The 143083-nt window shown below is 43.7% G+C and overlaps 1 protein-coding gene and 1 long non-coding RNA gene across 2 annotated transcripts; one reads left to right on the top strand and one right to left on the bottom strand.

Moving 5' to 3' along the window:
* Window positions 1-49502: 49502 nt before the first annotated feature.
* LOC117443109 (uncharacterized) lies at window positions 49503-54159 on the bottom strand. The gene is made up of 5 exons (XR_011642960.1): window positions 52152-54159; window positions 51524-51662; window positions 50909-51066; window positions 50740-50829; window positions 49503-49790 (listed from the first exon to the last, which is right to left on the bottom strand). It is a non-coding gene; the product is annotated as an uncharacterized lncRNA (long non-coding RNA).
* A 4415-nt stretch (window positions 54160-58574) lies between these two features.
* Window positions 58575-105435, top strand: LOC117443110 (E3 ubiquitin-protein ligase HECW1-like). The gene is made up of 17 exons (XM_071202542.1): window positions 58575-58591; window positions 59703-59838; window positions 61649-61834; window positions 62279-62413; window positions 62740-62851; window positions 63202-63298; window positions 66484-66567; window positions 66683-66789; window positions 82021-82135; window positions 82651-82764; window positions 83181-83333; window positions 88031-88129; window positions 91801-91930; window positions 99935-100081; window positions 100409-100526; window positions 100779-100977; window positions 102368-105435. Exons 1-17 carry the CDS (start codon window positions 58575-58577, stop codon window positions 102477-102479), a joined length of 2061 nt encoding a protein of 686 aa, XP_071058643.1. The 3' UTR covers window positions 102480-105435.
* The last annotated feature ends 37648 nt before the right edge of the window (window positions 105436-143083 follow it).

Here is a 143083-nt window from a genome sequence, read left to right on the forward strand (position 1 = left end):
GAGTCCCTCCCTGATGACCGAACTTCTCACCTTATCTCTAAGGGAGACACCAGCCACCCGGCGGAGGAAACCCATCTCGGCCGCTTGTATCCGCGATCTCGTTCTTTCGGTCATGACCCATCCTTCATGACCATAGGTGAGGGTAGGAACGAAAATGGCCCGGTAGACAGAGAGCTTTGCCTTCCGGCTCAGCTCCCTTTTCGTCACAACGGTGCGGTAAAGCGACTGCAATACCGCTCTCGCTGCTCCGATTCTCCGGCCCATCTCACGCTCCATTGATCCCTCACTCGAGAACAAGACCCCGAGATACTTGAACTCCTTCACTTGGGGTAAGGACTCATTCCCTACTTGGAGTGGACAGTCCATCGGTTTCCTGCTGAGAACCATGGCCTCAGATTTGGAGGTGCTGATCCTCATCCCAGCCGCTTCACACTCGGTTGCGAACCGATCCAGTGAGTGCTGAAGGTCGCAGACCGATGAAGCCATCAGAACCACATCATCTGCAAAAAGCAGTGGTGCAATCCTTAGTCCACCGAACTGCAGACCCCCCCCCCCACGACTACGCCTCGAAATCCGATCCATGTATATTACAAACAGGATTGGTGACAAAGCGCAGCCCTGGCGGAGGCCAACCCTCACCGGAAATGGGTCCGACTTACTGCCGAGGACCCGGACACAGCTCTCGCTTTGGGAGTACAGAGATTGGATGGCCCTGAGTAGAGACCCCCTCACCCCATACTCCCGCAGCACCTCCCACAGTAACTCCCTGGGAACCCGGTCATACGCCTTCTCCAAGTCTACAAAACACATGTAGACCGGATAAGCGTACTCCCAGGCCCCCTCCAGGATCCTTGCGAGAGTAAAAAGCTGATCCGTCGTTCCACGACCAGGACGGAATCCGCATTGTTCCTCCTCAATCTGAGGTTCGACAATCGGCCTGACCCTCCTTTCGAGTACCTTGGAGTAAACTTTCCCGGGGAGGCTGAGTAGTGTGATGCCTCTGTAATTGGCACACACCCTCTGATCCCCCTTTTTGAAAAGGGGGACCACCACCCCGGTCTGCCACTCCTTCGGTACCGTTTCCGACTTCCACGCAACGTTGATGAGACGTGTCAACCATGACAGTCCCTCAACACCCAGAGCCTTCAGCATTTCCGGGCGGATCTCATCCACCCCCGGGGCTTTGCCACTGTGGAGTTGTTTGACGACCTCAGTGACCTCCCCCCGGGAGATTGGCGTTGATCCCCCGTCATACTCCAGCTCTGCCTCTAACATAGAGGGCGGAGTTGTCGGGTTCAGGAGTTCCTCAAAGTGTTCCTTCCAACGTCCCAACACTCCATCAGTTGAGGTCAACAACGTCCCATCCTTACTGTACACAGCTTGGATGGTTCCCTGCTTCCCCCTCCTGAGGTGTCGGACAGTTTTCCAGAACAACTTTGGTGCCGCCCGAAAGTCCTTCTCCATGTCTTCTCCGAACTTCTCCCACACCCGCTGCTTTGCCTCGGCCACGGATGAGGCTGCTGCCCTTCGGGCCTGTCGGTACCTTGCAACTGCTTCGGGAGTCCCCCGGGATAACAAATCCCTGAAGGCCTCCTTCTTCAGTCGGACGGCTTCCCTGACCACCGGTGTCCACCAGGAGGTTCGAGGGTTACCGCCCCTTGAGGCACCTAAGACCTTGAGACCACAGCTCCCCACCGCGGCTTCGGCAATAGAGGCTTTGAACACCGACCACTCTGGTTCAATGTCCCCAACCTCCACAGGAATGCCCGAAAAGCTCCGCCGGAGGTGTGAGTTGAAGGCCTCCTGAACTTGGGCCTCCTCCAGACGTTCCCAGTTCACCCGAACTACACGTTTGGGCTTACCAGGTCTATCCAGAGGCTTCCCCCGCCACTCGACCCAACTCACCACCAGATGGTGATCAGTTGACAACTCCGCCCCTCTCTTTACCCGAGTGTCCAAAACATACGGCCTCAGGTCCGATGATACGATAACGAAATCGATCATGGACCTTCTGCCTAGGGTGCTCTGGTACCACGTACACTTATGAGCATCCTTATGTTCAAACATGGTGTTTGTTATGGCCAATCCATGACTAGCACAGAAGTCCAGTAACAAACCACCACTCCGGTTCAGATCAGGGGGGCCGTTCCTCCCAATCACGCCCCTCCAAGTGTCTCCATCATTGCCCACATGTGCGTTGAAGTCTCCCAGCAAGACTAAGGAGTCCCCTTCAGGAGCCCCATACAGGACTCTTTCCAGGGTCTCCAAGAAGGCCGAATACTCTGAACTGCTGTTGGGTGCATAAGCACACACAACAGTCAGAGTTTTCCCCCCCATAACCCGCAGGCGTAGGGAGGCGACCCTCTCGTCCACTGGGGTAAACTCCAACAACGAAGCACCTAACCGGGGACTTGTGAGTATCCCCACACCCGCCCGGCGCCTCACACCTTGAGCAACTCCGGAGAAGAATAGAGTCCAACCCCTATCCAGAAGTAAGGTTCCAGAGCCGACGCTGTGCGTAGAGGTGAGCCCAACCAGATCCAACTGGTACCGCTCCACCTCCCGCACAAGCTCCGGCTCCTTCCCCCCCAGAGAGGTGACGTTCCACGTCCCCAAAGCCAGCTTCTGTCGCCCGGGTCTGGTCCGTCGAGACCCTCCGCTTTCACTGCCACCCGTCTGGCAGCGCACCCGACCCCATCGATGTTTCCCGTAGGTGGTGGGCCCGCGGGACAGAGAAGCGGAGGTGTTGCCCACGTTGCCTTTTCGGGCTGGGCCCGGCCGGGCTCCGTGGCAAGCCCGGCCACCAGACGCTCGCCGACGAGTCCTCCTTCTGGGCCTGGCTCCAGAAGGGGACCCCGGGCTTCCTCCGGGCCGGGTATCCTCACTTCTTGTTTTTCCTTTCATGAGGTCTTTTGAACCAATCTTAGTCTGGCCCCTTGCCTGAGACCAATTTGCCATGGGAGACCCTACCAGGAACACAAGGTTCCAGACAACACAGCCCCCAGGTTCATCAGGGCACACAAACCTCTCTACCACGGTAAGGTGCTGGTTCTTCAGAGAGGTAATACAATACAGAAATTAAAATTATTATGAATACAAATAAAATAAAAGAAGCCTCCCGTGAGTTACTACAAGCTATAAAGTAGATTTAAAAAAACGTTTTATAGAATAAAAGCTCACTGCGGGACGTTGTAGAAATGCGTGTGTGCACCACGACAAAGGAGCCTCATTCACTTTACATTGGGGTTGTTTGCGTGGTGCCGACACGTAAATGTAACAAAGTTCGTGACTCCACCACGCATTGTGGTGTTAAGAAGTCGTGGTGGAGTCACGCATTCTGGTGAGATCAGGTTGCTAACAATATGATAGAATATCTAATGGATATCTAGTCTCACAGCACGATATCGATAGAATATCACTATTTTGCCCAGCCCTACTTTGTGCTGCTCTGTTCTGCTTGGTCCATGCTTGTATCTGCATTCAACTTTTCAAAAGGCTGAATTGCACGCTTATTTTTCGCTGATTCAGAGCAGGACGGTCAGCTAGCGGATGGCCCAAACTCCACATTTTTGTTGCATCATCATCCAACTCAAGTTCACTAATCAGTGTCCTTAATGCAATATATTTTCAATATACATTTTGTGGGGAGAAAATAAAGTTGGAGGGACTTATTTCTGTTTCTCTATCAGAATCAGAATCAGTTTTATTACCAAGTAGGTTTACACATACAAGGAATTTGCTTTGGTATGTGTGGTGGATACAAAGACACAGAAAGAAGAATACGTAGCAAAACACAATTAAATACAAATAGGAGTGTTATGACAGCTATTTAAAAAACGATTTAAAAAGTATTATAACAAATGTGGAGAGCTGTGCTGCTCTTTAAATAGGTAGCGTGGAGAAGAAATGTGCAACATGTGCAGGATTTACATTTTTAAAAAGAACAATATATTGTTTGCATTAAAGGTCTCCTATCATGCAAAATGCACTTTTTGATGTCTTTAATACATAAATATGTGTCAAACAACAAGTGTCAAAAAACAAAACCCTCTCTCTTTTCTTCCGTACCCAAATCTCTAAAAACAGGGGTTCTACGGAGCTGATCCAGAATTGCTGCCGATATAACGTAATATCGGAAATCTGGGCTGGCTTTAAACCCATGGCCCTATCAGAAACGTCGCTATCAGAAACAATGTGTGACGTGTTTTGGAAGTAATATGGTCTATGTTTACATTATCAAGCATCGCTAACACTCAGAGCTAACGCTGTACTGGAGAGAGTATGTGTAAAAAAGCAGGATATAAAAAGGTACTCACCTCGTGTTAAATCTGCAAGAGAAAAAGCATTTGAGCTCCATTCTATTTCATAAATAATCCTTGATGTCGTTTTGAACATGATATGGCATTTAATCACGGCAGCATTTAGCTGTGTATTTGGGTAGAATTATCCTGCATGAGCAGCTACAGACCCAGAATCAGCACTTCTCTAACATGGCTGAAATAGAGGGGTATGAGGCATGGCTAGAATGGGTGATCTGTTTGGTATTTTGAGCAAAACACTCCATAGACATGTTTTTTATATATTTTTATATATCTGAGACCTATAAATAGTATAATAGGAGACCTTTAATGTAATGCATAATGTTTTTCTGGGGTGGATCAAAGTCTGTGACAGTGGGGTTCCTGGGCCCTGTTAATGAGACCGGTAGCAGAGGGGGAATAAACTGTTCAGGTGGTGAGAGGTCTTGGTCCTGATTGAGCGCAGCCTCTTGCCAGAGCGGAGCGGGGTAAACAAGTTGTGTCCAGGGTGGGTGGGGTTGGCCGCAATCTGCCATCTCTCCACGACCTGAACGCTTTCAGGACCATGAGGTGGGCAGGTTGGGAGAGGGGACAGATTGCAGCCGATCACCCTCTCTGCAGAGCGAATGATACGCTGCAGTCTACCCTTGCCCTTTGCTGTAGCTGCATTGTACCAGATGGTGATGGAGGAGATGAAGATGGACTGATAATGGCGGTGTAGAAGTTCACCATCATCGTCTTTGGCAGGTTGAATTTCTTCAACTGCCGCAGGAAGAACATCTTGTGCTGGGCTTTTTTGGTGAGGGAGCTACATCTGCTCCCACTTGAGGTCCTTGGTGATGGTGCCCAGGAAATCCACAACCATCTCCACTGTCTTTAGAGCGTTGAGCTCCAGGTTGTGGTCCCTGCACCAGGTCACAAGATGGTTGATCTCCGTCCTGTAGGTAGACTCGTGCCCACCGGAGATGAGTCAGATGAGGGGGGTGTGGTCCGCAAACTTCATGAGCTTGAATGACTGGTGACTGGAGATGCAGCTGTTGGTGTACAGGGAGAAGAGGGGAAATAACACAGCCTTGAGGGAGACCAGTGCTGATGGTGTGGGGGTCAGAGACATGTTTCCCACACACGTGCAGCTGGGAGAGCTTGTCCTGCAGCAGAGCCGAGATCAACGTATTGAAGTCCACAAACAGGATCCTGGCGTATGTTCCTGCTGTGTCCAGGTGCTGAAGGAGGAAGTGAAGAGCCATGTTGACAGAATCATCTACCGACCTGTTGGCTCTATATTCATAAAGCAGGCATTTATAATCCTCAAAATATAAACACAACAATCAGTCTGTTTAATTGAACCTTTATGGTTTTAGGGGAAAATGAGGCGGGAACTACATTTTGCCCAGCCTGTCCTCCTACAAAAAACGACCATATAGGTCGATTGTTCAGCAGCTAAATACGACCCAGAGTCACGTTTTAAAGTGTAGCACCTCTAGTGGTCGTGTAAGAAATAACATGCTCCTGTCGATTGCAAATGCTCCGGAGGGTCGTTTATTCACAAATAACCCTCTCTGGAAAATCCTAAATTGTGGAATAGTTTGGCCATTAAAATGCTTTTTTATTAGATTTCTAGCGAGAAGTGTATATTGTACTTTTATAATCTACGTCCAGTGGATGTGTAGGATCTACAGTTTGATAGATATACGAAGATGATTTGAGGTCTCGCCAGGAGAACGTGTATATGGGGCAGCTTCCATGTAAAGTTAGCGTGGGTGAAAACTGTTTTTCCGGTCTTGAAGTTTTCATAATAAAACCGGAAGTATTCCCCACACTGTCAAATGATTACACAGTGATATCTCCATTACTCATCCACTAAAAAACATCAGTTTATCCTTGTTAATTACACAATATTGATTGGTTTAAATTGTGTGCTTTTGTGTTTTTAACCTTCGATTCGGAGAAACAAATTGTTTTTTCGGAGTTTAGACACTACAGAGTTTCCGAAGACACTATACTACCCAGAATCCCCAGCTATCGTTTGGGACTACAACATCCGCCTTGCTTTACAAACCCCGTGATTAGCCCTCAAGCTCTATGATTGGATATTGGAGTGGCAGTGCGACAAGGTTACGCTGTCAAACAGCTCTTTGAAATGGAATGGAACCACGCCAGACTATCCAAAACTGGACTTGGACGGGTCCAGCCCGGCCCGCCCCCCCAGAATTACACTTGCTGGCTATTGTGTGTTTCGCAACATGTTCTATGGCACGTCTCTACTGGGAAATGTAGTTTTAAAAGACGTTTTCGTATTTCCCACAATTAGAAGTTGCCAGTATTAAACTGTAGCCTATACATCCCTGGAGGTTTAGGGGATACAAAACACATTGGTGTTATCAAATTTAAAACATATTATTAATACATGGGTGAAAATTGCTTGTGTCCATAATGGGCAGCATTAATACCACATGACAGCTAAGGTCAGAAGAGCTTTATTTAACAGCTGGTCTTATGTCTGTGACCCTTCCTGTTGTTAATTGATAAGCCTGAAACATGCACTTGTCAAGGTTCAGATGCACATTTAGCAAATATGGCAGTAGCCATCGATCATCTTAAGTTAAGATACTTTATTGATCCCAAGTTGGGAAATGTTTTTGTTACAGCAGCATGTACTACTTTGTTCTACTCCACTACAATTCAGAGGTTAACCTGGTATTTTTACTCTACTACATTTATTTTTGTTACTTTGCAGATTCTGATTAATGATGTGAAATATAAACAACCCTTAAATCAGACTTTAGTTACACCTGAGTGAAATTCAGTGAAGGTGATTGTCAAGTGCCAACAATCAGGTGAGATATTTGATAGTTGGTGCTTGAGAAGACTAAATATTTATCTGCAGATCCGTTTAAAGCATATTCAGCCTTATCAGTTTGTCTGTTTTGCACATCCTCCTGTTAATATCTTTGGACGTCCTGCACTAAACTGTTTTATTGTAGAGATCACTACAGTATCTTCTTGATATTTTCCAGTCTATATTTCTATCATTGACCCCAATTTTGTATGTAGGCTACTCTTCATATTTAAATTTTTTCATCAAATATAACTTATTCAACAACTAAATTCAATAACGTGCTTTAACCACTAGGAGGTGCGGTTTAGACCAGTGGTCTACGTAATAAAACATAATATCGTACATAATATGACTATTCACTTTATTGTGAAATTAAAACAGAACGTTAAAGGAAAATACAGTTTCAGTCTCTCGACGTGAAGCTTATGCATTGCACCATTAACTTGTATAGACCTGTAACAGTCAACTGCATGAGGAGTTGGAAAGGTAGTTCATAAAATCAGTAATATCTTTAAATACTACAAAAAAGTCCCTTTCTATCAGCTGTGCACCGTTATGGTGTAAATACAGACAGATCTACTAATTGGATCAAATATAAAAGTCAGCCGAATTAGTGTTGATACTTAAAGGTCCAGTTGAAATTCACAGTTTAAAGTATAACCTTCACAGTGGTGATTGAATTAATCTGTAATCTGCAAAATTGCAGTGTCTTCAAGCTTTAACATTACTCCACGTACACTTCATTACGCTTTAGTCCAAAGTAAGGCACTTATCAATACATTTATTTTAGTCCAATACATAGTTCAAAAATCTGAAAAGAAGAATCAGACCTTTATTGCATAGTGTGAAAACCCGAAAAGATATATACATCTTCTACATTCTGAGTGTCAATTTTCATCAACTTGTCATTCATTTCGTGGGGGTCCCCATGGCGCAGATGCCGTGATTGAGCCCCACGGATCTGAAACCTGGGCGTCGTACATCAACACGGAGTCATTTACTGTGGAATATCCTACTAGTGTCTGGGGAGCCTGGAGGGCGGTTTTGGTCATCTTTCGTATGGCTAGTTTAACTACAGTTACCAAGCAGATTATCACAATTAACACAACTAGGATAAACATTGAAACGGTCACTGCAAATTTAACCAACCCCGCACCCCACGATCCAAAAGTTCCAGTTAAATCCCCAAGGGTAAACCCATGAGTTTCATGCAACTCTGTTATCCCCCTGGCGGTATCATGAGCCATGTCCATTATTTCAGGAGTAGCGTCAGAGATGAAAGAACAACACTCAGAACCAATCACCTTGCATGTGCCCCCCTGGGCGGCTAATAGAAGATCCAGTGCCATACGATTCTGTAATGCTACCGTCCTAACCTCCTGTAATTCTTTATGTTCGGCTAACATGGCGGTGTTAGATGCATTTAAGTGATTTTCCACTACTTTGGACAATGCTACAATTTCCTGCTGAGAAACATAAATACCGTACCATGGTAACAATAGACTAGCCATCCGCTGTCCTTTTGTAATTGACCTGCTGTTCCTATGTGGAGAGGGAAGTATAGCTGCAATCTCATCAGCCTTTACTTCACGGATTAAAGGGATTAGATAGGCCAGGTAACAGGTGCCATAGAAAATGTCATAAGGCATACAGCCATAGGCTCGGTCCCCACAAACTAAGTAAACTCTCTGTGGGAGGGGCGTTCTGGCTAACTGCACCGTTATTACAGTATTACAGTCACTGTGTCCCACATCTGGAGAGGTAAGAGATCCTCTTTCATTTTGGAAACAGATGGACACATTCTTCCACTCATGTACCACCACTGGGGGCACATAGACAGAGCAGTCACGGGTAGGGGACTTACCTAAGGGTAATGGCTGTGAACAGTCATGTATTTTAACCACAACTGAGTCCACTGTTCTGGAGCCAAACCAGGGCACTACTGTTACCAAAGCCTCAACTAATAAAGATGGAGTGTGTGGTTGCAGTGTACATATTGGACTGGCAAAGTTAACCGAGCAATTAGTCTGGGCTAGAGCTAATTGGAATCTGTATTCAAAAGCTAGGTTAATATATTTCTTCACATATATTAGTCTCAGGACCGTCAACTGTTTGAAGCCCTCTGGCAGGTAATCTTTATTTACTGTCTCAACAATGAGCGAGATTAAACCCTTGTATTTTAGAGGTTTCTCAGAGTTTATTGGGTACGATGGAGTGTAACAATCCTCGGCATCATCTCCAATGCGGGATGATATATCGTTCCAGCTAACTAAACTGTAGTCAGTTTTTGAGAATGGGATTGGGCTAAACATGGGAGAATGTACGGATTCTGGCAGGTTTTGGCACAGCCAACAGTTACTAACATTACGTTCGTGTGCATAGTCTAACATTAAACTTATTGCCGAATTGGTCTTAGTTAGTTTAGGTGGAGCGATTAAAGCCTTCTTTGGAAAACGTGTTTCATGCTCTGGTTCAATAAATGCACATCCGGTGACCCCCGAATCGGGAGCTTTGTAATCTGGTTTTCTTGTCGTACACTGGGACTCGTATTTTAACGGTTCTGCCGTGGTACACCACAGTTCTGGGGGCATATTGGCAATGGTGTTGAGTATTATTCTTACCATCCGTGGCGAGACCCGGAACTCCTGATACTGTGTCCTTGGATACGCTTTCCACACCGTGGAGTCGCCCCCCTTGTTAAAAAACACAGGGTACTTAATAACACAGTTTGGTGAGTCACATATTGCCGTTGGGCAGTTAAAAGAAATGTTCTGTGGCTCGTGAGCAGAGAGAGGGGCATTCCTCCTTCTTCTCACTCTGTGTCTCTCTCTTTGTCTTTCTCTCATCGTACTGTATGTTCGTGTGGTGCTTGGAAACAACCTGTCTTTGTCGCTAGGCACTGATTGGCCCGTTGGTGTGATTTTGCCCTCAGGGTCTGGGCTCTTAGATAAGAGCACCTTACTTTCTCCCCCCACCTGTCGTTGGAATGGCCCCAGCTTCATCAAGCAGGGCTACCTTGGACAGGTACAACAGGCCCAGGACGAGGGGGATGATGATAGCTTTCACACGCCAGCCTCCGGTCGAGAAGACAGACGCCATCTGGAAGCGTTGATCCACCCCACTCTGCCTCGTTCCCTCAGTGCCGTTCCTCCTCTGGGTCGGTGATAGGAGTGTTGTCATCTGGGTCGGTGATAGGAGTGTTGTCATCTGGGTCGGTGATAGGAGTGTTGTCATCTGGGTCGGTGATAGGAGTGTTGTCATCTGGGTCGGTGATAGGAGTGTTGTCGTCTGGGTCCTCCTCTGCGCCGACCACGTCCGTGATGAGGTCGTCTAGGGTCCTTCCCGGAGGTTTCCCCACGGCGCACTGATTCCAGTGGTACCAGATGTCTCCTTTCCCTTCCAAGCGGACAGCGTGAGATGTCCTCTGCATCACCCGATGGGGTCCAGAGAACCTGGGTCTCAGCCACTTGGGTCTGATCGCTTTCAGCCAGACGAACTCCGCAGTGTTCGCTTCGTGTTTCTCGGGTCCCCCTTTTGCCTCTGCAACCTGGGTGGAAAAATCTACCACTAATCCCTTAAGTTGCTGGAAGTATGGTTTCGAACTTAGAACCTCTATTTCCTTTCCTACACTTAGGGCCCCTGGGCCTGGGAACTGGTGACCATGAGTGAGCTCAAATGGAGAGAAACCTGTCCCCTTGTTAATGGAGCTCCTGATTGACATAAGAGCTAGAGGCAATGCGTCTAACCATTTCATGCCTGTCTCCTCGCATGCTTTGGTGAGTTTTTGTTTTAAGTTCTGGTTCATCCTTTCCACTTTTCCCTGAGACTGTGGATGATAAACTGCTCCAAAACTGTGTCTTAGTCCTAAGGACTGTTCTACTGCGCGTAGGTCATGGTTCTTGAAATGGCTGCCATTGTCTGACCTCACTTTCCTAGGAAATCCATGTAATGGAATGTAATGCGTGACTAGGAATTTGATCACTGAGTCTGCATCCTCTCTCCTGCATGGCACAGCTTCTGGCCAACCTGTGTATGCATCTACTACAACTAACAAATATCTGAATCCTCTTACTTTGTCAATCATGTCAGTGTAGTCAATGATGATTTCTTCTCCTGCCATCTTAGGTAAAGGAAACTTTCCCTGGTGTGGTTTCACTGTGGCTCTGATGTTATGGGTTAAACAAATTACACACTCTTCTAGGTGATTAGCTATCATGTCAGGTAGGTAGGGGTGCCACCAGTGAGTCAGGTGTCTGCTCATCTGAGTTTTACCACAATGCGTTGGGCCGTGTGCTTCTTTAAGCATTGATCTTATCCACTCTGGGGGTATCACTGGTCTCCCATCTGGGGAGTACCATATCCCATCTTTGTTGGTAGCCCCCCTGTTTGACCATAGTTCTTTGTCTTGAGGAGACCCCGCTTCTTGAGCTTCTTTAAGCATCTCGTCTGTTATTGCGGGCAGCAAGTCAGCAGATTTTAAGACAAGCATTTGATACCATGGTGTATACCCTGCCTTGTCTTTAGCTGCTTTGTCTGCTGCATTGTTACCCCAAGCCAAGTAGTTATTTACTGTGTTGTGACCTCTACATTTAAGTAAAGCTAACTTGTTAGGTAACATTACTGCTTCTGCAAGCCTTTTGATCTCTTTCTCATGTTTGATGGGGGTATTTGTGGACGTTACAAATCCTGCTCTCATCCACTGGCGCATTTCCACATGTATGACACCATGAACATATGCTGAGTCAGTATAGATGTTTACGTCTTTTCCTTTTGATAGCTCTAATGCTGCAATGACTCCCATTACTTCTGCCAACTGTGCTGAGACTTTCCCTGTTACTTTTCCTGCTGCTCTTTCCTCAAACTGTCCCTCCGCTGTCTGAGCCACCACTGCATAGGCTGCCTGGAGCCCGTCGGTGGGGTGTCTGAAACAACAGCCATCTGTGAACAGGTTTTCTGCATGTGGCATAGGCTCATCTCTGAGATCTATTCTTAGCTTCACATCCTGGATGATTCTCTCCTCACACCTATGGGGTTCTCCGCTGCCTATGGTGTCTGCGCTGTTAACTCCGTCATGTGTGTAGGTGATGTGTGCTTGTGTCAGAGTTTTCTCCAGCCTGGTCTGTCTTGTGGAAGTCATTGTGAATGCACTTGAGTTCACAAAAGAGACAATGCTGTGTGTTGTCAGTACTGTCAAAGGATGGCTCATCACAATGTGTGAAATCTTGTTTAAGATACGTGCTGTACCTGCCGCATGTCTCATGCAGGGAGGTTCTCTGTTTTCCACTCTGTCTAGTGTAACACTGACATACATCAATATTGTCCTACAACCCCCCTTTTTCTGAAAAAGAATCCCATTTACTGTGTTTTCATTTTCAGAAACATCAAGAAAGAATGGTAATGCATAAGATGCAGAGGCGAGAGCCGTGACTTGGGACATGGACTGTTTGAGAGAAATGAACGCAGCTTCTGCAGCTTGTGTCCAGTTCAGCGTGGCAGTGAGATTGCGCATGCCTTTCTCATTGATCAGTGTTCTGAGTCCAGCTGTTCTTGGGTTATACTCTGGGATGTAGTGTCTGCTGTAGCCCGTGAGACCCAAAAAAGACAACATGTCTTTTACTGTTTTGGGTTTCGGGTGGTTCAAAATGTGTTCCTGATGCGCTGCCGACATGCCCGTGCCTGCTGGGGAAATCACTCTGCCCAAAAATGCATTGTAGCTTTTTCTTGGAGACTTTGAACCCTGATGCGTGGAGCCGCACCAGTAGGTTTCTGGTGGCCTCCAAACAAGAGGCTGCAGAAGGTGCTGCGATGAGAAGGTCATCTACATACTGTATCAATACTACCCCCACTGGCAATGTAACGCCCTCTAGCTGTTCCCTGAGTACTTTGTTAAATATCCCCGGAGACAAACTGAAGCCCTGTGGCAGTCTTGTGTATTGTAGTTTCTCCCCACCTATTGTAAAAGCAAAAATAGGTCTCATACTCTCTGCCAGAGGTATGCAGAAGAAAGCGTTGGCTAGGTCAATACAGGTGAACCATGTATGTTCAGGTGAGATATTACAGATAGCCGTGTAGGGGTTAGGAACGGGTATCAGAGCTGTAGTTGTAATAGCATTAACGGTTCTCAAATCATGAGCCATTCTGTACTCCCCACTAGATTTTGATACAGGAAGTATGGGAGTATTCCAAACGCTTTGTGAGGGTTCTAACACCCCTGCTCTCTTCAGTCCCTCCACTGCCTTGTCAACACCCCCTTTTGCCTGTGGTTTGATCGGGTATTGTGACCGGTTCACAGGCACAGAGCTGCTCACCTCAAATGTTACTGGTGTGGCTTTTAAGCAGAAACCTACATCATGAGAGTGCGACGCCCACAGGTCAGACGGGAGATCACGCAACATGTCAACTGTATATGCATGGTCAGTTTTCTCCCTACCATGATGTCTATCTACTTTGTGTCTCTCCATGTGGATGCATTCTTGTGTGCAGATTTTAAGACGATAAGCTCTGTGTGTGGGAGAGTATGTCAGTGCCGCGATCTGCGTAGGTTCCCAATCTTCGACTTCTAGCAGCGTCTTTACCATGGGACCAAGTTCTTTAGCTACATAACCCTTCCTGATAGCCAATGAAATGTGTGGTGTGGACTCAGCAGACAAACGGTACCAATACAGCTGTTCATCAGAGAGCTCAACCGACGCAGCCACCCCCGCCTGTCCCACAAATAGATTTGTCGTGGTAACATCCCAAACGGCCATAGACACCTCATTATCATAGTCATATTCATAATTTTGGTCGTCTCTTCTATCATAGTTTAGCGTCAGGTGGGGGGGGTCTGGAGGGGGGCCATAAGGCCTGAGGAGGTTAATCCATGGCTTCCATTGTTGAAAAATGGAGTATAGTCCAGGTGTGTTGTCCCGAGGTCGGTCCAACCGTCCCCAGAATATAGTGGCATGTTGAGTTGCTTCTGCCTCAGTGGACTGGGCCAACATCATCTGAGAACCCGATTTTATGGTAGATACCGAACAGTTGATTGTCGTGCCATTTGGGAATGATATTATCAGTCCATCCGGGGAACAGAGGATGGAAGCATTCGCTTTGATCAGAATATCCCTCCCCATGAGGTTAGCCGGGCTTTTAGGTGCAAGAATATACTGGTGCAAGAATGTCTGTCCTGCTATCTTGGTGGATAACAGCGTGGAAAGCGGTATTTTTTCTACTTTTCCCGAAAACCCTATGACTGAAACTGTTGTAGATGAAAGGGACGCCTTGAAGGCGGGAGAATTGATGGTGGAGTATCTCGCTCCTGAATCAACCAGGAATGGTAGCTTTGAGTCTTTAACAGTCATAGTAATGTATGGATCCGCCAGGCCCGTACATCCAGAGTTCCCTGGGCGTCGTCATTGTTCGTAGAGCTGCCCCTCATACAGGACAAACTGGCCATAGGGGGCGGCCATAGCATTAGGAGCAATGTGACCCTGGTTTGGTTGTTGCGGCCATTGGACAGCCTCCTGAGGTGTCTGGACATATGGTTTCTCTGATCCATTCCCCTTTCCGTTCCCTTTCCTTCCCCCTTTGGCCCGCTTGTTTCCTGGTGAGTCTTTATTTGGGCACTGCTTGTACCAGTGATCTGGCTGTCCGCAAATGAAACACACCTTCTGATAGACCAATCTAGGAGCCATTCCAAAACCACCCTGACCTCCGAACCCGCCTCTGGACCCACCCCTCTGTTGCCAAGAACCATTATCATAGCCAAATTGGGGCTGACTATAAGGCGGACCCTGGTTGGAAAAGCCCCCTTGTGGGTTTTGTTGCCCCTGTGGCTGCACGGCCGGGGCTTCTGGGTGAACAATTAACTGTTTGGCATTCTTTTTGTCATTCTGAACTGTTTTCCGGGCTATATCCAGCTGCGTTCGCAGTAACTGCACCCTCAAGTCCTCTTCCTCAGTTCTACTTTCTGCATGTTGTTTGTTAATTTTACACATATGATGGGCTAAATGACGTTCCCACGTCTGTGTGTTTAACTGATCTATCTCTGGATTGTCCTCCATCAGACTTTTAATTTCTTTCGGTACCGCTGCAAGCACTGCCCTACGAAACATTTGTATATGTTGGTCATTACTATCTGGACTGCAGTCAGTTGCCATTGTGTATTGTTGGCGTGACCTGAGCAACATGGTTGCCGCAGCCTCTCCAGGTGCAAATGTAAATGACAGCGCCCCGTACCCCCCCCCTGTCTGTGGGAAATGCTCTCTCATTGCTTTGCCCAGCAGGCTGTGAACATTGTTAAAGGAAATAGGCACGTCATCTTTCATTGTTGATGTTCCTGATCTATCCTCAACTCTTTCCACCTCATAATAGGAAGTCTGTTGTGCCAGTATTCTCCTGAAATCTCCCAGACAGATAGTCTGTCCTACAGCCATGTCTGCAAACCTTCGCATCCAATGTCTTCCTCCCTCAGTAGGCAACGGCATTTTATCGATCAGCGCATGTATGTCCCCTAGTGTGAAAGGATGATAAGCCGTTTTCCCGCTTTGCACGGCCACTAAAGGCGCTTGTAATACTGGAGCAATAAAAGCATGTTCGGTGGGGTCTTCTGGGGTGTGTTGAGACCTCAATCTGTTACGGGGCATTGAAAGGACCTGACCTACTCCCAGTCGTTCACTGATTGTTCCTGTCAGAGATATCAGCTTAACTTTGCATCTCGCCCCCCTGCTGTCTTCCTCACTTTCATGTCCTGTTTGTTCCTGCTGAAAGGTGTCCTGACAGCTGTCTTTATGACCCTGGCCTCCTGCTCCATTGTAAAACCCCTCAGTTTTATGACCTGCTGTTTCCCTATCTCTTTTATGGCCAGCTGACCTTCCCCCACTTCTGTGGTCTGCTGTCTCTCTGCTGTCCCCCCCCCCAGCGCCTGGGTAATAAGACGTCGATGTTTGGCGTGATCTGTTCTGAAAAGGATCACCTTTCTCCCCCTCCTCAACGCGCCTGAGTACTCCTGTGTGCTGGTCTCTCCTTTCCCTAATTTCCTCTCTATCTTCTCCCGAACCCTCATATACGCTTCGTTCCTGTCCCCTGACTTCCTCCTTACGTCTATCTTGAATCTGTTGTTCATAGCACCGTTTTTCTCGTATTTCCCTCTCATCTAGGAGGTCAGTTACGTATTTTATTTCTCCCTGTGTAGCGCCTGAGTGGCTCTTTGTAAGATCTGTTAGAAGGGAAGTCAATTGTTCTGAGGTGAGCTCCCTATCAGGTTGACTGTCCCCTCTCGGGGGAACCACCCCCTGTCCTGTGTTAAAACTAGGCCTCCGCGTGGTGTGTGGTGTGTGCGCTGTGTAGTCCGTCTAACGGGGAGGAAACTTGTGTTTCTGTAACATGTACTCTTTTCTTTGGAGTAGGGACGCCCCTTAACGGACTCAACGCTACCGTGCCCACCATCCTATAATTCCCCCCGCTTATGGCAGTCTCCTCTCCTTCCGTGTCCGATACATCTGTTACTGTCATTTGCAATTTATTTGCGCTTTCGTCGGATAGAGAATAAGGGGGAGGGGGCTGTGTAATCAGAGTACCTAAATTCGGGTAAAGGAGAGAGGAGCGGGTGGGAATTGCTGGGTTTTGTATGGGCCCCGTTTGAGATTTGTGTTCTGAGTTAGAGACACCCTTATTTTGCATTGTTGTATAATATTCGACCCGTTCCGCTATATAGGCAAAAATGTCACCATCCGTAGGCACCTTCGTGTCTTTATCTTCATGTGTTTCTATGGGGCTTTGGATTGCCATTGCACCCGGGAGATTTTCGTCTGTGACGGGAGGAACATAAATCCCAATCATTGCCAGGGCAGCATTGTGACAAATCCTCCTCAATCTATCTAGTTCTTGTATTTGTTTGTTCCATTTGCTACGGGCAAACCATCTGGGCTTCTGTTCGTTTAGGTGTGCAAGTTGCTTTACAATCTGTCTTTCATATAGATTCAATGCTGTGCCCAAATTACCGACGGTGTCATCTTCCTCCACTCTATTCTCTGTTATCATCTTATCGTGTAGGAAACGGAGATCATTACAAGCCTTTTCCTTAGCTCCCTGTTTGACTCCACTCAAAATCAATCTCTTAATCTGTTCCCATTGCTCCCTGTAACTCCCTGGAATTTCAGAATTGTCTATACTTTTCTGATGTTCCATTTTGACTTCGTTTTTTTATCTGACTTAATTAAATATGTGTTCACTTGTATTAATATACTAGGCTATTGTCGTCGCTACTATTAACGTGGTTCCCTTCTTCAATACCGAGCAGCAATGTACTTTGGTGAACTTGTAAGGGTGTTACCCCCTTTCAGCCACTAGATGGCAGCAGCCGACCACAAATGAGCTTCACTCTTCTGAGTGCTTTGGTCGCAGAAGTATTTCAGGTAAAAATCACACAGATTTATTCCCCGTACATTTTGTCCGGCTTTGTAATGTGGTGTTTATTTCAACAGGCAGACCAAAACCACGGACGGTGCTTCAACACGCATAAGGAATGTGACCGCCCCATGGAGCTTAAACGCCCAGGTTTCAGCGAGCCCTTTACCACACGTTTGCTTTTCAAATCAATGTTTACAGACAAGGGGAAACGAGAGCCGATCTCGTCACAATGTCGGTGACGTTAGCGTTCTCTCCCCAGGATTTAACAGAATAGCAGTCCAACTGACACTTTCGCTTATTTGGTCTCAGACTGCTATTTTACCCCCAGTTATAAACTCTATCTATCTTAAATATCGACCATCCAGGTTCCGTCGTCTGGGACTTACACCCAAAACTCACGAACTGCACCGCTCCTACGTCACTTCAGGACTAAAATACCTGAGATCCACGCAAACTGCCTTTATTTATCGTCACGCAGGACTCTCTATACCTTGCGATCAACGTTCACGTGTTATATATAACTTTCCTAACATGGTACAATATGCATCGTATATTCCATTTAAACCTTTTGTTTTTAAAAAATCAAAAAACACCGTAAAACGCCTACAGACAATCCTAATGTTTTAGATATAGCCAATCACAGACATTTGATTTTCATAACAGGTGTCCGTGGTACCTTTCGTGTTGTCGTTGCAGGGCCCTGCCGATTGTCTGAGGTGTTTGAAAGCGTTTGTTCCCGACCCAGTCTGGCCGTCAGAATCCTTCCACAGCCCTGTCTACTTGGAAACCTCGGAGATCACCATTTGTTAGGAGATTTGTGTGGACCACTTGTCCGCTTGTTAAACCTCCTCGCGTTCCTAGAACATAGCCGTTATCTTACAGGAAGGAAACCCATAGCAAACAAGTAACCGTTTAACAATAATCCACTTTAATGGTAATATACAATGCAATACAATCAAGGTACAGTACAAATTAAATACAGTTTATCTGTGGGATCCCATAATTACCTGTGCCAGCGAGAGGGGAGAGAGAGAGAGAGAGCCTGCTGGGAGTCCTGTCTAAATACTTCGCTGACCAGAAGGAGGAGTTATCTGTGCCCCCCCCTTCCAGACCAGTGATTGGCTGCCCAAATTAGTATCAACAGCTCACATCCCCAATCCCAGTGGCTCAACTTTCCTTATCACAGGGATCTGAGATGACTGTATGTTAACTCCACACCTTCCCCCTCTTCCTTTTGTCTTCACAAAACCAAATGTTCACAGGCCCCAACCACAGTTCACTCACCCAAATCATTTTCCCTTTTTAAGCATCTTGATAGTTCACTAACATGCATACATACAAATATTTCCTCACATACTGCAAGGAGACGTATTGTGTGAAAATAAATGGAAGATGTTGTTTAATTGTTGATATATTTATGGTCCACGTCACGTATTCAGTTTTGGCGGCATCTCTTCCAGTTTGTCAAAAGGTCTTCTGATCAGGGCTCTATAAATACATATCTAGGGCAGGTATGTAATATTTAATGCAGCCGAACCGTGTATTGCAATGCCGTTATGTGATGACTTTCAAAGAGAAAAGCAAGAACACTCGGAATAAAGTATTATTATTATTTATTTTTAATGTTTTCCGATTTCATATCACATAAACACTATATCCCGACGTGCATTGCGGCGTGATTTTAGCCTATCAAAACCTCTGAAAAAAGAAATGTGTCTCTCAGAATCGAAAAAGAAAAACCTATGGGAAAAACACAAAAGCATTGTACACAATTTAAACCAATTAATGTCGTATAATTAACTAGGATAAACTGATGTTTTTTAGTGGATGAGTAGTGCAGATATCACTGTTAAATAATTTGATCATTGGTTTTATTATGAAAACGTCGAGACCGGAAATACTGTTTTCAACCCGTAACTTTACATGGAAGCTTGCCGCATATACACGTTCTCCTGACGAAACCTCAAATCATCTTCGTAATATCTATCAAACTATAGATCCTACATATCGACTGGACGTGGATTCTAAAAGTACAATATATACTTCTCGCTAGAAATCTAATCATAAAGCGTTTTAATGGCCAAACTATCCTACAATTTAGGATTTTACAGAGAGGGTTATTTGTGAATAAACAACCCTCTGTAACAACACACTCTCACTCCCTAAGCGTCCAATAGTGACGTTTGGTCAGTGTCCGTGGCGTCCAATTGTGACGCTCCTAGGCTCCTTCAGCGTCATAAAGAGACGCAAATAGCTTTCAACTGATTGCAATGTATTCCCATCTGCGTCGGGATTTGACGCTCATGGAAGCACGGCATTCGTTTATGTCGGCTGCCCTTAAAGGTAATGTGAGCGTCCATTCCCAGGAGTAAAGGATGGCAGAAGACACTACACTACCCAGAATCCCCAGCTATCGTTTGGACTACACCATGTGCTCTTGACAAACCCCGTGATAGTCCTCAAGCTCTGTGATTGGAGAGTGTGCTCCGAGGGTTAAGCCGATTCTCGAACAGCACTTGAAATGGGATGGAACCACAGCAGACTGTCCAAAACTGGATTTGAACGGGTCCACTGCGTCCCCCCTCCCCCACCCCGTCCCCAGAACTACACATGCTGGCTATTCTGTTTCGCAACATGTTCTCTATGGCATGTCTCTACTGGGAGTTGTAGTTTTAAAAGACGTTTTCGTATTTCCCATAATAAGAAGTTGCCAGTATTAAACTGTGTACATCCCTGGAGGTTTAGGGGAAAGGAAACACTCACATTTAAAACATATAATTAATAAATGGGTGAAAATTGCTTGTGCCCATAATGGGCAGCATTAATATATATACCCACATGCCAGCTAAGGTCAGAAGAGCTTTATTTAACAGCTGGTCTTATGTGTGTGACCCCTTTGATAACATTACATTACATTAATTGATAAGCCTGAAACATGCACTTGTCAAGGTTCAGAGGCACATTGTGCAAATATGGCAGTAGCCATCGATCAGCTTAAGATCAGATATACTTTATTGATCCCAAGTTGGAACATTTGCGTTACATCAGCATGTGTAACAGTTAAATATGCAGTTGTGTTTATTTGAAAATCATTTAGTATAATCACATAAATTCTGTGTTTTATATTCAACAATTCTGTGTTCTTTATTTATTGATTGTTCAATACCTGACAAGGCCGAAGATGAAATATCTACATACATCTATAAGAGTATAATACATTATGTATAATATCAGTTAAAATAAGTGCTTCAACATAGTTAACATTGCTGGAGGTATGCACAAATATTGATAGATGTCTTGTAATGCACTATTGAGGAACCTGCAACCCAAGTTTTTCATTCAGTGCAGAACTACACCACAGTTGTGTAGGCCTATATGATATGTCAATAAACCTTAGAAAATCTTGAAATCTTGAAAGGGATGTGCAAAATAGTCATTACATACAGTATTTAATTAACAATTAGTAGAGAATAACGAGTAATGATTATACTTTATAGGGATCGTATTAATATCTAATAATAAAAATATTGAAATTCAATAACATGCTTTAACCACCAGGTGTCCCTTTATATGAGCTGTGCACCTTTATGGTGTAAATACAGCCTATCTACCAATTGTATCAAATATAAAAGTGAGCCGAATTAGTGTTGATACTGCAAGGAGACGCATTGTGTGAAAAGAAATGTGAGATGTTGTTTAATGGCTGATATATTTATGATCCACGTCACGTTTTCAGTTCCTCATGTTTGTCTTCTCATCAGGGCTATAAATACAGAACTACGGCAGATATGTAATATGTAATGCAGCCGAACCGTGTATTACAATGCCGTTATGTGATGACTTTCAAAGAGAAAAGCAAGCACACTCGGAATAAGGTATTATTATAATTTCGGTCTGTTTCCGGTATTTGTTAATGACGGTGTGCTCTGAGATGTGAGACTGGAATTGCACAGGCGGGAAATAACGTAGGCTATCTTTAGATGCGGATTTTGTTAAACTACTATGTTTAGGCTGTGGACCAACACTATACATTGACGGGGAAGGGGGTAGCAATAAAGATAACACCATTAAACAGTTACACAACATAACAGAAATAATATCGATAGCAGCGTCCCTAGCAACCACCTTGGTAACAATGAAAACGTCGCGATTTCCTGAAGTAATCTTCGTAATAACTAGCAAACTAAAGATCATGTACATCCACTGCACACATAATCTGAAATAACAACTCATATTTCTCGCATCAAATGACATCAAAACGCATTTTAATGGCCAAACTAACTTTAAAATAGGCATTTTACACCTAGAATAAAACGAAGTTCGGCCATGTTTTCTTTTTCTGCAGGGAGACATTTGAAGATCACGTGACATAGATGCCAGCCATCGGAATGAATGGTGAATAAAACGGGGTTTGTCAAACAGAGCACATGGTGTAGGCCAAACGATAGCTGGGGATTCTGGGTAGTGTAGTGTCTTCTGCCATCCTTTACTCAGAAAACATATTTGTTTCTCCGAATCGAAGGGGAAAAATACAAAAGCATTGTACACAATTTAAACCAATCAATGTTGTGTAATTAACAAGGATAATCTGGTGTTTTTTAGTCGATGAGTAGTGCAGATATCACTGTAAAATCAATCGACAGTAAGAGGAGTACTTACTTCCGGGTGTAAAATTCTCCGTTATCCAATGGGAATGGATGCTCACATTGCCTTTAAGGGCAGCCGGCATAAACGAATGCCGTGCTTCCATGAGCGTCAAATCCCGACGCAGATGTGAAAGAACATTATATCACAAGATGGATGCCGTCGTGTTATTGTCACGTGTGTGAAATGACTATAGATGAATACACTCTTACACCAAATAAATAACAAAAAGATAAAAACAGATGAATATATTCATCTGTTTTTCATGTATTCATCTATAGTCATTACATAGTCATTACACCAAATAAATAAGTAATAGATACAGATACTTTCCGGTGACGGAGGTTCATAATCAGAGTCATTATTAGTGATGGCAGTTTGACACTGAAGCTTCGAACGGAGCTTCAACCCTGGACTTCCTATTCCATAGAAGCAGTGCTTCGAAGCTTGCTTCAAATCACGTGACATATGACGTCAGAAGCAGCAACTGCTTCAAATCACGTAACATGTGACGTCCGAACCAGCAACTGCTTCATTTCCTGAATGAATCACTTGACTGGTTCGCGGTCCATTCACGCGATTCAATGCACTGCCTCGTCTCGATTCTGACAGGTGACAGGTTGAAACAGTTTCGAATTTGAGCGCTTCAACACTTTATGACCGCTCTAAACAATGCACAATGTGTGGGTTGTTGTCGTAGTTTGCGTTGTTGCTGTTGAGTTGTTGTTGGTATTGCATTTGAATTGTAGTATCATTATAGAGCAAGCCAGGAAGAAAGATAGGTCGTTCTGGCTCGGGAAACACTTCGAAATGTGGAGAAGTTGTGAACAAAAAGACAATTATCAACAATATAAAAACAGTTCAATACTTTAAGGAATAGATAGCCCTGTGGGTAGAGCCGGCGGCCCGAATGCGGCGATGGCCTCCGCGCAGCTGGTTCAAAGCCCGGAATGGATGTATTTTAATCATTGCTTTTCAACTTTAATAACTGATAAAAGGCCCTCTCCTCCCAAAAAAATGTACAGCACTCTCTAGTCTCTTCTCAATAACCCAATACACACAATTATCAATCTTTAATTGCAAATAGAACATGATATTCAGTCTTAGTGTGTGTGTGCATCGAATATTTTTCAAGGCAAAGCCGTTAAACCCACTGCAGCCTTGCACTTCGCCAGGAGAGGTCGCTGTAACTGAAGCTTCGAGAAATGAACCTATTTCCGACACAATTGTCCAAGTGGTTCGATGCTTCATTCAAAGCTTCATTTTGCCATCACTAGTCATTACTGTCCCCTTTATGCGTGACGAGATCACTATCTTCCGACGGAGAGTCCTGAAATATGATGTCCAATGCCTCCTTGATGGACAAAAAAGTCTTCTTTCTGGCTTCCATTGAAGACAAAGAAAACAAATCCTGCTGTTTCGCTGATCGACCTGCCATTCTCTGCTCTCCTGTCGCCGCGGGACATGCTATGCTATGCTATACTATGCTGCGTAAAAAGAGTGGGCGTGTGCGTAAACCAGCTATACTGCCTTTATTTATACTTACGCAAGATCCTATCTCTGGAACCCATTGGTCGATTTGGGTGATTGACACCTTTTTTGAATCGTTGGAGCCAATCGAATCGAGTGGCAGTTTCAAAATACGTAAATACGTTACGCCTGCGGAGGGGGAGCTATGCGTAGACTGCATCTCCCGCAGCTGAAGCCATGGACTGTTAATCGTTGGACCTACTCTTCTGCCGTGAGTGAAAGGATTGATTATCAGTAATCATTTTAAAGTGACAAGAGACATTGGATTAACCTTGAGCAGCGTTTTTATTCCTTTGAACACAACTTTTGATCACAAAACAGCCAAGGTAAGACCTAATTATTGTCATGGATTTGAAAACTGATATTGTTTACTTGCTATGTTATGGCTGCTAGCTCGGTTAATGTTGTGCCTGTAGTGATGGGGTGTATACCCATGGAATCTGTGGAATCTCAGCTTTCAGAAGATGTGTTGTTTGTGCAGAAAGTATGAATTATAAATGATCGTTTTTGTGAGTTATGAGCAGAAATAGCAATTGCCCGTTTTTGCCATGGGCTAATTTAGAGGCTTCTTGTGAGACTTCTTTTTCGAAAAACATTTTATTTTGTTCGTATCGTCAGTTAGCCAAGTTTCCTCAAGTCAGATGGGTATGGAATATGAATAGTTTAATTAATGACACTTCAGATATAGCATTTTGGGGCAGGTAAGGTTTTATTCTTGGACGGAAACTATAATTTACATTTTGTTACTATGTTTAATCTGAATTTACTTTAAAATAAAAACATCTCGATTGATTCTGACTCTTCTACATCCAACTCACAGGTGTGTCTTTGCTTTGAGAAAAAAAGATTATTAATGTACCCCTTTTTAGAAGTGAAGATATAGTCATTTGTTCTGGCAATGTCATTTTCGAGCCTGAGACCTGAAAAACAGGCTCAGGGCTTAACAGGCAATATATATATCTCCACTTCTAAAAGGGTTAAATTAATAATCTTTTTTCTCAAAGCAATGATGACCCTGTGAGTTGGATGTAGAAAAGTCAGAATCAATATAGATTTTTTTTATTTTAAAGTAAATTCAGATTGAACATAGTAAATAAATATAAATTATAGTGTCCGTCCAAAAAAAAAAAACATGGGAAAGTAGACTAAAAGCTTTATGAATCCAAACTATAATATATAATAAGTACCCTATATCAAGATTGATGCAAAATAAGTTACATTTCACCTTTTTAGAGAGATTTAGAAAAAAAACCCACTTCTGGGGTCATTTGGGTGGATTTTCCATATCTTTGGCCCCCCTCGGTTGAATTTGATGATTGACATCTCTTTTTAACCAATAGAGCCAATATAATTGAGGGGAAGTTCCTAAACATCCATCTGAACATTACCCATTGGTGAATAGAGTGATGCTAGCCAGATAGCCCAATACCGGAAGCTGTCATACACTCTGGTAGCATGATATATGACAACTCAATTTTTTACATAAATATGGAATGATGGATTATCAGTAATCATTCCAAAGTGACACAGACACATTGGATTAACCTTCAGCAGTTTTTTTTTCGTTTTAATGACATTGAACACAACTTTTGATCAGAACAACAACATAGGTAAGAATTTATCCCGTGTTTCCTCCGTAATGCTACGTGTTGTGATGTCTGGTTTTGTTTCCCATCTCACGATTTGAGCCAGTGATGATACTTCTACCTATAGAATCTGTGGAATCTCAGCGATGTCTTGTTTGTGCAGATCCGATAAGTAATAAGGGTATTTTAGAGTGAGTTCTGTGCTAAGTGTGTTAGCATCGCTCAGGGCTAATTCAGAGGCTTTGTTATTATCCTTGTGTTTCGTTTAGCTAAACATTGTTAATATTTTCTGTTAGCTGAGTTTCTTCCTGTTAAGTGGGTATGACACATTAATAGGTTTTTAAATGTTAAGAAGCCCTGAGACCAGGCTTGGATTTTCATCATTTTAGGGGCAAGGCCATTTGGCCTTTGGTGTCACATGTTTTTTCAGGGTGCAAAGGCCACATGCCAGGGCACAAAGGCAATTGAGGGAAACATTTGGATTTGGACTGCTTCTTAAGCTCTAATCACACTCTCGCAGACTTTTCCGGTGTTTCTAAAGTAGATGACAATGTATGTGTGTCGCTTAAGAGGAAAAGATGCCTGTTTTTTGTTTTGTTATTACTGTCAGGAAATGTACAACCTAACCCTGGTCCGCCCAGTAGTAGTAGTCAGATCGCTACTCCTGCTGATTTTAAAGCTAGGTCTGGGTTGGGTTTCATCCACTTGAATGTGCACAGTCTGTTAGGTAAACTAGATTTTATCCACATCTGGGCGAGCTCAACTGACGCTAACGTCATTGTTTTATCAGAAACATGGCTAAACAAATCTATTTTGGCCTCTGACATTGCCTTAAATGGTTATAATGTGAATCGTACCAACCGGCCTAATAAAGGTGGTGGCGTTGCCATTTATGTTAAGAATAAGTTCAGTGTAACCGCAGTAGTTTCCAAATCTATCAGTAAGCAATTTGCATTTTTAGCCTTAAATATAGAAGTGGCAAAGGGTCAACAGGTCATGGTCCTGGGCTGTTACAGACCCCCCTCAGCTGTCAAAGACTCCTTGTCTTTGCTAGTAAATCTTTTATCGCAACTAGACTACAAGGAAATAGTGCTACTTGGAGATTTTAACTGGGATTGGTTAACTACAGTATCAGAGGATTTTAAAAACCTTTGTATCTCTTTAAATGTTACTCAGATTGTTGACAGTCCTACTCGCGCTAACATTAAGTCCCCAAATAAATCCTCCCTAATTGATCACATGATCAATTTGGGGTGGTGTACATTTTGTATACGTTTCCTCCCCTACATGCAGACATGCTATCGAGTTAAGTATTGGTGGAATCTCTTCCTTAAATGTGGCTATAGCACTAACAGATAGGTTTCTGCTACAGGAGCTTTTGACTAATGGTTTGTAGTCTGGTAACAGTACTTAAAAAGTTACCAAAAAATGGTCGGATAAAGCAGGATTATGCGGTTCGACTAATAGTTGCTCAATTTCAATACCATAAGTCAGAACAAGGTTGAGAGTGTGATTATAGCAGTGGGTTGGTTTATTTACACTCTGACAAAAACCAACAGAATCTAATATAGAGTTAAATGCGACAGTAAGGCTATTTATATCATCGTCAACATGAATATTAAAGTCACCTACGATAATTACTTTATCTGTTTTAAGTACCAAAGTTGATAAAAACTCAGAGAATTCTGATAAGAATTCTGAATAAGGACCTGGTGCACGGTACACTGTAACAAATAAGATTGGCTGCAAAGTATTCCAGGTCGGATGCGTAAGACTAAAAACGAGACTTTCAAAGGAGGTATAATTTAATTTTGGTTTAGTATTGATAAGTACATTTAAGTCAAAGATGGATGCAACTCCACCTACTCGGCCTGTGCCTCGGGCAATATGAGTATTGATATGGCTGGGTGAAGTGGCCTCATTTATGCTGACATATTCTTCATGTCTCAACCAAGTTTCAGTGAGACAGCATATTAGGAGTTCTTTTCCAAAACGCTATAAACGCCAAATTGAAAAAAATTGAGTTTGTCGTGTCATTTTGCTGTGTACTGCTCTATCAACGTTTTATGCCAAATCGCTATATATCCTTGTTTAAAATGTACGGCAAGATGCAGTTCCTTTCCAAACCGCGATAAGCGCCGAACCTATTTTGAGCCGAAACGCGATATGTCCTCTCTACCAATCAGCATTCAGTGAGCGTTCTATGCAATCCAACATGGCGGCGCTCTGAGTCGAGGTTTGTTTATGTTCATTCAGTCTTCGAAATAAGTCTTTAAATGTCTTTAAATTGTTGTAACACCTTTGATGGCCTGGATGAGCCAGTGAGACCTACACCTGGGGGTAGAAAACGTCGACTGGACAAAGAAAACCACAAAAAACAACAACAAAAGAAGGTTCGTCACTCGGGTGGCGCGTTAATACCGACTGTGGGATGTCAACACAAAGCTGCTGTGAAAGGTTTCTGTCAGGCCGAGAAGCTGTCACCGGACGACCTGATGATGAACTTCAACCATTTGTATCAAAAACCAAACAAGGTTGACCAGGACCGGGCTATACTTCATCTCCTGGACATCACGCAAGTGAAAAGGAAGCGTCCGAAAGTTCAGGACGTAAACAAACAAAAAGACCGGAACGTATCTGTCAAGTACAATCTCTTGTGCAACAGTAACCCAGAGAAGGTCCCCGTTTGCAAGGTGACCTTCATTAAAGTGTTTCGTTGTACAACTTTCGTTCGCCTGAGGATTTTTTTTACGTTACGTGTATTGTTGTTGTTAGCATCTGGTGCTAGCTAGCTGCGCTAAAGTATATAAGGAGCTTTTTCAACAACAAGGTGGAGGGAGAGTCCTCTCCTGTCAGACTGAGAGACTGATAACCTCAGCTCAGGCGAGGTAAAGGAGTGTTTAGATAGTTAACTTACTCTAAGTTATCTCAGTGGGTCTCAAACGGTTTGGTCACCATTTATGTAAACACATATTTCCATTTGAGGGGGGAGTGATTAGTAAAATATGTATGAATAATGAAAAAAATAAAAACGTTAACTAGGTGAAAAAAGGTAAGATCAACTATTACAAATTGTTGAGAGCTAAAACTAGTCTTTGCTTCTGCCTCAAAGAGGAGCAGGGGGAAGAGGAGGGAGACAGGTGAGGCTGGTTCAGGAGCACAGACACACTCACAACTATAAATGAACCAAAAACAAATAAATAAACAAGTTTCAATGTTTTTTCATATTGGATATGATATTTTATTGGTTATGGCCATGTCTTTATGATTTTATGATTATTTAAATGTATACAGTTATTGATTGATTTTTCAAACCACTTTTATTCACAAAGCAAATAACCAAACACATTGACACACATTGTCAGTTCAGACAACGACTGAAAATAAGATCCTCATTCTCCACAGAACACAAAGCATTTTTAAAGCACCACATGGCCTCAAATTCTCCCACATTTTTTGTTAAGCAAAAGTAACCGTAGTCCGCTTTCGGTCTTGCTTGAAAATCGAAACTGCATCGGTATCCAATGATCCCGTAACTTTATTCCTCCTGCTGAGGTAGATGGCCATTTTAGCCTGCCCCAACAAAAAATTCAAAAGCTGACTTTTGCACTTTTGCTTCTGGCTGTACCTACAACCCAAAATGAACATTGACTTAGAAAAAACCACATTAAACAAAATCAACATCTGAGTGAGTAACTGAAAAAGACAAAGGAGTCGACCACATTCTGTAAAACAATGAAAAATGGTTTCCCTATGTTCACAGAAAGGACAGGCGTCAGACACTGTGGGTTGATCACTGAAACAAACGCATTAACAGCGACCACAGCGTGGAGAATCCTCCACTGGAGATCCCCACCCCTCTTAGTCAGCGGAGGCTTGTAGAGCGCTCTCCACTCAGGCCTCTGAGCATCCGTCAGGCCCAGGTGGGCTCTCCACCGGGTGTCCACTCGCTCTTGGAGTCTGCTCTGATTCAGCACCTTTGTCACCAAATAATAAAATGTTTTGTTGGACATGGTGCTAAACTTAAAATCAGTAACATTGTCCAACTTTAACAAAAACCCCTCACAACTGAGATCAGGAAAACATTTCATCTCTGGAAAAGAGTCATTGTTATTTGGAGACTTCAGTCCGTTACAGTGAGCAGCGATCAGCGCCAGCTCTGACTGGCTGAGCTGCTGTTTCCAGCTCTGCAGCAGGAGGCTGACCACCCGGACTGACCTGAGGCTCAGACGTGAGGCCAGGCCTGCAGCGTTGTCCAGACGGGGGCCACACACCTCCACCACCTGGCCCAGCGTGAGGATCCTCTCCTCACAGAGTCTCTGTTGTAGAGAAGGCCCTACTCCACACACAAAACGAGATCCACGGACCACCGGCTCTCTGAGGAGCCAGAACAGTGAGCCACAGCACTCTGGTCTCTCTTTTTTAAGTAGTCCCCACACCTTGAAGAGACCTCCATAGAAACCCGAGAGATTGTTCAGGCGTAATCCTTTCAGGTCCATTAGGAACAGCGACTCAGCCAGACCCAGCCCACCACAGCGCTCCAATAAGGCCCGAGCTACAGGTCTCCAGACCAGGTTAGCAGGTCCAGTCAGGAACCTCTGGACGAACCGGAGCCTGAAGGCCGCCCCTCTGCTTGCCAGGTGAACCAGGCCATGTCCCCCCTCCTCCTTTGGCAGGAACAGGACGCTCTGAGGGACCCAGTGCATGCGGTCCCAGAAGAAGTCCACCATGAGAGCCTGCACCCTGGACAGCAGGTTTACGGGTGGGTCGGTGCACGCCAGCCGGTGAGCCAGCATGGAGGAAACAAGGTTGTTTAAAATAAGGATTCTCCCTTTAAAAGAAAGTTTGGTAAGGATCCACTTCCACTTCTTTAACCGGCCTTCCACTTTCTCTATAAGCCCGTCCCAGTTTTTCGAACAAAATGTGTCATCACCAAGATAAATACCCAGGTACTTTAACCCTGCCCTTTTCCAACCCAGGCCCCCAGGTAACAACAAGCTGTCAATACTGCCCTCTCCTACTGCTAAGGCCTCACTTTTCCCCCAGTTGACTCGAGCAGATGAGATTTTGCAAATATTGCTCACAGTTTCAGTTAAAACATTGATGTCATCTTGTTTTTTAACAAAGACCATTATGTCATCCGCATACGCAGACAATTTAAAAACATCCCTACAGCCAGGAAAAGAGAAACCCTGTAACTTTGACCTTAACCGGTGTAAAAAAGGCTCTATGGCCAGGGAGTAGAGCATCCCGGACAAAGAGCAGCCCTGTCGGACTCCTCTCTGAGCTTCAAAAGGAGCACACAAACTACCGTTTATCTTCAGTACACTCTCAATGTCCCTGTACAATACCTGGATCTTGGCTATGAGACCAGAGCTGAACCCAAAAGCTTCCAGCGTCTGCCACAAGTACTGGTGTTCAACTCGGTCAAAAGCCTTTTCTTGGTCTAGAGAAATCAGACCAAGCTCACAGCCCAATGAACCGGAGAGGTCCAAAACATCTCGAATTAGAGTCACGTTGTCAGTTATCAACCTGCTGGGTACACAGTATGTCTGGTCTACGTGAACGACATGCTCCATCACTTTTCTCAGCCTCGTCGCTAACACTTTGGAAAGCAGCTTGTAGTCGGTACAGAGTAGAGACACAGGACGACAGTTCTTAATCTCCTGCAAGTCTCCTTTCTTAGGGAGGAGAGTGAGCACAGCTCTCCTGCAACTCAGAGGCAACCTCCCGTTACTTAGACTGTCTCTGAGCACACTCAGCAGGTCATCACCTATAACTGGCCAGAGAGCCTTATAGAAGTCTGCAGGCAGGCCGTCTATGCCAGGAGCCTTCCCACTATGCATGCTCTGCAGGGCCTCCTGCAGCTCCTTGGCAGAGAGCTCCGCCTCCAGCTCAGCATGGTCCTCCTCAGGGACGGTAGGAAGGCCCTCATAGAACGACTGCGCCACCTCTGGCTCGGCCCGGAACTCTGTTCTGTAGAGCTCTTTGTAGAACTCCACAGCACACTGACGAATGTCGGCGGACTCCTGAAGAAGCTGCCCAGCATTGGATCGCAGGGAGTGCATCAGCCTCCTCTGACCATTCTTACGCTCGAGACCAAAGAACAAGTGAGAGGGAGCATCCATTTTCATGATGTTCTGAAACCGGGATCTGACCAGAGCACCCTGAGCAGAAAACCCCAGCAGGTCAGACAGAGCTGAGTTCTTACTTTTGAAAACGTCAACATGTTCTCGCTCTCCTGTGGAGTCTGCCAATCCCTGCAGCTCCACCACTTCTCTCTCCAGAGCTCTCAGAGATCTAGCCATGTCCTTTGTGACATTGAAAGTGTACTGTAGGCAAAGCTGCTTGATCTTCACTTTACCTACATCCCACCACTGCTGAAGAGAATTGTACTCACTCTTAGATAAACGGTAGTTTTCCCAAAAGAATTTAAAAACATTTTTAAAATGGTTGTCGGCCAACAGAGAAGCATTAATGTGCCAATACGCACTATTACACTTAACATGATTAATAAAAACTGAGACTTGTACGAGGGAATGGTCAGAGATTCCCACTGGACTGATGGAGCAGCTTCTGCTCACATTAATGTGATGGTTAAAAACATAGACACGATCCAGCCTAGCTAGAGACAACAGGTTATCCCTAGAGTGCACCCACGTGTACTGCCGCTGGCCCGGGTGGAAGTGCCTCCAAACATCACACAGCTCAAAGCTTTCTGTTAGTCTTATTAAGGCACTCTTCGAGGCAGCATGCGGTTCCTGGTGGTTCCTATCCAGCACAGGGTACTCTGTGCAGTTGAAGTCACCCCCCAGGAACAGATACTCCCCACTATCACAGGTGCTAAGAGTGTGTTTCAGTTTCTCAAAAAACAAAAGCCTCTCTGCGCCCACACTGGGAGCATAAATATTTATAAAACATATTTTAACTTTTTCAAATTCAGCATTTATTTTGAGCAAGTGTCCTGGGATGACCTCATCGACCGTACAGGAGAAGGGTGTAAAGCCCTTCGCAAAGAGAATGGCAACCCCTCCACTATTGCTGCGCTTATGGCTGAAGAAACCCTCCCCCCCATTCCCTCCTCCAGTCACTCTCGTTCTCAGCAGTGCTGTGAGTTTCCTGGAGAAACGTCACATTTAAACTCTTGTTTCCTAATAAAGTAAATAAAGATGCTCTCTTAGCATCCCCTCGAGCACCGTTAATGTTTAAAGAGCCCAGATTTATGTCACTCATAATGAAATTATTGTTGCATCCTAACAAAATCAAAAACTTGGCTGAAGAAAAATAAAAAATAAAACCAAGATGTACTTATTCATCATTCTTTGCAGTTTCCTCTCTAATCCTCTGAAGTATCTTCTTTAACCAAGCCTTATCTGGGCCAGTGAAGAAAGGTTCCCCTAAGGCTTCTTTGCGCCGCATGAGAACCCTGGCAGTATTGTGAAAGATCTGCAAATCTGCAAAAAAGTCATCTAATTTCACCCCCCTCCACCCCTTAGTTTCCGCCAGAAAGGATCTGATCCTCTGGAAAGAGTACTCCTCTCCCTTTGCTACCTCAACGATGTCAAAGAATGACTCGCTGTCACTGTCCTCTGAGTCCTCTGAGACTCCCTCTGGCTGAGAGGAGGAACACAGCGACTCCCTCTTTGACACCTTCCCTTTCTGAGCCACACTTCCTTTGCTCACTTGTTCATTTTTCCTTTTAACAGGTAACCTTAACAAATCCTCATCCATTACCACATCTTCCAGAACAGACTCAGCCACTCTGGCTGCAGTGTGCTCACTATCTGCTTTCTGTGTGACCTGAGTGTCTGTGTGTGTGATACTGTGTGTACCGGCTGCCTGTGTGCTTTCTACGCGTGAAACCGTTGGCTCTGCCACGGACCGACTGACCTGCGGTTCCACCACCGGCGTTTCCGCCGCGGGCGCGGGCCCGGCCGTGGACAGATCAACCGGCAGCGGCTCCGCAGCTGGCGCGGACCCCAGCACCGGCGGCCCGGCCGTGGACAAAGCAACCGGCAGCGGCTCCGCAGCTGGCGCAGCCCCGGCCGTTGACAAAGCACCCGGCAGCGGCTCCGCAGCTGGCGCGGACCCCAGCACCCGCGGCCCGGCTGTGTACAAGGCAACCGGTAGCGGCTGCGCCGCGGGCACTGTCGGGCCGGCTGCGAGCGCGGACACCACGGGCGCGTCACCCGCCCTCTCCGGGCACACGCGAATCAGGTGTCCTACCGCTCCACAACCATAACATTTCAAAATGTCAGACGTAACATGGACACAAAATCATCAATTTTAAACTTGAGAGTCAGATTAAGTTCCCCTTCATCCTTTTTCAGGACCATAAGCACCTGTCTCCTAAAAGACACAACGTGCTTGAGGTGCGGGGATTTACAGCCCAGGGGGATCAACTTAATGGGAGACGCAAGCTGCCCGTTTCGAGCCAGCTCTCTCTCCAACAACTCGTTTCTCAGAAACGGGGGTACATTAGAGATGATGACTTTTTTAGCTGGAGTGACAAGGGGTAGGACGGGTAACAGCGTCCCTTTAATCACTAGCCCGCTCTCCACCAGCTGGTTAGCTTTTTCCGTGCAGTCTAAAAAAATAACCACTGCACTATTCATGCGGGAGGCAGATTTAACTCTGCCATATCCCACCACAGCCCCCACAGCCAGACCACACTCCTCCACCGACACACCGACAGGTGGAGAGAGCTTGATGGCGTGTTGGCGAGTCAGCTTCTCTAACACAGCGCAGCTGCCACGGAACGCCATGCCGGGCGGCGTGACTGCAGCTGCAGCCGCTAGACAAACAATTAGACAAACAATTCACCAGTGCAACCAAACAACACCACCAAAAAACATCAAAGTCGGTGAAGTGATGCACAAAGACAAACTATCACCCAGAGAAAAATGAATTGTTGACAATGGTTTGAAAAGTTGTAAAACTTTAAACGATCGCTCTCCGCTATACTCACTGGTCCACTACCACAGGAATACCATGCCATCCTGCAGCAATTCGGCCACGTTCACGTTTATGGCAAAGACTGGGAGGCGTTTGATTATAGGTCAGCCGCACAAGTGTGTGTTAAAGCTCAGAGGAGCTTTAAAATCAGTGAAGCACCGTAGCACGCATGCTTGACTTGAGTACCAACAAGGTTGGTTTAAAGACGTCTTACAATGGGGAGTATTGTTTCCATAGTGTATTAAAGCGGGGCAAGCGGTGGGCTGACCTGAAGCCTGAGTTACTTCCAAAGCAGACTTCTGTGAAGGCCGCAAAGAAGCGCGATTTGCTGGCACTATTAGGAGCAATAGGTGTGTCTGATGTGGTGAGGGTTTTTTATGATGATGCACTGTATCAGGTGACTGACAATGCAGGCCAGAGTGATGAAGATGCAGAGTGATCCATGCGCTCTCTCTCTCTCACACACACACACACACACACACACACACACACACACACACACACACACACACACACACACACACACACACACACACACACACACACACACACACACACACACACACACACACACACACACACACACACACACACACACACACACACACACACACACACACACACACACACACACACACACACACACACAGTCTCTCTCTCACACACTCAAAGCACATCTCTCACACACACACACTATGTGATTTTTTTTATGTATAGTGGACAATGGTCCTACTTTTTACGGATTCGACACTTTACTGAATGCCTTATTGAATGTATTACTGAATGACTTGCCTATTGAATATTGTTATCATTACTTTTTACAGGTTCGGCACTGAATGACTATTGGCCTGTGTGTTACTAAATTATTTGAATGTATGTTTAACATTGTTGTAATAGTGGTATTTGTATGTGTTATATATTGTTATAAATTGGACAATATTGAAATGTGAAATTGCAAATATTTATTTTACTATTTAGTTTATGTTACTATTTATTTTATTTAAGTTTTATTTATGTATTTGCACTTATTTGATTTATATTCATTTATAGTACAGTATGAGTCCCTAATGTCATATGTTGCATGTTCTCGTTTAAAAAAAAGAGACATAAACCATCAATTAAAAAAAATGCATGGATTATAACGTTTTGAAAAAAATGGATGAATTTATAGCGTTTTGAAAAATAAAAAATAAAAAACTTTGATTTAATCAACAATATTGTTCTTTGATTTAATAATCATTGTTCAATATGTTCAGACTGAGCCAACAAACCATTTTAACAGGATACATTTAATATTAACAAAATGTGTGGGTCTAGGTAAAACATGTCATTTTCCTGAAAACTATTAAAATGGATGTATCGCGTTTTGGAAAAGAACTCCTCATATATCAATATTATAATCTGATATTAAATCATTTACCAATATTGCTTTAGATGCTAAAGATCTTATATTTAAGAGTCCACATGTAATCTTCCTGTTTAGTTGCACTGTAGTAGTTGTTACATTTACTTTTAAGTTATTATGTGTGACACCTCTATTAGGTTTTACTTTAAATTGTCCTTGGGCAGACACACACACCGTTAATATTGGGTATTTTATTGGAGAGAGCGCAGAGAAACATATAAAACTGCGACTCTTCCTCTTGGTCTCAACTCCACTTTGTCATGGATTACGTTCACAAAGCTCTGAAATGTTTGCTGAAATGAGATCTGCACCTTCCAAAGTAGGATGAATGCTGTCTCTCTTAATCAGACCTGGTTTTCCCCAGAAGGCTGTCCAGTTATTTACGAAGCCCACATTATTTGCTGGGCACCACCGAGACAACCAGCGCTGAAACGATGACCTGCGGCTATACATGTCATCATCGATCAGATTGGGGAGGGGACCAGAGAAGATTATGGTGTCCGACATTGTTTTAGCATAACTACACACCGACTCCACATTAAGTTTGGTGCATTCTGATTGGCGTAAACGAACATCATTACCACCGACGTGAATACAAATCCTACTGTATTTACGTGTATTCTTAGCCAGCAGTTTAAGATGCGCCTCAACGTCGCCCGCTCTGGCCCCCGGAATGCATGTGACTGTGGAGGCTTCAGTCTCTAAATTCACGTGTCTCATAATAGAGCTAACAATAACCAGAGTTGGCTTCTCAGCGGGTGTCTCACTGAGTGGGGAATATCTGTTAGATATATGAACGGGTTGGTGGGGACCTGCGGGTTTCGCGTTATGCCCCTTCTGAACAGTCACCCAGTCTCCCTGCTGCTCGGGAGTTGCCGGGGGATGGCTACCTTTTGCCGGTCTGCACCGGCTAACATGGGCTTTACCGTAGCTGAGTTACTTTCTAAGATGCGGAGCCGGGCTTCTATGGCTATGATTCCCGCCTCTATCCTAACAACTATACTAAATTTAACACATGTATCGGTACCAGTAAAGGAGGTAGGGAAGTAACCAAACATGAGACAGGTAGAGCAGGAAATAGCACCCGAGGGTGGGGAAAGAGCCATGGCTAGCTATCAAGCTAAAGTAGCTACCGTTAGCAAACCCGAAAAGAGTGTAGGCAACTGTGGAGTTACAGTCGCTAAGAGAAGGAGAGTTGTGAGTGCTTAAGCTGTAGTAACGTGTGATTACAACATCAGGAAGTTGCCGTGATCAAGAGTTTTAAAACGATCGATTAAGTTAAGATAATAAGCTGTCGGCAACAGAACAGGCACACAGGATACCCGGAGGTGACAACAACAACCGGAAGTTACAACATGCTTACTGCAATAGTGGTCCGTGTAGAAACAGATGTCCCTGCTCTCCCTGCATCCACTGCTCTCTATGCAGGACTGGTCCTAAAAACAAACAACGGCTGGTGACCATCCCGCCCTCAGTGGATGGCAACCTCCGGTTTTGCGGGTCTCCGGACCACCTCCGGAGGGGGTCTCCACTGGGACGGGTGACCTCCTGCATCACAGTGTTCACGGACGTATCCAGAACAGGATGGGGAGGGACCTGCCTGAAGAGGGCTTTAGGTGGGCGCTGGGCTCTGACAGAGTCTCGACACAGAAAACCTCCTCGAGCTACGGGCAGTAGTGTTAGTCCTCCGGCATGTCATGCCTCTAATTCAGGGGAGACATGTAATGGTCAGGAGTGACAACAGCACCACAGTGGCTTATATCAACAGGCAGGGCGGAGTTCGCTCCGCCGCCCTGTTGGCCACAGCGGAGGAGCTGTGGTTATGGGCCTCAGAGGTGGTGTTATCTCTAAGAGCCCTTCACGTCCCGGGACTGGAGAACAGGGAGGCCGACCTCATGTCGAGAGGCGAATGGACGCTTCAGCCGGAGGTGGTGAAGCAGATCTGGGCCCAGTTCGGGAGAGCGGGAGTGGATCTGTTCGCCAGCCGGCGCAACAGACACTGTGCCCTGTGGTTCTCCATGGCCCTGAGCGACGACCCGCCCTTGGGGGTGGACGCATTTGCACATGAGCCATGGCCAAGGAAGCTGCTCTATGCCTTTCCACTGCTGCGTCTTATTCTCCCCCTCCTGGGGAGGGGGAGGCGAGAACGTCTGTCAGTCATTCTAGTGGCTCCGGACTGCGTTGGGGTGCCGTGGTACTCAGAAATGACACGGATGAAGGTGGGCCAGCCCTGGGCGATTCCCCAGCTCTGGGGGGCAATGTCTCAAGAGGCAGGTGCAATCGGGGTGTTACCCACTCTCGGCCAACCTCTCCAGGCCTGGCTCCTGAGAGGGACAGGCTGAGACAGGGTGGTGTGAGGAGCGGAGAATAGAGCCCCTATCTTGTGAGCTAGGCTCTATTTTGTCCTTCTTACAGTTATTGGTGGACAGAGGGCTGGCGCATTCCACAGTGAAGGTGTATGCAGCAGCCATGTCGTCCTGTCATGAGGGATTTGGTGGCAGGTCAGCCTTTAGTCAACCACTGATGTCGTGGTTTTTACAGGGGGTTAGGAGACTGCGCCCTGTGGTGCACGTCTCCACCCCGCAGTGGGACCTGGCCCTAGTGCTCGAGGCTCTGGCCTCAGGACCATTTGGGCCTCTGGAGCTCTCCTCTCTGAAAGCATTGTCGTGGAAAACAGCTTTGCATCTTGCCTTAACGTCAGCCAAAAGAGTGTCCGAGTTAACTGCTCTGTCGGTGCACCCGAGTTGTTTGCTAATTCGGGGTGACCAGAGCGGCGTGACACTTAGACCGAACCCCTCCTTTGTGCCTAAAAACTTAAAGAGTGCGTTCAGGTCAAGGGCTATTCAGTTGTGGGGTTTTAGTCTCCCCCTCCCCCATGGTGGGGCCAGGGAGGCTAAACTGCACCTCCTCTGCCCGGTGCATGTGCTAGCTTGTTATGTGGAGCGCACAGCTGCCCTTAGACGCACTGAACAGCTGTTCGTGTGCTTCGGGGGCTGTGTGATCGGGAAAGCTCTGTCCAAGAAACGCCTGGCTCTGCGAGTGCATTGCACATGCCTACGGACAGGCAGGGAGAGCCTGCCCCACAGGGATTCGTGTGCACTCCACACGGGCTGTGGCTGTATCAACAGCCTTATTCAACGGTGTGAGTGTGGAAGATGTATGCACGGCGGCGTCTTGGTCGACACCAGGCCCCTTCATCTGGCTCCTTCTCATCATCTGTTCTTGCTGAGGCAACACAGGGCTGGTGAGGGGGGGCTGTGGGTCAGCAGGTATCTGACCCCCTCCCCGGACATGATGCGCCGTCGCCTTTAGGCAAGGGGGGCGCACTGGCCCTTTACGGGGAGGAGGGGCTTCCCCCCCATTTTTTAGTCCTCTCACACTCTGCACGGGGTCAGTGCTTGAGTGTGAGACATGGGCTCTGGCGCTCTCCCTGTTATCCTTAGGGATTCAGGGAGGTAGGCGTGTAGTAAGCCCATTCGGGGCCGAGGGGGCTCTCCCCATCCGTCTATGGGGGGGGGGTCACTGTTTTTTGAGCACACTTTCTGCGAGGTAAGCACAGCAGGGTGTGCTCTGTCAGCCACAGCCCAGATTTATCCTCGGTCACAACCGGGTTAAGGGAGAATGTGGGGCAGCAGCTGCTGACCATGAAAGCCGTCAGGGGCAGTAGGGTGGAATGGTGTTGGTCGACAGTGCGTACATGCATCGGGGCTCCACCCACTGTACCCATATAGTCCAGTAGAGGGCGGAGCCTGTGAGTGATATAACGTTGGGTTACGTATTGTAACCCTTGGTATATTAGCACAGGCGGAGCCCTCTACTCAGGGCACTGTCTGTCCTATTCCGCTCGCTGAAGAGAGGTGTAGGATGATGGACAGGAGGCGAGGCCTCCTTATATACGGTGTGATGCGCGCGCATTCAGGTAGGCCCACCCTAGGCCGGCTACGTCTATAGAAGTCTCAGTGAGGGAATGCACGCAGGATAAGGTAGTACCCGTAGAGTCCAGTAGAGGGCTCCACCTGTGCTAATATAACAAAGGGTTACAATACGTAACCCAACGTTTTTGTATCACATCCGACGGGAGGAAATGCAGCCCGGCTCTACCGATAATTTATCTGTGTACATGTTTTACTGAACGAGCATACTGTACTGTGTTCTGCATGCACTTATTAAACATTTAATTAAAGTTTTAAAACATAGTGAGGGGGTCCAAAATCAGCCAACGTGCTTTATTTTTAACGTTCATCACTATAGTAATCAAAAGGATAAATATGAACGTTCGTTTTTACTCAAATACTCAAATAAAGTCAACATTTCACAGTCTTTACTGAGCTGTGTGGGGTTTCTTAAACTTTTTAAAAATGTTTAATGGTAATATACACAGTGATATATGTTAATCAAGTTTATAATAAATACATTTGTATTTATTTTAGGATCTTTTCATACAACCATACGTATTGGGATCATTTGTATTAATGTGGTTGAGGGTGACGAGCATAAGTTTAACTTTCCTTTTTATTTATAGTCTGTGAAAATCATAACAAATATGTGTTTAACCTCTTAAGCCCGAGGGTCCCCCCAGTGGACCCCTCCCACCGTTTCTTTACCAGACTATGTCTCAGGGCTTCTAAACATTTATGAAACTATTAATGTTCCATACCCTTTTAACGGTAAGAAACTCAGCTAACTGACAATGTGAACCATTTTTAGCTAAAAGAAACACAAGAGTAATACCAAGCCTTTGAATTAGCATGGAGCGAAAAATTGCTAACTAATGCTAACGGACTTTTGCACAGCACTCACGGTAGAAATGCCCTTATTACTTATCGTAACTGCACAAACAAGATATCCGATTAAAGCTGAGACTCCACAGATTCCACACATGTAATGTCATCACTGTACGACCCCGAATTCATTGAGCTATCAGCCAGAAAAGAGAAAGTAAACAACATCCGGTTTCAAAAATATTACAATAATTACGTCTTACCTTTTTTGATTTGTGATCAAAAGTTGTGTTCAACGGAATAAAAACACCGCTCAAGGTTAATCCAATGTATTTGTGTCACGTAGAAATGTTTACTGATAATCCATCATCATATTTATGGCAATATACTGGGTATAAAGTTTTGCCATCCAGGCTTGTACTTTCAGATATGCTTTGTTTGCTTCTCTATTATGTCCGCAATGGTAATGTTTACGTGGATTTGGGAACTGCCCATCGATTCTATTGGATGTAATGGTTAAGAAAAAGGTGTACATCACCCATATCGACCAATGGGTTCCAGAGATATGGTCCTGCGTAAAGTATATAGAATGCCAGCCAGCGTAAGTACATTACGCAGCAGACTTTACTTATTGTTTACTACGGAAGGAAGCAGGAATTGCAGGACCCAGAGCGCACGGAGCACAGAGCGGACAGCAGATAACGGAATTGCAGTATTATTGCTTATAGATTATCAGAACATTTCAAAGGGGACACAGCCCCATTGGATATTAACCTATGGATTAACTACATCATCGTTTTTATCGTTTTAATGCCATGCCATTGAAGACCAGCAAACACAACTGCAGAGCAGTTAACATTACTGAAGTATTGAAAGTCCATGAAACAAACTGAATACCTAAGTTCACCCAGTTGTCTTTGTGTATTTGTGAATGAAGTGCCATTGTTCACTCCTGAAATTGAACAAATGGTGAAATCTGGCAACGCCCTCTCAGGAAATAGTGGGAGGGCTTAAAAATCCCAGCCACTGGTATTCGCTGGGTTTTTGGATGGAATCTGCTGGGTGGAGTCCTTCCTGTATTCTTAATAACTTGTTGCAACAAGGATGCCTAAACTAATTATCTTGTCAGAAATTACCTGAAATCCCTGGAGATTTCCAAGGCAGGATTGCCCCAAGCATGAAGGTATTAGTTATTCACTCAGTCTTGGTTTTAAGTGTCAAAGAAATGGAAAATTGGGAAAACTTTAAATAAAGACATAGTCCTTGTGCGGATGGTTGGCAAAGAAATTATTTTTGTAAAATGTGTTTTAAGAACACTGAAATGTATGGAAAGTAAGGATTTATATGCTGTTTTGTGTAGTTCATTAATCTAAGCGTACTTATAATTGGGCAGAGGGTATCCATCTATCCATCTACTTATGGAGACGCTGGAAACCACATGTGATTAACGACCAATCCTAAAGTTGAACAGTGACTTGGCTTATAACTTTGTTTGATTCTCCCCCACCTCTCTTTTTTCATAGACTGGGAAGCTCGTATTGACAGCCACGGCAGAGTTTTTTATGTGGATCATGTCAACCGTACCACAACTTGGCAGAGACCAAGCCACAGCACCAAGTGTAACCACGGCATCCCCCGCTCAGGATCCACACAGCAGATGGAACAACTCAACAGGAGGTCAGACTGGGAATAAAGAAAGAGAGCTCCAACTGTAGGGATTATAGTAGACACAATATACTACAATAACATTGTAGTATAAATTATGTTGGGTGTGTTGTCATACGAATTATGCAATAACCTGTAAAGATGATTGTGAAAGACGCAGATACCCGTTATAATAAACAGCAAGACTTCACAAGCCAAATAAATGTTCCATCAGCATACTCGTGTGAAAAGATGACTTGTTGTTTCTGCAGGTACGAGAACATCCAAAGAACCATGGCCACAGAAGAGGATGGTGAAAGTCCAAGGTTAGAGCGCAGCAGCAGTGCGGAGACTGATTCTGAGACTTCTCAGACAGGTACCGTTCTGACCCTCCTCATCATTTGAAATGAGATGAAGAATCTCTGCTTTTCATGCCAATAAAATATAAGACTTAAGACTATAAGAAAAAAATATTATTATGCTAACAGGTGTATACAAATCAAGCACCCAGCCATGCAGTCTGCCTTTACAAACATTTGTGAAATAATGGGTCGTTCTAAAGAGCTCACCGAATTCGAACGTGGTACTGTAATAGTATGCCACCGTTGCAACAAGTCAGTTTGTGAAATGTCTTCTCTCCTAGATATTCCACAATCAACTGTAAGTCGTATTATTGCAAAGTGTAAAAATGTAGGTACCACAGCAACTCAGCCACGAAGAGGCAGACAACGTAAAGTTACGGAGCGGGGTCGCTGAGGCACATAGTGCGCAAAAGTGGCCAAAGCTCTGCTGACTCAATAACTGCAGAGTTCCAAACCAGCTCTGGTATTAATATCAGCACCAAAACTGTGCTTCATGGCATGGGTTCTCATTCATAACACTCCGTTCGATGTCTCACTATGGGATGCGCCTCATCGCGGAGCAAACAGAAGCATCAATCTCATTACGCCAATCCTGATTGGCCGGTGATTCTTGACGTCAACGTCAGGGGAAATCACCCCCTATAAGTAGCCTGCGCCACGACGCATGCGTCATTCAAACACCTCTTCTCGCTTCAGAGCACATCTCGAACGGTAGCCGGGCTAGCTTAACAGTCCACAGACTGAACCCAAAGCTAATTTTCGGTCAACGGGCGTTAGCCGGCTACCCGATTCTCTCACAGAAGAGTATTATAGTCAACCTCGCCGTTCTTCCTCTGGAGTAAGGTAAGGTTTTGACTTCAAGTTAGCAACACACCAGTTGCTAACTTGTGTTTTTTCCCTCACTACCGACACCACGGTAGCGAGGACACTTTTTTCTTCTCTCTTCCACGGAGGAGAAAAGGATTACAGGAATATTACCATACCAGGTAATATCCTTGAGAGAAAAAAGACCCACGCTGTCCTTTTTTCCCCCGGATTAAAGACGTATTAATATCAGCACCAAAACTGTGCTTCATGGCATGGGTTTTCATGGCCGAGCAGCTGCATGCAAGCCTTTCATCACCAAGCACAATGCCAAGTGTCAGATGGAGTGGTGTAAAGCACGCCGCCACTGGACTCTGGAGCAGTGGAAACGTGTTCTGTGGAGTGACGAATCACACTTCTCCATCCTCTGATTGACAAGTCTTGGTTGGCGTAGGCAAGGGTTGCAGTCGAATTGTCCAAAAATCAGCTCTTATCATCTTTTCCTATCCACTATTCCTTAACCTCTGTGCGAAACGTCACACGGTTAAGGAATAGTGGATAGGACAATTCAAAAGGGCTTAGGAAAAGAGACTGTGGTACTTTGAGAATCCGACTGCACTTACACTATCCGACGTATTTATAATGCGCCAGCGGACGTCATAAATGTGCGTCTGCTGTGGGGAAACTACAGTTTTTTATACAGCGTACTACATGGATATATAATAAGAATGGCGGACTACTGTAAACCAGTGATGTAAAAAAAAGTAATATATTACTTTACTTCTTTACTTTCTACATAAAGTAACTGGTTACATTACTTTTGCGTTACTCAGCAACAGCCTATAGCCAAAACGTAGGCCTACATGTGCACACATATAACAATTACTATTGCAATAAGGAAGAGATAACACAAGTTAATAATGGTGTAAGTTCTAGTTTTTGCTGCTTGTCCGGAGTCGGCACACATTCAACATCATCACTCTTGTTTCGGGGGTCTTTAGCTACTTGCTTCGTGTTAGCATATTGCCTTTGCAGGTGCTTGGAGAGGTCTGGCCTGGACACAGTTTACACCTTACCGTCACATTCCTGTCCTTTCTTCTGACAAATTCTAAATAATGGGCATACCTCCACCCCTCGAAAGTTATAGCTGTTGATGACTCCGCCATATCACTGCAGCACAACCCCTGTGACAGTTGCATGTGGACAAGTCGCGCATATGTTACGCAAATATAAACCTGCGGCAGAAAAACCCACTAGTGACTAGAGATATTTTAAATTGTTAAAAGTTAATCACATTTATCTTATTTACCCCTGGAACTAGCTAAACTAGTTATAAATATGTTTATTATTTACTGTTGTGTCGGGTCACTCATTCACTGGATCAGCGAGCTGCATGAGACTGATACAAACGGGCTGTCAGGAGAGGAAGAGAGGAAAAGAGAGGCTCCGTTTATCCCGTGTTATTATCCAAAGTTACTGTAAACTTTTGAATAATGTAGTAACTACTGTCAAAGGGAGAATTTGTTGCGCTAGTAACTGTAGTCTGATTAGTGCATTTATAACAGTAACGCGTTACATTACTGCAGGGGTGGGGTTAGGGTATACGGCCCGCGAAACCATTTGGTATGGCCCTCGAGGTAATTTATAAACACACGCAAAAAATTAAAAAATTAAAGAAATCTAGACCGCAAAAAAATTAAACAAACGAGTGCCTGTTTTTCCTTGCCAAGATCAGGGTCCTTGAACACAACACGAGCCTAACATGTTATCACCATAGACTGTATTATAAATGGACGTATAGGGTCCGTGACGTCACCCATAGGATTCTGTAGAGTTGCCGAGAAGCCCTTAGTAGGCGGAGTCGGCCACTAATGGCTCGACAGTGACGTCAGAGTTCAACTCCAGCCTGCTCCAAATAAGGGCAAAGAGGCGGAGCCAAGGCGGGACCTGCTGCCACCGAGCTGGAAGCTCCAGAGCTAGCTGAAGCTAAGCTAACATGCTCCCCATCTGCACACTGCCATCGCATTTTACGTTTCTAAGGTAAGCGGACATGAAACTATTCAGCAAAACTATAAATAATAATCTAAGTTATTGAGTTTTTAGCATAAAACTTCAGAATCTTAAAATCCCTTAACGTGTGTATGCAATTGTGCTAAATTCAACACTGGAATCAAGCAAATATTAATATGTTTGCATGACATTAGTTATTTATATTTTGATATCACTAAACTATACGTTTAATACATTTAAATCAAGCTAAGGTACATGTGATGGTAGCTAGTTAGTGCTCTTACCTGTGAGGTCTCCTCCAAACAGCATAATAACCAGACTGTATCATTAAAACTAAGTACCAGTTCTAGATCCTTGACTTTAGACAAACAATTCAAAAAACTAAATGTATTTCAAGACCAATCTTTATTTGAATGTGCCTCTTAACCTGAGATATCAGTTATACAGTAATAGTATTGACAATCTAAAAAAACTGAGCAACTCAACAGTCAACTTTATACGTCTTATTGTCTAAAGCATTTATTAATTTCATTTTCCCCCTCTCATATTCAGTGTGGACGGATTGAGACAGCGTGGTGTCCAGAGAGCTGCAGAGACTTCAGGGAGAAACCTCTGTGTGATGGAAGTCCTGTCTGTTGGTTTGGAGAGGACTGAGGGTCTTTCCTCAGCGAGGAGGACCGGGCCTGATGGAGGAGCCCATGCTGGGCACAGCTGATACCAACTGCACAGGCCTAGTCTGTCACGTTATTAGACTAAATATGTTTACTTATACATTTAATAGGTTTACACCTTCTGTCCATATGTGCTTTTTATTTAAACACATCGTTTTTCAAGTACTGGTACATTTTGAGATTTTGTGCTATTTTCATTCTATAACATGTTTTCTTTCAGGTTTTTGGAAGGAAAACGTACAAAATACACATTTAAGTGTTTATTTTACTATAGTTTGTCTATTTGCGTCTGTAGATTTCTCCTAAATTCACCAGAAGTTAGCATTCTAACGTAACATAAAGTACCGCGACCGATGTGTGCACCATGTCAACAGAGGTATCGCTGGAAAGCTCCGTCTCTCCTACACAATCTCATCAGATCTCCTTTGTATCAGCAACCAATCGTGAAAGCACAAAGGGGTCTTAAACCAAGAAACGAAATCTCATTGGCTGGTGTCAATTTCTGACAACGTGATTCGTTCAGATGCGTCACGTGGTGTGCTAAAACACTTCCTGGTTAGCTTTCCGCTAGAAATTGAAATCTCAAAATGGCAAAAGAACGGCGAAAAAAACGTTCACAGAGAAGACGACAACAATTGTCACTTGCACGAAGCAAGGTTATACAAAAAACAAATGACCCCGAACATGAAATACCTTCACGGAGTGCGTCGAGGCGTAAGCTGTCATCCAAAGAACAGGAGGGTTTAGCTAGCACCACACTGCAATCTTTAAAGGTCCTTTTTCAATTTCAACTTCAGTAGCATGTACATACCCCAAACCTTCCAGTTATATTCCCATCAATATTATGAAGGCTTTTACCGAAGGGTTTGTTCATATATCATTCATAGCCTGAATTATACAACATTGTATACCTAAAAACATGGTGAAAATTGATATTTTAGGGCTGTTGACATATCCAATATCCCTTCTGTAAAAGCCTTAGATACTAATATGACTACAAAATGAAACAAGAATTTTGAACCTGGCAAAGTTCAGATTTCGATTCCTGAAATGATATAAAATTAGGGCTGTCAAGTTAACGCGTTAATAAAAAAAAAAATCAACGCCACTAATTATTTTAACGTGATTAACGCATGTGTATTTTTTTCCTCGGCCGCCCCGTAGTTTCAGAGCGCATCGAGTTTAAAATACCATCTACAAGCTGATGCTGACAGCCCCGCTCCTGCCGCCCGCTTGTGGCAGACCACACTGTAAAAACCAACCTATAAGATCTACTCAATAAAATGGGGGTAACAATTTGCACACACTTCTTTTGAGTAGATTTTACCCAATATTTTTGGGTAAAGGTTACACATATTTAACCTGTTAAGCCCCGAGCCTGTTTTTCAGGTTTCAGGCTCGAAAATGACATTCCCAGAACAAATGACTATAACTTCACTTCTAAAAGGTTTATATGAATATTTTTTGTTATCAAAGCAAGGTTACATCTGTGAGTTGGATGTAGAAGTGTCAGAATCAATATAGATTCAGCAGGGCCTTCAGCAAACTCCAACAATTCTGCAGCAAGCTGCTCCCTGAAAGTCTTCTGGGTGTGTGGCGTTGTCCTGCTGGGGTCACACCCCATCTAACAAATGTGGAAACACAAAGAGATTCGATTAATTCACTGGCTTATACTTATAGGATAATATTGGACTATAAATGAATAATTTTATACATGTATATATGTATTCACTGGCCATTCATTTAGAAAATGTAACTCCAAAAAGGCAAGGAACACTATTTAGCATTTTGGCTAATCATTCCTGTTGGCTAAGCTAACACTGTGATGCAGTTCCACCAAACACAAAAGCAATACATAAAAAGGATAATATTGGACAATAAATGAATAATACTACAACAAATAAATAAGTAAACATATATATATATTCATTCACTGGCCATTCATTTAGAAAATGTAACTCCAAAAAGGCAAGTAACACTATTTAGCATTTTGCCTAATCATTCCTGTAGCTTCTTGGCTAAGCTAGCACTGTGACGCAGTTCCACACATCATATATAAAAACAGAGAGATTACATACCTTTCCCGTGGTGGAAGTTCAACATCCGAGTCACTACTGTCCGGATCCAGGTCTGGCTGGAGGAGATCTTCATCATCCGACGAAGAGTCATCTGGTATGATCATAGCTATCGTCAGCTAGCATCTCTTGCAGCTGCTCTGTGGTGAAGCTCTCCCTTCTGGCAGCGTAATGCCTAATGGAGCCGGAGCGGGCTTAGTTTATACCACGCAGGATCATATCTTTGGAACCCATTGGTCGATTTGGGTGATTGACACCTTTTCTGAACCGTTAGAGCCAATAGAATCGAGTGACACTTAGTAAGTCCCGCTAAACACTTACGTCAAGTAAAGAGAGGTTTGCGTAAACAGCATGTGAGACAGCATTACCTCCGGACTGCGAAACTTTATAACTACTCTGCTGCCATGAATGTAATGATAGATTATCAGGAACAATTCTAAAGTGACTAAGAGACATTGGATTAACCTTAAACAGCGTTTTTATTCCCTTGAACAAGAGCTTTGATCACAAAACAGCAACGGTAAGACATATTTATTGTTATGGTTTTGAAAATTGCTGTTTTTTCTCTTCTCTGTTCTGGCTGCTAGCTCAGTAAGTTTGTGTCCTACAGTGATGATACTTATAACCAAATAATCTGTGGAGTATCAGCTTTCAGATGATATGTAGTTTGTGCAGAAAATATTAAGTTGTAAAGATCGTTTTTGCTAGTTAGCACCGGAAGTAGCATCTGCCCGTTTTAGCTAAGGGCTAATGCTAACGCTTCTTGTGAGACTTGTGTTTTGTTTCTGTAAAAATGGTTCATATAGTCAGTTAGCTGAGATTCTTCTCGTTAATCTGGTATAAGACATTAATAGGTTTTTAAATATTAAGATGCCCTGTGGCACAGTGTTGGGGAAAAAAAAAACCAGGGTCCCCGTCGACGGGGACCTTCGGCCTTAACAGGTTAGTATATAAGACTTACTTTAAGAAATTAAGTCAAATCTAACTCAATTACTTAATAAAACATATTATTTATAAATGAGTAATATTTACTCTCAATCATAGGCAGCTGGGTAAAGATTACTAATATTTAATATATAAGACTTACTTTAAGAAATTAAGTAAAATCTATCTCAATTACTTAAAACGTATTACTTATAAATGAGTAATATTTACTCATCATAGGCAGCTATTTACTTAATAATTGATCCATATTACACATTAATATTACTTTATTAGTAAGGCTACCAGTAAACAATATATTGCCACACACAAGATTTTATTGATCATGTTTTCTTTGTGCAATATGGTCATACATTGAGATTATTTAAACAGTTAAGTGCATTTCAATTGTTAACACTGAGCAGAATCTTCAAAATAGTCATACAATCACATTGTTTTAACAGTAAAGTGCATGGAAATTGTAAACATAATCTTCCAAGTGCAATTTACTCAACCATTAAAACCTTTAAGTGCCAGTAAACAGTCCACTTTTAACAGAAAAAGGTTTCTCCACATCCATTACATTACATTCCACATCACATTATTTTGTGTTTGTGTCACTCGGCACTAAAACAAGTCAACATCCACTTCAGAACAAATTGTTTATTTGAGGCTCTGGACCTGTTTGAGCAGCTTGGCTCCATCAAGCTCCAAAAACAGTTTTTAGAATACCTCAAATGTGTATTTGAGCATGTTGGGGTATTCCAGGTTGAGGGCGTAGATGAATTCCATCAACAATGCGCATGCCTTTGTTTGGTTTCCGCACAAAACTCTGTCTCTCTCTATGACAATGGACACATCTGCTGGTCCCCTGTCCCTGGCATCACGGATCACAAGCACCTTCATAGTTTGGTCCACGACGTTGTCATGCTTCTCCTCCATGTTGAAAAGAAAGAAAGAAAAGCATATTCACATTAAATTAGGCATATTAACTAGAAGCTATTATACAATATAGGCTTTGTGGTCTAGCATTAAGCCTAATCAATAAAACCAGGGATTGACTTTTTTTTTTAAAAATGATTTGTAAAAATGTGTGGCAGCGATTAAAAACAAAACAAGATTTCTAACTTATATAAAAAATGTTAGGCCCAGTCAAATTGCCCATCGATCATTAGATCGACATTAATGACATTAAATTGATTATTTCTAGGGATGCACGATATTGGTTTTTTGAAACCGATACCGATAACTTACTGCTTCTCAAGACCGATACCGATAACCGATAATAACAAAAAAAAAATACGCCACTAATTATTTTAACGCGATTAACGCATGTGTATTTTTTTTTACCTTGGCCGCCCAGTAGTTTCAGATCGCATCGAGTTTAAAATACCATCTACAAGCTGATGCTGACAGCCCCGCTCCTGCAGGATTTTTTTCTTTTTTTTTACCCAAAAAATATATTGTATATTATCGGGGCTATTAATACTGGTATCGGGTTTATCGGGATGACGTCATAATTCCTAATATCGGACCGATAATTATCGGACCGATAATTATCGGGCATCCCTAATTATTTCCCATAAACATAACTTTTCAGTGCATGGTTTTATATATCTTATTTCACTTTAACACCAAAAGAAGGTTTTTGTTTTTAAGTAGTTGTATATGTTAAGTAGCTAAGCACATCAGTAAATTATCCCTAAATCATTTTCCTGTGAATGCTAAACCATTTATAAAAACAATAAGATGTTTAGAGATTTACAGCAAGAAATTGTATATTTATTTGTTAGGTGTAAGAGTGGTTAATCACAGAAATGGTATCAGAGCAACTTCCGAAATAACTCCGTTAAAATCTTGAAGTGATTAGTCTTTAATGACATACCTGCTGTCTTGAAAAAGGTTTTCTTGGCATCCCCCAAGGTCTTCAATCAGGCACCTGGCCACTGCATCCTTTTTTTCCAATACTCTGGGCCTGTGAGGAAATGCATTTTAGTGAGAAGACTTATTTCTGCATTTTCATATTCTTGAATTAAACATTTAAATAAATGTACCTCATCAATTGTGCTCAGAAGAGGGCGCATCCTGGAGCCGGCATCTCCTCCTTTGGCACGCATCAGCTGGAGCGAGTGGTGTTAGTGTACCCATCCAGTTTCAGCATCAAAGTCTCTTCCAGTGAAAGAGTTGTTATGTGTCGGAACTCCTCCTTGATCTAATAAAAAGCATAGGGGACAACACTCATTACCAGTGTTGTGCTAGTTACTGAAATCCAGTAACTAGTTACCATTACTAGTTACTTTATTTCAAAAGTAACTCAGTTACTTTACTGATTACTTACACCAAAAAGTAATGCGTTACTGTGAAAAGTAACGTTTTAGTTACTTAAAAAAGGGCTCCCATTATATTAATGCCCTTAGCCTTCATTTCAGTACTGTTATTGCATTGGAGAATAATACAATCTGTTGATCAACTTGACATGCATTATATGCAATCTGGATAGCATCGATATTAGCTGGCTTTCCAGTGTTGTATATTCTTTCTCCAGGTAGTTGGAAAAAGTTTCCCGTCCCATATGCCGTGTGCCGCCCGGACATGCTATCATGCTAACTAGCTCCCTGAAAGCGGGTGACTCCACTGTAGCAATAGCCTGCATGTGTTCTACAACATACCGTGCAATGGCTTTATCAACGTTTCCCTGGCGAGCAGTCCCTTGGTTAACATCCAGCCGCTGTTGCTTAGGTGCAGGTGGAGTGGCGTCGGCTGAGTCTCTGTGGTCTTAGCTACTAGCTTCGTCCCAGCATGTTGTTTCTGCAGATGTTTTAAGAGATTTGAATGACTGGTTTGGGCAGTAGATAGGCTCTTTGACCCGCCAGGACACAACTTACATTTAACTAAAACGTTCTTTTCTTTGTGCTCGACAAAAGTGAAATAGTGAGAATATCTCCAGGTGGAGAAACTAGACTTGAGCTCCGCCGCCGCCATGATAGTCTTGTTAGTAAACAACACAAACACGCCCACAGCCCGTCTCCGCATGTGACACAGGAAGTATTTAAGTACATTTACTCAATTGCTGTACTTAAGTACAGTTCTCATCTCTGTTTGCCTGGCTGTTGACTATATAAAAAAACTAACGCAGTAACGCACCATGTAGTAACGGTAACCGAGTTACTGAATTTAAAAAGTAATGTGTTAGAGTACTAGTTACTGCCAAAAATAACGGCGTTACAGTACTGCTCATTACTCACAACTCTGACAACAGTGAGTTGAAATGGAAACAAATAAACGTAACGTTCTCACCTGAGCCTCATTGAATAAACCAGGCCATCTCTCCTGGAAGACACGGACACGTGGGCTGCTGAGGTCACTCACCACCTCCACTCCACTACCAATTGTCTGCAGGATTTAAAACGTATAGGACTTAGGTGCTGTCTCTGAGGATGTTACACTTATATTCACATTTCTTACACTGAACATTACCAACAAAATAACACAATTAAACATTTATATGTAGAACAATCCTAAAAGATATAACAATGAGCTTTGGCTCTGCTCTGTGGTAATCTATCCAGTCCTCACGATAATATACAGTAAGCTTAATGTAAACATAAGTCTATAGGCTATTGCTGCAGCTATACCTAAAAAAAGACAAATGAATCATAAATCATTATTACTGTGGCTTGGCAGAATATACGATGGTTATTTTTCACTAAGAGATAGTCGCAAGATAGTTGTCTCAGTATTTATCGTTTCATGCACGCTCATATGAATGCTCCTTGTTCACGCGCGCCGGGGCTGGAGTTTAACAACACCGTGTCCCATTCATCAAACGGGACAAACGGTATTTCACTCTCACCATTGTTAAGCACAGAGCGACCGAACACAACAATAGTATATATTACCCGGACAGACCCACGAGGAAACTGACGGTCGACGTTAGATAGACTAATTGAGATGCTACAAGCTAGCTTCACCTTAGTTATTAGCCTTGTGCATCATTTGAATGTGTCCCCCGCAAACCGTTACTGTACTCAATACTACTCAACCGGGTCAGAGTTCGTCATATTACTTGAACTGACATGCTATTTAATAAACGGCTACTGATTTTTGCAGTGTGCATCACGTATTCATGTCCATTGGATACTGTGTGGAAAATAACATTGGACAAACACACATTGTATAGAGGACGACCAACTTCAAAGGTTGATGTAAACGAATGCCGCCTTCCGCGCGCTGTTCTTGTTGGTACTTAGCTAGCAAACATTAGCCTTCTCTGCTAAGCATGCACGATGCTAACGTGAAACACAACTTGGCTGGTTAGCATACATTAACATACAACTGTCGCCGTGACGCTTAACTCATTTCAGACGGCATGCCGTCAACATGCACATTATTGCTGTAATAACAATTCTTAACAATATGGAGCTAAACATCATAGTGCTTTACTCTTAGCTCCTATGTTAGCTACAGCTATCTAGCATCAGTGACCGACTACCAGTGAGTAATAGTCGAGAACAAACTTAAATTCCTTGTCTAACCGTGAAGCAAGCAGACAACAAGTCTTGTGATGAACCTTAAAAAATGTGAACATTTATATGTAGGACATGATAGACAGTAATATCTTACCTTCCAACATGTCCACACTCCAGGAGGAGGGAGGCGCGAAAGAGAACCGTTCCTCTGGCCTGCAGCCAAGAGTCGCCGCAGACGCATGCGCAAAGGGGCAGTGTGGGCCTAATGTCTTCAAGTAGATTTTACCCAGTTGTTTGTGTTTCAGTTGGTACTGTCAGAAATTAGGTAGTGTAGGTAGAATTTACCCATTCATGTATACTAACAATGCTCACTTATATATCTTGAGTACAATTTAAATGATTTGCTTGGATAATATATACTACCCTCCAAAATCCTTTTTTATAGTGCACACTTCCACACTCACCGGCAGGCACCGACTGGCTATTGGGAGGACCGGGAGGGTGTGTGTATGTGTGGCCCGAGCGAGCGAGAGAGAGACCTTACGTGCATTGTTGTTGTTAGCATCTGGTGCTAGCTAGCTGCGCTAACGGTTATAAGAAGCTGTTTAAATGAAAACAGAGGTGCGACATTTCGCCACAACTGCGCCGAGCACTTGACTTTAGGCAGGAAGCCATACCGTGGGACATTGTACGAGAAGTCAGCACACTCAGCTCAGATAGTGCGCGCAACATGATCACAGCGTCCAGGCAGCTCCCGCTCGAGCATATGCCTTAGTTGCACATCGCTCCAACGATCACACACACACACACACACACACACACACACACACACACACACACACACACACACACACACACACACACACACACACACACACACACACACACACACACACACACACACACACACACACACACACACACACACACACACACACACACACACACACACACACACACACACACACACACACACACACACACACACACACACACACACACACACACACACACACACACACACACACACACACACACACACACACACACACACACACACACACACACACACACACACACACACACACACACACACACAGTATTGTATTATTGTAGGTTGTTGTGTTTAATATTCATGAGAATATTTGTCATTGTTCAAATAATAATAAACATTAGCATAAAGCATATTTGTCCACTCATATGTTGATAAGAGTTAAAAAAAATTAAAAACTTGAAAAATATTCCTCTAAGGTACATTTAGAACAGATCAAAAATGTGCGATTCATTTGCGATTAATCGCGATTAACTATGGACAATCATGCGATTAATCGCGATTAAATATTGTAATCGACTGACAGCCCTAGTTAAAATATGTGCATATTTAATGAGATAATGGATAATTTGCATATTTAAACATGCTATTTCAGAAAAATTGTAATACAAAAAACAATTGCCTTATTGTAAGTAATTAACTGGATAAATGTTTAGCTGATACCTTTAAGTTAAAAAAATTACCCTATTAACCTGTGGTGTCTCGCCTTAAAACATGTTTGATTAAGTTTTGGTTCACATTTCAATAAATTGTATTTGTATTTGCTCTCCTTTTGTCCATTATTCTTACTGAAAATGTTAGATTACACATTCACATCTGACTGAAGATTGGCCCCATTTATTTGTGACGTTGCAAACTCTGCGCTACAAGGCACAAGTGATGTGAAGCTCATAAAGTGAGGCAAATAGAAATAATCAGCTGATGGAGTGTAGATGTGGAAATAGGTGCATTTGATCAGCTGACTGTTTTTACAATAAAAGTAGTTTCTTAGTGAATTTCCTGTACTGGTCTTAAAATCTCATAGGATCAGCTTTGAATGTTCCTCTTGGATGTTCTTCTTGACCCTCAGAGAAGGAGAAAATGTTGTGTCTTTCAGGCATGTCCTTTCCTAACAAAAAATACAGGAAACATAAAACATATTATTGCAGAACAAGTGTATTATTTATGAAAGTGGTGTGTTTGTGTGTTTAGGGGCTGTAGATATAATTATTTTGTAATTGTAATGTTTTTGTTTTTTTTCAACGGTGAGCTACAAAGACAATCAGATTATGAATGAACAGTATGAAGTTCATCAACATTGAAATAAATGTTATTATCAAAATAATATTTAACTGTTATCAAAACGTAGTGCAACTTGCTTGCTTGCTCTGTTGTCTCACTGAAAGAATAACTTTTACCACGTTGTTTACAGACAATATTGAGAGATAAATAGTAGCAGTTCTCACTATGTGTTAAATATCTTTGGCTTCAATACATTAAATTAGAAAGCTGACAAAATCATATTGCTTGTAAACATCTAAATGTAACCTTTTGCATGGAAAAACCCCTCAACTTAACTGATGTGTAGGTGATCTAGCATTTAGTATTGTTTAATGGAATGTATATCAGTGTATTAAAGTCAATACTTCATTAATTTAAACCAATATCTTTCGTGATTCGTTGTACAGTATGCAAATAGAGTCTTTGTACCTGTGCTGAAGTTCACTGCTGTGAGGAGTCCAGTTCTGTCTCTCACTCTCTGGTCCAGACTGCCTGCATCACCTGGACACCTTAAACAAACAGATATATATATGTAAAGTACCATGTGAACAAACAATATAACTGATTATCTTCTGTTGAACATGTTGGATTGTGTATTGTCCGAGTCAGGGTCCTTTTTATTTTACTGTAACTTTGGAAGTTGTGTTACCAATGCTTACTGTTTATTTGATACCAATTTGGTAATGCAATTAATACAAACAACTAGTGTTAATTTCGTTGACTAAAACAATGACGAAATATGTTCGTCAACGACCTTTTTTTCCATGACGAAAACGAGACGATGACGAGACGGCACCGACGGCAGTAAACAATAACTGTAACGAAATCATCATGCAATATCGTTGACGAAAAGTGACGAGACGAAAATGTAGTTTACTAAATAAAAACTATGACAACATCTCTCTTTACTTTCGTTGACGAAAAATAAGGAGACGAAATATTATCAAAGATAACGTTAAATCTCTGATAGTCAGTTTTTCTCCCAGCAGTTCCATTTCTGGTGCTGCGGCAGAGCAGCAGCTGTTTCTGTGCTGCGCGCGGCGGTACATTTGAATTACACCGGGCAGCGGCACAATATGAACTGTCAGGAAGACTCGGGTCTAACTAACTCATGGTCTAACTAACCTTATTTAACATAAAATAAAATGGCAACAACAGGGTTTAGGAGCAGTGGTCGCGTTAACCGAATACCCCCCCGTCAGCGCGAGTGAGTGATACATTGTGCACTCGACGGGTAATAATGGATTATGACGGAAATGTTTCAATCCTGTCCGTCAAAATGACTGACAACGAAAAAGTCTAAAGCCACCACTGCTTGGCAGAAAGAAACGATGTGATATTTGGGCCCATTTTCGCTACAATGAGGCGGAGAAAAAAAGCCTCAACAGTTTTCTTTGACTAAAATAAGACTAAAATGCTCAGACTTTTAGTCGACTAAATCTTGACTAAAATGTTTACTGTGTTAGTCGACTAAAATAAGACTAAAATGCTCAGACTTTTAGTCGACTAAAACTTGACTAAATAAAAACAGGATGAAGGTGACTAAATATGACTAAAACTAAAAAGGAAATGTAACACAGGACTAAGACTAAAACTAAATTAAAAAATAGCTGACGAAATTAACACTACAAACAACAAGGTTTGGGTTCGTTCTTCAGATGACTGTGACGTTAACATGTAAGCTCAATAATGAACTCCAGCTCAACCAACCATATTGTAATATCTAAGTAATCATCTTGAAATATGACATTAATAATTGTAATATACACACATCTTCTTGTGAGGTTGATTTCACATACACTACTTCGACATTAGCTTGTCTACATACTTGAGCATAGCCAATTTAAATTAACCTTAGCGATGCATACAGTTCCTACCTACATAATAAAATATCTCTCTAAGTTACAAGGATGACCTTATTTTATCAACCTCAAACAGAAGCCGTTTGTTCTACAGTATTATCCCACTTAACGCTTAACACTTGTCTATTTCGTTTTAACCTTTATAGCCTATATACAGTCTAGACTCTATGGTTTTAACTTGGAGGCTACGATTAGCAACGTTAGCACCGATGTAGCTACCACTCACTTACACGCTAACCCAAGCCTTAACATTCATCACGTAGCTGATTAAAATCATTAATACATAAATAAGTACTCAAATTTCACTTACCGCAAAACCGCATTCATGCACCGTCTGTTTCAACCGCAGAGCGAGTCACAATTAATCTGATATATAAGCATGAAGAACAAACAAACACGGCCGGGGTCAAGTTGTGTTCCCTGGATGAGCTGAGCAGGCAGAGTCCCTGTAGCTAGCTTCACGGAGCAGCTAGCAGAGAGACAAGAAGCTAACAGCAGTAGTCACTTGACAGAGCCGTCACTCAATGTGACCACGCCCTAATTTATGCAAAAACTTTAAGACCTAATATAAATAAAAGGGTCTTGTTAGAAAACAATTCACTCACAGATTAATAATCATGAAGGTGGAATCTAAATATATACTAGGGCTGTCAAACGATTAACATTTTTAATCAGATTAATCACAGCTTAAAAATTAATTAATCATGATTAATCACCATTCGAACTATGTCCAAAATCTGCCATTTCTTTATGTATATTGTTGTGGGAATGGAAAGATAAGTGAAAGAAGGCGAATATATCCATTTAACATATGTTAAATAAATGTTTATTATAAAAAAGTTCTGTGTGTCAAAATGAAAGACAGCCCACACACCTATCAATCATCAAACCGTGGGGTCTTAATTCATTACGTGTTAATTTCTATCAACGGGGGAGTACTTCAGGAAAGTCGACAGGGGGGAGGGGGGGCTAGTGGAGTACTTCGTGACCACAGAGTGTGAACGTTGTGATCAGCTGTTTTAGCGCAGTTCTCCACTGAGGATGTTGAGAAAATTGAAATGGCCCTTGAGAGGAATAAGGTTCCCCACCCCTGCATTACTGCATTACCGAAACATTTAGTGTGATTACTTTGTAACGTGTTACACCCAACACTGCTGTAAACACATCTATATACAGGGTTCCCGCGGGGTCTTAAAAAGTCTTAAATTTGATAATCAGAATTTAAGGTCTTAAAAAGGTCTTAAATATGATCAAAGAAATAAGAAAGGTCTTAAATATGATTTAGAAGGTCTTAAAAATGATCGGATTTGAAAGGTACTTCTGTGTAGCGATCACGTCTAAATGTGTTTTGGGGGAAATGTCCGGGCTGCAAAGTAACCAGTACGGTAAGAGCCTTTCAGTTCCCCCAACAATTTGTATTGAAATAAATCAACATGGTACCAGTAATCATTAACTTTGTTTCCCCTGGCCCCTTATCGGAGAACACCTAGCTAGTAACCTAGCAACCAAGCTTCAGCTAGCGGCAGTCAGAAATTAGGTATCTTTGAATCTATTTACAAATAAATATGGGGAAGTGTAAGTTCAACCATATTTGGTTGGAAAACATCGAATTTAGTGCTTGGTTGAAATCAGTGGAGGGGAACGTGTTAGAAGCCTGCTGCACCTTTTGCAAAATAAATTAGCATTTGTTTAGCTAGTGCAGCATTAGCTAGTGCTGCGTTAGCTAGTGCAGCAGCTCCCGCAACAACACCGGGGGACCTCCGGGCGACGTTTGAGTCTACGTCAACCCTAAAAGCGGAGGTGCTGTTGACGCTAAATACCGTAGCTAAACACCAATCATACAACAACATGAAGACAGCAGACCTCCGACTAAAGCTCTTGTCACACACACACACACACACACACACACACACACACACACACACACACACACACACACACACACACACACACACACACACACAGTGATTTGTTTTATGTATAGTGGACAATGGTCCTACTTTTTACGGATTCGACACTTTACTGAATGCCTTATTGAATGTATTACTGAATGACTTGCCTATTGAATATCGTTATCATTACTTTTTACAGGTTCGGCACTGAATGACTATTGGCCTGTGTGTTACTAAATTATTTGAATGTATGTTTAACATTGTTGTAATAGTGGTATTTGTATGTGTTTATATATTGTTATAAATTGGACAATATTAAAATGTGAAATTGCAAATATTTATTTTACTATTTAGTTTTTGTTACTATTTATTTTATTTAAGTTGTATTTATGTATTTGCACTTATTTGATTTATATTCATTTATAGTACAGTATGAGTCCCTGATGTCATATCATATTTTAAATGTCAAATATTATATTTATTAATAGTTCATATAAAGCCTCTTTAAAAACCTACTTTAGTGCTTAAAACAGAGAAAGTAATTCACCTTGTTTGTCTGCAGGTCCCGCTTCCCCTGTCAATCACCAGAAGATCAGTCATCTCCTCCAATCGCCTGCTGTCAAGTTCATCACACACCCAGAATTCTTCACTGTGTTGCACAGTAACTATGTTAGTCCTTCACACACACAAAATAATGGCTATGTAGATACAGCTCTGGAAACAATTAAGAGACCACCAATGTATAGGTATGTGTTTGAGTACAATTATCATTTTTTGATTTTAATCTATAAACTACTGACAACATTTCTCTGTGTTGGAATTCAACAGACACAGAGTGCTCTCTTAATTTTTTGCAGAGCTTCATATCAGATATAGTTTATTATATTTAGAATGACATACATAAATAGAATATATCTCCCTAAACTTTAATTATTTATAAATACAACATTTTAGGATAAAGTTGTAAACTATATTTGCTGACCTGGATGCTATTTTACTTTATTTATATTGTTTTGAAGTGACTAATGAGGACATTAACCATTATTTTAATGTCACTCAATTGAGTAAAAAATGTCACTTAATTTGTATACTGTAATGAGGCAGCTGCAGCCAGCAGCCACTTAAAATACTTGATTTTAAGTAAAAGGTCTTTATTGCTTATTATTAGTGTCTGTACCTATAGATAAATGCAATCTTTTTTCTAACCTTTCGCTTGATACATTATGTTAAGTCACTTTGACACAAAACACGTTAAACTGGAATGAGTCATTTATATCTATAATTATAAAAGTAGGGTAGACATGTGGATATTATCCCGCTGAACAAAACGTGCATTTATCTAACTGGTTCATTTTCCACAGACCTTATTTCAAGCTATTTTCCCAAATCCTATGGAGAAATCCCATTGCTTTTTTGTCGAGGGAACCGATGCGCAGCTTACTTCCGGGTTTTATGACTAGGTGGTCAACTTTGAAATCTTATATATCAAAGCGTCAAAACAAAATAGCATTTTTGTTGTGCATTCCTTATATTTGCATCAATAGGAATGTTAATAGTAGTAACAGAAACAGATATTTTCCTCTAGAGAAAATACAGATGGTGGATTATCTTTGACATTATCTTTTTATATAAGTATAAAATACACATGTTTGTGTCTCCGTCTTGTGATTTTAATTAATTTATCCTGAAAACAATCCCTCTCCTTGACTGAAGAAATAAGGAAGTATGAAATAAGGGAGGAAGATAGGATAAAATAAGATGGAAATGTATTAATCCCCGTGGGGGAATTCAAGCGTTTATAGCAGCAACACAGGATTCACACAAGGTAAAGAATAAAGATAAAATATTACATTACATGTTACTTGTTAGACGCTTTTATCCAAAGCGACATACATACTCAATACTGTGGGCAATCCCCACAGGAGCAATTTGGGGTGAAGTGTCTTGCCCAGGGACACAACGACATGCTGACTGCAGTGGGGTTTGAACACCTACGGACTTCCTCTGTGTCATCCCCTCCGCCACCTCCTCCAGAATGTCCAGTTGTACTCCAACTACAGAGCAGGAATGAAGTAAAGGAAGGAGAAATGTCAAAAAGAAAGTAGGGAATTGGAAAGGATAAAAGGAAAGTCAGTGACCTTCATTGTCTCTATCCTCCTTTTCTTCCTTCATTCCATTTTTCTTACCTTGACTGTCTTTCATATTTCCTTCTACCTTCCTTCATTTCCTTTTCCAAACCACTGCTTCACCTGGTGGATAGATATACCATTGCAATTAGTTTCCAAATATTGCACAATAGTGGCGTTACGAGTCCAAAACTATTTCTCATCTCGCCAGTATGAAGTGGGAAGGCTATTGATATGTGGCTGGATCTTTACTCATGATTACATTGCCAACACTACCCAAAAAGTATGTTTCCCACTATCAGTGATTTTATTTTATAAATATCAACGTAAACGTGTTGATGTTCTCTTGACAGGCAGCCTACCGGGTGTTCACCAACAGCAGTTGTGTGAAACACATGATTCTGAAGGTGCGCCGCGATGCCAGAAACTTTGAGCGCTACCAGCATAACCGGGACCTTGTGGTTTTCCTCAACAAGTTCGCAGACACTCAGCTGGAGCTACCAAGGGGCTGGGAGATCAAGACTGACCCCCAGGGCAAGGTAAGTTACGAATGTAAAATGACGGTGGGCATAGAATTGTGACCATAGAGTTATATGAATAATTTTACACAACTAGCAGACAGAGATTACAACTAATGCAGTGCCAAAAGTTGTGTTACAGGACAAGACCAATGACATTTTTATGAAATATTCTATACAAACAATAATATTATGTAAATGATCAAGCCATATAGATGATGATCATGATCATGTTAATAGAATATTAATGTTGTATTAATTCTGAGAGTAGATTGAGAGTAGATATGTAGTTTAAAGGCATGTCAATGTTTTTGCATAAAATGTACTTATTTTAATATTCAAAAAGCTTTTTTTTTTAAATAAAATTTGATTCATAATGTATTCATTCTGTGGAAGATCATTTTAAATAAATATTTGGCAAAACACATTGTACCTCTTCAGTTTTTTTTTTTCTCTGTTCCTTAGTCTTTTTTTGTGGACCACAACAGTCGTGCCACGACGTTCATTGACCCGCGCATCCCTCTGCAGAGTGGCCGGCTGCCTGGCCACCTTGCTCACAGGCAACATCTGCAGAGATTGCGCAGCTATAGCGCTGGGGAGGTACACACTCCTACCTGTACCATCAATTCTAAGTGACTCATTGTCGTCATTGAATCCACAAATATTTCCCTTCCTGAAAATGTACTGTAGCATGACTGATGTCCTATACGCTTTTGAACAACAAAGGCGATGTATGGCACAAAGGAATGAAAGATATCAGGCTTTAGATACACACAATACTTTTTAATCAGGTCCATATTTTGTTACTTGGATGCTCATGGGATTTGTTGAACAAATACATCTACAGAAAATAACCTATAAATATGATAATGAAGGATGTGAAAAAATGTTTATGTGAAGTTTGTGCTGTTGGTGTTTGTTGCCAGGCCTCTGATGTGTCCAGGAGTCGTGGGGCTTCCCTAATGGCCAGGCCTGGAAACAGCCTGGTAGCCGCCATACGAAATCAGCACAACAACTCACAACAATTGACTGCTCCTTGTAAGCACTGTCAAAGCCTAATATCATTAATTAAGCCACAATCAACCTGATGCAATTCATTGTTTCAAGTAGGTATGCACCGATACGACTTTTTCAATGGCGATACTAATACCTGGACTTTGGTATCAGCCCGAACAAAAAAACGTACCATCTGGAAGGTTTTTAATGAAATTATGTTTGTTAATCTTTTATAAAAACTGGCTGCTTGTGTTTTCTAGCCCAACATATGTTGGACTGTGTCCGTCACTTCGGCAGGTTTCAATATAACATTATGGGAGATGTACACCATAAATCTTTTTTTGTCTTTTAACTGCTTATTCTCTATTTGTCTTTCTCTATCTTTTCTCTAGCATACAATGACAAAATTGTGGCATTTCTTCGACAGCCAAACATATTTGATATGTTGCAAGAGCGACAGCCAAGCCTAAGCAGAAACCATGCTCTGAGGTATGCTTCTTTCTAAAATTATTAAATCAGATATAATGAGGTACTAATGTTAATTCTAAACTTTTATTTGTTATCATCACTGTCGTCTAGGGGTGTAACGGTACACGTACCCTTCGGTTCGGTACACGTGTGTACCGAAGTGTACGGAACGAATATAACGTTAAACGTAAAAAATTGAGAACGTGAACAATTTCTTGGAAGTAATCTCAGGTGCTGCGTCGCAGCATTCAGAGTAATTTGCTCCCATTGTGTTCAACGCATAGAGCGAGCAAGTCAATTCATTGGACAAGCTGGTCAGAGGGATGCGTTCAAATGTAGTCAGTAATTTGAGGAAATGGCGAACGCAGATAAAGTTGAGCTCGAAAATCCTCCAGCATCATTGAAGTCTCCGGTTTGGGAACATTTTGGTTTCGCAGTTACGTACAAGGATGACGGACAAAGACATGTGGACCGAACCAAAGCTGTTTGTCGGCATTGTTCAACTAAAATTGGTTACGCGGCTGGCAATACATCAAACTTGCACACTCATTTGAAAAGGCATCACCCGAACGTGAATATCACCGGTACCAAAAGACTGAAGTGCAAACCCAACTCCCGCTAGCATTTAAGCCTCCACCACTCGCAAAAACTTCAGACCGAGCCAAAGCTATTACAAACGGCAAATATCCTTATGTTGCCATGTTAGCAAAGCGCTACCTGGCTGTATCTGCTACCTCTGTCCCTAGCGAGAGGGTGTTCTCCACAGCAGGAGACATTGCTAGTGCCAGCAGATCTGCCCTTTCGGCAAGCAATGTGGAAGTACATTTTTCTTTAAAAAAACATGAAAATACAATGACAAGTAAGTCATAATGTCAAACTTAATGTTTATTTTATTATATTTTATATTTATTTGAGTGAATATTCATAGTTTAATAATAATTAAAAACCCAAAACTAATAGTGTATGTTTTGTGAGTACTAGTACAGTAAAGTTCAAATACAGATTATTTCAGTTCATCGAAATGCTGCACCTTAATGTTTATTTTATTATATTTTGCATTTATTTGAGTGAATACATTATTCACAGTTTAATAATAATTAAAAAAAAATATGTTATGTTTTGTGATAATTTTTTCTGCTGTACCGAAAACGTACCGAACCGAACCGTGACCTAAAAACCGAGGTACGTACCGAACCGAAATGTTTGTGAACCGTTAGACCCCTACTGTCGTTGTGTATATATAGCAAGGGTTCGTGCTACACAATGCATGTTTCTGCAAAAATATATGTTTGCCCCTGGAGACGTAACAATTTTTTCGAAGTTCCCTTTGGCCACTAAGCAGCTTCACTGATCTCCCGCCTGTCCGTAGGCATGTGCAATGCACTCGCAGAGCCAGCCTGCCAGGCGTTTCTTGGACAGGGCTTCCCCGGTCACCCCGCCCCCGAAGCACACAAACAGCTGTTCAGTGCGTCTAAGGGCAGCCGCTCCACATAACACGCTAGCGCACACACCGGGCAGAGGAGGTGCAATTTAGCCTCCCTCTCCCCACTATGGGGTGGAAGGTTAAAGCCCCCCAACTGAATAGCCCTCGACCTGAACGCACTCCTTAGGCTCTTTGGCACAAAGTAGGGGTTCGGTCTGAGTGTCTCCCCGCCCTGGTCATCCCGGATCACCGAGCAACTCGGGTGCACCGATAGAGCGGTTAACTCGGACACTCTCTTGGCTGACGTAGCAATGCTGTCTTCCACGACAGTGCTTTCAGGGAGGAGAGCTCCAGAGGCTGAAATGGTTAGGAGCCTCAAGCACCAGCGGCAGGTCCGACTGCGGGGGCGGAGGCGTGCACTACTGGGTGCAGCCTCCTGACCCCCCGTAAAAACCGCAACATCAGTGGCTGAGAGAAGACTGCCCTGCCGTCAAATCCCTCATGGCAGGACGAGATGGCTGCTGCATACACTTTCACTGTGGAATGAGCAAGCCCTCTGTCCACCAATAACTGTAAGTACGACAAAATAGATCCCAACTCACAAGATAGGGGCTCTATTTTCCGCTCCTCACACCATCGCAGGAATCCCAGCCACTTTGGCCTGTAACAAGCTGTGGTGGATCCCGCTCTAGCTGCCTGGATAGACTGAATAACACTATCAGACAATCCACCCTGTCTTAGCCTGTCCTTTCAGGGGCCAAGCCTGGAGAGGTCGGCCCAGAGTGGGTAACGCCCCGATTTCACCTGCCTCTTGAGACATCGCCCCCCAGAACTGGGGAAGCGCCCAGGGCTGGCCCATCTTCATCTGTGTCATCTCTGAGTACCACGGAGCCCTGAAGCGATTCCGGCGCTACTACGATGATTGACAGACGTTCCCGCCTCACTCTCCCCAGGAGAGGGAGAATAAGACGTAGAGCAGCTTTCTTGGCCATGGCTCGTGTGCAGACGCGTCCCCCCCAAGGGCGGGTCGTCGCTCAAAGCCATGGAGAACCACAGGGCACAGTGGCTGTTGTGCCGGCTGGCGAACAGATCCACCTCTGCTGTCCCGAACCGGGCCCAGATCTGCTTCACCACCTCTGGGTGAAGCGCCCACTCGCCTGGCAGGGGGCCGCCCCTCGACATGAGGTCGCAAAAAATCCCCAAGCTTCAGATACGCCCACCTCCAAGATTTTTTTAACGCGGCTGTGTGGACGTACCGTTACTCTGGGATAAATGCAATCGTTTTTGCTGAATGCTTTTTTCACACACACATCACTCTAGGACTATGGCGCGTGAATGGCCAGGTCCCCCAAACACTCGAAGCAGGGGTGGTGGGGACCGGCACCCACCATTTAAGCCAGGGCATGAAGGACAGGCCCGGGTCTCTAGAAGTGGCGACTCCATGGAGGTATGATAACTCTTTCTTCTTCAAACGTCTTGTTTGTTGCTCGCTTGAAGAGAAAAGGATGACGGGAACGGGAGGTGTGGCCGCCTTGGGCTTGTGCAAGCATTCAGGTAGGCCCGCCCCGGGGGCCGGCTACGTCTATAGAAATCTCAGTAGGTGAATGCTTGCATGATAAGGTAGTACCCATAGTGTCCAGTAGAGGGCGGTGCCTGTGAGAGATATAACAGAAGAGGTTTTTTTTCAATCTACATTATATCAAGCTGTGATAATTATTTATAGGAACCTGCCTTAATGTAAATACTATATATAATAAATTATTTGTCTTGCTTGACTGTTCAGGGAGAAAATTCACTACCTTCGGACAGAAGGTACTCAGGGGGTGGAGAAATTGTCATGTGATGCAGACCTAGTCATCCTGTTAAGGTAATACACACACTGAAACTAGTATCCATGTTTGGTAACAACATCTATTTTATTGAATTGTACAGTAAATGACTGAATTCAGAAATACTGTCTGTTTTGTGTGTTTTTCTTGTAGTTTATTTGAAGAGGAGATCATGTCTTATGTTCCGCCTCATCCCATCCTCCACGGCTTCAGCATTTCTCCTCGCTGTTCACCTGCCTCCTCACCACAAAACTCTCCTGGTAGGTCTTCAAACATAGCAGCTACAAGTGTCAAGCACACAGTTACTAAATTATTTTCTTTAAATATTGTCCCTCTTGTCAATAAGTCATCAAATCATCAAATAAAAAAACATGAATTGATGATTAACATAATGTTATAATATATTACATAACGTAGCAACATAACGTTTTTTTTTGTACAGGTTTTGTGTATAAATGTGAATGGAAACTTGATAATATGATCATGCCTTGACATAACAATTCCTTATTTAAGGTCAAATCAAATTCATTTTGAATGTTCTACATTGTTAAGTGTATTTCTTATACAAATCAAATCACAACAAAGTGAAACAAATATGCCATTTCTATGTTTATCAACAGAGGGCAGCAGAGACCTGAGGCCTGTACTACGAAGCCGGTTCAACATAACCTGGATATGTTTGAGTTACCCGGTTTACCTAATCCAAAACAAACACGCTCTCGCTAAGCTGCCCTACGACGCTGGTTATCAAATCGTTAACTCAAGCCAGGGTTTCTCTGTCCGGCTGAGTGCGCGTTCACATGAAAGGGGCGGGTTAGCAACATTTGACCAATCACAAACATGGACAAGCGTACTGACAGCGCAGCGTCTTACTTCCTGAATGAAAAGTGAACTATAATATTAGACAAATATGAAGAAGTTAAGCTTTAAATATCCATGACTTAAACACTGTATCCAGGATAAAAGCAACATAGGTACAGCAGGTACAAAAAAAAGTGTTTGAATGCGTACATTAACAGGTTTATGATATCACTGCCTAAGACAAGAGTGGATCTGACTTTAATTACATTTGACTCGAGTGTTTCGTCAACTTAATGTGTTGCTTAAAATAATACTTCTGCATACAGTATGTGACACTGTAAGTGTTGCACGGCCAGATACGGCTCAAGAAGCTGACTCAGATAAGGAAACATATGATACATTATGATGTGATATGAATGATAATAGGACCGGAAACCCAGAGTTTTCCCTGAAGTTAGCTCGCTAAGCGAAAATCCGGCTTCGTAGTACAGGCCTCTGCTAATACTAAATCAAGGCGCTATCATGTGTTTTGCTGAGATAGGCAGGGAGATACAACTACCATGTCCAATCATAGCAGGGCAGGACTATGGACCTTTAATATCATTACTGACACAAGCTGATGTCTCCCATCAACAACTAGGGCTCTTTTTCGTACAAAAGACGAACTAGTTAACTCCATTTTGCATTAAGAAAGAGAACATTAATAGCCAATAGCAATAAGGCAGGTTGACATTTTAGGAGAAGTCGCTAGAGTATAGGGCAGGGGTGTCCAAACTTTCTTCAAAGAGGGCCAGATTTGATAATGTGAATATGCCCGGGACCAATAGTCCCTTCTGACATCGTTTTTATTTATTTGGTTTTTCCCACACATAACACAATAAGGAGAAACAAATGCAGGTGCTATATATAAAAAAAAAACACAATGAGATGATAAGACAGAAACAGAAAACCCCTAAAACCAGTCCCTCCCACCCCTACCTCCAGACAGACAAACAAAACAAAGGCAACGAAAGAAAAACAGTTCCGGGTTTTACCGCAGATCACTGTACGTCAAAGCTAGCGGGCCATAAATAATACCAAAGTGCAGGCCATATTAAATCGGATCAGACTTTGGACATGCCTGGTATAGGCATAACACCCTAACATTTTCCCGGGTCGCCGAGGGTGCTGGCGTTGTTTGTTCGCCGCTCCTCCGCCCCAAATCTTGTTCTTTAGTCCAGATCAGAACCTCTCCTGTCGGGCTCTCTACTTTTTAAACGTCAGTCATCAGCAAAAATAGCAGCATCTCTCTATCGAATCGACACAGGTCTTCGTGTTGTCATCTCCTACCTGCTGGCTCTTTCCTGCTCACCGGTCCCTAGCCCGCTAGCTAGCTAGCTAGCATTATCGGACCTAGCAGAATGCTACCTAGATGCTCCTCGGCTCTCCGAAGTCTGCTGAGCTAACATTTCTGTCTCCACCCCAACTCCACCCTAACTCCGCGGCTCGTGTGGGTCTTCCCATCCCGCTGCGATCAGCCGGCTTCCCCGCTGACATCGTCTCTCCCTGCCGGGTTGCTATCAAGCTAGCTAACAAGCTAGTAGGCTGGTCACCCCGCTCCCACTCTGCACCAGGCTGTCAGCCCCTCCTACGATTCTCCTCCGGAAACCACTGGAATTATTCTCCTGATATGCTGTGGATTATCCTTCTGATTTTACCTGGACTCACACCGCTCCTTCTTCCACGGTCATCCGGCTCCTGGTCTCTGCTGCCCGGGTCCCCAGCATTAGCCGGATCATGCCGCTGTTGCAGTATAACTTGAGTCATGACAACTGGCGACATTCTATTATTTTCGTCATAGGAATCCGGGGCGTGTACATTGAGGACCCATTGTTGACTTACCATGTCGATCGCCTCATTTGTCGTTTACGTTCATCTTTTGCTATATCTGCCTTCATAAGATCACTTTGATGCACATTCAGTACTCGTATGTGAGGTTGTGGGTGAGAGGTGGATATCGTGACGCTTACAGGGAGGTATCGAATATTACAAAGTAGGTGACTGTGTGGATGTCTGTTCAAAATATTGCAAACTTGAATAAATCATTTAAATTATATATTTGTGTCCGACTTTCATTTGTACATCATTCTTAATGTGATGTATAGTAGTTTTGATAGCTTTCCATACCTTCAGACAGCCTAAAAGTAAAACACAAGTTGTTTATTCACAGCCCGAATGCTCATCGACATGACTGGATCACTCATGACAGGTTGTGATCAGCTCTGATTAAATTGTGATATCAATTCTGTACCTTTCTCCAGGGAGCACGTTTTTTTTTATGAAATACCTGTATCCCTCTCATCACAACAAGACTCTACACTGTGCAGGAAAAATAATTACATACATGAAAATAACCTTGATGCATGGGAATGAAACACACAAACTATCTTCCGTGGCTATACTTATATGTCACAGTAATGGTAAACTACAGAAAAGTAAGTCCAGCGGGGCACACGTTGAATACATATTATAATACAGTAGTTCTATTATACCTTTAAGCCTATACGTTTAACCCATAAGAACCCGGACCCATTTCTACTTTTTGGGAAATTAATGGGAACGTCATTTAGACTAAATAGACCACCTAGAACACATTTCTGACAAGTAACCCCCCCTAGTGTCAAATATCTGAAATGTGACATATATGTCACATTGGGCTTTAATGGTAAAGTAACTCTTATTTATAACTTCATTAATGAGGATGATTTTTTGGTTTACATTTGTTTGAACATACTTTGAATTGAATAATAAAGAATATGTTTACTAAATATAATTGAATCAGCTAAATTAACTGAGCAGATCATAATCATAATTGTGCAATCAACTTGTGCCCCGCTGGACTTACGTTTCTGTGGTTGACCGTTACTGTGACATATCAGTATAGCCACGGAAGATAGTTTGTGTGATTCATTCCCATGCATCAAGGTTATTTTCATGTAGCCTATGTAATTGTTTTTCCTGCACAGTGTAGAGTCTTGTTGTGATGAGAGGGATACAGGTATTTCATAAAAAAACCGTGCTCCCTGGAGAATAGCTACAGCATTTATATCACAATTTAATCGGAGCTGATCACAACTTGTCATGAGTGATCCAGTCATCTCGATGAGCGTTCGGGCTGTGAATAAACAACTTGTGTTTTACTTTTAGGCTGTCTGAAGGTATGGAAAGCTATCAAAACTACTATAAATCACATTAAGAACGATGTACAAATGAAAGTCGGACACAAATATATAATTTAAATGATTTATTCAAGTTTGCAATATTTTGAACAGGCATCCACACAGTCACCTACTTTGTAATGTTCGATACCTCCCTGTAAGCGTCACGATATCCACCTCTCACCCACAACCTCACAAACGAGTACTGAATGTGCATCAAAGTGATCTTAGAAAGGCAGATATAGCAAAAGATGAACGTAAACGACAAACGAGGCGATCGACATGGTAAGTCAACAATGGGTCCTCAATGTACACGCCCCGGATTCCTATGACGAAAATAATAGAATGTCGCCAGTTGTCATGACTCAAGTTATACTGCAACACCGCCACTCAACTCCCTGTCAGATCTCCACTCCTTTAATAACCGCCTGCCTCCGGACTGCATGGACATCCTCACAGATAATGAAATACTCTGCAAACGGCATCCTCCACACAGAGGCTCTGGCCGTAAGTTTTTATTTCATTCCACGTCTCCACACTCCATCCCGTCCATTCGGTCCTGTCACACGCCCACACTACGCCATCACAACAAACAACACGTGAATCTGACCAATCTCCTTCCACTCCCCCGGTCCACTCAACCCCTCCCAATGCAACGTCACCTCAGAGCAGCCCTGCTCAACTCACGCTCCATCCAGAATAAAAGCCACATTCTGAATTAATTCATTAAAGACAATAACCTGGACTTTGACCGAAACATGGCAAAAAACCCTGGACTATTTTTCTTTAAATCAAATCACTCCAGCAGGATTCACATACATTAACAAACCTCGCCCACAAGGGCAGGGTGGTGGTATAGCTGCTATTATCAGAAAGGAAATAAAAGCTACCATAATCCCCATCCCTGATGTTTCTTCATTTGAACACCTGATCTTCAAACCCTCTGGTCCCACTCCCCTGGTCACAGCCATCATCTACCGTCCCCCGAAGCCAAACTCCTCCTTTCTGTCCGACCTCTGACATTCTCACTCAGCTTTCTGCCATATCCCCATCTGTTCTCCTCTTAGGTGATTTTAACATTGATGTTGACGACCCGACCTGCAAATATGCCTCTGAATGTAAGGAAACCCTTCACTGCTGTAACTTCTCTCAACACATCAACTTTCCAACACACAGCCGTGGTCACATCCTGGACTTGGTCTACTCCACTGGTCTCACCATCCATCATCTGTCCAGCCTCAATCTCCACATCTCTGATCACCTGGCCATCATCATGGACATCAACATCCCCATCCCCGCCCAAAAGCAAAAACGCACAATAACCTACAGAAATCTTAAATCCATCTCACCTTCTGCAATCACTGACTCCATTACCTGCAAGATGTCTGTCTCCTGTCTCCCCCCCCCCACACATTCTGAAAACCCATCTGAACTTGTGGACTATTATAACCGCACCCTCTCCTTCTGTCTCAATGAACTGGCCCCCACAAAAACAAAAAATGTCTCTTTCATACACTCCCTCCCCTGGTATACCCCCGAACTCCGCCAAATGAAATCAAGGAAAACATCAACTTGAACGCCAACAGAAGAAAACCACACTAACAGTCCATCTTCAAATCTACAAAGACTATCTCCAGAAGTACAGTAACGCACTCAAAGCAGCCCGGTCTAATTACTACTCACAACTCATTCAGTCCGGCTCCATCAACCCCAAGCGTCTCTTCTCCACCATCAGCAAATTTCTCAAACCCTGTGACAACGCCACCTCATCCTTCACCACCGAACAGTGCAACTCCTTCCTCTCGTTTTTCCAAACCAAAATCACCAACATTTACAGCAATCTGACACCATCATCAGCACCCCCCACCTCCCCTCCTGGCTCCCCCCCTTCACCTCACAGCCCCTGTCCCACTTCTCCCCTGTGACCCCCATGCAACTGTCCGACTTCATGGCTGGAATTAACTCCATCTGCACATTTGACCCAATGCCCTTCAAATGTGTTAAAGAGAGCCTCCCTGCCATCTCCCAACTCATTGCCACCATCATTAACTCCTCCCTCAGATCTGGATCAGTTCCCCCCTCTCTCAAACTGGCTGCTGTCACACCCATTCTCAAAAGACCTGGACTCACACCTGACATCATGTCCAACTTCCGGCCCATCTCAAATCTCCCCTTTCTGTCAAAAATACTTGAACGTGCCTCACAACTTAAAGGTCAAATGCAAAGCTTACAAATATGCTACATTTTTATAGAAATGTTGTTTTTAAGACTGCCTTTATTTTTTATTTAATTTAAATCGAGATAATACACCCGAAAAAAAGCTTTTTATTGATACAAAACTCGACCCAAAGCCGTCTGACATGTCATTCCCAGCAGCCTCCGCGCGCGTGACGTCATTGTGGCCAAACAGTCTCCGGGCCAAATATCCCGACTCGACAGTCTCGTGCGCTGTTCACTTCACATGTCAGCTGTGTTTTTCGCTCATGACTGGTGCAGAAAACTCTGAATTATATCTGCGAAATCACGCAAAACATGGGTTATTGTTGTGCTTTCGGATGTACGAACGGTGCGGGATCTGGGAGAATTTTTCATTCATTTCCCCAAGACAAAATCATCCGCCGAAACTGGATTATTTTAGTAATAATAATAATAATAATGCATTTTATTTATGGGCGCCTTTCAAAACTCTCAAGGACACCTTACAGAGCATAATTAAAGAAGAGCACACAGTAATACAAGACTTAAACAATTAAAAACAACAATCAGTTTAGCAGAGATTAAGAAATGGAATATGCCAGTTTAAAAAGGTGTGTTTTCAGGCTGGATTTGAAGGTTGGGAGTGAGTCCATATTGCGGATGTCTTGTGGGAGAGAGTTCCAGAGAGGGGGGCAGAGTGGCTGAAGGCTCGTGACCCCATGGTGATCAGGCGGGCAGAAGGTACAATGAGTTGGAAGGCAGAGGAGGATCGGAGAGTACGAGAGGGAGTGTAGATGTGAAGGAGCTCAGAGAGATATGGAGGTGCAAGAGTGTGAAGGGCCTTGGAGGTGAGGAGCAGCACTTTGAAGTCTATGCGCTGCTTAACGGGGAGCCAATGGAGTTGTTGGAGAACCGGAGTGATATGATTAATGAAAGGAGTTCTGGTGATGATACGGGCGGCTGAGTTTTGGACCTGTTGGAGCTTACGTAGGGATTTCTGAGGAAGACCAGAGAGGATGCCAGCCTCGTCCACGCCCTTGTTACGTCCCGTATCGATTATTTTGCAATAATCGGACGTAACAAGGGCGTGGACGAGGATGGCGGTGCTGTTGGGTGTGAGTGACGGGGCGGAGGCGGTTAATATTGCGGAGGTGGAAGTAGGCAGATCGAGTGATGTTGTTGATGTGAGCTTCAAATGATAAGGTGCTGTCAAGGATGACACCCAGACTCTTAACTTGGGGGGAGGGTGAGACTGTGGAATTGTCAATAGTGAGGAAGAATTTGTCAGTTTTAGCCAGAGTGGACTTGGAGCCAACTAGGAGAAACTCGGTTTTATCACTGTTGAGTTTTAAGAAGTTGGATGAGAACCAGGATTTGATTTCCAGTAAGCAGTCGGAAAGGGCAGTGGGGGGGAGAGTGGAGGTGGGTTTGGTGGAAAAATAGAGCTGGGTGTCATCCGCGTAGCAGTGAAATTGGATTGCGTATTTTCTGAAGATATGGCCGAGAGGTAGGAGGTAGATGATAAATAGGAGGGGGCCCAAGACAGAACCCTGAGGAACACCAGTGAAGACTGGATGGGACTGTGATTTGAAGTGTTTGAGTTGGACAAAGTGAGTACGGCCGGAGAGGAAAGATCTAAACCAGGTGTGGGATGTGTCAGTGATACCAATGGAAGATAATCTGTCAAGGAGGATTTGGTGTGAGATGGTGTCAAAGGCTGCAGTCAGGTCAAGGAGGATGAGTATGGATAAGAGCCCAGAGTCAGCTGCTACTAGGAGGTCGTTTGTGATTTTAACCATGGCCGTCTCTGTACTGTGTGAGGAGCGGAAGCCAGACTGAAATTCTTCAAAAAGATTATTGTTGTTCAGATGAGTATGGACTTGGGCTGCAACTGTTTTTTCGAGTATCTTGGAGACAAATGGTAAATTTGAAATTGGGCGGAAATTATTCATGTTGTTGGGGTCCGCACCAGGTTTCTTGAGAATAGGGGTTATTGCACCTGTTTTGAGGGATGAGGGGACGAGACCAGAGGTAAGGGAGGAGTGAATTATGTCGGTAATTAAAGCGGAGAGAGAAGGTAGACATGCTTTAACTAGGTGGGTAGGAAGGGGGTCAAGCTGGCAGGTGGATGATTTTGATTTCTGAATGAGATTTGATATTTCAGCGACAGTGGGAAGTTCGAAGCTGGATAGTGGGGAGGAGAGGGGAGCATACAGAGTTGAGTGAAGTGATGTATAGCTGGAGGAGGTCAGTTGCTGGTGAATATTTTTGATTTTGGCATTGAAAAAGGTCATGAAGGTGTTACATTGAGAGGTTGAGTACAGGTGGGGTGCAAGAGAGGCCGGTGGCTGCAGAATGCTATTGACTGTAGAGAACAGAGTTCTGGTGTTTCCTTCACCTAACCTAATTAATTTGGCATAGTATGCTGATTTAGCAGAGGAAAGGGCATCCTTGTAGGCGAGTATGTGGCTGTTGTACATGTCCTTATGGACTACAAGGCCAGTTTTGGTGTACAGGCGTTCAAGACGACGACCTTTAGCTTTGAGCTGGCGTAGCTCAGGTGTATACCAGGGGGCAGAACGGGTGAAAGAGACAGACCGGGTTTTCAGAGGTGCATGTATGTTTAAAAGGTTCTGGAGTCCGTCATTGTAATGGGAGACCAGCTCATCTGTGGTTGATAGGCAGTCTTTGCAGGGGAGGTTGTTAATTCCATTAGAAAAAGCAGACGTGTTAATATTCTTGACATTACGGAATGAGATGGAACGTGACATATTTGCTTTGGGTAATGTTAACTTGACATTGAAGGTTACAAACTTGTGGTCAGAAATGGGCAAATCGAATGCAGAGCAGTTCAGAGGAGTTACACCAGAGCAGCAGATCAGATCAAGTATATGTCCTTTGGAGTGTGTGGGAAAGTCAATATATTGCTGTAGTCCAAAACTGTCCAGGCATGATGTAAAGTCCTTTGTGAGACTATTGTTGACATTGTCCATGTGAATATTAAAATCACCTATCACTATTATATTAGGGGAGAGAGAAGATAGGGAAGTAAAAAAAGCAGATACTTCATTTAAAAAGTCCTTATTGGCCTTGGGTGGACGATAGACAGTGGCAAGAATTGTTGGAATTGGCCCATTGATTTGCAGAGCAATGGACTCAAAGGAAGTATTCACAGGAACTGTCAGTGCAGATACTTTCCACTTCTCGTTGTAAAGTATCGCGAGACCACCGCCCCTGCCAGAGGGACGGGATTTGCTGGTGTAAACAAAACCAGGTGGGATAGTTTGATTAAGCTGTGTAAAGTCATTGGGCTGTTGCCACGTCTCAGTCAGACATATAAAATCAAACTTATGATCTTCCAGTAGATCATGAAGTAGAAGTCCCTTGTTGTTGAGCGAGCGGATATTGAATAGTCCGATGGCGAGATCATATCTGTCAGGTTTGACGCCAACACTAGCACACCTGGCCAGGTTTGCTAGCGAGCTGTGGTCAATAGACCGTCCGGTGGATCTTCTTGCGGGACGAGGATTTGAGGAACAGAAGGATGGAATTGGTTTTGTGTCATCGAAGTTGAAGCTCCGACGGGATCCGCGGTGGATGTATTTCCGACGAGCATGATGAGCGATGTCCAGGTGATGCAATGTCGGTGGGGGCTCTGACAGGTGGAATCGCAGTTGGAAAAGTTTGACTGCTGAGTATTGAAGTATCGGTGTTACTGGATGGACTATGAAGGATATAATCCATGCGAGGATACTCCATACCAGCAGCCTGTTGATCCACATCGTTACCTGGATGGTGAAGCTACCAGATACAGGTCCCGGTATGATAGCAGCGGCGGCTAGGCGAGGCAGGGGAGCTAGCCAGGTAGGAAGCCGGTAAATCGGTGGTCCAAAACACACACGATTGCAAGTTAAAACAAGGGATCAAGTCACTGATATTGTCGGGAACGTAGGCTGCTGTTCTAATTGCTGAGAAAACAGTAAAAATAGTGACAAAGAAACGAGATAATTGGAGTAATACTCCGTAGTTCCAGAGAGCAGCGGCAGCCAGTCGTGCCAGCGTTCACTCCCTGTTCCCTGTTAAAGAGTGAATCGTGTTGGCTGGCAGCCGACAAAATGGAGCAAGTTGTGCTCTGACCACTTCGCGATGTTGATCCTGCCATCGTCAAGTCTGTTGGTGGAGAAGCATTTAAAGTAAACCCTAGCACAAAAAACAACCGAAAGAACGAAAGAGCCGGGCAATGCAGAAACGCCAAAGAATTGAGGTAAACAAATGTTGATTTGATTTCAAAGCACACGGAGCACAGAGCGGACAGCAGATAACGGAATTGCAGTTGTATTGCTTATAGATTATCAGAACATTTCAAAGGGGACACAGCCCCATTGGATATTAACCTATGGATTAACTACATCATCGTTTTTATCATTTTAATGCCATTTTAGACCAGACAAAGAAGAAGGTAAGCCTAGCTCATGTTAGTACCTAGCGCCACATGTTTTGATGTACGTTTTTGTTGATAACCTCGCGAGTTTGTATCTTTCAGTGTTGAGGTGGGCACCCTTAGATTCTGTGTCTTTACGATCATAAACAATGTGTTGGATGTGGAGCTAGGATAAGTAATAAGGGAGCTAGGAGTGATTTTCGGTGCAGTAATAGGTTAGCATTTTTTGCTCGGGGCTAATTCAGAGGCTCACTGTTAGCATTGTGTTTTTTTTTTAAAAAATAAATGAAAAAGATCAGTTAAATGAGTTTTTTCCCGTTATATGGATATAAAATATTCATAGTTTATTAAATATTAAGGTTCCTTAGACGTCGTTTCCTGCAAATGACGCGATTTCGGGTCCGTTGGGCTAAGAGGATAACAGAGTATGTTTTATTTATTTTTCACAACAGTTGTATTTGGATGGAATGAATACCTATAGTGATAATTCAAAGTAATAAAATGATTTTTACAGTGAAAAAGTTCAAATGGAACTGATGGTTCCCAAATTACCCAGAGGTCGCCTGGACTTTATTTTTCTAAACCTCTAAAATTTCACTTGTTTTGCATCAATTTTGATACAGGGTGTTATAGTTTGGATTCCTAAAGCTTTTAGTCTATAGTCTACTCAGAATCAGACATGATAACGAAACTAAGTTGTACTATCGGCGGAAGCAGCTGTGAGCCATAAGCCAGGTGGAAATATGTTTGGCCACTCTGACGTCACGCGACGCCATCTTGCGGAGATGAGCGGCTGAGAAATAAATCGTCGGACTTGGTGTTGGGGGTTGAACAAAATAAATATTGCGCATTGCCAGACGCATATTATCTCCGATTTTAATACTGCAATGTCTTAGATAGTGTTGTAGCTATATGATTTCCATTTTACTGGCAATTATAAAAAAATCTTTGCATTTGATCTTTAAATCCCACCTCAGCTCCAATGACCTCTTTGAGCCATTGCAATCCGGTTTCCGATCAAAACACAGCACCGAGACAGCTCTTCTGAAAATCACAAACGACCTCCTCCTCTCCTCTGACTCCGGCAACCTGAACATCCTCATCCTCCTTGACCTCACTACAGCATTCAACACCATCAACCACACCATCCTGCTGTCCCTCCTCCAATCATCACTCAACATCACCGCCACTGCACTCTCCTGGCTGAAATCCTACCTCACCGACAGACATCAGTTTATCAACATCAACAACTGCACCTCCTCCAGTGCTCCTCTGTCCCAAGGCGTCCCCCAGGGTTCGGTGCTTGACCCCCTCCTCTTCATCCTCTACATGCTCCCCCTTGGAAAAATAATTAGTCGCCACAACCTTCAATTTCACTGCTACGCCGATGACATCCAACTTTATATCTCAACAAAAACCATCACCCCCACAACACACTCCACTCTCACCAACTGTCTCTCATAAATAAAAGCATGGATGCAAGCAAACTATCTCCAACTGAACAGTGCCAAATCAGACATCATCGGCCCCCCATCCCGTACCAAAGCCACCCAGAATTTCAACTTCACCATTGACAGCCACACTCTATCTCCCCCCCTCACATCCGCAACCTCGGAGTCATCTTCGACAGTCAGCTCAAATTCAACCACCACATCAATCACATCACCAGGACCGCCTTTTTCCACCTCAAAAACATCGCCCGTCTCCGCCCATCACTCTCCTCCTCTGCTGCTGAAACCCTGATTCATGCATTCATCACATCACGACTCGACTACTGCAATAGCATCCTCTATGGCAGGGGTGCCCAACCAGCGGTCGATCGCGGGGAGATTCCCAGTCGATCGCGAGATGTGTCTAAAAATAGAACAACAATATTCTGTTATATCGTTAATGTCCTATAACATAATCGTCCTGTGCCAGAATAATGCACTTGAACGCATCAAAGCTTTGTGATTGGCCGGCGTGACCCCATGTGTCGGGGCGTGGCTGGTGGGCAGTGGGCAGTATTTCGCTGATGTTGTCCGTGTCAACAGGAGTGACAGTCCGCACACACACAAGACCGCAATTATGGCAGAAGTAAAAGAGCCCAAAATATATCATTTTCACTCCGAGTGGGAGGATGATTCTTTTTTTATCTATTCCAATTCAAAGTCCATCTGTCTCATCTGCAATGCGAGCGTGGCTTTATCGAAGAAGGGTAATTTAGGAGCGGCATTTCAAAACAGTGCACAAACGCTACGAGACGGAATTCCCTCCTAATTCTGCCCTACGCTCCCAAAAGGGGAGGGGCCTGAAAGGACAGCTAAATGCACAGCAGTCCATTTTCTGGCTGCTACCATAGCATCTTATCGTGTCAGTCACGTTCTTGCGAAACACATGAAGTCTTTCAAAGATGGCGAAGTTGTGAAAGAAGCATTCCTGGAGGCTGCCGACCATCGCTGCCGACACGCTTTTGGGGACAGTAAACAACAACAATAACAGTAGCATTTCAACAGGTTTTTGATATAATAAAAACTCAAGTTGGATACCGTTATTAATCAGCTGTGAGTTTTAGTTTGTTTGAACTTAGTCATTGTAATTATTGTACAAAATGGTATAAGAATGCAAACTTAAATTGATTATAGTCTATTATCAATTCAGGTTAAGAAACTTGCTTGCATCCTATTAAAGGCATTTATTTGTATACTCTACTAAAATGCAACAAAAAAGGGTTTGATTCTATTAATTTTGTCTTTTTTATTGCACTTTGGCAGCAGATTCCTGTGTAGCTTCAGATCTGAGTTGTCTTATTAGTAAGCCTAATTTATACTTTTGAAGCAACACTATTTTTATATAATGGCAGAGAAAGGGTTCAGAGTATTTTCTTTTTTTCCTGTGTCATATGTGGCAGCACTGTTCAATGTTTCTTGAAAACATTACCCACTGTAGTATGTGACGTGTGAATAAACTCCAACTCTGTATCAACAACACTGTTGTGTAACTTCAGTTACATACTTGTATGTGTGTAGATTAGAAAGAGGTAAGATAAAGGATCTGCAGCATTTTATGAGGTATTAATCGTACAAAGGTCAGTTTTATACAAGTAGAAGTGTGTATTTACCTGGTAGTAGGCTGTCAGTAATGGCTACGCCTCTCTATTTGGACTGGTAGATCTCGGCAGACTGGCAACTTTAAAAGTAGCTCTCGGTTCAAAAAAGGTTGGGCACCCCTGCTCTACGGCATACCATCCAACCTCCTCAATAAACTCCAACATATCCAGAACTCTGCTGCCCGCCTCCTTACCCACACCCGCTCCCGAGACCACATCACTCCCGTCCTCCAGATGCTCCACTGGCTCCCCGTCCGTCAAATAATCACCTTTAAAATCCTCCTGATTACTTACAAAGCCCTCAACAATCAGCCCCCCCCCCTGCCTCACAGACCTGCTGCACCACCACACCCCTTCCCGCTGCCTCCGCTCATCAGAAGCCAACATCCTATCCATCCCCACAGGCATCAAGCACCGGACCTGGGGGTACAGAGCCTTCTCCGTTGCTGCCCCCACCCTCTGGAACTCACTCCCCCAACCCATCAGAGACTGCACCGACCTCACCACCTTCAAAAAACTCACCAAAACTCACCTCTTCAATCTGGCTTTTAATGTGTGATTGCTCTTGTATTATTTGACTTTAACTTTAACTATATATTTATTTGTTGTTCTTTTCTTTTCACTATATCTGTAAAGCGTCTTTGAGTACCTGTAAAAGCGCTAAAAAAATAAATCTATTATTATAGGATTTGACATATTGTGCTTACTATTAAAATGTATTGGATTTGGACAGATCATAACAGATTTTATATTTGTTTTGAATGATTGTTATACATTTTGATTAATTAAAACGGGATTGCACTAGTCTTAAAAAGCATTACATTTCAGTGTCCCATAAACATTTATTTACAAACAAACAGCTGCAGACAGTAATGTAAACTATGAAATGTTTCTATATGTAAAAATAGGATTAGGATTATTGCTACAGTGTTGCAGGATGCAATGTAATAATTTTGTTGTGGATTAAACTTTCTTCCCCCCCCGCTTCCTCTTCCGAAAGAGCAACTAGATGGTCAAGGCTGCAGAGTTTTCAATTCACAGTGTTAAGAACATCCTGGTATTCACGAAAAGTAAAAATAACATATGGTAGACAAACTCTGCTCAGAATCAACTCAGTATTTTCCCCATCAACTGTTCAATCTAATGGTGTGTGTGTGTGTGTGTGTGTGTGTGTGTGTGTGTGTGTGTGTGTGTGTGTGTGTGTGTGTGTGTGTGTGTGTGTGTGTGTGTGTGTGTGTGTGTGTGTGTGTGTGTGTGTGTGTGTGTGTGTGTGTGTGTGTGTGTGTGTGGTGTGTGTGTGTGTGTGTGTGTGTGTGTGTGTGTGTGTGTGTGTGTGTGTGTGTGTGTGTGTGTGTGTGAGTGTGAGAGTGTGAGTGAGTCATGGGAGGAATTAAGAAATGGTGTCACAGAGAGTGGGATCAACTCATTATTATTGTTCGTATTTTCACAACCAAAGTGTTACCCTGCATTGATTTTTTAGATTAGAAGAGTGAATATTTTAGCACAAGTTACATTTTTGTTGCTGAATGATACAAATGTATAGATGTATCAATTCAGTAGTTCCACATCAGTCATTCTCACCGTAAAAAGATCTCCCATAGGTCACTTTGTTGACTAGCTACAAAATATAGCTCATTAAGCTTCTGACACATTTTGTAAAGGCGCTGTGAACCTCTCTACCTCTCAAGTTCAGTCTTAGAACTTCACATTGTTTACAAAACATTTTTTCCAGTGTTTTATATTAACTCCAGTTTATGTGTGTTTATAGGCCTGCAGAGGGCCAGGGCTCCAGCTCCTTACCGCAGAGACTTTGAGGCCAAACTAAGAAACTTTTACAGGAAATTAGAGGCCAAGGGCTACGGGCAGGGACCAGGCAAAATCAAGTAAGACTCAAATTTCACATTATGAATAAATTAAATGCACCTTAAAATAAAGTGAAAGGTCCAAAGCCGTTATATTATGCAATAAGATTGTCACAGTTACAGTTCAGACACAGCTCACACTAGATTGTTATAGTAGGGTCCCACATATATGTCAATTGATCTGAATCATCCTAACTATGATATTTAATATAAAGTCTAACTACATATTTAAGGATATTTAAACAGCTACCACTGTTTCAGGAATACATTGATAAATACATTTACATTTTAATATAATAATTAACCAATTCACTAATTTGCCACCAATAGCACCACCAGAATTGTATTCCTACCCTTGTAAGACAGTTTGAAACTCATTTTAGACCTACAATTAGGGAAATAAAATGTACAGAAACTGAACAGTTTGAAACTGAACAGTTGAACTGAACAGTTGAACAGAAGCAAAAGAAAAACTCAAAATTCAGATTTTCAAATGTAAAAGTACCAGTACCAGTAAGCTTTCCTGCTTGTTGTAGGTTGCTGATCAGGAGAGAACACTTGCTGGAGGGAACCTTTAACCAGGTGATGGCATACTCCCGCAAAGAGCTGCAGAGAAACAAACTCTACGTTACTTTCCTCGGAGAGGAGGGGTGAGCAACACAAACAACACATAATTGACCAATGAAATAACACAGCTGAATGTGCTCCAGGACATTATTGTAGGCTGTTCTTTTAAGCTTTTGAAGCACAGAGCTTTGTGATTTATATTGCCAACATGTTGGTTTTTAAGTAGGCCTACTGTTTAAAATTGTATATATTAACACTGGACCCCATAATTGTTTTTCTCAAATTGAATATTGGAAAATATATCTCACATCTTTAAACTTTGTATAATCAGTTTATTTGTCCAAAAAATTATTCAACTGTATTTTGTCTTTTTTCTTTAATGACGATAATTGAACCAGATTTTTATTAAATATATGTTACAGGGGAAATAAAAAAAATGTTCTATCATATTAACAGTTAAGTATGTAAAGATGTTTTTTGTCTCTTGTTCTCTTTTCAGATTGGACTACAGTGGTCCGTCCAGAGAGTTTTTCTTCCTATTGTCTCAGGAGTTGTTTAATCCATACTACGGTCTGTTTGAATACTCAGCTAACGATACTTACACCGTTCAAATCAGCCCCATGTCAGCATTTGTTGAAAACCATCTGGAATGGTAAGCTGTGCAATAGGAACAAACAAACAAACATACAGAGACACAGGGTGAATCAGTGTTTTGTTAAATATACTTTAACTCAACTCTAATTTGTCAGTTGGTACAGTTTTTTTTGCTATAATTGTACAATTTCACTTTTCTTTATAGCTGTTTGCACTCTATTTAAGAAATAACGTTTACACTACTGGTTGATTCAAGCTTTTTTTATTGTAAAGACTGTTGTATTGTGACCAGCTCCCTGGTCTGTTTAATATTCCATTTGTACAGTGAATACGTATCTTGCACATTACTTTATTACCCTTTTAAAACAAATACAAATTAATAGGGAAAAAGAAAGGTAAACATGTAGCCTAGGGTTCAACAAAGCCTTGGTACCTCCCATGCTGCCCCAAAGCCTCCTGATTTATTTCAACTGATTTTATGATTATAGAAAGGAACAAGCCCTGTCAGTGATTATTTGATCACCACCTGAGTCAGGGCGCTGTGTGACACTGTGATCTTGAAAGATTGTTACGTCGCGACTAGGGGAAGAGGAAAGCAACATACACCAGATTGGAATTGGTAATAATTATAAATGGTTTTATTATAAAGCAAGGTGAAACAAAATGGCAGGCAGGCAGCCTGAAACAACAAAAAGGGCCAAAAGGGCACCGGTTGACATAATAAACAATAGAGGCCACAAGGGCGCAAGTTTAAATAGGCAACCAAACTAAAGAAGGACTCTCAAAAGTGAGCCGATATACACACCTGAAAATTATAAAGAAATGTTAAACACCTTGAATTTCAGGGGGGGCGCGGGGCTCCGTTGGCGGGGCGCAGCCCATTCAGACGTCTTTTTTCTTTGTCCCACAAATACAATTAGTAAAAAATGTGTGGCAGGACACATACAGGCAGGCAGGCGCATCACTTAGTCGGAAAGTGATCATCATGCCACATTATTAAATAGTGAAAAGCAGAAAAAAAAGTTAATATGTCTTCTGGGTGAAGTATCGCACTTACCTGTATTGCCATGGGGCTAGTAGCAACAAGGATGGAGGTTTAAGCACTTCCCAACTACTGACAGTTCCCACCACCGCTATCTCACTGTAAAAAAAAACAGTGTTCGAAATGGCAAGCCAGCAGGAATGAATTGCCCTTCTCTCTGTTTGAGATTAATATGGAGGTGCATCAATGCAGGTGCTCCTCCTGTTCCTTCAATTCAACCCAGCCTTGCATCCTTTGTAAGGACTTTCGAACATTCAGGTTAGGGAACTTGTTGCTAAGAACTACAGGCGCAGCCTTGGTATTCTCCTAGCCTTTCTGCATCCTTGTGGCTGTCTCAGTCCCATCTCTAGCAATTGGATTGCAACTGCATTATGAGGCAGTAGAACCATCAGCTAGGTTTGAACCAGTTGCATCAAAGTTGTTAAAGCAGGCAATGAAAATTCGCTGCTGTGCATAGGATGTCTCAGATAGTCATTCAAATTGTATAAGGGGCTCAACGTGGGAAAGAACATTTTTACACCGTCGAACACTGGAGGTCTCGACATGGGGGGAAATGCCATTTGATTTACTAATCTAAATGAATAGCATTTTCAATATTGACACTATAATTTACATGTTGTTCAATCTGAATTTACTTTAAAATAAAAAAAATCTATATTGATGATAAACCTGTGCGTTGGATGTAGAAAACTACATCCAACTCACAGGTTTATCATTGCTTTGAGAAAAAAGATTATTAATTTACCCTGAGTCTGTTTTTCAGGTCTCAGGCTCGAAAATGACATTCCCAGAACAAATGACTATATCTTCACTTCTAAAAGGGGTAAATTAATAATCTGTGTTCTCAAAGCAATGATACACCTGTGAGTTGGATGTAGAAAAGTCAGAATCAATATAGATGTTTTTATTTTAAAGTAAATTCAGATTGAACATAGTACAAAAATGTAAATGATAGTTTCCGTCCAAGAAAAACCATTACTTATAGTGAAAACCACCCTTGAATGATGGGATAATAGACAAAAACCTTTAGGAATCCAAACTATAACATATAATAAGTGCCCTGTATCAAGAGTGATGCAAAACAAGTACAATTTGACATTTTTAAAGAGGTTTAGAAAAAAAAACCTACATCTGGGGTCATTTGGGTGTATTTGCCATATCTCTGGATATAAGGGCTAATTCAGAGGCTTGGTGTTACCCTTGTGTTTTGTTTAGCTAAAAATGATTAATATTGTCTGATAGCTGAGTTTCTTCCCATTAAGTGGGTATGACACATTAATAGGTTGTTAAATGTTAAGAAGCCCTGAGACACAGTTTCGTGAATATTGTTGTGGGGCGGGGGCAATCGGGCTTAACAGGTTAAAAAGCCCTCAAATGGGCCCCTGGATAGCTCAGTGGTTAGGGCTGGCGGCCAGTATGTGGTCACCACTGCCTAGTAAGCAAGTTCGTATCCCAAGCCAGCTGAAGGCGGACAGCCCGGGGGCAAAGCAGAAGCCGAGAAGGGGGTCTCGGGCGGCCGGCCCAGGGGGAAAGCAAAGGGGGACTCGGGCGGACGGCCCGGGGGCAAAGCAGATACCGAGAAGGGGGACTCGGGCGGACGGCCCGGGGGCAAGGCAAAAGGGCGGCGAAGTCCGTGGCGGGAAAACTCAGGGGTCTGAAGACAGGGGCGAAGACCTCGACGGGTTAACTCGGGGGCTGGGCAAGAGGACGAAGGCAGCAGCTGGGTAACTCAGGGGGCCGGGCTCGAGGGCGAAGGCAGCGGCTGGGGAACTCACGGGGCCGGGCTCAAGGGCTGCGACTGGGGAACTCAGGGGGCCGGACACAAGGACGAGCAAGAATGAGCCTAAGGAGTGCGTTCAGGTCGAGGGCTATTCAGTTGGGGGGTTTTAATCTTCCCCCCCATAGTGGGGCGAGGGAGGCTAAATTACACCTCCTCTGCCCGGTGCGTGCGGTGGCATATTATGTGGAGCGCACGGCTGCCCTTAGACACACGGAACAGCTGTTTGTGTGCTTCGGGGGTGGGGTAACGGGAAACGCTCTGTCCAAGAAACGCCTGGCAGGCTGGCTTTGCGAGTGCATTGCACGTGCCTACGGACAGGCGGGGCGAGCCTTCCCCTACGGGGGTCCGTGCAGACTCTACATGAGCCATGGCTGTGTCAACAGCCTTATTTAACGGCGTGTGTGTGGAGGACATATGCACGGTGGCATCTTGGTCAACGCCAGGCCCCTTCATAAATAATAATAAATAATAATAGCTTGGATTTATATAGCGCCTTTCATGAGACCCAAGGTCGCTTTACAAGGAAGAACAGGGCAAAACAAAAGGCTGTCAGACAACCAGTCAGACAGACAAAACAACAATAGATTAAGGGCCAAAGGCCTTAGTGAACAGATGGGTCTTGAGGGCCCTTTTGAAGGCGTCAAGCGTGGGGATGTTGCGGATGTTGCGTTCCAGAGGGTGGGGGCCGCCACACTGAAGGCTCTGTCCCCGAAGGTTCGCAGTTTGGTGCGGGGGGTGGTAAGCAGGCCAGAGTCTGAACACCACAGGTTCCGGGGAGGGGCATGTGGGTGAAGGATGTCCGATAGGTAATGGGGGGCATGGGCATGGAGGGACTTGTAGGTAAGGAGGAGGGTTTTGAAAATATGCGGGACTTGACCGGCAACCAGTGGAGGTGGATGAGGGTGGGAGTGATGTGCTGCCACGGCTTTGTATTTGTGAGTATAAAGTTTTATCTCTTGGACATGTCTGGCTCCTTTTCATCGTCTGTGCTTGCTGGGGCAACACAGGACTGGTGAGGAGGGAGGGGGGCTGTGGGTCAGTGGGCTTCTGACCCCCTCCCCGGATGTAATGCGCTTACGTTTTTTCCCCACATGACGCGCACATGGGCCCATAGGGGCTGGAGGACTCTTTTGCCCCTGCTTTAGGGCAGGAGGGGGGAGTCCTCCACGTCATAGCATAGCGCGTCAGGGTGTGCTCTGTCAGCCGCAGCCTCTTTTCTCTCCACGGTTACGACCGAGGGAGAGGTGAGTGAGGCGCAGCGGCTGCTAACCAGAAAGCCGGTCAGAAACAGTGAGATGGAACAGTGTTGTTGTGGGACGACAGCGCGTGTATACATCGGGGCTCCGCCCACTGTACCCATAGAGTCCAATAGAGGGCCTGTGAGAGGTATAACGAGGGGTTACGTATGGTAACCCTTGTTATATAAACACAGGCAGAGCCCTCTACTCAGGGTCCCTGTCTGTCCTATGCTACTTGCTGAAGAGAAGTAAAGGATGACAGTAAGGAGGTGAGAACTCCTTTTATGCGGTGAGATACGCGCACATTCAGGTAGAACCGCCCAGGGGCCGGCTACGTCTAGAAAGTCTCAGTGGATGAATGCTTGCATGATAGGATCAAGGGGAGTACCCATAGAGTCCAGTAGAGGGCTCCGCCTGTGTTTATATACATAGGGTTACCATACGTACCCCCTTGTTTTAAGAGCAGCATGACTTTGTTATAAAGATTGACATTCCAAAGAAAGTAAGTGAATTTGGAGAACTAGTGCAGGTTTCACCTAGAACAGGGCTATTTAACTATGACATTTTCCTTAACTCCGTCATTGTAGTATGATACTGTATTTGGTATGAGGTCAGAAACATTTTACTCTTTCATTTTGCTGATTTTAATGTTTGCTGTGTGTGTATGTGTGTGCCTGTTTCGTGCCTGTGTCCAGGTTTCGTTTCAGTGGTCGTATCCTTGGCCTGGCTCTAATTCATCAGTACCTACTGGATGCTTTCTTCACCAGACCCTTCTATAAGGCCCTGCTCAGACTGTCAGTATACAAACAATATATTTTTTTTCTTTAGAGACTATCTTATATTAGTATAGTTTTGTGAAGTGGGAGAATATATTTTTATGAAATCTTTGATTCCGGAAGATCGCCACAACGCATGCGTCATTCAAAATAAGCACCTCTTCTCGCTTCACCATAGCAAGGAGGGCCGTCTGGTGAGACATTTCACTTCATGTTACTCTGAGGCCTGGGGTTACGTAAGTAACCTATAGTTCTCATTCATAACACTCCGTTCGATGTCTCACTATGGGATATTGTAGCTCCCGTATTGCCAGACGAGCTTATCTCGAAAATCACCGATCAACCAGAATTTAACAGGTAGAGTCCCGACTCAACAAGGTGCCCAGCACTGCTCGGGCCACGCTTGGAGCGGAGACGTCTAGCCTGTAAAAGCGGACAAAAGTGAGAGGCGAGGACCAGCTCGCCGCTGCACAGATGTCTTGGATGGAAACACCCTTGAACAAAGCCCAGGATGTAGCCAGGCCCCGAGTCGAGTGAGCCCGCAGACCCGAAGCTGCTTGCAAATTCTGACTCGTATAGGCCAAAGCAATTGCCTCCACAATCCAGTGGGAGAGTCGTTGCTTAGTAACAGGCTTACCCTTGTGAGGGTTAGCCCAGGACACGAAGAGTTGGTCATTAAGACGAAGCTCTTTTGATCTGTCCATATATGTGTGTAAAGCCCGGACCGGACACAACAGATCCTGCTGCTGCTCCCCAGAGGAAACCAGCGGCGGAGGAAATGCCTCAATGTCAATTGGGGTACACGAACCAACCACCTTTGGTGTAAAGGCAGGGTTGGGTTCCAACAACACTCTCGTTTGCCCTGGGGCGAACTGAGTGCATGAGGGATGTACAGACAGTGCATGAATATCGCTGACCCGCTTGGCTGATGCCAGGGCCAGTAACAGCACTGTCTTGAGTGACAGATGTTTCACGCTTACGGCTCGAGCCGGCACTGCGCATGCGCGTGTCGGTGGTGCCTTTACAGCTCCAGCGGGCACTGCGCATGCGCGTGACGGTGGTGCCCTTAAAGCCCCAGCCGGCACTGCGCGTGCACGTGGCGGTGGTGCTTTTACAGCTCCAGCCGGCACTGCGCATGCGCGTGTCGGTGGTGCCTTTACAGCTCCAGCGGGCACTGCGCATGCGCGTGACGGTGGTGCCCTTAAAGCCCCAGCCGGCACTGCGCGTGCACGTGGCGGTGGTGCCTTCACAGACCCGTCAATAATACGCCTTTTGAGAGATGCCGTAGCTGCTCTCAAAAGGGGAAGAATTGGCGGGCTGTTTATTGGTTTTATTCATTTTCTTTTAATTTTTTTGAGCTGCGCCCTCGGCCTGAAGCCTGGATGCGTCAGCGGCAAATATTTTATGACAGAGGAATCAATCAGCATGTGACATGTGTTTGTGCGGACTTGAGGATGGTGTTTAGGCATCTCTCGAGGCAGCGGGAACACATTCATGGAGGGGAGAAGGAGGGGCTGTCACGCCGCTCGCTTCTTCTTCCTCGACTGCTGGCCGAAATTCTGGGTTGGCTGAGCCTGAGCTGCAGCCGGAACCGGAGATTTTCTCGGCCAACTTGCCCTTGTCTCCAGCCTGGGCTGGGGACTCGGGGTGGGCTGCGACCTCTGCTTGACCGGTGCTTTGAACCGGGCAGAGTTCGCTTGGGTGAAGGACTGCTGCTGCGAGGGCAGCGGCTGGACCCTTCGAGGGAGGCAGAGGTGGAGTGCCTCGTCCTCCTTCTGCTTCATCTCGCACCTCCTTTGCATGGAGGCGAGAGCGGAGCGGAAAATTCCCTCGGGAACGATGGGCATATCCAGCACATCTTCCCTTTCTCGGTCAGGGAGGTTGGTGAGGTTGAGCCATCTCGCTCTTTCCTGCACCACCATGATCCCCATGACTTTGCCCGTGGCCTGGACGGTGCAGCGCTGGACACAGAGGCAAATGTCCGTGACCGCTGCCATCTCGTCCAGAGTGGCTGCTCCCGGGCTACCCAACAGGTCCTCGCAGAGCTCCGCTTGGTAGGCGGTTAGCAGCGAGGACACGTTCAGGGCCCTGGCGGACAGCGCTGCAGCTTTATAGGACTTTTCAGTCATTGTGGACTGAAAGTGGTCCGCCTTTGCTGGCAGCGTGGGGTTCCTGCTCGGTGAGGGGCCCACCTTCTACCGAAGGTGGGCCGCCACCAGCGGTTCCATGGGCGGCATGCGGATCAGGCCGAGCCTCTCCATTCCATCGCAATCCAGGGAGGAGGCACCCTGGATTGGGACCTTGTTGCTGAAGGGCCGGTCTCTCCATGAGACCGACAATTCATCCAACATTTCCGGAAACACCGGGAGGAGTTGCCTCCCTTTGCCCGCTGTTTGGGGAAGATGCTTCCCCTCATAGCGGGACCTGGAGGTCTCCTTGGCCATTTCAGGCCACGGAACGTTGACACGGAGAGGGGTTCGCTCTCTGTGGCAGACGCCCCTGTGTCTTGACTGCCGGCCGGCGGGTCCATGGACATGGGGGGGTCCTGTTCCGACAGGCTAGCTTGTCTCGCTAGCCGTCGGCGGAGGCTCTTGACAGTGAAGCGGACACAATGTCCGCATGAGCCGGGGTTGTCGATAGCGCCTCGGGCATGTTCCAGCCCGAGGCAGGACGAACAGACCTGGTGTGTGTCTGTGCCCAAGATCTTCAACCCGCAGCCGCAGAGTCGAGCCACCGAGTCCCTGACTCCTCTGGTGTGAGGGAGAGGGGCGTCCATCTTTGTCGCCTCGTGGCGTGGAGAGGGCCCGCTCTCGACAGGTGGGACGGGAAAAAAGGTATTACCACCTTGTCCTTAATCCGTGGAAAGAGGACGGTGTGGGTCTTTTAATCCCGGAGAATACTGACTGGTGTGGCAGTATGCTCCTCTTTTAATCCTTTTCCCCTCCGTGGGGAAGAGAAAAGAAAAAACGTCCTCGCTACCGTGGTGTCGGTAGAGAGGGAGCGAGCTAGCAACAGGTGTGTTGCTAGCTTGAAAAAATCGGACCTACCTTACTTTCTCGTAGAGAAGGGTGAGGTCGATTTTTTTTCCAAGTACTAATGGCGTTAGTACTACCGTCTTCCTGCGAAGCAGAAGGAGTAGCCGGCTAGCGCCCGTCCACCGAAAAGGTATTTTGGGTTCAGTCTGTGGACAGTGAAGCTTGCCCGGCTACTGTGAGATGTGCTCTGAAGCGAGAAGAGGTGTTTGAATGACGCATGCGTTGTGGCGCAAGCTACTTATAGGGGGTGATTTCCCCTGACGCTGACGTCAATATCACCAGCCAATCAGGATTGGCGTAATGAGATTGATGCTTCTGTTTACTCCGCGATGAGATACATAGTGAGACATCGAACGGAGTGTTATGAATGAGAACTAAGTATACAGTTTGCATTTTACAACATTAACTTTCAGGATTTTAGGAAAATTAACAATTTAAACTGAAAGCTATAACTTAAAGCAGTTATAAATTACACATTAGACTAGGTTTGGAACATTCAGGATATCTTTATCCTGATTTAAAATGTGTCATAGTTTTTTGCTGTTGGGGAAAATATTCATGAATCAGCTACTCCTTCCATTTGGCTAAACCATTAGAGTTAAAGATTAGATGTAGTTTTTTGGGTTGTACGTGTAAGCCCTGTCTGTCATTCAGGCCGACAGACCTGTCCGATCTGGAGTATCTGGACGAGGAGTTCCACCAGTCTCTGCAGTGGATGAAGGAAAACGACATCACTGACATCCTGGACCTCACCTTCACCGTCAATGAGGAGGTCTTTGGCCAGGTGTGTGAGTGTGTGTGTGTGTGTGTGTGTGTGTGTGTGTGTGTGTGTGTGTGTGTGTGTGTGTGTGTGTGTGTGTGTGTGTGTGTGTGTGTGTGTGTGTGTGTGCGTGTGCGTGTGCGTGTGCTCGTGCGTGCGGTTATGTTTGTCAAGGTATATTACAGCACCAGATACAAATGTACATCTATACCTCATGCACCAACACATCCTCACTCCCAGGTCAGCCGATGTTGACGTTATGTCAAGTCCCCTGTGTCAGCTTCTTCCAACGCAATTGGGGGGCCCTTAGCGTCCATTTTCAACGCAAGGGGGGGGGCCCTTAGCGTCCATTTTCAGCTTTCCGGGATGTCCATATGCTTCTATGGACGCTCATGGAAGCACGGCATTCGTTTGTGTCGGCTGCCCTTAAAGGCAATGTGAGCGTCCATTCTCATTGGATAACGGAGAATTGTACACCCAGAAGTAAGTATTCCCCTTACTGTCGATTGATTTTACAGTGATATCTGCACTACTCATCGACTAAAAAACACCAGATTATCCTTGTTAATTACACAACATTGATTGGTTAAAATTGTGTGCAATGCTTTTGTATTTTTCCCCTTCGATTCGGAGAAACAAATATTTTTTCGGAGTAAAGGATGGCAGAAGACACTACACTACCCAGAATCCCCAGCTATCATTTGGACTACACCATGTGCTCTGTTTGACGTCACGTGATCTTCAAATTTCTCCCTGTAGAAAAAAAAAACATGGCCGAACTTCGTTTTATTCTCGGTAGAAAATGCCTATTTTAAAGTTAGTTTGGCCATTAAAATGCGTTTTGATGTCATTTGATGCGAGAAATATGAGTTGTTATTTCAGATTATGTGTGCAGTGGATGTACATGATCTTTAGTTTGCTAGTTATTACGAAGATTACTTCAGGAAATTGCGTCCATAACGGTTTCATTGTTACCAAGGTGGTTGCTAGGGACGCTGCTATCGATATTATTTATGTTATGTTGTGTAACTGTTTAATGGTGTTATCTTGCTACCCCCTTCCCCGTCAATGTATAGTGTTGGTCCACAGCGCAAACATATTAGTTTAACAAAATCCGCATCTAAAGATAGCCTACGTTATTTTCCCCTGTGCAATTCCAGTCTCACATCTCAGAGCACATCGTCATTAACAAATACCGGAAACAGACCGAAAACATTTTTTTTAAATAAAATAATACTTTATTCCGAGTGTGCTTGCTTTTCTCTTTGAAAGTCATCACATACCGGCATTGTAATACACGGTTCGGCTACATTAAATATTACATATCTGCCGTAGTTCTGTATTTATAGAGCCCTGATGAGAAGACTTCTAGACAAACATGAGGAACTGAAAACGTGACGTGGATCATAAATATATCAGCCATTAAACAACATCTTACGTCTCCTTGCAGTATCAACACTAATTCGGCTGACTTTTATATTTGATCCAATTGGTAGATAGGCTGTATTTACACCATAAAGGTGCACAGCTGATATAAAGGGACACCTAGTGGTTAAAGCATGTTATTGAATTTCATTATTTTTATTATTAGATATTAATAGGATCCCTATAAAGTATATTCATTACTCGTTATTCTCTACTAATAGTTAATTAAAGACTGTATATAATGACTATTTTGCACATCCCTTTCAAGATTTCAAGATTTTCTAAGGTTTATTGACATATCATATAGGCCTACACAACTATGGTGTAGTTATGCTTTGAATGAAAAACTTGGGTCGCAGGTTCCTCAATAGTGCATTACAAGACATCTATAAATATGTGTGCATACCTCCAGCAATGTTAACTATGTTGAAGCACTTATTTTAACTGATATTATACATAATGTATTATACTCTTATAAGATGTATGTAGATATTTCATCTCCGGCCTTGTCAGGTATTGAACAATCAATAAATAAAGAACACAGAATTGTTGAATATAAAACACAGAATTTGTGTGATTATACTAAATGATTTACAAATAAACACCACTGCAGATTTAACTGTTACACATGCTGATGTAACGCAAATGTTCCAACTTGGGATCAATAAAGTATATCTTATCTTAAGCTGATCGATGGCTACTGCCATATTTGCAAAATGTGCCTCTGAACCTTGACAAGTGCATGTTTCAGGCTTATCAATTAATGTAATGTTATCAATTAACAACAGGGGTCACAAACATAAGACCAGCTGTTAAATAAAGCTCTTCTGACCTTAGCTGGCATGTGTGTATATATATTAATGCTGCCCATTATGGGCACAAGCAATTTTCACCCATTTATTAATTATATGTTTTAAATGTGAGTGTTTCCTATCCCCTAAACCTCCAGAGATGTACACAGTGTAATACTGGCAACTTCTTATTATGGGAAATACAAAAATGTCTTTTAAAACTACAACTCCCAGTAGAGACGTGCCATAGATAGAGAACATGTTGCGAAACAGAATAGCCAGCATGTGTAGTTCTGGGGACGGGGTGGGGGAGGGGGGGACGCGGTGGACCCGTTCAAATCCAGTTTTGGACAGTCTGCCGTGGTTCCATCCCATTCAAGTGCTGTTCGAAGCTCGGCGTAACCCTCGGAGCACACTCTCCAATCACAGAGCTTGAGGACTATCACGGGGTTTGTCAAACAGAGCACATGGTGTAGTCCAAACAGGGGCGGACTGGGACTACAAATCAGCCCGGGACTCTCGACCGGCCCACTTCGGTACCGCCGGCTCACCGCGGTACCGCAAGTAAATACCGCTAGTAAATACCGCTAGTAGACATTATTTACCCTTAATGTCTACCGCTAGTAAATTGTCTACCCCCCCAGTCCCCCCGACAATTTACTAGCGGTAGACATTAAGGCAGTGGCGGCCCGGCCCATAGGGGCGCTAGGGGCGCCGCCCCACCTCTTGCCAGATACAAAATAAAAATAAATATTAAATAAAAAAATATATATTTAAAAACAATATATTTAAAAAATATATATATTTTATATTTTAATTTGTAATGAACAAGGTAAATATCATACAATTAGTATCACAAAAATGTATAATCTACAATACAATCTCGTTTAAAATTGTGTTACGATGTCTAAAGTTACTGATAAGTCACCTGTTTCCTGCCTGGCCTTGCCCATGGCATTAGTTTATCATTACGGGGCAGAGCCCCCGAGCGAAACAGCAGCAACCAGCAGGTTGCAAAAGTCTCAATAGTAAACTGTGCCGCCGAAACATAATTTCAGCCAATCAGCGCCGTCAAATATTTTGGTCACGTGGGCGCTCACATTGGGCCCATGTTGCTTACGTGCGTGGACGTGATTTGTTTTTTAGACTCGTGAGTAACCAACGCAGTATTTGGATGAGAATGGTGTGCAGCCGGAGTCGCCGGAGCCTCGGTCCGCCCATGAGCTACTCTCCAATCCTTTTGAAAGGAGAAGTTTGGGAGATAAATTGATACTTAAAGACCTTGGACCGGACCAACCCGATTTGTATATATCACAGCAGGCTCGTGAAAAAGACAACGTATCAACAAGGCTTCTCACATGGCTAGCTGGATGCAAACAGGTAAATTCTATCTTTTGTTTCACATGCTTGCTCTTCAAACAGCCGGGGACAGATACGATCTGTTCAGAAACTAGACAAAAGTTAAACAAGTACAAACCACAGACTGTCTGTGTCATGGAGAATACAGTCGCTGGTGTATTTATGTCTGTAGGCCGTTGTTGTGAGTGTGTACGGTCGGAGCATATATAGCATTAGCTTAGCCAAGCTCCATTCAGGGAACAAGCATTCTAAAAGGTTTTTCGCCTGCTGTCTGTCTGCAGACTTGTCAAAGCATTAATTCATGGTTTTTACTAACCGGTATCAGTATGTTGTTACGTCGGCATCATTTAGAAACGTGTATTACAATTTAATCACGGTAAAATATGTTCATGTTGTTGTAGCTCCCGAGCCAGCGCGTCTTGTTTGAATGATGCGAGTAAACACAGCTGACAGCTGTGGTGAAACCTGAGCGACTAGAGCAGGGGTGGGGAACCTCCGTCCTCCGGGCCGTATACGGCCCGCGAGACAATTTGGTACGGCCCTCGATGTCATTTATAAACACACGCAAAAAATAAAAAAATGAAAGAAATCTAGACCGCAAACAAATTAAACAAGCAAGTGCCTGTTTTTCCTGGCCAAGGTCAGGGTCCTTGAACACAACACGAGCCTAACGTGTCATCACGTGGTATATGTCTCGACTGACAGGGGTGCAGTTCTGACGGAGAGCACCAGAACGCCACTCCAGCACTTCAGAAATTGCAGTACCGATAAGTCCATACACATGCCGCAGTTTCTGCGTGTCTGTGTCTTTAGTTGTAAACCCAGTGGCGATCTGCTCATCGGTCATACTGATCCGACAGTCAATAACTGTGTTGTTATCATTAGCATCTGGTTAGCTAGCTATGCTAACGAATATAAGAAGCTTTTTCTACAACCAGTGAGGTAAAGGCACATCTTTATATGATCATTATAGTTATAAAAAAAATAAGAGAATAAAGTAAACAGGTATAAAATACTATATGACAGTTATTAATAAAGAAGAATACAGTTTGAAAGGGGAGTGATTTGTCAAATATCCATAAATTAAAAGTGCACCAGATTGATGCTTTTAACTTCAACATTTAAAAAAAATCTTCCCAGGGAAGCACGCCACACCCTGCACGTGCATGCATACGCGAGTCATGGTGAGATATCTGGATTAAGAGGTTGCTTTTTCTTTGCACAGAATGAAATGAATGGGCTGTGATTTTAGTTTTTTTTTAAGCAGAGGTCAATAACTTGTACGGCCCTCTGAGGATATTGTAAACATTGAAATGGCCCTTGAGAGGAAAAAGGTTCCCCACCCCTGGACTAGAGCGATGCGATAGTAGCGTTTAGAGCAAAGCGAATATTCGCATCGCGTCCGGTCTGAACGCAGCATTAAAGCGAGCTCCACGCTGCACTGGAAACGCGCCATTACATCACCAGAAGTCCTAATTTAAGGGGTCATTTGTCCCAAAAAAAATTGTTTTACTCACTCTATCAATAGCCCCACCAAAAATATTTTCCACCAGCCGCCACTGCATTAAGGGTAAATAATGTCTACCTCCGGGCCGGTGGACTTGTATTATCACTGGCCCCACCATTGTAACCACTGGCCCGGAGCATTCGTCCAAAAAAAAATCGACTAATAATGAAGAAAATTAACACATTTGTTGCAATAGTAATGTATGCACTAACTACATTACTACTTGTACTACAACATTTTAATCATCAGTTCTTCCTCATTTTCCTCAATTGTTCATATTTGGTTTATTAAAATAATGATATTGTGGTCATTGTTAAAAAATGTCTGCTATTATTATTATTTGTATAATGCACTTTCTGCCTTCCTGTCATTAGGAGTTAGACATGTAATGGCTATGTAATAGATTTGATTAGAACCTTCATTATCCTAAACTGCTGGGACATTTTGCCAATACCTTTATATTGTCTACTCTTCAATCAATCAATCAATCAATCAATCAATCAATCAATCAATGTTTATTTATATAGCCCAATATCACAAATGTTACATTTGTCTCAGTGGTCTTCACAGTGTGTACAGAATATCAGTATGACAATACGACACCCTCTGTCCTTAGACCCTCACATCGTACAAGGAAAAACTTCCAAAGAAAACCCAGTTTAAAGGGAAAAATGGGAGAAACCTCAGGGAGAGCAACAGAGGAGGGATCCCTCTCCCAGGACGGACAGACGTGCAATAGATGCCATGTGTAAATATAAAAGATAATACATTTGCAACATAGGTAGTCCAAATGTTTGGAAATGCATGTGTGTATAATAGGAAGATGAATCCACGAGGATATCCATCCAGGACCTATGATCCAGGACCACAGCCACGACTCAAGATCCAGCGCTCGCGATCCAGGACACAGGACCGCAGGATCATCCATGACTCCGGATCCCAGCGTATATAGACACCAAAAAGAAAGACATTTGGGGAAGCTGGGTTAATCGGAACATGAGTGTACACGGGTATAGACAGAGAGAAGGAAGAAGTAAGATGTCCCCCGACAAACTAAGCCTATATCAGCAAAACTAGGGGCTGAATCTAATCAGCCCTAACTATAAGCTTTATCAAAAAGGAAGGTCTTAAGCGCACTCTTAAAAACGGATAGGGTGTCTGCCGCCCGAACACAAACTGGAAGCTGATTCCACAAATGTGGAGCTTGATAAGAAAAGGCTCTGGCTCCCATTGTATTTTTAAAGATTCTAGGAACAACCAACAACCCTGCATTCTTGGAACGCAATGCCCTAGTAGGACAGTAGGGTATAATGAGTTCTTTAAGGTAAGATGGCGCCTGTCCATTAAGGGCTTTGTAGGCGAGAAGAAGAATTTTAAATTCTATCCTGTGTTCTATAGGGAGCCAGTGTAAGGCAGCCAGAACAGGAGTAATGTGGTCCCTTTTCCTAACTCTGGTTAGTACACGAGCCGCAGCATTTTGAATCAGCTGAAGCGACTTGATTGACTTCTTGGTACTTCACTTACAGTACTTGTCAGCATAGGTCGGCATTGATGTACAGAGCCGACAGAAGACCTTGTTTATATTGGCATTAGTGACACGTCCTAAAACCAGGAAGTAAGCTGCTGGTTCCCTCAACAAGGGTTTTGGAAAATAGCTGGAAATAAGGTCTGTGGAAAACAAACCCGTTTGATAAATGCAAGTTTTGTTCAGCCGGATAATCTCCACATGTCTACCCTACTTTTATAATTTTCGAATCATAAATCTAATCGATAGATTATAAAAGGGTTTTAGGACGCGTCACTGCAGCCAACTCCATCGATCAAGCTGGCTGAAACTTTCTCTCCCTCTTCTTCTCATACTCCCTGTCACTCTCCTTTAACTCCTCCGGTGACTTTCTTTTATTTGAAGATTGTTTTTTGCCCGGCGCTTGGCCGGCTACCGCTGGTATTAAAAATATTTGGCGAATGGTTAGGTGGCGCGATAGTCTGTAGTGAAGCAGCGCGCTCCCGCTCACCGGAGCCTGCTCCCGCTGCGCTCCGGAGCAAACAGCTGTTTGCTTTTCACCCAACAACAACGACAACCGACTCACGGAACGCTATGTTGTAGCGTTGATAAACGAAACAATTTAACTAAATTGCTAGTCAAAATACCAATACCACAGGACCATTTTTATATTTGTAGTGGCCCGAGCGGGCAAGTGGAAAGTACGTTATGCTGGCCCGGGGTGTCTAAATAGTGCTTCCGGGCCAGCGGTCCATTTAATGTCGAGCCCTGCCGGTTACCGGCCGGCCCACATCGTCCGACCGGCCCACTTCAGTACCGGCCCATCGGGATTCGTCCCGATGGCCAGTCCGCCCCTGAGTCCAAACGATAGCTGGGGATTCTGGGTAGTGTAGTGTCATCTACACTACCATCTGCCATCCTTTACTCCGAAAAAATATTTGTTTCTCCGAATCGAAGGGGAAAAATACAAAAGCATTGCACACAATTTAAACCAATCAATGTTGTGTAATTAACAAGGATAATCTGGTGTTTTTTAGTCGATGAGTAGTGCAGATATCACTGTAAAATCAATCGACAGTAAGGGGAATACTTACTTCCGGGTGTACAATTCTCCGTTATCCAATGAGAATGGACGCTCACATTGCCTTTAAGGGCAGCCGACACAAACGAATGCCATGCTTCCATGAGCGTCCATCGAAGCATATGGACATCCCGGAAAGCTGAAAATGGACGCTAAGGGCCCCCCCCTTGCGTTGAAAATGGACGCTAAGGTCCCCCCCCTTGCGTTGGAAAAAGCCGACACAGGGGACTTGACATAACGTCAACATAGGCCGACCTGGGAGTGAGGATGTGTTGATTGCACACGTGTAATGGCAAACGTTCAGTATACAGCTCGGATGACTTCCACTGTTAACTATGCCCAGCACATCTTGTGTTGCCAGGTGACGGAGCGGGAGCTAAAGTCGGGCGGCTCAAACCTCCAGGTGACTGAGAAGAACAAAAAAGATTATATAGAGCGAATGGCCAAGTGGAGGGTGGAGAGAGGAGTGGTGCAGCAGACAGAGGCACTGGTCAGAGGCTTCTACGAGGTAAAAAATACATTATCAGATCTTAGATGATTCATAACAAAATAAAGTTTTTGACAACATTGTTAGAAGGTTCAAACTAGTTGTGAATCCCTTTTTTCTAATTTATAAATACGCTAATTAGGTCAAATAGCCAACAGTATTACGACTGAAACATCACATACAACATCACTGTTATATGTGATGTTTTAGTCGTAATACATGGTCCAACATCATGGTATTACTATGTCAAAATCTCAAAATATTGATCAAAATGGCCATATATTGGAACACCTAATAAACGAAGGCAACTAAAAAAAAAAATTTTTTTTTTTTCTTTCTTCATCCTAGGTGGTAGACTCAAGGCTAGTGTCTGTGTTTGATGCGCGGGAGCTGGAACTGGTTATTGCTGGTACAGTCGAGATTGACCTCAGTGACTGGAGGGGCAACACAGAGTACAGAGGAGGAGGTGTGTGTGTGTGTGTGTGTGTGTGTGTGTGTGTGTGTGTGTGTGTGTGTGTGTGTGTGTGTGTGTGTGTGTGTGTGTGTGTGTGTGTGTGTGTGTGTGTGTGTGTGTGTGTGTGTGTGTGTGTGTGTGTGTGTGTGTGTGTGTGTGTGTGTGTGTGTGTGTGTGTGTGTGTGTGTGTGTGTGTGTGTGTGTGTGTGTGTGTGTGTGTGTGTGTGTGTGTGTGTCACACATATTAATTGTTCTAATCTCTAGGTTACCATGATGGTCACATAGTGATGCGGTGGTTCTGGGCTGCTGTGGAGCGGTTCAACAATGAGCAGCGTCTCCGCCTGCTGCAGTTTGTCACTGGGACGTCCAGTGTGCCTTACGAAGGCTTTGCTGCGCTGCGGGGATCCAACGGCCTCCGACGCTTTTGTATTGAGAAGTGGGGCAAAGTCACATCACTACCCAGGTATCTAAATCTGTTTACTATATACCTACATTTACACAGCTCTCATTACTTGGTTCGTTAGAGGTAAAGACCCGCTTTATCCTTGATGAAAACTAGTACAAACGATGTGCTCTATTTAGTGCAGCGTTTCTCAAAGTGTGGGGCGCTGTGATATGTGATAGGTGGGTCGCGAATAGACGCGATGAACGGGAGATCTTTTTTTTATTTTTTTGCGCTGTGAAAGTACACGGCCCACCTATGCCAGAGCCAGCAGCCCACCGAAGGCAGCAGCCCACTAACGGCAGTGGCCCACCGGGAAAAGTCCCGAATCTCCCGATGGCCAATCCGAGCCTGCTCACACACACAACTGAAACCAAAATTATTTACAGACATGTGTAAAAATCTCATACACACATGTGAAACGCTCTCTCTCTCTCTCTCTCTCTCTCTCTCTCTCTCTCTCTCTCTCTCTCTCTCTCTCTCTCTCTCTCTCTCACTCTCTCTCTCTCACTCACACACACACACACACACACACACACACACACACACACACACACACAACAGCGTTGCAGTCGGGAAGAAAAGCAATGTGAATGTTAAAATGTGCTAAATATATACACTGCAAACACGACTTGTTTTATTTTTTGAAAGTAGCTCTCATCCTAAAAAAGGGTTGGAGACCCCTGTTATAGAACGATACATTTGACAATTTGAAGCTTGGCCTACCATTTTATTTGAGCGATAAGGAGAATTGTGGGGAATGACAGAAAAAGTTTGAGAACCACTTAGTGTGTGTATCTGATACAAGCAATCCTTAAGATATTACCTTATTACCAGGAGCACGTGCACTGTAGTTTATTTTTAACACGGTCGAGCTTCCAGTCATACTCACAAGAGCAACAACTTTGTATAAATGCACAGATGAAAATAGTATCCAACAAATGCACTATTTCCTGTTGTCAGAGTGATGTTTTACAGTGGCCAATTGCCCTTTTGGAAAAAGGACAAGAAATAAAAGGTTGGCCATATTAAGACTGGCAATCATATCAGACTTATTCAGCCAGAAATGTTTGACTGAGATGTCTGTTGCTCACCATAATCGGCAACAAAGCAGACGTCTCAGAATGGTAAGTGTACTTAGCATCTTTTCTTTGTTTATATCTTTTGACAAACCAAGTGCGTATTGCAAAAATACTTAAGGAACGGGTTAGCATAGAAAGACCACATAGATAGATACTTTTTTGTGTTGGTGTCCTTTATTCTCCTAGATGTTGTTAAAGTTAAATTGAATTAAAAAATAAATGTAAAAAATCATAAAAACATGATGTGATTATCATGTATTCTCTGTTAGAAATGAATCTCCAAACTCTCTAACTACTCTTGTCTATCTCTTTGTCTGTTCCTCTCTCAGGGCTCACACCTGTTTCAATCGTCTGGACCTGCCTCCATACCCTTCATACACCATGTTGTATGAGAAACTGCTGATTGCGGTGGAGGAAACCAGCACGTTTGGCCTGGAGTGAGCCAGCAATACATTAAGACATCAACACTGCATCCTTTTTTCTGTGTGACAATGGTTGGGCAAAAAAATTGAAGAAAAAAAAACAGCTCTTCCTTGCTGTTCTTTTCTCGTTGCCGAGATACCTGGATTGTACTCAACAAAGTATTTGGTCAAGTGGATGTATGTCACTGGTATGGTACTGTATCTTAGAATCTCTCACTGAGCTATGAGTATCTTTATCTTTATTTCACAGCACCCAGCACACCACAGAAGGATAACTGCTAATTATACAATTTATAACATAAGTTCTATAAAAAGTCAAGTTAGAAAAATTCCTAGTAGAAATATAAACAGAAACAAGGACAAAGATAAACATTCAATTGAAACTTCTAACTTCTATACGAATAATGCAATTAGTGCACATAAACAAAGCTTCAGGTTTGCCATTTTTCATGTACTAAATGAAAACTGGAGATATTCAGATACATTTATAAACATGGCCTTAAAATATGTGGTTTGAAATATAATGCAGGTTTAAAAAGCTCCTCAAATAAACAAAAACGATGGTTGCTCTGATGCCAAAGGATTAATTATGATATGTATATTTTTATCAGGAGAGTCAAATAAGATCATATGTGTTTTATCTAGAAAGTGGTGGGCCAGTAAAAATCTGGCTGGTAATCTTAGACTGGGAAAAGGTATACAAAATTAATGGAAATTGGATTTTGCCGTGTGCCAAAAACCAGCCATTTTGAGGCCTTAGGTAAGTAATAACTAGAACTTGTAAAATCAAATAGAACACTGTTTATCTGCACTTGCAAGGTGATAATGCAGACCAAAACACAGCTAACACTATCAGAATCACTATTCTGTCTTAGCAAAAGCAGTCAAAAACTTGTTTGCAGATAAGTTATTCAGTCCATGGAAGATTTCTGGTAATTGATTGAAAAATAGTGCCCTAATTGATTATCCTAGGAACATGAGAGGAAATTTAGAAAATACGATCGGCAACACTAACCAACTCTATGTCAATATTATTCAAGCCAACATACATTGGGAAATTGTGGTCCTTTTTTTAACAATGTGTTCATTAAGCTGAATGATGAACAAAGACATGTATGAAGTGTAAGAAGTCTCTCTTTTGCTTAGAAATACAAGTGATTTGGCACACTGAAACTGTGGGAAAAGAGTAATATATGAATACTAATTGGTCTAAATCAGATACAGCATACCAAAGGGATATCCAGGTAAAGCATGTTGGTGATCTTCTTAAATATCTATGGATCTCATCGGTGGTTAAAGACTGAACCCATACTGCAATACTTAATCAAGTTTGGATACCCAAGAATAACTGAATCGTCCCGGAAGGCCAAGTTCTAGACCTTAACCATTCCATTGTCTTTCTCCATCTGGTTAAATCTGGTCCAAAGTGAGGACAGCTGCTGTGGGCAGACAATTCATGGTCCCCTCTAAATGGACAGCAATATTACTGACAAATACTGTTAGCAGTCTCTCCAGCAGTCTCTCTGCTATGCTTTCAAAAACAGAGACAATGACTAAGTAAACAAATGCACTGTTTCTGGCTGTCAGAGTGGAATGTACATCCTTTTGGCCAAAGTGTTGTTTCATCTTTCAGCATCTCAGGTCTTGCTGTTTGAATCGGAGAGGCTTGTACTCTTATTCAAGTCCTGACTGATACACTTGTTCTATCTGGCTAAGTACCTCCACCATCTCGAACAAAGGACTGGTGCAAGCAGCATGTGAAGGGCCTGGGATCATTGGATCGGTTCCCTCAAACTACATGGTCCTTCTGGTATATTGTAATATGTGCAGGGGCCTTGGACAGACTACTAGTGTACTCAATGCAATAGTTGAGACTTTTTCTCAAGTATGTCCACAGTCTACCATGTTCTTTACGACAATGTTCAATTGCACTGTGCCCTCAGAATTTCCAGACCAGTTACATCTTAGTTCAGTAATGGAACTGTGCCTCAGTTACTTACTGCCTCATATGTGGCCTCAATACTAATACTCATTAGTATTGAGCCTGAAAGTCTTGAGTTCAGATATTTGCCTTGGTTCTGTTTTCCTAATGTTTGTGCAATGTTGCCTCCTCTCACCTTTTAAACAGATGTCAGGTTCATTGGAGACACTGATTCCCTTTACATCAAGTCTCTCTTTCAGATAGCATCTGATATCACGCAAACCAACTATAAATGCAACTAACAGAGAGAAAATAATTGAAATTTGATACATTTTAGCCAGATGTTGAAAAGGCATAAAAGCGTTCACCTCTAAAAGGCGCACACATTATCTGTACTCCTCGAAGGTGTAACTAACAGTTTTTAAACATCAACTAGTTTCCAGGTTTAAAGGAGTTCTACTTTATGTGACGCTCCACAAAGTGACGTCAAGTGTCATCACTTAAGTCAGCATTCTGTATGAAGTTTGAAAATAAATAAAATCTGGGGATGTGGAGTTAGAAACCAAACTGTGCTTAACGGAACACTAAAGTCCGTTCTTCTCTCTGCTTGAGGCTAGAGGCTTTTGGTTACATAAGCTACTCTTAGCATTTCACACCACTCTCAGGCTGAACTGTTGGCCAAGTGCTTTGGTTGTCTAACCCTAACCACACTGTAAGCATAGTCTATTTTCCATGACAACAATCTTCCCTAACCTTAACCATACCCTTGTTGCCATACGAGAATTTGAATTTTTTTTTGTCAAATAAAATTATTGGAGGTGATTAACAGGGTTAAGATTTGATGTCCTTAAAATGCTGTTAATAAATAGGGCTTAAAATACAGAGGTTTTAAAGCATTTTTCTGTTAGCCTTGAGAGAGAGATAAAGCATCTTCTTCTACTCACCCAAAGCATGGTGGGATACACTCCAGTCCCTGACCCTGACTAGGTCAGTTAATGAAACAGGTAGATGCAACCTCTGAAAGGTTCTATTTCGTCCCTACTGACCGCCAGAGGCGGTGCTTTAGCACTGGATATGTCCATCGCGCGCATGCGCAGCTCGAGTACCAATAACAACAAAGTCACCTGTGACCCACGTGACACCGGCTACATCAGCCGGTGTCGACAGAGGATCTGTTCCTTTTCATCTTCTCGCTGCGCGAGAGTACCTTGGCTACATTTTTTGTAGCCTACAGCGTTCGTTCGGAACATTTGTTAAGGATTCTCTGCAAACAGCTGGCTGCGTGTAGCTTCGCGACTCATCCAGTCGGGGCCGCGGGATTACCCGTCCTCCAGGAGCTGCGGCTGGCTGCGCAGAGACTTCGTTCGGACAGGTTGGTGTCGGCTTGGTTGGCGACGGCAGTGTTTCTACTCCCTCTCCCAGCCTAGTTGTCCTGATTTCTGTCTGTTTGCTGAGTCTTTTGGTGACGGAGGTGTTTTCGCTCCCTCTCCCAGGAGTATTGCTGTGCTTTTGTACTGTTTTGGCCGCGGCGCTGAGCCAAACGTCATTAGCATTGAGCTAAACCTCATTAGCATTGAGCTAAACTTCATTAGCATTGAGCTAAACTTCATTAGCATTGAGCTAAACTTCATTGGCATTGAGCTGTACTGGCTAGTTAGCAGTAGCGGCTGCAGCCACTCGGCTGACGCCGGGTTGAGCACCGGAGTTTCCCGTGCCGTTCTTTTTTCTTTAGCTACAGCTGGCATTCGCCTTTGATTTAACGGTAAAGTTGCCGTGTTTATCCTGTTAAACAAGTAGCTGGTGAAGTCTGTGTTCCCACACCCGCTCCCGGTTACGCTGCATCTGGCGTTCGTCTTCAGTTTAACCAGTGAAGGCAGTGTTTGCGCCCCCGCTCCTGGTAGGCGCTAAAGGCCTGGTTTTTTCCGTTAAGCAGGTAGCTGGTGAAGGCTGTGCTCCCGCACCCGCTCCCGGTTACGCTGCGTCTGGCATTCGTCTGTAAATTAACCAGTGAAGGCAGTGTTCTCGCCCCCGCTCCTGGTAGACGCTAAACTGCCTGGTGTTTTCTGTTAAGCAGGTAGCGGGTGAAGGCTGTGTTCCCGCACCCGCTCCCGGTTACGCTGCATCTGGCATTTGTCTGTAAATTAACCAGTGAAGGCAGTGTTCTCGCCCCCGCTCCTGGTAGACGCTAAACTGCCTTGTGTTTTCTGTTTAGCAGGTAGCTGGTGAAGGCTGTGTTCCCGCTCCCGGTTACGCTGGATCAGGCATTCGTCTGTAAATTAACCAGTGAAGGCAGTGTTCTCGCCCCCGCTCCTGGTAGACGCTAACTGCCTTGTGTTTTGGTTTAAGCAGGTAGCTGGTGAAGGCTGCGTTCCCGCACCCGCTCCCGGTTACGCTGCATCTGGCACTCGCCTCGGCTCAGCCAGTGAAGGGCAGGTAGCTGGTGAAGGCTGTGTTCCCGCACCCGCTCCCGGCTTCTCTGCATCTGGCTACCTACAGAATGGCTCATTCATGTAGCACCTGTATGGCTTCTCTCGAGCCCGAGGACGGCCACGACCGTTGCCCCTCTTGCCTCGGCCTCGAGCATCTAAGGGAAGCTCTCACAGTAGGGGCCTGCATGAACTGTAGCTGCATGCCCCGGGCACTCAGAGTGGCTAGAATCACTGAGGTGGAACGTCTGGCGGCAGCCAACGGACACCTCTCTTGGTCACATCCTCCCCCAGATCAGTTCGACCGTCCCTGGCGACTTGAGGGAGCGATGGCCATGGGTGCACCCCCCAATAAGAGGACTAGGAACAGGCTGTCCTCTAAAGTGGATCAGCTAGCTACCGACATGGACACGATGAAGTCGCTCCTCGTGGCCCTTCAGCCGGGGCCCGGTATAGGGGCTGCTAGCGGGCCGCCTGCCCCTCCTTCGGTTGCTGCCCCTCCTTCGGTTGCCGCCCCTCCTTCGGTTGCCGCACCTCTGTACGAGGATGCCTTGTCGCTAGCGGCTTCGGCTAACCTCTTCAATGAAGAGACGGAGGACGAGGTCCCGCTCGAGGAGGTTTCCCTCTCCTCTGCTCAGGGGTCTCTGCAGGACGGGGAGGACGGCTCCATGGCGGCCATCATTCGTACAGCCTTGGCGCACCTGCAGATTCCGGTTCCGCAGGCCAACTTGGCTCCGGCTAGTGCCTTCTTCAGGCGTAACCCAGCCCGTGTCCCCCTCACCGTTCCTCCTTCAGAGGAGTACCTGAGGGAGCTCCAGGCATGCTGGAGGGACACCAGGGCCTTTAGCCGCACTGGTTCCGATGCCCGGACCTTGGCTGCCATGCAGGACCCGGCGAGGGCGGGGCTGGGTGGCATGCCACCCATTGAGCCTGCCATCGCCTCCCTGATTCTGGCTCCTGACGAGGCTTTAAGGCCTGAGGTCAGGTGCCCTCAGCCTCAGTGCAGGGTCACGGATGGGCTGCTCTGTAGGGCCTACGACGCAGCGGCACGCATGGGTCGTATCGGGAACTCCCTCTCCCATCTAATGCTGGCCGTCTCCGCCTCGCTGCAGCAGGCTCCGGCCGAGCCTTCTTTGCTGGGCCTCAGCGATGCATCACTGCAGGCCTTTGCCCTAATGACTAGGGAATTGGGACGAGTTATGTCTTTTCTGGTACAGACTCGTCGCCAGGTTTGGCTGGCCCAGTCACCACTGACGGAGACATGTAGGAGAGTCCTACGTAGCGTGCCAGTCGAGCCAGGGGAGCTGTTTGGGTCAGCTGCCCTGGAGACACTGGAGCGCGCTGCCCAAGCGAGGCAGACCAGGCAGCAGCTCTCGGGTCTTCGCAGTCCCGCGGCCGCTCCCGGCAGGCCCAGGGGCCGCTCTAGCAGCCAAGCTCAGCCACCGGCTTACTGGGGTGGTCGGCAGAGTTCCCAGCGGCCCACTCAACCGGCCAATGACTTTCGTGCCCCAGGTCGCCTGGCTTCCAGGCGGCCTCGCGCTTCAGAGCCTTACCGGCGCCCCCCGAGGGGCTCCAGGGGCCGGGGGGCTAGGCCCTGAAGTCCCGGGGCCGGTCGTCGGCTGTTTTTCCCAGCAGCAGCTCAGCTACTGGGCTGCCTGTATTTCCGACCCCTGGGTGGTTTCCACACTAACCCGGGGCTACGAGTTGCAGTTCCGACGCCGGCCCCTAGCCTTCGGCCGGGTCAGAATGCCAGTTGTCAAGGACCCGGCGAAGGCCTTAGCGCTAGCCCAAGAGTTGTCCGTCCTCTTGGCCAAAGGCGCAATCGAGCCAGTGGACCCCCTGCGTCAGAGCGGGGGGTTCTACTCGACGTACTTTCTTGTGAGCAAGAAAGTTGGCGGATTCCGTCCAGTTCTGGACCTCAGAGGAATCAACAGATTCCTGAGGGTACTACCCTTCCATATGCTAACCACAGCAGACACCCTTCGTGTTGTCACACAGGGGGAGTGGTTCACAACCGTGGACTTGAGGGACGCCTACTTCCACGTGCCAATTGCATCCCATCACCGGAGGTTCTTGAGGTTCGCCTTTCAGGGTCGACATTATCAGTTTCGGGTGCTTCCCTTTGGTCTCTCCCTCTCCCCAAGGGTGTTCACCAGGGTTGTTGCGGCAGCACTCGCTCCCCTGCAGGCACAGGGCATGAAGGTCCTGCCATACCTGGATGACTGGCTGGTTTGCGCGCCGTCCCGGGCCCAAGGGGCCCAGGATACGGCGCGCCTCTCATCCCACGTTGCCCGGTTGGGCCTGACAGTGAACACCGGGAAGAGTTGCCTGGACCCTTCCCAGCAGGTCACTTATCTGGGGATGGTCCTAGATTCGGTCACCATGAGGGCCTACTTGACACCTCGTCATGTGGACGACATTTCCCACCATCTTCGCATCTTCAGACTAGGCAAGAGGGTGCCTTACATACAGTTCCTCCGGCTCTTAGGCAGACTGACAGCTGCCTCAGCCGTCGTGCCCTTGGGCCTGTTGTCACTGCGCCCCATGCAGATGTGGCTGAACAGCCGTCACTTGGACGCCAAGCGGCACAGGCACAAGAGAGTCAGGGTGTCTCAGCGGTGCCTCCACTCTATGTCCCGCTGGAGGGACAGGGCCTATCTCCTGAGGGGTGTGCCCATGGGCACCATCCCATCCCGCCGGGAGACTGTCACTGTGGATGCGTGTCTCTCGGGGTGGGGTGCGGTGTGGCAGGGCAGGACTGTGCAGGGTCAGTGGTCTGCCCAGGAAGGTGCACGCCATATCAATGTGCTGGAGCTTCGAGCGGTGTTGCTCGCACTCATGCACTTTTTACCCCAACTGGCGGGCAGGCATGTGCTCGTTCGTTCGGACAACATGTCCGCAGTTGCCCAAATCAACCACCAGGGGGGCGCCAGGTCCGCACAGCTGCTCCGCGTTTCGCAGAGCCTCTTGCCTTGGGCGCTCCCCCGCCTCACCAGTCTGCAGGCAGTTTTTCTGCCAGGGGACCTGAATCAGGTCGCAGATTTCCTCTCACGGCGCAAGCCTCCACCGGGGGAGTGGAGGCTTCACCCGGAGGTGGTGGAGATAATTTGGAGCCTCTTCGGCAGGGCCGAGGTGGACCTCTTTGCCTCGGAAGAGTCGAGGCACTGCCCCCTCTGGTTCTCCTGGTCGGAGGTGACCAGCCCATTGGGTCAGGATGCCCTGGCGCACGACTGGCCGGACACTCTCCTGTATGCCTTCCCGCCGTTGCCTCTGATACTTCAGACGCTTCAGAGGGTCCTTACCCAGGGGCACAGGCTCCTTCTAGTCGCCCCCCGCTGGCCGGGGAGAGTCTGGTTCCCACTGCTACGCAGTCTCTGCGGCAGCCCACCGTGGCGTCTCCCCGACAGGAAGGACCTCCTGTCACAGCTCAAGGGTCAGATCTGGCATCCCGACCCTCGCCGCCTTCAGCTCTGGGTTTGGCCTCTGCAGGGCCCAACCCACTGTTGAGCGGTGTCACGGCATCTGTCAGGGAAACTATCCTGAATGCCAGAGCTCCATCCACTCGGGCACAGTATGAGTGCAAATGGAGGCTCTTCTCCCACTGGTGTGTGAGTAAGGCTGAGAATCCGGGACATTGCTCCGTGGCCACCATTTTAGAGTTTCTGCAGTCCCTTCTGGATAGTGGACGTTCTCACTCCACTTTGAAGGTGTATATGGCTGCTATCTCTGCCCGACATGTCGGAGTCGACAGGTTGGTGTCCCTCTTTCTAAGAGGGGCTCTACGGCAGCGCCCCCCCTAGCACCCCAGGGGCCCCGGCTTGGGACCTGCCCCTAGTGTTGGATGCACTATCATCTCCTCCCTTCGAACCCTTGGCCCAGGTCGGGCTTAAATGGCTGTCCCTGAAGGCAGCATTTCTGCTTGCCATAACCTCAGGGAAGCGAGTCGGAGAGCTTCATGCCCTCTCCGTAAGCAGTACATGCCTGAGGTGGAACTCCGATGGCTCGGGTGTCACCCTCTGGCCGAATGTGGCGTTCTTGCCCAAGGTGCTTCCACTAGCCCACTCCAATCGGCCTATCCAGCTGGCACGCTTTAACATTCCACAGGAGAACGGCACACCTGAGTTGCTGTGCCCTGTGCGTGCCCTGAGGGCGTATATTGATGCTACGGCCTGTATACGACAGTCAGAGCAGCTCTAAGAGGGGTGCCCCTGGAGACCATCTGCGCCGCGGCGTCATGGGCGTCTTCTGGCACATTCTCCAGGTTCTACCGGGTCAATGTCGCCACTCCTCACCCCCTGGGGGTGGTCTTGTGGCCAAGCTCCGCTGCTTCCAACTAGGTGAGTAAGTGCTTGGATTCTTCATGACATGGTTGGTATAGGTCATCCAGTGCTAAAGCACCGCCTCTGGCGGTCAGTAGGGACGAAATAGAACGATAGTTACGGCTGTAACTACGGTTCTATGAGTCCCGGATGACCGCCAGAGTTTCCTGTCACTCAGAATTCTTGTGTGCTCGCGAGAAGATTCTGGGAACAGATCCTCTGTCGACACCGGCTGATGTAGCCGGTGTCACGTGGGTCACAGGTGACTTTGTTGTTATTGGTACTCGAGCTGCGCATGCGCGTGATGGACATATCCAGTGCTAAAGCACCGCCTCTGGCGGTCATCCGGGACTCATAGAACCGTAGTTACAGCCGTAACTATCGTTTTCCACAGGTCAACAACTGACAAAAATGTCAACACATGATCTGAATTAACTTTTTTGCTATCATTTTCATTTAAACCATCTTAATTATTTGGCTACATAGTCTATCAAAACTTGGTAATGGGGCACAGTGGAGCAGAGGTTTAGAGCACTAGATTATTGTAAGTACATTTTAAAATTAAAATGATTAGAATAATTTACTCTTCTGGTTAACTGTACAGGCAACCAGATCAATAGTACTACAGTCATCCTAGGCAGTGATGAGGCCTTATCCATGCATCTCGACAAGCAAGAGGACAAGGCTGTGATTATGTTCCTCTTCTCTGCCTTCCCACCATATGCCCTGTTTATACTGTATTAAAAGGGAAAGGTCATCAACCTTCAGCTTGAATTTTTTGTTTGATTTTTTTCTTCCATGTCACAGATGTCACACTTAGCCAGACACTTCAGGGCTGCATGTGTTTTTCTTATCTTAATGATATTGTTCTGGAAGAAGAATGGTTAACAACACTAATAATGCTGATGTACAACAAGTGTATTGAAAGCAGCATTTTAGAAATATTTAAAAACAGTTTTAGAGGAGTAAAGAATTGTGAGCAGCTATTTCGTATGTTTGTGTTTTCTAGCTATTTATTTGTAAATTTAATTTAACAAAGGGAATATGGGAATGGTTGGATGGATGATGGCAACTTTGCTGAAGGTGACACTGAAGCATGCATGTTTTTTTGTTTCTCGTTTGTGTCTCAGAAGTGGTTAATAAATACTAAGGCTGAGCTGTCGCTCTGCCGCACCCTAAAACTGTGATGATTCTTAATAAAAAGGTCACTTTGTTACTTTGCTTCTATTGTATGAAAATATTGTACAGACTGAAAAAAAAGACATGAACCATAGATCCCCAATATATAAATGCTTAATTTTACAGCAGAAATAAAAAAAAAAGTCTTCAGCCTTGTACAGAAAATGGATATGGTCTCTTTCCATTATTTATTTACGTATTTGAATTTTAAGAGATTATTCAAAAAGCATACGTAACAAAATTAATACAGATAGATACATAAATAAAATAATACCGGTGCGCCCCCACGCCGGGCTGCTGTGGAGATATTGCGGTGAGACCTGGAGCGCCTCCACGCCGGATATATCTGGCTTTGGGATCTGAAGGATTCGCCGGAGAGGCCTGCTGTCTTTCTTCAGCCCTGCATCTCTGGGCCTTCCACCTCCAGTGCCCCGGGCTCGGTGAGTGACGCCGCTTCACTTCATAACGGGAAGGGAATATCGTGGATGCTGTGCTGGCCTGGGGAAATGGCCACTATCGTGGCTCTGCTGTGCCTTTTGGCTGTCTTGGACGGTGTGAAGATTTCTAGTCATCCTGAGAAGTCTACTGGATTCATGTCTGTTCTGCCGTCTGCGGTGAGCATCCCCTGCAAAGGATCGGGAATGCGACACAAACAATTACCGGTTACCTTGTCACAGGCAATCTGTTCGACAAAATATGTTTGTCTTTCTTGTTTGCCTGCGATGATGGTTCTTCAGGACTGCTTCTTAAGTTCTAATCACACTCTCGCAGACTTTTTCGGTGATTCTAAAGTAGATGACAATGTATGTGTGTCGTTTAAGAGGAAAAGATGTCTGTTTTTGTTGTTGTTATTACTGTCAGGAAATGTACAACCTAACCCTGGTCCGCCCAGTAGTAGTAGTCAGATCGCTACTCCTGCTGATTTAAAGCTAGGTCTGGGTTGGGTTTCATCCACTTGAATGTGCGCAGTCTGTTAGGTAAACTAGATTTTGTCCGCATTTGGGCAAGCTCGACTGACGCTGACGTCATTGTTTTATCAGAAACATGGCTAAATAAATCTATTTTGGCCTCTGACATATCCTTAAATGGTTATAATGTGTATCGTACCGACAGGCCTAATAAAGGTGGTGGCGTTGCCATTTATGTTAAGAATCAGTTCAGTGATTAGTTTCCAAATCTATCAGTAAGCAATTTGAACGTTTAGCCTTAAATATAGAAGTGGCAAAGGGTCAACAGGTCATGGTGGTGGGCAGAGTTGGGTGTAACGCGTTACTTTGTAACGCGTTACTTTGTAACGCGTTACTTTGTAACGCGTTACTGTAATAATATTACTTTCTCGGTAACGGAGTAGTGTAACGCGCTACTTTTATAATCCAGTAATCACACTACAGTTACTAACATTGCCCCGACACGCGTTACTTCGTTACTTTCTAAAAAGTCATAATCAAACCTCAACAAACACCTGCAAAGAACACATGCTAGGTGAAGCTAACGCACATAGCTGTTGTTTATTTATATCACACACACGTAGTTCTTCTTCTCTGTTTTCCGGTTGTTGCTTGTTTTGAATGACGAATACACACTACCGCTGCCTGCTGGTAAGGAGAGTTATTGACACTCACGCATGCGCAGTTCGTACGTGCTCGGCTGAAGTCTGGCTCCAGTGCAACACATGGCCAACACGCAGGAGAACACGCTGACGCAACAGCGTTAGCAGAGATAGACTGCGCAAAATATACAGATAGCAGGAGACAGAGGACAGCCACGGTCAGATAGCAGGAGACAGAGGACAGCCACGGTCAGATAGCAGGAGACAGAGGACAGCCATGGTCAGATAGGAAAACATTCAGGAGCTATCTGGATCAGTCTTATGCGACAATGGAAACTGAACTAAAGAGAACATTTGAAACTTTAGCAGTCTGCGTGATCTGCCTGTAGGGAGGGGGGGGCCGGCCCTGCGAGTAAAGTAACGAGTAAAGTAACGAGTAAAGTAACGAGTAAAGTAACGAATTACTTTATGTAGATAGTAACGAAGTAGTGTAATATATTACTTTTTTTTAAAGTAATATGTAATATATTACTTTTTTTTAGTAACGACCCCATCTCTGGTGGTGGGCTGTTATAGGCTGTCAAGGACTGCTTGTCTTCGCTAGCAAATCTTTTATCGCAACTAGACTACAAGGAAATAGTGCTACTTGGTGATTTTAACTGGGACTGATTAACTGCAGTGTCAGAGGATTTTAAAAACCTTTCTATCTCTTTGAATGTTACTCAGATTGTTGACAGTCCTACTCGCCCTAACATTAAGTCCCCTAATAAATCCTCCCTAATTGATCACATTCTAACTAATGTTCCCCATAAATACTCATCTGTGGGAGTGTGAGGAAGCGCACACACTCCCTCACTAACATGTTGGTCTTAACTATTTGTTTGTTAAGAAAGGTAGTACATGTTTTTTTTCTGAGTTGCCTTTATTTCAGTTAAAGTTATAAAAACAGTTTACATAGAAAAACTAATAAAATGCATCTAAATTCGTTTGTCAGTCTGTGAAACACACAAGCACCAAGTAATCACCATTTCCTTTGTTCAGACCTGGAGGCCATCTTGTCCCAGTGCTCAAAGGGGCGCCTCCAAAGTACTCCTTATATGTTCCGTATGATTAGGCGGAGTCTTGGACGCGATTGGTCAGGAAATGTGTGATTTTATGAGTGTCAATTAGGTTAAAAACTATCCGTTTTAAGCAGACCTTGTTGTTCTTGAAGATATAATATTTATGGAGATGCAATAATGAATTTACTTAAGCCTTTAGGGTTTTATTAAAGGTAGACAACAGTGTTTAATTTTGTATTTAAGCCTTCACTCCGCTTTTAGAACCATGACCTGATTGGCCAGGTTGGAGTGGGAAGGCGGGCCGTCTCCTATAAATGTGGTTGGGAAGAGAGGGGAAAGGGGCATTCGTTTTTGTGTTTGTTCCTTGCTGGTGAATGCAGCACCAGGCATTCAGTTTGTGTTTCTGTGGAATAATGTGGAAGGCTAAGAATAAAACGCCTGTTTATTTTTTTCAAGAAAACCCTCTCTCCACGTATCGTTCTTTCAACTGCACCTCACATCGTAACAGGGAGTATTTGCGAATGATGTGAGTGACCACTGTGTTGTTGCCACAATTAGGGACACTAAGGTCCAAAAGGTTAAACCTCGTATTATCATAAAGAGAGACATAAAATATGTTGTGGAGCAGGGTTTTGTACATGATCTGTTTGGCTTTGATTGGGGAAAAATCGATCGATGTGCTGATGTAGAAACTGCATGGTCTTATTTTTATCTTGATTTTATGGAGATCATTGATAGACATGCACCCCTGCGTACATTTAGAGTAAAGGGACGTGACAATCCTTGGTTTTCTGCTGAACTGTCTCCTGCATGAGAGAAACAAGGCCTGGGCAAAGGCAATCAGGCTCAGAGGTAGAATGGCTGTGTTTTAGGCAGCTGGGTAATTTTTTTATGTGGTGCCTTTGGTGTCCCCAGTACAAAATATGTTGTATTTTGTCTAAATTTGGACAAATACTAATTCAATTTTGGTTTTAATATGTATTCAATTGTTAATTGATTATAAATACAATAATATGCACATCTAAGTTTTTTTTTTAATTTAAGAGCTTTGGTTAAAGGGATAACGAGGAGTTTTTCCATGTCCCCACTGCTGGTCATTCAACTTAGATCTAAAATATAGCTATTAAAAACAAATTAATTTATAAATATGTTATTATTATTTTATTTAACTTGTCAAAATCTAATCAAATAATGTTTTTATTCAAATTGTAAAAAGGTGTAATGTTCGTCCCCCCGGGTTAGGGTTAGGGTTAGCTGTGTATATGTCCCTTTAAGAAAAATACCCATTTCTCAGTGACATCACACCTATGAAATGAAATGACACCAGAGGAGGGAAATTCAACTGAGGTAAGCTGTGTGGGTTTCTACTGCTCTTACAACTGATTTTGATGTTTCTGTCAATTTAATTTGATGTGTTTGAACATAACATGTCCACCCTGTTAGGCCTAAGTATGAAGGATATTAATCGAATTTTATTATTTTAAAAAGTTTCTTTAAAAAGTGATTGATTCCTCATAAAGTATCCAAGGTCATGCTAGCAAATATGCTAACACAGGCAGGGTAAAGGCTAACTTTTGCTCAAAATGTCCACCCTGTTAGTGTCCACCCTGTTAGGCTTATTCAACTAACAGGGTGGACAACATCCTAACAGGGTGGATATGTAAGTATTGTTTACTTATTACAACATTTGTTAATATTATATTAATAATATATTATTTATTGTTATATTATTATATTACTATTATAACATTATAATAATGTTTTTATAATATAACAAATTATCACCACCATTAGATCTATAGGCACAACACAAACTGCTGCAAAAAATCCTTGGGAAACACTGATATATTATCTAATATATTATGTACACTAGGATTATAGATATAGTACTTAAAGTAATGGCATGCATTTGTTTTGGAATGGCACCCCCGACAAGTGCAGCTGAATCACAGCGGTGCTACAGAGCACGCCGTGATGCTGACCCAGAGAGAAGACAGCAATACCTTGAAAAAGAGAGAGACAAATGGAGGAGGGACAGAGAGAAAGGCATAAAGATGGGTATTAATGAGGTCTGTGAGAGGGAGAAAAGGGCAAAAAGGAAGAAATGGAGAGAGGCAAAGAAAGCCGCGATGGCCAAAGTTTCCAGAGCCAGGGATTCCCTCAGCACTCCCCCTGCAACTCCTGAGAGTCAGTCAGAACCAGAACCAGGGCCTTCAAGGTTAGAGCAAGTTTATAGGAAATGTACTCGGCATATGGAACACAATACACAGTTTTGAACACTTTTTGAGCTGTTTATAAGGACTTATTATGTTATTGTTATATCTTTCGCTGTGTGTGTGTGTGTGTGTGTGTGTGTGTGTGTGTGTGTGTGTGTGTGTGTGTGTGTGTGTGTGTGTGTGTGTGTGTGTGTGTGTGTGTGTGTGTGTGTGTGTGTGTGTGTGTGTGTGTGTGTGTGTGTGTGTGTGTGTGTGTGTGTGTGTGTGTGTGTGTGTGTGTGTGTGTTTAGGCAGCGCCTTCAAGGGGAAAAGAGGGCAAGAAATGGAAGGAGAAGACTCCAACAGGAGCTAGCCCTTTTAAAGGCCAAGCTGGATCGAGAGATAAGAAAGAATGAAAAGCATAAACAAATATTTTTACGGTGTAAGAAAAGCTCCTCATCCCCACGTGCATTGGTGAATGGGATGCTACATGATCAGAGGGTTTCTCCACATGTTCGTAAGAGCCTTATTTTTCAGTCTGCCCTAGTTACATCTAGCGGTCATCTGCAAATGACAACTGACAGGGAGGAAGAGCAGGCATTTAAGGAATTTAGCATGTGCAGCCATTGGCTGCTGAAGGGTGACGCCCTCATATTTAATGAGGGGGGAAGGGAGCCATCGAGTGACGTGTAAGTGACTCGTGTTAGGTCTTCCTTATTGAACTTGCGCTAAGCTTCATTTCAAACCGGAGAGACGTGATGTAAGAATTACATATTTATTGTTTACACGTCATATGAATGAAATGATTGCCATGATAATACAACAGGAGAATGTAATGGTGTTTTGGCGATTAGGCCCCGGTTTACAGGATAATCATTTAGGAGGGAAAGCACCGCTCCGATGAAATCCCCAAAACCAGTGAAGTATGAAATACTGAGATGAACTGAGTTGCTTACCTTGTGGGGTGACTGGTGATCTGGGAAGGAAAGATAATAGATTAACACGTATATGAGCGACATAGTGCCGGAATCACTGCCGGAGCTTATGGGTCATGCTGAGACTCTGACTGCCGAAATCAGTGCCGGTCTTACCTGAAAACGACCTGCGGGTCGCATGCCTGGCCAGCAGGGCTTGACTACGCCGAGGAGCGAGCGGTTTCGTTTTGTAATCAATCGATCGATCAATGTTTAGTCATATAGCCCAATATCACGAATGTTACATTTGTCTCAGTGGTCTTCACAGTGTGTACAGAATATCAGTATGACAATACGACACCCTCTGTCCTTAGACCCTCACATCGTACAAGGAAAAACTTCCAAAGAAAACCCAGTTTAAAGGGAAAAATGGGAGAAACCTCAGGGAGAGCAGCAGAGGAGGGATCCCTCTCCCAGGACGGACAGACGTGCAATAGATGCCGTGTGTAAATTGAAAAGATAATACATTTGCAACATAGGTAGTCCAAATGTTTGGAAATGCATGTGTGTGCATGCATGGAGTTGAAAGCAGGAGGCGAAGGGGTGGAGGAGGGTTGCGCGTTGACACCTGGAAGACAGCTGATAGAACAGGGCAGAGCATGAGGGATTAACAGGTGCGATCATTAGGCTTGTGAATGGAGGGGCGTGATAGGTTAGCTGAGGATTGGCGCTCCCTGTCATTTAGATGCAGGGAGCAAGTATTGCCATGACGAGCAATACGGAGTGTTAGGTCTTCCTGTCTGAACTTGCGCTAAGCTTCATTTCAATCAGGAGAGACATGATGTATGGAATACATATTTATTATCGGTCACATTATATCAATGAAACATAATGATGACAGTTCATAACAAATGAATGAAATGTTGTTTTGGCGATTAGGCCCAGGTTTTTGTAGGATATCAATCGGGAAGGGAAGAACCGTTTCCGATGAATCCCCAAAGAAGTGAAGTAACATACTGAGCTGTAATGAGTTTCTTACCTTGTGGGCTGACTGCGGTGATCTATGGATGAAATGAGAGATTAACATGTGGATTAAACAATCGGCCGGAATCACTGCCGGGCTTACTGTACATCATAGGATGCTGACCCAAAGGTCGACGGCCGGAATCAGCGCCGGACTTACGAGAACACTACCACTAAACAACGGCCGGAATCGCTGCCGGGCTTACTGTACATCATAAGATGCTTGACCCGAGAGCCGACGGCCGGAATCAGTGCCGGGCTTACGTACTACCACTAAACAACGGCCGGAATCGCTGCCGGGCTTACTGTACATCATAAGATGCTTGACCCGAGAGCCGACGGCCGGAATCAGTGCCGGGCTTACGTACTACCACTAAACAACGGCCGGAATCGCTGCCGGGCTTACTGTACATCATAAGATGCTTAACCCAAGAGCCGACGGCCGGAATCAGCGCCGGACTTACGAGAACAATACCACTAAACAACGGCCGGAATCGCTGCCGGGCTTACTGTACATCATAAAATGCTTGACCCGAGAGCCGACGGCCGGAATCAGTGCCGGGCTTACGTACTAGCTCATAGCTCAAACCTACAAAGCCTCAAGAAGAGAAAGGGTGAAGCAAACAATAGCCAAAGTGGCATGTGTAAAAAAGTACACACTGCAGTCATTTTCATTCAGGGCTCTTGGATTCTCCAAGAAGAGGGGGATGTTGGACAGGGATGCAGACCTTACTAATTTTCAGAGGAAGAAGAGTTCAAGGAGTCTTGAAAGTAAAGCCAGTATCCATACCTTATTTCTTCGTGATGACGTGAGTCGTATGACAACTGGGCGCAAGCAGACCATCACATTGAGGAAGAAGAAGATGCAGAAGTGACTGCTTTCTGACACACTCAAGAACCTTCAGAGGAAATTTGCATCCGAAAACTGTGTACTGTGTTTTTCATCCAATTACCTCAATACCTTATGTTATCCTCCACACTAGGCCTCTGAACATATACACTTGATGATCACCACTTGCATTGCATTTTGAGTGATTTATTCAATAGTGAAACACCCATGATGTTTTCGGTCAGAATTGACCGCCATAGTAAATTAATGGGTTTGAGTGTATTATGTTAAAGGTGGGGTAGGTAAGTTTGAGAAACCGGCTCGAGATCGCTAGAATTTAAAAATACACAACCGGAGAAAATCTGCCACTTCCTTATAGAGCTCCTCCTCCAACACACACGAACGCGCACATGACCAATGAGGGCACGAGATAAGTTTGTGCCCCGATGGAAGGCTGACAGGCAGGTAGGCCAGGCTAAACGGATTGTACTTTTTACAGTATTACGGCTTCTACAGATGACATTTTTTTATGGATTTTTTGTCAAAGCACTTAAAGAGCCTGTGACATGAGTTTCCCCCATCATCCAAACCCATCAATTTGAGTAAATATTGTCCCCTTGAAAACCGTTACTGAACTGATTTTGGATATTTGTACTTTGATAACCATTAAACTGCCCTTCAATGTTGACAATTTTCTGGATCTTCTCGGGGATTCTTCAAGTCCCACCAAATGATGTGTGACGTCATTGCGGGCACAGCGCTCCAGCTGCACCGTTCAGGATCCCAGCTTCTACATGTAAACGCACGATGGTGCACACAGCAGCAAGCTCAGACAGCGATGACAGTTTAATTTTGAACGTGTCTGAGAGCTCATATGAGGCTGAAGGATCGGTTTATGTTGTATCTGTTAGAAGTTTAGGAATGAGGTGCGTCAATATGGGCGATCATATGGTCATGTAGCCAGTGGTGGAATGGGACTAAAAATCATCCCGGGACTCTCGAACGGCCCACTTCGGTACGGCTAGTAAATTGTCAACGGGGGGAGTGGGGGATGTCAGGGGCGGCGGGTGCTGTAGATAGTAAATGTAAATATGTAAATATTTGTGTCACTGCATCCTGGTAAAATACAAATATAATGTATAATGTCTGTGACTTTGACATTAGCGCTGCTAGCCACCTGTGCCCTGTACTACGAAGCCAGTTCAACATACCCTGGATATGTTTGAGTAACAAACAAACTAACAACAACAAACTAACAAACGAGATCTCGCTAAACGGTCCTACGACGCTGGTTATCAACTCGGTAAATCAAGCCAGGGTTTCTCTCTCCAACTGAGAGCGCGTCTAAGACACGAGTGTTTCGTCAACATAATGTGTTGCTTAAAATAATACTTCTGCATACAGTATGTGACACTGTAAGTGTTGCACGGCCAGATACGGCTGGAGAAGCTGACTCAGATAAGAAAATATATTATATATTATGATATTATATGATCGATGATCTGATTGATGATGTAATATGAATGATAAGTGCGACACGTCTGCGTCTTCTCTGCATACGGCAGTTTAAACTGTATTTCCTTTATCCTGTAATATGACTTGAGAGATTTAAACTCCGCACACTGAGTTGATCTCTTTTCTATAGACGCCGGAGGCGGGCAGCGTCAGGTAAAAAAAGTGATTTAGCCTTCTCAAACCTGAGCCTCACGCGCCGCCTATGGGGGATGTGCTAGTGACTTATCCGACCGGCCCACTTCGGTACCGGCCCGTCCGCCACTGCACCCAGCTCACGTAAACTGTCAATGGGGGGAGCCTCGCTGCGGGGAAACGGTGGACCTAGTGTCCCGATCGGAGTGGGAATAATAATAATAATAATCCGTGCATTTTATCCATTAATTTCCCCAACATTGTGGTAAAAAAACCACACGTTTAATCCATGTTGGTGTACTACAACTACAAAAAGCATCGGTTTGTTTTCTCATCAGGAAATGCAGACCGGCACAAACAAACAATTTTAATCATCATCCTCACGATCATTTAATGTATCATATGTTCGCCGAATTGACATGAAAGCACTAATAAATGTAGTTTCATCCACTTGAGTTTACAACTACAAAAATAATCGATTTGTTTTTATATCACATCTGATATTCAGTAGCTCTCACTACCGATTTTTAATCCTAATGTAATCATCATCTTTACCACGATCATTTATGTTTACGTTCGCCGAATTGACATGAAAGCACTGACAAATATGAATATACTGTAGTCAACTTCATTAAAACGTTATTAACGTGCCTAATCTCAGTAATTCACCATTTCTACGCATGACAACACACTTTGTCCATGTTTGGCTCTCTCGCCGCACAGTGAAGCGTTCCCGCATTGCAGTAATGCACTTCCGGCTTCCCCCAAAACTTCAAAATGAGTCAAAGGAATTTCCCCGCGATGTTCGAAATTATTGATATTTAACGGAACGGTATCGCTTTTTCTTTTTTAAACTGACGGTTCAAGATTACTAGTAGCCCAATATTTCATTGCACAACAGTTGTTGGGATGCTGTCACAGGCTCTTTAAGATATTTATTGCTATCGGGATGTTAAGAGCATTCCATGGAATATAACAAAAAGTGTATCTCGAGCCGGTTTCTGAAACTTACCTACCCCACCTTTAATCCTGCAGATGGAAAACATCTCCACACACACTCACACACACACACACACACACACACACACACACACACACACACACACACACACACACACACACACACACACACACACACACACACACACACACACACACACACACACACACACACACACACACACACACACACACACACACACACACACACACACACACACACACACACACACACACACACACACGTGTTACGGGAACCTATCCCTTTCTACCGCTGTATGATACAATGTATCATACCTTCTCATAGGTGCGAGCTCTGTGCCCCTCGAGAAACACAAACCTCTCACTTTCTCGCGCTAAATGCGCCTCCCTTACTGTCTCTCAAGCAGTTATATTTGTTCCTTGCTTACATTTGACTCATTGACACAATGAGCAGACGACCGATTTGGCGATTTTCTGTACGAGAGGCTCTGGACACATTTTTTGAACCAGATGAAGAGGAGATTTAACCAGATGAAGAGGAGATAGAGGAAGATGTCTCATAAATGGAAGACAACAGCGATCCAGACTATGAGCCTACAACAGACCAGGAAGAGGCAACTGAGGGAGAGGAGGGAGAGGCCCCTGAGATAGAAGCCCCCGAGGGAGAGGAGGGAGAGGCCCCTGAGGGAGAGGCCCCTGAGATAGAAGCCCCTGAGGGAAAAGAGTCTGAGGTGACATTCCACAATTTTCACACACGCACACACACACACACACACACACACACACACACACACACACACACACACACGTTATTTTATGGTATATTTCTCTTTCAATACATTTTCATTGTATCAGTGTCTTATTTTATATTCATCACAGTGAGTGCAGTGAATGCTGAACTTGGTGGGCCCGGACCATGACATGAAACACTGGCTTGCTTGTATCAAATCAATACATCCTTCATTGGAACGGGAAGATGGAAATGCTTTAGTTAGTGTTGTAGCTGAGATCAGCTACAACACTAACTAAAGCATTTCCATCTCTAGTAAACACAGCCTACATGGCAATCATTTTTTATAATATACAGTAATGTAAAATAAGCACTATCTTTGAAATTAACTGCAAAACATAATATGAAATTCACCCCTGGTGTCATTCTGTATGTCACTCCTTGATTCTACTTGCTTTGACTGTTCAAATCAGAAGTCAACCATCAAAATTGGATAAGGGGTTCCAGAGATATCACTGTGCAAAACACACTGGTCAATTTTGACCGAAAATAGCATGGGAAGGGGGGTAAACTTCCCATGCTATTGGGAAGTTTACCCCCCTTTATGTGGTAAACTTGAAGGGGGGTAAAAAGAAGGTTAACCCTTCTCCTAACATAAGAGAAGGGTTAACATCAGGTGGCAATATAGTGCTTACAGACGGCTACGGGAAAGCCTCCAAGCCAACGAGTGCTTAATCCACATCGATTTCAGCGAAAATTACTCTTGCAAATATCACAACGAGATCCAGTCTGTACATTTTGGAGGATCCCATCAACAGGCAACGTTGCACACTGCTGTACTGTACACCACTGAACAGACACCACTGTCATTCTGTTCAATCTCATCCTCACGACGATATGACCCACCAGCGATCTGGACCCACCTGGAGCCTGTCCTGGAGATGGTGAAGACCAAGTGTCCAAAGGTGGAAAGGCTTCGCTTCTTCAGTGATGGCCCGGCAACCCAGTACAAGCAAAAGGGAAACTTTTACTTTCTCTCCACTGAGCCATTCAGGCTTGGTTTCAAAGAACTGACCTGGAATTTCTTTGAGGCCAGCCATGGCAAAGGAGCTCCAGATGGCATAGGAGGGACATTGAAGCGATCAGCGGACCGAATTGTGCGCTTGGGGGAAGATGTTCCACATGCCATCACTCTTTTCAAAAAACTCAAGAGACTGGAATCGACAGTGGAGCCCTTCTTTGTCAGTGAAGAGGAAGTTGAAGCAAAAACAGAGGTAAAGATGCCCCGCACCCCTGCAAAAACATTCACAGTAGTCAAGTATTTTGAGGCTCTCTATACGTTGATAGTTATTGTTATTGGCCAAATATTTTGAATATTATATATCATACTACTGTATATCCTCTCTTTTCACCTCAGGTCCCTGCTCTGACACCTATTAACCCTCTGGAGTCTAAGGGTATTTTCTCGATTTTTAGATGTTTTCTTAAATCACCTTTTAAATGTATTTCTTCTAACATGGCACCCCATGTGTTAAATATCAAAATGTTCAGGAAAATCTCTGGTATTGCTATATATTATGCAAATTACTCACCTTAGAGCACTGTGTGATGAGATAAGTAGCTCAAAAGCTTAACATTTGACATCCGATTTTCGGAAAATCGTCAAAACTCTTGTTAAAACACAAATGTACTCATGTGATCGAATTGTTTTGGTGTTTTAGATTTGGTTACCAAAGTCTTAGGGTCACAAAAGTAGTGAAATATTTCAATTACACTGTATATAAATGTGTAATTCATGTCTAAAATGAAAATAAATGAATTCGAATTTTGAGTAAAACAGGTGTTTATCACTCTACTTTCACCACAGCAGGGACTGAGATACATTAGGACTGAATAATGACTTCATATTACATGTGATGTGTACAAATACAAATTGAGCATTCAAACTTTTTATTCAACCAACAATTTATTTTAAATATGTTTTTTTCAACCAAATATTTATATAAATATAAGAAACTGGAAAATCTCACTATTTACAATATTGAACATCAGAACTTTCAACCAACTCTTCATTATAAATGTCAAGATAGTGTCAAGGTCTTTGTCTTTGTTCCAAAACAGTGGGTCTGACTGCTGTGAAGATAGGGGTGATGGTGCATGGGCTGCTGTGTAGGTGGCAGCCCATGCCACCTACACAGCAGCTATACGAGACCTCCACAAGACCTCCTTGCTGGCTGGGTTAAAGGTGATGGCTGTGGTGGAGCCTTTGTGCTGAGGTGTATCTTGACCTGGTGACAAAAGTGGCCCACTAAGGTGGCTCGCATTCCACGCCCGGCTCCAAGCCAGCGAGCCAGGCTTCTTACTTGAGAATAGGTTGAGATCGTTTCGGCCCCAAGACCTCTAATCATTCGCTTTACCAGATAAAACTGCGAGACTCTGAGCGCCAGCTATCCTGAGGGAAACTTCGGTGGGAACCAGCTACTAGATAGTAGTCTTTCACCCCTATACCCAGGTCGGACGACCGATTTGCACGTCAGGACTGCTACGGGCCTCCACCAGATGGAGGTGGAGGCAGCTGTAGTGATGCTGGTCTGCTGGTCCTTGGTGGTGATGGCTCTGGTGAAGGCCCTTGAGCCACGGTAGATCTTGACCTGGGGCCGGCACAGATTGATGTTCTGGCTCCTGGATAAACGCCGCCTGTGGGCCACTAGGCAGCGTGAGAAACAAATAATGGGAAAAAGATGAGTAAAGTGTCACTTGCACACTTTTGGCTGTCTGTGGAGACCGAGTTCCCCCAACTTGCCAAAAAGGCTGTAAAAGTGCTTGTGAAGTCTATTTGTATATAACATTACAAGACTGATTCTTATTATGCTTATTGTGCTCATGAGATTGCTATGACTATAGAATAAATAGACACAATCACTAATCCCAGGCTCTGATGGGTTAGATACCAACGAAGGGAATAGTCAGAAGAAAGTTTTCAGCTTGCAATAGAAAGTAGCAGAAGCCAGATGCAGGCACTGTAGAAACAATGAGTTATTGAGGCTATGGCCTTGGCCGCCTGGGTTAGCTCCGCGCCCACGCATAGCTGGGAATCAGTATAACCAATATTACACGTTTCTGTCGAAGCTTCATCAAAACAAATTACATGATGGTGCCAGAGTAGGGAGGGACTTCCACAGGCCGGCCGAATGCTGATTGGAGGATCGTGTTGCCAAGAGACTCTATCTGAGTCTGCGCACCAACCAAAGAGAACCAAGTCTAAACCGTGGTATCTCTTCAGCTAGTCTTGACCAATCATAAATGTAAGGGCAACGCCCTGTGTAATAAAATGTATTGTCGCACGAGGTTCGAGGCTCTTGACGGATTTGGTGGTTACAGATTGCAGATTTGCTACCTATGATTCCCAAAGACGTGATGAGTCCTTGGCCAAGTAATATATATATTTTGCTCTCCTTACAATAAATAGTTAAACTTAGAAGTTGTCTGTCTTTTCTGGAATTCTGAACCCAACATCCGCCAGGAAACACGCTGTTTACAAGTAGTTCCAGCAAACATCCACTGATAAATTGCGATGTTAACAACCTCATGATAACCTCATATGTTTTTAACTTAGGATCATACCTTTTAAAGCTCGGTTGGATGCTACACAATCAGATGCTGTTGGTACCTGTACATGTGGATAGATATGTAAATTGTAATCCTTGTAAATGTTTCTGTATGATGTCCTTTTGTTGCTCTGTTGTTTATGTTTTTCATGTGGAACCTACTGCTGCAGGTCTCCCATGAAAAATAGATCATTGATCTCAATGGGATTTCACCTGGATATAAAAAAAGGTTTTGAATTGAACCTGTGTTTAGTCTAGAAAAAGTTAAATGTGTGCATTTTATGATAAAGTTGTGTATATTTACAGACTGTTGCAAAAACTAAGAAGCTTATCAGGTTTAAAACTAAAAGAGCTTTACAAAAAAGTAACACAATTAACACTAGAACCGCCAACGGGTACATTTTACCCGCAGCTGTTTTTTTATTGTATGTAACTTTTTTTCAATAAAATATTAACGTCTCCCAGTCCGTGACTTTTCCTGAAAGTGTGTTATGTAACACCCTGTGTTGTTAAAAATTGTCAATATGAAGTCAGATTGAAGAAATCACCAAAAAAATGGATATTTATACCTATTTCCGCCAGCGGGTAATATTTACCTCATAGAAATGCAGCGCTCCTCACGCTATTGATTTCGCGATCAAAATGATCAAAATACTACGGAGGGAAGATATTTTCGTTTGGAGGGGAAGCTCGCGAGTGTGTGTGTGTGTCTGTATACGGGTGTGTGTTTGTGTATTTTTGCGTTTGTGTGTATTGTGTTTGTTTCCCAGAGAAAACCCTCACTAGAAACACCGGCTGTTGTTATGCCTGCTGTGATGTTAAATTACTCCGTTCTCCGCTTGTAATTATGCCGTTACAAGCTTCAAAGTTATATTTATCATCTGAAATTGCCGAAACAAGTTTAATATTCTGAAAGCCAAGACTTTGTTTAATTTAAATCAGATGAAAACAAACTGTAACGGACCCTGCCGTGTTATCTATGATTACTATACTCTTACGTTCATAATTTCAGCCGGAGGGACCCGGCGCTGCTGGAAGAGCAGATTGCGAGTGAGAGGTGCTTGTCTTCGTCCCTTTACAAGCTTCAAAAATGTATTTATCGTGTGATTTTGGAAATAAAAGTTTCATATTCTGAAAGCCAAGACCCTGTTTGTTTAAAATCAAACAAAACACCCGAACCCTGAAAAAATAGTTTTTTACGTAAATCCACGTTTATTCTGAAATGAGCCGTTGCGACTTCCGACTGATTTCGATAGAACGGGTCACATATAATATGAAAAATGGAGATTCCACAGATTATATTGGTATACATTTCATCCCTATGCGATCAAAACTCACCGTTCTGTATGGTACATTGTACCTTGGAAATCAATAGCGGGTAAACTTTACCCGTTGGCGGATATAGGTATACAGCGACCTCTGGCGGTTCTAGTGTTAAAGATGTTTGGAGTTTTATTTCAGTTATTAATTTGATTTGAAACCGTTGTTACATACAGTTACGGCATTTCCTGTTTCTGCAGAGGGGAGTTTGTCCCAAAGCTTGCCGCTGTATTTATACCCTTAACCCTTAATGGAAGGAACTTCATTCAGCTGCGAGTGTGGCTATACAGACGGAGTTCACTCCGTCACGGAGGGGTAGGGTCGAGGGGGTGATTTGGGATTGGGCCGAAGAGAAGGGATTAGACGCCACGGCAGACAGGGAGAATGAAAAAACATGGATAAAAATCAAAGAAAACGAAAAGAAAAAGGTGGGGCCGAGAAGGCAAGAGAAAAAACTTGCAGGTGAGGCATATAAATGTCACAAATTGACAGACCTTTTTGGCAGCAGTGACAAGCACTATCATCAGCAGCTTAGAACAAGTGCAAGATGATGAAGAGAATGATGAGGGCGCGAGTTCAGATATACAGCCAGCCTCCTGCGTTCATGATGAGGGACAGAGTTGAGCTGGTGGAAGAACCAGCTCAACTGGCACGTATACAAGTGCAGGGCAAGAGCAAGAGGTGGGTGAGAATTATCCCTTGAACTCAGTGGGGTTTTCTCCTGGAGGCCAAGGGAAGCCAGGCTTCCCCTGTTTTTTTGGATTGTAGTTATCATTTTAATAAATAAATAAAAACACTTTGTTTAGTTTCGGTAATTATTATGTGCTTTGTGTTACTGCCGGCACATCTCTCCCCCATTCTCATTGAGTATTTTACAAAGAGTGAAACAGCGTCCCTCTAGATGTTATGGTGAAACAGTAGATTGCACTCTCTGTTGTGCAGGCTAGCCAAAATTGGCTTCCCTTGGTGAAAAAAAAGGAGGGATTGACCAATCAGATGAGGGTCATGCCCCTGGCAACCTGTGATTGGTCAGGGCCATGCCAAGACCAATCCAGAGGCGGCTGGCTTCCCTTGCCTCACAATCCAATCAAATCGCATCAACTTCAGTTCGTACTGTAACTGTCATCACCGCCCTTAGAAAGTAGCAAGCAACTGAAGCAAGTGTAATTATGGAGGGTGGAGATTTGAAGTATTTTATCAAACATAATTGTACTAAACTTCCGCTACAGCAGCAACTAAAAATTAAATCTGATGACAGGCCAATGCCCAAACTGGAGCTGTGTACTGAGAGGAAAAAAGGAGCGAATCAGACGTAAAACTTGAAATAATGAACAGCGGATTTCTAACATTTGACATTTCATGTGGCCGGACTGGGTCAGTTTCCAGGGCTGAATTTTAGTCCCAGTCCGCCCCTGACATATAGTCTATTATTTTAGTCAGAACTAAAACCACTGTGTTCAAATTTAGAACTATTACATTTAACACATATTTGTATATTTAAAGCATTATACATAAATAATTTTGATCAGAAGTACAAAAGGGATTAGTAATTAATCTACAATAATTTAAAGAATCTTTAGAGTGTAAACGGATAGGGAAAAACTCAAACAATTTGCATGTCTGGATTATGGACAGGGCATTTAGATAATACAAATAAGTGTTCACTAAAATTGATATTATTAATAATTATAATAGAAAGAAAACATAGGCCTACTCTTCAGTCAATTTACATTGTTGTGATCTGTTAGTATGCTCTCTGCTGGTTTTTACTGTTGATCTAAGTAACAGTGAGATTTAAACGGGGAATATATGGGGATGTTCTTTGTGTAGAGTGTCTGTGTGTGTGTGTGTGTGTGTGTGTGTGTGTGTGTGTGTGTGTGTGTGTGTGTGTGTGTGTGTGTGTGTGTGTGTGTGTGTGTGTGTGTGTGTGTGTGTGTGTGTGTGTGTGTGTGTGTGTGTGCCCCAGTTGCTTGTCCCCAGAGACATACATGAGTCCGAACAGGACACAGAAGGCCTGAGGCAGGTTAGCTGGTCCATCCATCACCACATTCTCCTCCAAGACAATTGCCACACTGGATGGGTTGAGCTGAGGATTTTCTCCGACACAGAGGATTCCCAGTGGAGGTTGATTGTACACCTCCTTATCAGCCGCATCCTAACAGAGAAATACATCGTCCACCAAAAAGTAGCTTCCACTGTTTATAATGTAATACATCATACAACATACAAACCAAAAGTAATAAATAAAAGGACAATATGGGCCTTAAATTGGCCTTACGTCAGACGCCATAACTGGATCTGTACATTACAAGTACTAGTTGCAAATTGTGCACCAAATATGGTTTTGTATGTAGCTTGGCTGCCATGAATTTGTGAACATGTATTGCAGAAAATCTTCATTATTCACCTACCACACACACACACACACACACACACACACACACACACGCACGCACACACACAGTTTGAACCTGTTTTTGTATCTTTACCCTTTGTAGTGTGTGCACAAAACTATTCCATCCATCCATCCATCCATCCATCCATCCATCTTCTTCCGCTTATCCGTCGTCGGGTCGCGGAGGTAGCAGTTCCAGCAGAGAGCCCCAAACTTTCTTTTCCCTGGCCACATCAACCAGCTCTGACTGGGGGATCCCAAGGCGCTCCCAGGCCAGCGAAGAGATATAATCCCTCCGCCTGGTCCTAGGTCTACCCCTTGGTCTCTTCCCAGCTGGACGTGCCTGGAACACCTCCTTAGGGAGGCGCCCAGGTGGCATCCTTACTAGGTGCCCGAACCACCTCAACTGGCTCCTTTCGACACGAAGGAGGAGCAGTTCAACTCTGAGTCCCTCCCGGGTGACTGAACTTCTCACCTTATCCCTGAGGGAGACACTAGCCACCCTGTGGAGAAAACCCATCTCGGCCGCTTGTATCCAGAACATTATAAACATTTTAGATCTTCCAGAAATGTATAAACATTTTACATTTTCTCGCACTGTCCCCCTCGTCCCCATTCACTTTAATTGGATAGTCCTAACACATGCCTACAAACGCTTAGTGGAGAATGCCTACAAAAAGTATGCTGATAGTCAACTCTAGATTAGTTGACGATCAACAGATAGTCAACTAAACTTTGTTGCTTATCTGTTGATCGTCAACTTGTCACGTTCTTAGTTTTATGTCACAGTTTTGTTTGGTCTGTCTGCTCATGGTTTTATTTTGCGATTCTGTTCTCCCTGTGTCTTGTCTTCCTCCCTGGCGTTAGTTTCCCTGGTGTGTCTGATTGTCTGATTGTGTTTACCTGTTGCCCTTGTGTTTCTCCTTCCCTGCCCGGCTGTTTCTCGTCTCGTGATTACCCCTCCCTGTATTTAGTCTTGTCTCTTCCTGTGTTCAGTGTTGGTTCATTATTTGTCATTCATGTACGTTCACCTTTGTTTGGATGGTACCTGTTCTTCGATTCTTGTTTTTGTTCAGCTTTTGTTAAATAAAGCTCGCCTTTTGTTTCCTTTTGAAACCTGCTTCCTCCTCAATCTGCATTTGGGTCCTATTTTTGCGGCACTCTGACAGAATGAACCAACCACATATTACACACATTACGAATACCTCTTAATGCCATTTGGGTTAACCAAAATGAAAAAAAAACAGCTGTTTTCCAGGCTCTGGTTAATGATGTTCTCCGTGACATGCTCAACCAGTTTGTTTTTGTCTACCTTGACGACATTCTCATCTTTTCTCTGGATGAGACGACCCACATTCAACATGTCCGCCAGGTGTTGCAGCGTCTCTTGGATAATTTACTCTTTGTGAAGCCAGAGAAGTGCGAGTTCCACGTCCCCACCGTCTTTTTCCTGGGATTTCTCATATCGGAGAACAGCATTCAGATGGACCCATCAAAGGTCAGTGCAGTCACTGAGTGGCCTACACCTTCCAATCAGAAACTTTTGCAACGATTTTTGGGCTTCGCCAATTTCTACAGAGAAACTATAGTTCTGTGGTTGCCCCACTGCATGCTTTAACCTCCCCCAAGGTGAAGTTCCAGTGGTCCCCCCTAGCAGAATAGGTTTCCGGAGGCTTAAGAGGAGCTTATTCTCATGCTTCCTGACCCACTTCAGCAGTTTGTGGTCGAGGTTGACGCTTCAGATGTGGTTGTAGGTCGAAGAGAGACAACAAGCTCCACCCCTGTGCTTTCCTGTCTCGGAGCCGAGAGAAACTATGATATGGGTAACAGGGAGCTGTTGGCCATTAAGGTGGCTTTGGAGGAGCCGAGCACCCTTTCTTAGTCTGGACCGATCATAAGAACCTTCAGTACATCAGATCTGCAAAACTCTAGACAAGCCAGGTGGGCCCTATTCTTTACCCGATTCAACTTCACTCTGTCATACCGTCCCGGTTCTAAGAACACTAGAGCTGATGCCCTATCCCGCCTGTTTGATTCTGATCCAGCTCCTCGCACTCCCTCGCTAATCATTCCTCCCTCTTGTGTAGGGGGGGCAGTCACATGGGACATTGAGGAGAGGGTCAGGCAGAGTGCTAATGTTCTGGTTCCCGACGGTTGCCCCAAGAACCGGTTGTTTGTTCCTGACCCCCTTCTCTCACAGGTCATCCTACTGTGAAACGCCTATTGGCAGTTCAACCTAGAGGCCGGGGACGTCAGTACCTGGTTGACTGGGAGGGCTACGGTCCTGAGGAGAGGTCATGGGTCTCCACCAGTAATGTTAGTAAGGACCTCATCCAAGACTTTCAATGCCAACATCCAACATCTGTGTTTGCTTCCCCTGTCAATAGTTTGGATCACTCAGTGATGATATATATATACTTAAAAAATCTGTGGAACAAGCTTTAATCGGATATCTTGTATGTGCAGCTACGATAAGTAATAAGGGTATCTTTTATCTTGAGTTCTGTGCCAAAGTGCGTTAGCATTTTTCGCTCAGGGGTCATTTAGATGCTTCTTATGAGACTTGTGTTTTGTTTTGGTAAAAATGGTTTGTATTGTCAGTTAGCTGAGATTATTCCCGTTAATCTGGTATAACACATTAATAGTATCTTAAATATTAAGATCCCTGAGACACAGTGTAGTGAAAAAAAAAGAAAAAAGTACCCGCCGACGGGGACCTTGGGGCTTAACAGGTTAATTATCTGAAAAAATGACTGAAAGATACATTTTTGTGTATAAAAGATGAAAACTAGAAAATGAAGTACTTTGTGTCAGTAGGTTTTTTTTAAGAATGTGACTCTTAATGGCAGTTTGTGACTTTGACACTATTTCAGTGAAACAATGCCGTTTTGAACATTTGACAGATTTATGCTTAATTCTCTCAAAAAGTTACTGAAAGATACACTTTTGTGGAAAAAAGATGAAAACTAGAAAATGAAGTACTTTGTGTTGGTAGTTTTTTTTTTTAGAATGTGACTCTTAATGGCAGTTTGTGACTTTGACGCTATTTTAGTGAAACAATGCCGTTTTGAACATTTGACAGATTTATGCTTCATTCTCTCAAAAAGATACACTTTTGTGTTTAAAAGCTGACCACTCGATAATGAAGTACTTTGTTTTAGTAGATGTTGTTAAGAATGTGACTCTTAATGGCAGTTTGTGATTTTGAGGCTATTTCAGTGAAACAATGCCGTTTTCAAAGTTTGACAGATTTATGCTTCATTCTCTCAAAAAGTTACACTTTTGTGGATAAAAGCTGAACACTAGATAATGAAGTACTTTGTTTTCGTAGATTTCGTTAAGAATGTGACTCTTAATGGCAGTTTGTGATTTTGAGACTATTTCAGTGAAACAATGCCGTTTTCAACATTTGACAGATTTATGCTTAATTCTCTCAAAAAGTTACACTTTTGTGGATAAAAGCTGAACATTAGATAATGAAGTACTTTGTTTTAGTATATTACGTTAAGAATGTGACTCTTAATGGCAGTTTGTGATTTTGAGGCTATTTCAGTGAAACAAGATGAAAACTAGAAAATGAAGTACTTTGTGTTAGTAGTTTTTTTTTAAGAATGATTCTCTAAATGGCAGTTTGTGACTTTGAGGCTATTTCAGTGAAACAATGCCGTTTTCAACATTTGACAGATTTATGTTTCATTCTCTCAAAAAGTTACTGAAATATACACTTTTGTGTTTAAAAGCTGACCACTCGATAATTAAGTACTTTGTTTTAGTAGATACTTTTTATCTACTAAAGATAAAAAAAAATAGTAGATAAAAACACACACACCGTGTATATACACTTTTGTGTTTAAAAGCTGACCACTAAATAATACAGTACTTTGTTTTTGTAGATTGCGTTAAGAATGTGACTCTTAATGGCAGTTTGTGATGTTGAGGCTATTTCAGTGAAACAATGCCGTTTTCAACATTTGACAGATTTATGCTTAATTCTCTGATAAAGTTACACTTTTGTGGATAAAAGCTGAACATTAGATAATGAAGTACTTTGTTTTAGTAGATTACGTTAAGAATGTGACTCTTAATGGCAGTTTGTGATTTTGAGGCTATTTCAGTGAAACAATGCCGTTTTCAACATTTGACAGATTTATGCTTCATTCTCTCAAAAAGTTACTGAAAGATACACTTTTGTGTTTAAAAGCTGACCACTTGATAATTAATTAATTTGTTTTAGCAGATTTCGTGAAGGATGTGACTCTTAATGGCAGTTTGTGATTTGGAAACTATTTCAGTAAAACAATGCCGTTTTCAACATTTGAGAGATTTATGCTTCATTCTCTCAAAAAGTTACTGAAAGATACATTTTTGTGGAAAAAAGATGAAAACTAGAAAATGAAGTACTTTGTGTTAGTAGTTTTTTTTTAACAATGTGACACTTAATGGCAGTTTGTGACTTTGACGCTATTTCAGTGAAACAATGCAGTTTTGAACATTTGACAGATGTATGCTTAATTCTCTCAAAAAGTTACAGAAAGATACATTTTTTCGTATAAAAGATGAAAACTAGAAAATGAAGTACTTTGTGTTAATAGGTTTTTTTTAAGAATGTGACTCTTAATGGCAGTTTGTGACTTTGACAAAACATTAATTAATTAATTAAAACCCCGGAAAATATGAATATAAGTAAGTACTTTGTTTTAGTAGATACTTTTTATCTACTAAAGATAAAAAAATGTAGTAGATAAAAACACACACTGTGTATATACACTTTTAGTGTTTAAATTCTGACCACTAAATAATATAGTACTTTGTTTTAATAGATTTTGTTAAGCATCTGACTCTTTCAAAATATTTTTATTAATTTTCTTGTTCAACACAGAAATCCCACAAATTGGCCAAAACAGTGTCACAATGCTGAGTTGTGCAAACATGTAGCATTACATAGAAAAAGTGAAGACATTTTATAGAAAAAAAAACACAATCAGCAAAGTATTGTGAACACATAATTATGCCGGAGATGGCCCATCCCTCCCCGTTCCAGTGGATGATCAAACTAATTATATAGCACATTGTCCAGAGTAGAGAATATAATTACTATATGTTATTTTATATTAAAATGGAGTCACACTGTTTTCATGTCAAGGGCCAAGTAATCACATCAAGTTACTTTGGTCTTATTAAAGTAAGCCAAGAAGGGACCCCAGGTCATATAGAATGTCTCATCAGAGCCTCTGATTGAGAAGTGCAGCTTCTCTAAGTTAAGGCAGGACATTATTTCCCGAAGCCATTGATTGCATATGGACGGGGCAGCGTCCTTCCATTTAAGTAGAATTGCATGTCTGGCCAGAAGCAAGGAAAAGGCAATTATGCTGCATTCCGAGGGTGTCAAGTGCAGCACACCTACAGTGGTTGTACCAAACATAGCTACCAGGGGGTTCGGGTCTAGTTTTTGATTTAGGATGTTAGACAAGGTAAGGAAAACGTCTACCCAGAATTTCTGTAGGCGGGGGCATAGCCAGTACATATGAAAGAGGGTAGCAACATTGTTTTTACATTTATCGCAAGTAGGGTTCACATCTGGGAAGAAGCTGGACAATTTAGCCTTTGAAAAATGCACCCTGTGTACTATCTTAAACTGTATAAACTGTATAAATCTTGCACAACGTGAAGATTTATGAATTGATGTGAGGAATGTGTCCCATAGGTCATCATCCAGGGACTGCCCCAGGTCATGTTCCCAAGCCAGCTTAATACTGACCAAGGGTGCCTGAATCAACATGGAGATGTTTCTGTATAAGGTTGATGGTAGATATCGAAAATAAATGTGTCTTAGGTAGATTGTATTTCTCTGAAAGTTGGTTGAAAGACATGAAATTACCATTTGTAAACATATCCTTAAATTGACTGATACCCTTCCCGTGCCAGTCCTGAAAGGTGGAGTCATGTCTCTATGGAACGAAAAGATGGTTGGAAGCCACAGGGCTCAGAAGTGAGAAATGTTTGTGACCAAAATACCTCCTAAACTGGACTCACACTTTCAGGGTATGCCGAACAACTGGATTAGCTATCGACTTAGATGAAAATGTACTGAGTGGTGACCCAAGGAGTGCTGGAAGTGAGACATCACCACATGACTCCAGTTCCAAGGATGTCCACGCTAGCCTGTTGGGTTGAAGGTAGAAGTGGCGCCAGAAGGTGAGGCATCTAATATTAGCAGCCCAGTAATAATGGCGAGTGTTGGGGAGGCCCATGCCCCCATCCCTCTTGAGTCGTTGCAGTAGTAGTTTATTAACCCGCGGTTTCTTGTTTTGCCATATATATGAGGAGAATCTAAGGAAACAAAGAAGGATTTGGGGATGAACACTGGCACCATTTGGAATAGATAAGTGAATTTCGGGAGTATAGTCATTTTGATGGAGTTTAAACGTCCGGCAAGGGACATTGTGAGAGGAGACCACTGCTGTAGCAACGTTTTCACCTGGCCGAATAAGGTCATGAAGTTTTCTTTAAACGGATCTTTACATTTTCGTGTAACTGTCACTCCAAGGTAAATAAACTGCTCACGTTCAAGTTTAAATGGCGAGTCTTTGTAGTCTAAATGGAATGCTTCACTATTGATTGGAAACAGAGTACTTTTGTTTAAATGTAGCTTGTAACCAGATATGGAACCGAACTCCTCTAGCAGAGATAATGCTCCTGGCAGAGAGGTTGTTGGGTTTGAAATATATAGCAAAATGCATGCATCTGCATGCAAAGACAACTCATGCACCGAGCCCCCCCTTGAGATACCGGCAACGTCTGCACTGTTGCGGAGACGGTTCAATAGCCAAATTAAAAAGGATTGGACTTAATGGGCAACCTTGGCGTGTTCCACGGCCCACGGCAAAAGGTTGCGAGAGTGTACTGTTTGTTTGGACTGCGGCAGTGGGAGAAGCATATAATAGATTAACCAAAGATATAAACGATGACCCAAAGCCAAACTTCTCTAAAACTGTAAATAAATACTTCCATTTGACTCTATCAAACGACCTTTCCGCATCCAAAGCCACAACACATTCTGGGAGGTTTCCAGTTGGTGAATATATTATATTAAAGAGACGCCTGACATTAAAGAAGGAGTAGCTGTTTTTAATAAACCCAGTCTGATCGGATGATATTATTAGTGGGATGACACCTTCCAATCTGCGAGCCAGAACCTTGGCTAAGATTTTAGCATCTGTGTTCAGCAATGAGATAGGCCTGTAAGAGGCACATTCGGTAGGGTCTTTCCATTTTTTAGATATAAGAGTAATTATTGCCTCGTTGAGAGACGGGGGGAGCGAGCCCAGCTGAAAGGATTCGGCCAGAACGGTTGTCAAGTATGGCGAGAGAAGCGTGGAAAACTTCTTAAAAAATTCGGAGGGAAACCCATCTGGTCCGGGGGACTTTCCAGATTGCATTGAGGATATAGCTATGGTTATTTCTGCTTGTGTTATAGGTGCCTCCAGGGCCTTTGACAAATCCGGGGGAATAGTTGGAATGGGCAGAGAGTCAAGAAAATGCTTGATTTTTGGATTGTCCCCATCAAATTGGGAGGAGTAAAGTTGAGAATAGAAGTCCTTGAATGCAGTATTTATCTCTGTAGGGTCTAGTGTGACATTGCCACTTTGTGTATTAATACTTGTGATTAGTTGTTTCGACCTCCGTCCTTTTAGCTGGTTAGCTAACAGTTTTCCTGCCTTCTCGCCATGCTCATAAAATGTACTTCTGTTTTTTAGCAGAATGTTTTGAGTCTGGTGAGTAGTAAGTAGGTCAAATTTAGTTTTGAGTTCCAGTCTAGTGTTATATAGCTCAGGGGTTGGGGTCAGAGCGTATTGTGCATCAGTTCCAGAAATGTGGGATAACGGGTCTGAATGTTCCCTTTGGGACTTTCGCCTTTTGTTAACGGTGAATTAAATTATTTGTCCTCTTAGGTAAGCTTTTAGTGCATCCCAGACCATGAGAGCAGAGGTATTGGATGTGGTATTTGTTTCTAGAAAGAAGGTGATGTGATCCCCCAAGTATTTTACAAACTCATCATCAGACAGTAAAGATGAGTTAAAACGCCAGTGCCTTGTGGGCATCGGGACACCTGGGAGTGCCAGTAACATCACAACAGGCGCATGGTCAGATATAACAACACTCTGGTAAGAACAAGAACGGACTTGGGAAAGTAGTCTATTATCAATGAGAAAATAATCTATTCGAGAATATGTATGATGAACATGGGAGAAAAATGAATACTGTTTCTCTTTTGGGTGGAGGAACCTCAATACATCTGAGATACCACACTCTGAGAGAAAGGATTGAATTTGCAGTGCTGATTTACTCACTGCACCTTGCTTGGTGGAGGAGTGATCCAGCGCCTGGTCCAGCCAGAAGTTCAAGTCCCCTCCAAGTATCAAGTGGTGCTGGCCCAGGTCGGGAAGATTAGAGAAAAGGCGGACAAAGAAGGCGGCGTCATCTATATTTGGGGCATATACGTTAGCCAGGACAACGTTCATGTTAAATAGTTTCCCAGTGACGATTACAAATCTACCGTTCTTGTGAGCCGTAATATCAAGTGGTTCAAAGACTACGCCCCTTGCCACAAGGATAGAAACCCCTCTTGCCTGGAAGGTAGAATGAAAGTGCTGCCCCGCCCAATATGCCAGAAATCTGTCATTGTCTGCGGAACGCAAATGTGTTTCTTGAAGGAAGATAATGCCAGCGTTGAACTGCTTCAGATGATTGAGTACTTTCCTTCTTTTAACTGGGTGGTTCAGACCCTTGACATTCCAACTCACAGTGTTAAGAGAGCGACTCATATGTTGTGAGAAAAAAGTACTGTTTGAATAGGGTTGGTTTGGTGTGGACTCAACATCCCCACCCTGTCCCAAAACCCAAAAAAGCTTCCAAAGAACTCAGAAGCAAAATAAAATTAACCATACCCCAGAAAGCAACTGTGTTAATCAACTGATTAACACAGTTGTTAACACTTGTATCAATGTGGATTGTGGATTGTGGGGCTGAGATAGCAAGTGCAGGGAAGTTGATTTGCAGATGGTATGTTTTGGGGAGAGCATGAAGCAAAATAAAATTAACCATACCCCAGAAAGCAACTGTGTTAATCAACTGATTAACACAGTTGCTTTCTGGGGTATGGTTAATTTTATTTTGCTTCATGCTCTCCCCAAAACATACCATCTGCAAATCAACTTCCCTGCACTTGCTATCTCAGCCCCACAATCCACATTGATACAAGTACCTCAGAATCAAAGCGTTTTCAACTTTAAATGTATGTTAACAACCTTACACACGAAGAGGTTAAACAAAAAGCAGTGCTCGGGGATGTAAATAAGAAAAAAGAAAATGCATACATATATATATATACACACACACACACACACACACACACACACACACACACACACATATAAACACATAGTATATATATATATATATATATATATATATATACTAACAAGCTGGTTATCATACAGGAAGGAATCCAGAACATACAAGTATCCGTTAAAACAATAATCTATTTTAATGGTAATATAACAATGCAATACAATCAATACATTACCATACAAAACCATATCATATGCGTAATGTCAGGAGTAGGCCTACTCCTGGCCCTTGTTCACAGGCCGCCACGACCTTCCGGTCCGGGTGGCACGAGAAGAGAGAGGCAGAACAAAAAGCTGAATAGGCTTTCATACCAATAGATACAGGAAGGGGTGGAGTTTACTCAACCTCCAACCCCCCCCCCCCCACATTCCAGAGACCTCAGATGTGTCTTAAAGGATATTTCTTTGCTTCCAAAGATAACACAAATATTTCACCTCTCATATCTCCAACTTCTGGTTACACAAAATACAAAGTAATTAAACCCACACATATACTATTCACGAGATGTAGACTTCCCTGAAACTTGACATGCCAGCGATCTTCCCCCACCTAGCACCATGTCCTGCATAACACCTCCCCCGCAGATCAATACAACCCTGTTTACTGCAACTAGCCCTTTGTTCATAGCCATTTTAGTCCTCACAATTATGAAAGGATAAAACAGAGAAATCAATATAAAACACAAACACAAGTATTGTTTGAACAGTATTCACTTAACTGCTACTATTGATAATTACCAGAGAAACTCAAAGGACCTCTTTTAATATCTGGAAATTGCAACAAGACTTTCTGCCATTTAAAATGTAACACACTTCTTAAATATCAGATGCTGCAACACACACACACACACACACACACACACACACACACACACACACACACACACACACACACACACACACACACACACACACACACACACACACACACACACAAAATAAAAGGGTAACTAGAAAATAACAATAATGAAATAAGTGATACAAATAAACAATGGTAAACAGCAATATTAATTAAAATAAGAAATAGTAATAATGAGTAAATAAGCATTTGGAGGGTCAAAACGTTTTCAGGACACACAGACAGCCGAGGGATTCACAAATATATGGAGCATAGATGGCATATCTCAATGCAAATCACTCCGAATAGAGTAACAGTGACTGGGGGTTTATTCATAACAGAAATGAATAAATAAATAGTCACAGTAATGTGATGGGAAAGCATAAGACTGTACCTCGACATGTATAGTATGAAAAAAAAACTGAAATAAGTGTCAAAAAGTCCTTCTCCACAGCTTTATAAGATATATTAGCTTGTTAGGGAGTGATGTATGAAGCGCAACGGCGCTGATAAAACATAGATCAAACCTGCTATTAAAGTCGGCCATCACTGCTCCTCTCTAGTCGAAGACTCCGACATGTTACCCTGCAGTGTTTCCAGGAAAGATGCAGCGTCCTCCACCGATGCAAAATGCTTTTTCCCCCCGTCCTTGGTTGTGATCCGTAACCTCGCTGGATATAGGCGTGACGGTCTCAAGCCGCGTTGATAAAGTGCGGACATCACCTCCCGGTACGCCACGCGTTGCTCCACGATCTCTGGGCAGTAGTCTTCAAAGATAGCCACAGGCTTTCCCTGGAAAAACAGTTTTCCCTGCCGCTTCCGTGCCTCCTGAATGATCAGCTCTTTCGTCCTGAAATGATGGATGCGGGCTATTACTGCTCTTGGTCTTGACCCGGGACTTGGCTTGGCAGTCAGGGCTCTGTGTGCTCGGTCCAGCTCCGGAGCTGTAGTGAGGACTTGGTCACCCAGAAGCTCCACCAGAAGTCTCGAAAAAAAGTCTGTGGGACCCTCAATCGACTCCGGTAGGCCAGTTATCCTTGTGTTATTGCGGCGGCAGCGTGACTCAAGGTCGATAGCTTTAGCCTTTAGCTTGTAGCTTCCCTCCATTGCTGCGCACCTCCAACTCTTCCATTTTGTCGCTGAGCTGATTCGCGTTAGCCTCAAGGGAGGTCAGGCGGTTACCGTGGTCTATGATTGTCTCCTGGACAAAGTCTAATTTCGCTTCCAGAGAAGTCATAGCCGACTTAAATTCCTTGGAAAGGGCGTCCCTGTGATCCTCCAGTAGCTTAACCAAGAACGGCAGTAGCAGCTGCATCGTCTCTCTTCTCCTTTTTGCTTGTTTTCGAAGCCATTTAGCTTAGTTTCAACGGAAAGTAGATAGTTATGCATACAATAAATAACACAATTAAACAAAAATCCCCGCGTTGTTTACAGGTAAGAGGTTTAAAAGTGAGTTGTATGTTAAAAGTAGTGGGAGCTGGAGAAACACGCGTCTACTCCAGTCCTCGTCGCCGGAAGTTCCCCAAGAATGTGACTCTTAATGGCAGTTTGTGATTTTGAAACTATTTCAGTGAAATAACGCCGTTTTCAACATTTGACAGATTTATGCTTAATTCTCTCAAACAGTTACTGAAAGATACACTTTTGTTTTTAAAAGCTGACCATTCGATAATGAAGTACTTTGTTTTAGTAGATTTCATTAAGAATGTGACTCTTATTGCCAGTTTGTGATTTTGAGGCTATTTCAGTGAAACAATGCCGTTTTCAACATTTGACAGATGTGTGCTTAATTTTCTCAAAAAGTTAGATACATTTTTGTGGACAAAAGTTGAAAACTAGAAAATGAAGTACTTTGTGTTAGTAGGTTTTTTTCAAGAATGTGACTCTTAATGACAGTTTGTGACTTTGACAAAAAAAATTAAATAAAAAAAATTAATTAAAACCCCTGAAAATATGAATATAAGTAAGTACTTTGTTTTAGTAGATACTTTTTATCTACTAAAGATAACACAAATGTAGTAGATAAAAACACACATTGTGTGATTTCATTAAGAATGTGACTCTTAATGGCAGTTTGTGATTTTGAGGCTATTTCAGTGAAATAACGCCGTTTTCAACATTTGACAGATTTATACTTAATTCTCTCAAACAGTTACTGAAAGATACACTTTTGTTTTTAAAAGCTGACCATTCGATAATGAAGTACTTTGTTTTAGTAGATTTCATTAAGAATGTGACTCTTAATGGCAGTTTGTGATTTTGAGGCTATTTCAGTGAA

Source organism: Pseudochaenichthys georgianus, unplaced genomic scaffold, assembly GCF_902827115.2.
Source record: "Pseudochaenichthys georgianus unplaced genomic scaffold, fPseGeo1.2 scaffold_540_arrow_ctg1, whole genome shotgun sequence".
In the NCBI taxonomy this organism is placed as follows: domain Eukaryota; kingdom Metazoa; phylum Chordata; class Actinopteri; order Perciformes; family Channichthyidae; genus Pseudochaenichthys; species Pseudochaenichthys georgianus.

Coding starts and splice junctions, on each gene's coding strand:
- LOC117443110 (XM_071202542.1), top strand. Junction 59,839..61,648: donor CTGTGTTGCACAGTAACTAT/GTTAGTCCTTCA, acceptor TTCTCTTGACAG/GCAGCCTACCGGGTGTTCAC. Junction 61,835..62,278: donor AGACTGACCCCCAGGGCAAG/GTAAGTTACGAA, acceptor TCTGTTCCTTAG/TCTTTTTTTGTGGACCACAA.